This window comes from Impatiens glandulifera, chromosome 1 (assembly GCF_907164915.1).
Source record: "Impatiens glandulifera chromosome 1, dImpGla2.1, whole genome shotgun sequence".
In the NCBI taxonomy this organism is placed as follows: domain Eukaryota; kingdom Viridiplantae; phylum Streptophyta; class Magnoliopsida; order Ericales; family Balsaminaceae; genus Impatiens; species Impatiens glandulifera.
The window spans coordinates 125505567-125649745 of NC_061862.1; the positions used below are offsets into that span (position 1 = coordinate 125505567).

Genomic DNA, 144179 nt, shown 5'->3' on the forward strand with positions numbered 1-144179 from the left:
ACCGCCTACCGCCATTTAGAACATTGGATTTAACACTACTAATGTACTAAAGGGTGAAATAATCAAACATGTTAAGGAATATGTAATGGTTGTGTGGATTGTGTATCTCTTGATAATGTTTATTATCTCCACTTTGAGTTTATTTTATACCTACTCAGAGTAGCTCAAGTGCTAAAAGTCTTCAATTAAGAAGCTGAAGTCTCATGTTCAATTTTGATTGAAAGCACTTGAACGTACCAAGGGCATGGAAGTGGGATGTTGTGTTAGCCTACTCTAGGTCTAACAAAACAAAACAAAAATCCCTCATATTTTCCTTTAGTAGGATACCTAATTACTCCAACATGAATTAATACAATTCTTGTTTCTTCACTTCTTATTTTGGTTATATTTGTGTGGTTTAAAGATTCTCATTAAAAAATTTTATGGATTTCAGGTTGCCAGAATTCTCCTGTTCCTCTACATGTTTTCTCATGTATATATGCATTACAATCAGGTACTTATATTTCCTAAATTATTGTTTTTTTCTCATTATTTGAATTTTGATGGGAAGATAGGATATCTTATATATTTATGACCCATGAGAATATCTTTGTCAAATGATACTGCGATATAAGAATTGGGCTCTTAAGGGTGTGTCTGCAATATTAGAATATAATTATGTAATTTTATAGATAATTGTTATTAGTTAAATAACTTAAATTTATAGTTTTATCTAATGATAATCATTTGTAGTGATAATAGCTACTTCTATTGAAAATAGCTTTCTCAACCCTATTCTCTTTAGTTTCACCTCAAAATTTATCTATATCATTGGTATCAGAGAAAATCCTTGCGTTTATCTTTGAACCTGGAAGAAAAAAGGAAGTTTAGTAAATGACCGTTGTCATTTCCTTCATCATTTTCATTGACGTATATTTTGGCTGAACAGAAAATGTATTTTGTTGAGTGACAGGTGAGCCAGATGCACGCGTTTGGTCGATTTTTGGTGTTTGTGGTCCCTGCAGTTCTAGCTGCTATGAACTTGGTTTGGTTTGGAAAGATTCTTAAAGGATTGAAGAAGACATTAACCAAATGGCAATGATTTTTTAATATTTTTTTGTAAAAAATGTGTAAGATCTGCCACGAGTAAAGATAGGCTTCTTCTCCCATTCAGCGGCGTCTTGAAGCGATCTGTACAAGTTGAGATAAGTGGCTGCTGGGAGAAGGAGAACGAAACATACAACAAACGAGGAGCAGGGAAAAGTTTATATACCATACAATATTATATACATAGGGGAAAATATCTGTAAAATAAACTCAATTCTTGTTTGTGTATATTATTAATTAACTAGTATTTCAACCAACATAATATAAATCTCATTCTTCTACTTCATCATCTATGGGTTTAATTAAGATGAATGTGCCATTGAATTCCAACACAATGCTTTCATGTAAAGAGAAACCTATGAGAGGTAAGACTTTTTTTTGTAAGAATGTCATCAAATTGATCTTTTTTGTTATAAATGTATTGTAAGAGCGGTTGTGGTATTCAATTTCAGTATTGGAACAAAACTTGTTATTTCAAGAGATGATATCGTCTCAGAAAAATTGACATAGAGTAGGTGGTAAGAGAGTTATCTCATTACAAGTACTGTGTCCGAGATATGGTAAGAGAGTTATCTCATTACAAGTAGTGTGTTAGAGATATTGTAAAATATGTTGGAGCTTTCGCACCAGCAGACTCGCCTCCTGCCGCACCCTTCCCTTCGTCCCAACATAACATTCATTATTCGATCGGTGATCTAAGATCTAAACATGTGTTTATAAAAAAAATAAATCACCAGGGTTGATGATGTTGATGAGTCATTTAATTTTATTTAATTTTGTTATTTAATTTTAAGGTCAGTTTGAAATAAAAAATTTGACTATAAAATTAATGGGAGCTGCTTTTCCCACCCCCTCCCATATTCCCACCCCCCTCCCTCACTCCTCAATCAACTCTAAAATGACTTATTTATCCCTGCCACCTTTATATATTTACATTTCTTATTTTATTTATTTTATTTTATTTATTTTATTTAATTATTATGTTTTTTTATTAAATATAATTAATTAATTAATTTTTAATATTTTTTAACTTTATTTATTTAATTAAAAATACAAAATATTATTATTTTTATATTATAATTATTTAAAATATATTAAATATTAAAATGTGTACAAATTTAATAAAATATAAATATTTAATATTTTATTATATTAATTATATATATATATATTTTTTAAATACTTATAAAAATCAATTTTTTTTATAAATAAAATTATCTAACAAATAAATAAAAATAAATAAGATAAAGTCTTTAATATATTATACACTAATAATTAGTGATAATGCATAATATTTTTAATAATATTTTTTATTAAAATATTTTATATTTAACTTTTTAAAATATTTATTTTATATAAAATTATTATTTTATTTTAATTAATTTATTATAATTTTATTATTAATATATAATATTTAAAATTAATTATATATCTTTTAGATTTTTTATCTTTTAATTTCTTAATATTAAGTATTTTAACCCGGTTTCGGTTTAGAAAAGAGTACACATGTCATAAAAAAATACACCAAAGTAAATAAAAATTTAAAAATATAAATTCTAATAAAAATACACCAAAGTAAATAAAAATATAAAAATAAAAATTCTAATCGATATTTCCTCCAAATTCAGCACCGCCGTTAGGTCCTGTACCCGTTATTTCGTACCACAAATTAGCACGTGTTATATAACTAGTTGCCCATCCTTTAGCTTCGTCAGATGAATGATTACACCACCACATTGGAAAGGGTGGTACAGGATAATGAGGGTGTAAAAAAACTTGCACAAAGTGTTGGCCAACAAGGGCGATAGCTATTTCTCGGCGCTCTAGGTCTGGAACTGGAGGGGACCTTAATGGTAAGTGAGTAAAACAACTACAATTATTCTCACCTTAATGTATGTAGTACAAGGTTGTACCTTGATGCGATGACAATTCCTAAAGTCATACAGTCCATCCAATACCTCTCAGGTGCCGGTTGCTCGAAATATTTTAATAAAACTAATAGATTATCTGCCATTTCCCGATCTGGATAAAGTTGATCATATTGACGCTTATTTTGTTGAATCTCCTCCATAAGATCATATCGTACTTGAATCCAACCTTCTTCACCATATCCGATTAGTGCGGCTATCGCCCTAAATCCACAGTGACCGTCAGGTTCAACGTCAACAATATGAGAAATATAAGGCTGCATAACCGTAGGTAATTTCTCAATGTAGGTATCACGGAAGGGTGAAACGGGAGGGTGATCATGGGTCGACAGAGTATTGCGAACCCCCGACCCCCTCCCACGTCCTCTCTTTCGAGACGTTGCATTCGTTTGAGTGGCCCTAGAACTTGAAGTGGATATATCAACAAAAAAAGGTATGCGACGTTTGCTCTGCTCATCTTTTCCTGTAGGTCGACCTCTATGTTCTGTATTGTACGAAGGGGCTCGAACTGTACTTTGAGATGGATCCGCAATATTAAAATCGATCTATCATTTGCTCTCGCATTTGTGGATCCATCCCATCTAATATCTCAACAACTTTAGATGTCCTGTTAGCTCGTGCTCCGTCGTCATGGTATTCATGACCGTTCATAGACAACCTCCTCCAATGAGCGTTGATACTCTGTATTGGAATTGGAATGGAAAGGAACCGATAATGTGCAAGATCATGCTTGCAAGGCAATCCGTATATTGTTTTAATTGAACAGTTGCATTTGCCAGCTAGTTGGTGAGATGCTTCCTCGGCGCATTTCAGCTCAGCATTAATAAACTCCATTACCTGTAGTGAAATTCGACACCTTACTTGATAAAAAATGTTGTCATGTAAATGTGTATGGCGTGGAATGTTGAGAGATCTCTCGAACGACTTTTGAATTTCCCCAAACTGATTTGTTAACATCTTATGTATTTTTATAAAAGATGTTTCAGAGATGACATGGTATCCCCCAAATACATTTTAAGTCTCGCATGTGCCCCTTCCGCCCTGCAATAGAAAAATACATTGTGTTTTAATAATGGTTGGAATTTAAATAGTACAATATTTAAAGTTAAAAAGTAACCACACCTTTGACTTGAATTACTCCCGAGGTGCATACATGTATCAATCCATGCTGAAACAAATCGCTCTTTGTAAGAGTGTAACCATGTCTCCCAAAGGTAATTTAGGGCACCCTGGAATCGTCTGTACTCCTCGTGCATGACTTTCCACTTATGATGGTAAGACCACTGTGTGGATGAATTAATGAGCGAGTGCCATGACGCATTAAACTTGTTCCACTTTAGACCAAGCATAGGCCTACATTTTTTCATTACGCACTGGTTTATGTGCCAAATACAGAGGATGTGACGTGCCGTAGGAAAACATATTTCAATGGCATTAATGAGCGCCATATCCCGATCGGAAACAAACACTGATGGCAACGATGTCCCCTTTTCAAGCATCCACTTTTTTAAGGTACCTAATGCCCATGTTAGTTGCTCTTCCCTTTCATTGCTTAGATATGCGAACATAAGCGAGTAAGTTCGCATTGTGGATGTGATACCCACAACCTCCAATAGTGGTGACTGATACTCATTGGTCTTATATGTGGCATCAATGATCAACACGGATGGACAATTGACAAAAAGTAACAGACTTTTAGGGTGAACCCAAATAATATCCGTAATTTCATTGGTGTCTGGATTTGTACGGTAATCATGGAGGTAATTTTTTTTAATTAACTGCTCCAAGACATACTGGACTTGATTTAGGCCGGCACGTTTGGCAGATTTATTTGTGAAAATGGCATTGTAAATGGTTTTGATCCCTGTAGTGTTTGACGGGTCTCTTTGTTTCAATATATTAAGAACTTCACGAGGTGCGGTGCTATTGGCCATGTCAAGCACAAACTGTAGCTCCATTGGTTTTAACCTAGACGGGTACTCATGACCATACATAAATTCTGCTAATTGATGGTTATGGAAACCACATACATCCCTTAAATGCCACATCACACATTCTGGAGGTATTGGTACACCTCGCAGCTCGAATGGGCATTCACATTTTTTTGTCCCTGTATTCCTTTTAAAGGATTGCCCATCGACAAAATACCGTGGCAGTTTGTATTTTCCTCCTCTTTCACACATTAAATGACATGACAACTTACCGCCTTTTAAATTAGCAGATGTTTTAATCACTACCACAATACCATTTTCCAAACCAGCTCTTTTCGCCCAATTTATCATATCTTCTCTACTTTCAAATAACTATATAAAATAATAGTGAAAGAACTTTAGTTTTTTATATTAGTTTTGATTATAATTTTATAATTGATATTAATCTTTTCCAAAAATAAATAAGAAATATGCATAAAACAACGATAATAACTAACCTGGTCTGTGGTAAATTCGGGAGATGCTCTCTCCAGGAACATCATTCTCAGACCAATTATCTGAAAATGGATCGAAATTGTGGTTATTCATGTTAAAAGTATATTTGATTCTTCTGTGTTGATTTATCAACAAAAACAAATTTTGTTATTTAAATTTGATTTTGTTAATTTAGGGCGGCGGTGAAGCGACTTATTATTAAAAATATTATGTTTGACTAATTATTAATATATAATATTATTAAGACTTATTATTAAAAATATTATGTTTGAATAATTATTAATATATAATATTATTAAATAAAATATTATGATTATATTAATTATTAATTATTATTTAATAGATAATTTTATTTATAAAAATATTAATAATTATTAATATTATGTTTTGACTAATTATTAATATATAATATTATTAATTAAAATTAAAAATAATTATTAATATATAATATTATTAATTAAAATTAAAAATATTATGTTTCACTAATTATTAATATATAATATTATTAATTAAAATATTGTGATTAGACTAATTATTAATTATTATTTGATAAATAATTTTTGTAAGTATTTTAATATATATATATAATTAATATAATAAAATATTAAATATTTATATTTTATTAAATTATTATATATTTCAATATTTAATATATTTTAAATAATTATAATATAAAAATAATAATATTTTGTATTTTTAATTAAATAAATAAAGTTAAAAAAATATTAAAAATTAATTAATTAATTATATTTAATAAAAACACTCAATAATAAAATAAAATAAAATAAATAAAATAAATAAAATAAGAAATGTGTAAATATATAAAGGTGGTAGGGATAAATAAGTCATTTTGAAATTAATTAAGGAGTTAGGCGGGGGTGGGAATATGGGAGGGGGTGGGAAAAGCAATTTGCAAAATTAATATATAATATATAATATATGTGGATATGATTTGTCAGTGACAACTGGATTACATTTTAACGCCGTCAGAGATTTCTGTTAAGTGAAATAAATTTAACACTATTTGACAAGTTTGTATACACAAATAAAATTTTACAACTTAATAAATAAATTTGACACCTTCGTCCAACTTTATACATAAAATTGACATTATTCCCATGTAAATACCTATCAGCGTGAAAAATGGTAAGAAACTAAGCACGTGATATAATATGATATGATTGAAATTCTCAAATCATAGATGGATGCTAGATTTTGAAAAGATAACTTATGAAATGAAATGTAATTTTATTCTTATAAAATGACCAAAAGTTTAGATTAGACAGACATGTCATAACGTTGAGACTCTTTCTTAAATGTAAGAAAACACTAAACCTAAAACAGATCTTTTGCATGCGTTTTTAAACAATGCATATTTTCTCGGTTTTCATTTGGTAAACCAATTGACGACTCTTAGAAAGTCAAAGATAGTCTAGCGAAATTGAGTTATATTTTGGTCTCTCATCTCATTTGACAAGACAACCATTGAGAGCGTTCAGTCTTCGTTTTCATTTTGAGATTTGAGATAAGGATAAGTTGAAGCCCTACAATTTTTAGGCATTATCGACAAAATAATATTTGAGTTTGAAGAAATTTGATTATTTTTGTTATTGGGCTATGTGATTGGACTCCAAAACATCACAACAATATATTCCAAACAATTTAAAAAAAAAATAGCACCAAAACATAATCAACTTTCCAAAATCGATTTCACTCGAGCATGCTTTTTAATTGTTTTTGAATTTACAATTCAAATATGTTTGGATCAAATTAATCCTCTTTCTACCTAGAAAAATCTATAAATATTAAAAAAAAAAGTAATTGAAATGGGCAAGAAAATCATGAAATGGTGTTTTCTAAGTAAATTTTTGGCAATAGACCGCGAGGCAAATCGGTCTCTACTCAGTCAACTCGATCGGACTTGGCGTGATCTCGGTCGTTGATCTGGTCAACTAATCATGCAGTCTTGGTTGTGTGTTGATCATGTGCGTTGGATTTATATGGGACAAGACCAGAACGACGGTGGAGATTTTGTCGCGCATATTTTTTTATTTATTTTTGGAGATTTTGTTTTGTTAATTACTTTTTTCCTTTATTTTATTGATTGCAAAGATTTTCACACCGTTGTGTAGGTAATTTAGAAACATACATACTGTCTTTTTCAAGATTTTTAAGAGATTATTCTAAATTTTCATTTTAATTAAACAGTTACCATTTCTATGAGTCTATGAGAATCTAATTATAGGAAATACAAATTTACAGAATATTGGATTAAAGATGAGGGTACAAGATATTTACAAATGAAATTTTATGTATATATATTAGCTACAATGATAACAATAATACAAATTGTTCTATTATGAGTCATTTTTCTTGGATAGTTAGACCGAAAATGGAACATAATGATATTTGTGCCTCCTGCTCTGATTTCGCCCTGATTTGAAGTATTTATCGGTTCAGTTTCGGGTTATTTGAGTTCCTTAATTCAGGTTGTTCGATTTTTTATTTTTTTTAAGCAAATTCAAAAACTGAACCGAATATTGAAATTCGAATTCGGTTTATTTAAATTCGGTCGAATATTCGGTTAAGACCAAATATTAAATACACACTTGTACTATTTATTACAATAATTGTAATTACACTTATTTTTACCTTCACTATTAACCAATTTTAGAAATTAAAGTCTTATAGAATTGGAAGAATTATTGACTTACCTAATTTAATATATAATTATATCTAATAAAATATAATATATAAGTAAAATAAATAATAAAAAATGAATTCGATTTTTGATTTAGTTTCGAGTTGAAACCTAACTCGAAAATCAAACCGAAAATCATATTTGAATTCGAATTTGTTTAAGATTCGAAAACTGAAAATAAAATTTGAATTCAGTTTATTCGAATTCGGTCGGATATTCGGTTCAAACCAAATATTGAACACACTATTCCCGATTCACCTGATTATGTCATAACACTAATAAACACAATTAAATATATATATCTTACTAATATATTTATTTATTCTTAATATTTTATAATAGTTATAAGTTTTTTTTTTTTTTTTAATTATATAAATTTTCAATATATTATCATATATATATATATATATATAAATTAATTTGCAAAATTTTATAAAAGTTTTTTAAAGAGTATAATATAAAAGCGCTCCACAAGAAAATTCTCGAAACCAAACTGAATGATAGTAGTATTTTTTTTTGAAATAGAATATAGTAGAGATGATAATCGCATTGCACACCCATTCACCCATTGTCATCATTATTCGAAAATATCATTATAAAAGATGCAAGTTAGAAGGATGGATCAACAAACACCGACTGTGATTTTTCTTCTTTTTTTTCAAAATTATCGTTCACCCCAACCTTCCTTACCTGTCTTAATTTCGATGGGATGCAACTAGATTCAATTATTAACTGAATTTATCATCTAAGTGTTTATCATTAGGAAACACTCTATCAACTAGATTTCTTATCTAAGTATATTTCTATTTACAAAGATGGTGTACGGTGAAACTATTAATGTATTTTTAACTTTTTCATAGTTCTTTTATAAAATTTCGGCCATTTATCTTTCTTGTGTTTAGTTGTTTTGAGGCTCTTATACCAATTGATAAAAATACTGAATTTTTAAGCAATTTGTGAGCAGAAGAGCTTGTTCGATAGATTAAAGGTTGATTATGCTGATTTTGTAAGTTTTTTTTATATAAAAATACTTAAAATGTATTAATATATAATGATAAAATAATTTTAAAAAAAGAAATAAATAATATTTTAATATTTTTGTTAATGAACTTAGTAATATAATTGTTTAGATAATAAATAAAATGTTTGGATTAAAAATAACTAAAAGTTACAAGTCTTCCTATTAAAAAAACTTAATTTTTTAAAATCAACATCAAACCAAATTTTGTAAATTATCTAAATTTATTAATTGAAAAAGCCATAATATATATATATATATATATATATATATATATATATAAATATTAAAATTATAAAGTTATACTATTATAAATTGACAAAATCTTAGAAAAAATTACATTAATTAAAGTGTTTGTCTTTTAATAAACTATATAGCTATTTAAAATAATATATATGAAAAAAAATAAAAATATATATTAAATGTTTAAAAACAAAATATTACAAAATTTTTATTTTATATTATTTATTTTAAAAGTGTAAATAGATAAACCACTTTTTTAAAGATAATAAATTATATTATTAAAAAATTAATAAATTGATTGAAAAGTTATATTTTTATTATTTTTAATATAAAGTGGTTGTATGACTTAAAATTTAAATTGAATAGAAAATTGATCAATACACAATAATACTTTAACACTTGGGTGAATCATTTTTGACACATGGTTAATCATGCATTTTAACAAGTAGATATTTTAACATTACTCTATGCCCTTGCTATAAAATGAGGTCTTTACCTAATTGAATGTATGCCCAATTCAAGAAATATACATCAACAAGTAGCAAAAAAAAAAGCTGGAAAATGAGAGCTAAAATATTTGGTAATATTTTTTTTTATCTTCTTTATAGTCTTATATATAATTAATTACTTTGTACAAATGATTTATAGAGTTATAATTAGGAAATGTTATTACAAGAAATGATGATGTTTTTGTGAAAATAGATTCATAATATTTAATTTGAGTGTAACTTATGTTTTGGGTGGAGGTAATTAAGGATGAATGATTTTTTTTTAAAATTTAAATAATGATTTAAATAACATAATATTTTGATCTATTAACTAAATTTGTTTCACATAATGTACACTTTTTTATTTGTTTAATTTGATTACAATATTATGTTTGTTTTTAAGAAAAAAACAACAAATTATGCTGTATTTTATTTTTTATTGGAAAAAAGAATGTTCAACTTTTTATACATGTTTACAAGTTATTAGTAAAATGGAAAGAAAATAACAGATTACAAAACAAAAAACAAAAAAAAAACTATTTAGATCTCATGTAACCAAACAAGGCCCAAGGCTGTTTCCATAACAAATTTACACTAACGTAGTTTTGTTCATGCTGATTCGGCGGCCGAGCATTTCAATGCATACTAATCAGATTCCATTATTTCTTCATATTTGCAGACATCTTTTCTTCATTTTCCAGTGATTGATCTTTTCCAGAGCACCCATTTAGAAATCAAATCAAACCATATCTCTCTTTTCTTCTCCTTCACTGTTCTAATCTTTCTGATTAGAGAGGAGAGAAATGGAGATGGAAGCAGAAGAAGGGTCAATTCCAAGGTTGAAGAATGAATTCCATGAGAATTGCCCTGGTTGTAAAGTTGACCGGTTAAAAGAGATGCAAAAGGGTTTTCCTTTTAAAGGCTTGTTTAAAATATGGATGATTGTTCTTTGCACATGTAATAGATAATGTTTTCAGGGTTTTGATTATCTTTGAGTGAAAATTCTATTTATGTTTAATGGGTTGATGATATATGATATATATTCTTTGTTACAGCTCTTCCAATTTCATCTCTTTTTCCATTCCTTTACTTTATGGTGAGTTTTGTATCATATATTGGAGATTGGCTGTTTTTAAGCAAGTTTGAGATTATGATTATTATATGGCTGTTTTTAAGCAAGTTGATCATGTTGCAGATAAGGGACTTCAAAATTGCTAAAAAAGAAGAAGACATTGGTTATTATGCTGGTTGTGTAGGTAAGATTGTTATATTATGGTTGAGTTGAAGAAATTTTCACAACAATTCTATTAATAATACAAGTTTTAACAGCTTATAAGACTATAATATTGTAAGGTTGTGCGTTTATGCTTGGGAGAGCTCTTACTTCTGTGTTTTGGGGAATAATAGCTGATCGATACGGAAGAAAACCAGTCATAATCATAGGAACTATTACAGTGTTTGTATTCATCTTTTTCCCAGATTTTCTTCTGTTTTCAGTTTAAGAGATTTTGTTATGGATTGCAGGGTTATTTTCAACGCTCTTTTTGGTCTAAGTGTGAACTTTTGGATGGCTGTCATTACAAGATTTTTACTTGGCAGCTTAAATGGTTTACTTGGTCCAATAAAGGTAAATAAATAGCATCTCTTTCTTATTACCTTATTCTTATGGATGTTTTAAAATTCTCACATGAGCAGGCATATTCTGTTGAACTTTTCAATGAAAAATATCAAGCTTTGGGAGTTTCATCTGTAAGACATTTAAGATTTGAGTATTTAATTTATTTGATTTCTTTTGGTTGTTTAATAAATTGAAGTAATGGATTTAATGACAGGTTTCAACTGCTTGGGGCATAGGATTAATCATTGGCCCTGCATTGGGAGGTTTTCTTGCTCAAGTACTTCTTCTTTCTTCATTCTTGCTTCTTCTTCTTCTTATGGAAATTAAGTTTTAAAACTAAAGCTTGTTTGATCCCAGCTTAAACACTATTCTAGGATAGTGAAGAACAGAGCATTTAACCAAAATACATGTCAACCACTTGACCAAATTAATACATCACTTACATCTGCAATGCCTTTAGAGAATTCATTAATACAGTGTCTAATAACAGACTCATTCAATTCTTAATGGGTTTAAAGTTAAATAGGGGAGTATGAAAACACTTTTATCATTTTCAAGAGACATTAACTTTAAGTAATTGCAGTTATGACTTCCCCAAAATTTATCACTTTCAAGAGACATTAACTCTAAGTGGTTGGAGTTGTGTCTTCCCCATAAAAGTATAATTGTCAAGAAACATTAACTCCAAGTTGTTGGAGTTGTGTCTTCCTAAAGAAATGATTTATGCTTATTTAGGGATTAGGAAGTTATCTTTTAGTCTAATTAATTTTTTTCTTCTTCTAGTTTTTCCTATAAATTGCATTCTCCTTATAATAGTTCATAATCCTCTATGTTCAAATTTCTACAAATATATTTTGTGATATTAAATTAGACAAAATGAATGTCACTACAGGAAATATTACAAGAAAGTAAATAAATGATGTAACAACTTCTTAAATAGACATATGTACTTTGATCCGTCTAGTTTGATCATTTCCACGCCTCCTCAAGCTACTCAAATGTTTTAGCATAACAAAGACACTCAGAAAGATATTGATTCAACACATAAACAGTATATTGTAGACAAATATCAAACAGTAGATTAATGTCAAATGTTGGTGACAAACACCGAACAGTGGGTCAATGTTAAAACTTTGGAGAGTCGATGTCTAAAGTCTTGCATATTGGAATTGTGGAGATCTGCAAAATTTAATTAGTTTAAAAATAATAAGACCAAAATGTGTAAAACATACCTTGATCTTTCTATAGACTGATAAATGAATCAAAATGAGACATAATCAAGTCTAGCTAGCTCTTGAACTATTGTATTTGTCATTTTTGTTTGTTATCTGAAAGAGCTTATTTGTTTCTCCTTTTCGGTGTTTTCATATTTTTCTTCTAGCCTGCTGAGAAGTATCCAACTCTCTTTTCTAAAGATTCTTTGTTTGGGAGGTAAAATTGCACTTCAATCACAATGCTCATTACAAGTGGTATTGTGTTACGACTTGTTTCGTAAGGTGTGTTTTGGGTTCAAGAATCACGTTCTTGATCTATAAGACCGGTGAAATTCTACAATCAAAGGGCAGCGGAAGGTTTTCAATAGAGAATTTGGGGGGAGGGAATAGAAGAATCAAGGGTGCGAAGAGAAATACTGTTGGTCTATACCAAACAGTCCATAGTAAATAATAATAGATGAATATGGCAGAAGTTCATATCTTCATTATTTTATTCATGGGTCCTTGGGGAAGAAAGATCAGCCTTATATAGGTGATGTCTTGCCCCATAATATTCGGTTACAACAACTTCAAAAGAATAACAGAATTCGGTTTGTAAAATAGAAAAAGAAAACAAAACAAAATAATAAAACAATAAAACAGAAATCTGGCCCATGTGCACACTAGGACCGAGACCGGGTGCCGAGAAAGGTTGCTGGAATTTATTCTAGGACCGAGGCCTTGATTTTAGACCCTAACATTATCTCCCCCTTCAAAATTCGTCGCCCTCGACGAAAAAGACCGTGGTCTGCCGAGTCTACCGAGCCTCTCATGCGCATGCTGAATATTTCAAAGAATTCGGTCGGACTTCAGCAAGTCCAGCAAGTGTTGGAGTCTTAGGACCGCATTTCTTAGAAGCCTTCGGTCTTCCTGCTCCACGACCAGTCCTTCTTTCGACCCAGCACGCCAAGTGTAGCAAAAGGGCCATTTTTCTTCCGGGCATACTCTAGAATATCTTCAAACAACCAAGCCCAGTCCTTTATCCAGACCAGCAACACATGCGCAACAACATAGCCATGTCTTCCGACTACCTTCCTGGCTGGTGTTCGGTTGTTGGGTTGCTGGGTTAGCCCTTTGATTATTTTTTGGAAATTTTCAGCAACGTCTTCCAAAACAAGTGAAACACTTTGGCATTCGTTTTTGCTCTTTATTTGTACCGTGGCAGCAACATTATGATTTTCCAAGGCCTTTTTTAGCTGGCTGCCTTGTATTATGTTGACCCGCGACCGAGGGGCATCTTGCTGGACCGAGAAAGTGTGCAAGAAAATGACACGTTCGTCCCTTGTCTCAAGCACCAAAGGTGGATCATAAAAATCTGATTTTTGGACGGGTTCTTGAACGCTTTCTTGGACTTCTTGATGATTAAACGGGGCCATGAACAATCTGGATTTGCACCTATGATTGAGCTCCCATTTTGTGCTCGGCCAGACCGTGTTATCAATGCATGGTTTGGGCAGCAGCGGCGGTTTGACATTGTACAAGGGCCTGCGACCGAATCGCAGAAAGAGATCTTTCTTGAATTTATGCCACGTCAATGCTTCCATATGGTTGCGATTCCGTAAATATGATTCATGCCACGTTCTTGCATCTTTTGAGAAGTGAGTGCGGACAATGTCCAGCTTTGTGGCATCATTCGTCTTGCTTTCCCTAAAGATTTGCTCGGCAAATAAGAGCCAACCCTCCAAATCAGTCCCATCAAATTCAGGAATATCAATATTTGTGAGCCGGGTTGGAGGAAGGTAGCAAGAAGCAATATTATAGGGTCGGGTGCGGGGATTTTGGCCATTATTAAACGCACCTTTTTCAATGGCTGTCAAACTTTTTCCAGCAGCATACCTTCTGTTCATATTTGGCAGAAAAGCATTGTGCAAGGCAGCTTGTTCGGTCATATTTTGTCGCAGGGCAGCATTCATGGAGGCATATTGATGGGTCAGCCCTTCGAGTAGGGTCTTAAGATCATCCATCTTTGCTGCTATCTGGTTTCTTTCATTTGAGAATCGTCTTGCTCTGATACCAAGAATGTTACGACTTGTTTCGTAAGGTGTGTTTTGGGTTCAAGAATCACGTTCTTGATCTATAAGACCGGTGAAATTCTACAATCAAAGGGCAGCGGAAGGTTTTCAATAGAGAATTTGGGGGGAGGGAATAGAAGAATCAAGGGTGCGAAGAGAAATACTGTTGGTCTATACCAAACAGTCCATAGTAAATAATAATAGATGAATATGGCAGAAGTTCATATCTTCATTATTTTATTCATGGGTCCTTGGGGAAGAAAGATCAGCCTTATATAGGTGATGTCTTGCCCCATAATATTCGGTTACAACAACTTCAAAAGAATAACAGAATTCGGTTTGTAAAATAGAAAAAGAAAACAAAACAAAATAATAAAACAATAAAACAGAAATCTGGCCCATGTGCACACTAGGACCGAGACCGGGTGCCGAGAAAGGTTGCTGGAATTTATTCTAGGACCGAGGCCTTGATTTTAGACCCTAACATATTGATAGATGGTTCATGATACTAAATTCCATAGCTTATGATGCAGGTTTCCATACTTTTTGCCATGCCTTTGTATATCGGTTTTTGCCTTTTTTGTGGCAATTATGGAAATTTGGATACCGGTATGTCAAAATATGATCCGGTTTCTTTACATCCAATGTTCTTGTGAATTTTATTATTTTTTTAAAACATTTTTTTCCAGGAAACATTGCACAATCACAGTACATGTGACAATAAGTCATTTGAAGCACTTGAAGCTATGCCATCTTCACCCACAATAAGGAATACAGAAGATATGGAAGGGGTCAAACCTAAATCTGAAAGCCTATTCAAGAACTGGCCGTTAATGTCTTCAATCATTGTCTACTGCATCTTCTCCCTTCATGATATGGCCTACACAGAGGTTATTTGCCGAATATGTTCTAAACAATCTTAATAGTTTCTTAGAATCTTTTAATGTGCAAAACACAGTTATTCTTATTGATTTTGTTTTTCCTTTTGAGGGTAGATCTTCTCTTTATGGGCAGTAAGCCCGAGGAAAAAAGGAGGCTTGAGCTATTCAACGCAAGATGTGGGAATAGTTCTTGCTATCTCAGGTAACAACTACACTAAATTTAAGCAAAAGCAATATTTTAAATTGTTTTCAAAATCTTCTAATTCGAATATATTCAAATTGCGTCATCGAATTTCCTTCACTAATTGGCTCGCAATTATTAATGAACCTAAATATGTTATTGATATGATCATACTGTTATTATGCTACGATTAACTTGCTCAGTTAAAAAAAATCTGATGTGTTCTTGAATTACTTTTTCAAGGTTTGGGCCTTCTAATTTTTCAAGTCTGTTTCTATCCATTTTTGGATAGGAAATTGGGACCGGTCAGGATAATTCGCTATTTTGGAGTAAGAAATGTCATTTTTTTATGGATCATTTGATGTATCCATTTTCAATGCTCAATCTAAAAGGGAAATTTTTTCCATGATGATCACAGGCCTTGTCCATTCCTTTATTGCAACTTTACCCATTTATGACCTTCCTCTCTGGAATCATGCTTCACCTGTTGCTAAACTGTGCATCTATTTTAAAGAATTCTTTCTCTGTAAGTTCACTTTCATATTTTACTATGAATATGATATATCATTGTGAACTTTCTCACATATTTCAACTTATGAATCAGGTGTCAATTATAAACAGCTTCTTCTTAATACAAAATAAAGCTGTGGTAATTTCCTTGTAACCACATCCTTTTTTTAGGTAGTAATGAATAAATTCTAAGAAACATCAAGAAGTTTAATATTTTTTTTATTAACTACACTTTAACTTGCATTGGTTTAAATCAACTGCAATGTTATTATGCGATTTAACAGCCTCAAAACCAAAGAGGAGCTGCAAATGGCATCGCAATGACAGGAATGTCACTCTTTAAAGCTATAGGTCCAGCCGGTGGAGGAATACTGTAAGCATCAACGTTTATTTGGCCACTAAATCTGTTTTTGCAATCTGCATTTATCAAAAAAAGAATTATTGAATGATGATAATGACAATTTTCTTTTACTCATTTACTAATAATTCAAGTACATGACTTCTCTGAAACAATCTGATAGAGTTTCTTTTTATTATGTAAGATTAAATTTTGTAGATATTGAATGATAAAAATATAAATGATATATCAAAAGACAAATGAATATTTTAGTTTTCTTTATCCTTTAATTGCAATTCTTTGATCTTGGGTGTGTATATATATATTTTGTAACTAAACGAAGTTATTTACCCATGCAGATTCTCATTGGCACAAAAGCGTCAGCATGCTGCTTTTCTTCCAGGTTACTTAAATTATTTCTTCTATGTTTTACTTGATTTGCTTTGTAACATAATAAACTAATTTGGTATTCAAATTGTTAAATCACAACTCTAAAATAATTGTAAATACTTATGTTCCTGGATTTGTTGAGAAGATGTAGTTAGCTGGATACACCTGAAATGTCTGATTATTTGAAATTTGGACAGTTTACTTTAAAACAATTTTTATTAGCCCTCACCAAACATAAGAAGACCAATTTTATAACCAAAACCTTCTTCTTAAGGTCTATCTAAATATGGATGTACACTTGTACAAGAAATTCTTATAGATACACTTTGTTTGATTTCAAACATGATCACATCTAGATATGTCAATATGAGAAACTTTTATAGTTTCATTCAATTAAAATACATTACTTCAGTATAAAGTTTAAGATAAAGAATGTTGAACAATTTGTTTTTGGCCAACAAAGTAGAAAAAATAAATTTGTTGACAACTGTTAAGACCTTACCCATTATGGTTTCCAATTTTTGTAATTGCAGGGGATCATATAGTATTCTTTGTGCTTAATATAATTGAGCTGATTGGAGTGCTGCTGACTTTCAAACCATTTTTAGTCATGAAGAATTGAAGATCATTTTTATTGAGCTATATTTTGTCTTAACAAAAATTATTCTTGTTTGAAGATGTCAGAATAAAAATAACTAGTCTTTAATACTTGTTGAACATTTTTTTGTTTTGTTTCAGTTAGTGGGTAGTTAGTGTTTTTTTTAAATAAAGAAAATTTTAGTATTTTAATTAATGAATTGAATGATATAATTATGATAGGATAAATGTAATAATGTTTGATTATGTAAAAAAATTTAAAAACAAAAAATTATCCAAAGAAAAGGGGAAGTCAATTGGTTCATTCCTCTTTCTCTAGTCCAAGGAGACATATTGATATATTAATAAGAAAATCAATCATGTTAAGTTCATTTCATATAGAGTCTGATTGTTCTGATTTACTTTCTTCTTGCTATATTCTCGAAGATATTAGCTTTTTTTTCACTACCCAGATCGAAGCAGACTCGAATGAAAGTGAGCAGATTGGTGAGGGTGACAATAACCATGAATTGGATCACAAACAGATTTTTGGGATTCAAAACAGATCTTGAGGACAAAGATTAACAAGTTCTAGATTTAGAAAGCAATGATCTCCGAGTTTATAAAAAATGGTTTAAAGGATTCAATTGAAAATGTTGATGAATCTGTATCACCATCTAGTGTCAATCTTGAACATGAAACTTATCATGGAAATGATTACCTTCTATTCTATAAAGTGAATAAAGTATGTCTTGTTACTTAGAAATATGTAAAAAAAACAGATAATTCACTTTCATGTCATTTTTAAGATAAATTCCTATTCTTAGAATAAAAAGTCTCATTCGTTTTGTTTAATTTAATATCACAAAATATTAGATTCTCCATATTTTAATTAATCTAAGTTATCGAGAATCTAATAAACCTCGTCTAAAACAAAGAAGCAAGAAAGAAAGAACAACAAGTACCTGAGTAAGAAAGGCTTCCAATGCAGGACCAATGATTAATCATACTCCCCATGTAATTGAAACCTGTCATGTTAAATCATTAACATTTCAATATTAAACAACCAAAAGAAATCAAATAAATTGAATACTCATATCTTACAGTTGAAACACCCAAAGCTTGATATTCTTCACTGAAAATTTCAACAGCATATGCCTGCTCATGGGTAATTAAATTTGAAGACATCCATAAGAATGAGGTATATTTACTTGTAAATAATACCTTTATTGGCCCGAGTAAACCATTTAAGCTGTCAAGTAGAAATTTTGTAATGACAGCCATCCAAAAGTTCACACTAAGACCAAAAAGAGGGTTGAAAACAACCCTGCAATCCATAACAACATCTCTGAAAAGAGAAAAAAATAATGATCCTGTACTATAAAAATTTGGGAAAAAGATGAGTACAAACACTGTGATAGTTCCTATGATTATGACTGATTTTCTTCCATACAGATCATCTATTACTCCCTAAAAGACCGACGCGAGAGCTCTCCCAAGCATAAACGAACAACCTTACAATATTATAGTATTATAAGATGTTATGACAAGAAATAATGAACTTTGTTTTAAGCTAACGTTTGTATTAATACGAACTTCTAAATAATACAAATTTTGTACTATCAAGGTATGTTGAATTGGTAGTGGGTATAACGTGGGAAAATTATCGATATTATAAGTTTTAAAATATAAGATAATATATATGAAAGATATTATCATAATATTATAAATTATTATAACATTAATATAATATTATATTATTCTATTATATTAGTTTCCTTATAGGTTAATTATAATGTCTATATAATAGAAATAACTTATGTAACCAAATATAATCATTCAATACAATCATTTATATATTTTAACATGGTATTAGTGTCAAAATTTTATTCTTGAACTACAAAATCTAGTTTTTCAATACCTCCATCAATGATTACTTTAGTCATTGATGGAGGTCTCTAATTATTATTATATTTTAATAATATTTTTTTTTATTTTAAATAATTCTGTTAATGTTCTTATTTTCTCCGGTAATCATACTTTGGGTTTTGTTTTTAGTTGTTGCTTTATCCTAGTAGTCAATGCCCATATTTTTATTGGTCTTAATCCAATCATATGTGCTTCTTTACTGGTTATATAGTCAATACACAACCATTCTTTCGTTAGGTTGAGTTTCTTTTCATGTGTTGTTTCACCCCAATATTTTTTGCACATGAGATTCTACCTTTTTCGCAGGTTTTCTTTTATGCAACACACTTCCATCCCGTCATTGGATAAATCTCGATATTACGAGTAACTTCGGAGTTCATTCGGTTATTGTTTCACTCCCAATATTCAATGCCCATAGGATTCTACATATTCGTTAGTTTATCACTCAACACACTACCATCTTATAACTGGATGGAGCTCACGAGTTTCTAAAATTTAAAGAATACATCATCAATATTTTCACGTTTCGTGTTCAACCTTAAGTTGTTCAAGTCATTTCCATCTTAAGTTTGAGGAGGGATGCTATAATATAAAGATAATATATATGTAAGATATATTATCACAGTATAATAAATTATGATAATATGAATATTATATTACTATATTATATTAATTTCTTTATATGTCTAATCTAATGTCTATATATTAGACATAACCTATGTAACTCTAAATAAATGATTCAATACAATTTATTTTAATCATTATATTAGTTTCACCCCAGTATTCTATGCTCATGAGATTCTATCTTCTTCACTAGTTTTCTCTTATGCAACATACTACCATCTCACGTTGATTTCGAGACTCACGAGTAACTTCTGAGTTCATTTGGTTGTTGTTTTACCCAACATTCAATGCCCATGGATTCTACATCTTTATTGGTTTATTAATTAACACATTTCCATCCTGTAACTGAATGAAGCTCACGAGTTTTTGAAGTTTGTAGAATACAACATCAATATTTCATCTTCAACCTCAAGTTGTTCAAGCGTTTTTCATCTTGAGTTTGATGAGGGATGTTAGAATATAAGATAATATATATGTAAGATATTATTATAATATTATAAATTGTGATAATATTAATATTATATTATTCTATTATATTAGTTTCTTTATATGTTGATTATAATGTCTATATAATAAACATAACCTATGTAACCAAATATAACCAATATATAATCATTTTTATATTATAACAATAGGTATATCTAAAATACCGTACCGCAATATCTAAAAATGTAAGGTATGGTACCGATACCGAAATTATTGATAAGGTAAAGGTACGAGACTTTCAAAATTTTGGTATATCGAGATATACAGATATTTAAGCTGCCAAATACAAATCTTGTAATGTCAGTCATTCAAAAGTTCACACTAAGACCAAAAAGAGTGTTGAAAATAACACTAAAATCCATAACAACATCTCTGAAACTGAAAAGAAAAGATAATAATGGTCCTTTACTGTTGGGATCGGGATCGACGATGGAGACGAGGGTCTCACCAAGTTGAACGCTTATACACACTTTGTTCGATATTAACTCTGTTAGAAGTTAATATCGGTTTCTATTCTTCACAATTCGTCACAAAATCTTTAACCGAGTTTAAGTGCGGACGTGTTTGTTTTGACTTGAAGCAATACAAAAGGATTAGGATAATGCGAAAAGAACACAAAACACAAGAGATGTTTATGGATGTTCGGAGTAAACTCTCCTACGTCACCCCTTCTTCTCGACCTCGAGAATGATATTCTTCTGAACCTTGAGAAGAATATTCATTAGAAGATTTGGTTTGATTACAACACATATACAAACCCGGTCGAACAACGAGGACTTAGACACTGCCTGTTTCCGAACTCCTAGTACACAACGTTTGTTGAATATATACTATCTATTCAACTTACAAACAATCACACAGATGAAAGGATTAATACACAATTTTGTATGAACTATCTCTCACAGAAAAACGCTAAGGCAAGAGCTTGAATATATATTTGTAGAGAGTTTTATTAGTAAGAGAGTTCAGATAATCAAGTTTCTTATTGTTTGTTCTTCCTTTAATCTTCTTATATATTCAAAGCACAACAACAGTCATATTTGATTTAGAAGACACCAGTCCTCTTTTGATTTTCTTGGCTTTAGAATGGTACAATGGAGAATATCTTCTTTGATCTTGTCTGTACTTTGATGAGAGTAAGCCAAAATTCATTTAATGGAGCCTGTTGTACTAGAAACGTTCATTTCAGAGGATTTGAATAATAATGGTATGTGGCAGTCTTCTTTAAGTCTGTCTCTACTACTGTGTCAGACTACCCATCACGAATGCTTAATTTGGAGCTGAGATTGATCAAATACTAAGAAGTGCTTATCCAGATTACCGATTTGAGAAAGAATTGGATTCATTTAATACCAATCTCATTAAATACCGAATTCATTTAATACCGATCTCATTAAATTCCGAAGCCATTTAATACCGAATGACTCATATAATACCGAAGTCATTAAATACCGGAGCGCCTATTAAATGTCGAAGCCATTTAATACCAGAGGCCTCATATAATGTCGAAGTCATTAATACCAGAAGCGTCTATTAAATGCTGAAGTCATTAATACCGGAGGCCTCATATAATGCCGAAGTCATTAAATACCGGAGCGCCTATTAAATGTCGAAGTCCAAATGTGTGACAGACGAGAATACTTACCACTGTACTATAACACATTGTTGATATCTTTAAGTCTTAAGGTAGTCAAATGCCTCGTCATCTAATTAGTGACACACCTGAATGGATTAACGAGATTACCACTGTCCCTGTCTACTATCCAGCGAAACCACAACCAAGGGAACGGGCTTGGCAGAATCAGCGGGGAAAGAAGACTCTGTTGAGCTTGCCTCTAGTCCGACTTTGTGAAATGACTTGAGAGGTGTAGTATAAGTAGGAGCCGAAAGGAGAAAGTGAAATACCACTACCTTTAACGTTATTTTACTTATTTCATGAATCGGAGGCGGGGCAATGCCCCTCTTTTTTGATCCAAGGTCTACTTCTGTAGGTCGATCCGGGTGGAAGACATTGTCAGGTGAGGAGTTTGGCTGGGGCGGTACATCTGTTAAAAGATAACACAGGTGTCCTAAGATGAGCTCAGCGAGAACAGATCTCGTGTAGAACAGAAGGGTAAAAGCTCGTTTGATTTTGATTTTCAGTATGAATACGAACAGTAAAAGTGTGGCCTAACGATCCTTTAGATCTTCGGAATTTGAAGGTAGAGGTGTTAGAAAAGTTACCATAGGGATAACTGGCTTGTGGCAGCCAAGCGTTCATAACGACGTTACTTTTTGATCCTTCGATGTTGGCTCTTCCTATCATTGTGAAGAAGAATTCACCAAGTGTTGGATTGTTCACCCACCAATAGGGAACGTGAGTTGGGTTTAGACCGTCATGAGACATGTTAGTTTTACCCTAATGATGAAAGTATCGCAATAGTAATTCAACCTAGTACGAGAGGAATCGTTGATTCGTACAATTGGTCACCGCGCTTAGTTGAAAAGCTAGTGGCGCGAAGCTACCGTACGTCGGATTATGACTAAATGCCTCTAAGTCAGAATTCGGGCTAGAAGCGATGCACACGCTCGCCACTTGTTTGCCGACCAATAGTAGGGATCTATGATCCTCAAAGGCATGTGTCGATGGCTAAGTCTTCCGAGTGGATGCGCTCGGAAGGCCACTTTGAAGTACAATTCCTATCGAGTGAAGGGATAGATCATTGAAATTGTTGATCTTCAACGAGGAATTCGAGAACAGATTTCGTGTAGAATAGAAGGGTAAAAGCTCGTTTGATTCTGATTTTCAGTATGAATACGTACAATGAAAGTGTGGCCTAACGATCCTTTAGATCTTCGGAATTTGAAGCTAGAGGTGTTAGAAAAGTTACCATAGGGATAACTGGCTTGTGGCAGCGAAGCATTCATAGCGACGTTACTTTTTGATCCTTCGATGTCGGCTCTTCCTATCATTGTGAAGCAGAATTCATCAAGTATTGGATTGTTCACCCACCAATAGGGAACGTGAGTTGGGTTTAGAACGTCGTGAGATAAGTTAATTTTACCCTACTGATGAAAGTATCGCAATAGTAATTCAACCTAGTACGAGAGGAATCGTTGATTCGCAAAATTGGTCATCGCGCTTGGTTGAAAAGCTAGTGGCGCGAAGCTACCGTGCGTCGGATTTGAATAAATGCCACTAAGTCAGAATTCGGGCTAGAAGCGATGCACACGCTCGCCACTCGTTTGCAGACCAACAGTAGGGATCTATGATCCTCAAAGGGACGTGTCGATGGCTAAGTCTTCCGAGTGGATGCGCTCGGAAGGCCGCTTTGAAGTACAATTCCTATCGAGTGAAGGGATAGATCATTGCAATTGTTGGTCTACAACGAGGAATTCCTAGTAAGCGCGAGTCATCAGCTCGCGTTGACTACGTCCCTGCCCTTTGTACACACCGCCCATCGCTCCTACCGATTGAATGGTCCGGTGAAGTGTTTGGATCGCGGCGACGTGGACGGTTCGCCGCCCGCGACGTCGCAAGAAGTCCACTTAACCTTATCATTTAGAGGAAGGAGAAGTCGTAACAAGGTTTCCGTATGTGAACCTGTGGAAGGATCATTGTCGAAAACTATTTCAAATAACTAGTGAACATGTTAAAAAAATGGGTTGTGATTGACATTGGTTAGTCTATTCCTTTCACGTGATTGGGGGTGCATGTTTTGTATCCTCTTTTGGGTAGATTATATGTTCCCCCAACTCATAAAAAAACCCCCGGCGCAAACCGCCAAGGAATGTTAAAAAGACTTCCAATACTAGACCAATTTATTTGGAAATATGTGTTTAAACATTAAGCAATAAGCATTAAGCATCAGGCATCAAGAATCAAGAATCAAGCGTCAAACATCAAACATTAAGCATCAAGAATTAAGAATCAAATATCAAACATCAAGCATCAAGAATCAAGCATCAAACATCAAACATTAAGCATCAAGCATCAATGATCAAGGATCAAGGATCAAGCATCAAGCATCAAACATCAAGCATCAAGCATCAAGCATCAAGCATCAAGGATCTAGCATTAAGCATTATTAAGCATTAAGCATTAAGCATTAAGCGTTAAGTATTAAGCATTAAACATTAAACATTAACCATACCAGACCCATTTATTTGAGAATATGGGTTAAAGCATCAAGCATCAAGAATTAAGCATCAAATATCAAACATCAAGCATCAAGCATCAAGCATCAAGCATCAAGCATCAAGCATCAAGCATCAAGCATAAATAAAGCATCAAGCATCAAGCATCAAGCATCTAGCATCAAGCATCAAGGATCAAGGATTAAGCATCAAGCATCAAGTATCAAACATCAAACATCAAGCATCAAACATCAAGGATCTATCATTAAGAATTAAGCATTAAACATTATTAAGCATTAATCATTAAGCATTAAGCATTAAGCATTAAGCATTAAGCATTAAGCATTAAGCATTAAGCATTAAGCATTAAGCATTAAGCATTAAGCATTAAGCATTAAGCATTAAGCATTAAGCATTAAGCATTAAGCATTAAGCATTAAGCATTAAGCATTAAGCATTAAGCATTAAGCATTAAGCATTAAGCATTAAGCATTAAGCATTAAGCATTAAGCATTAAGCATTAAGCATTAAGCATTAAGCATTAAGCATTAAACATTAAGCATTAAGAATTAAGAATTAAGCATTAAGCATTAAACATTAAGCATTAAATATTAAGCATTAAGCATTAAGCATTAAGCATTAAGCATTAAGCATTAAGCATTAAGCATTAACCATAAGCATTAAGCATTAAGCATTAAGCATTAAGCATTAAGCATTAAGCATTAAGCATTAAGCATTAAGCATTAAGCATTAAGCATTAAGCATTAAGCATTAAGCATTAAGCATTAAGCATTAAGCATTAAGCATTAAGCATTAAGCATTAAGCAATAAGCATGAAGCATGAAGCATGAAGCATGAAGCATGAAGCATGAAGCATGAAGCATGAAGCATGAATCATGAAGCATGAAGCATGAAGCATGAAGCATGAAGCATGAAGCATGAAGCATGAATCATGAATCATGAAGCATGAAGCATGAAGCATGAAGAATGAAGCATGAAGCATGAAGCATGAAGTATTAAGCATTAAGCATTAAGCATTAAGCATTAAGCATTAAGCATTAAGCATTAAGCATTAAGCATTAAGCATTAAGCATTAAGCATTAAGCATTAAGCATTAAGCATTAAGCATTAAGCATTAAGCATTAAGCATTGAGCATTAAGCATTAAGCATTAAGAATTAAGCATTAAGCATTAAGCAATAAGCATTAAGCATTAAGCATGAAGAATGAAGCATGAAGCATTAAGCATTAAGCATTAAGCATTAGCATTAAGCATTAAGCATTAAGCATTAAGCATTAAGCATTAAGCATTAAGCATTAAGCATTAAGCATTAAGCATTAAACATTAAGCATTAAGCATTAAGCATTAAGAATTAAGCATTAAGCGTTAAGCATTAAGCAATAAGCATGAAGCATTAAGCATTGAGCATTAAGCATTAAGCATTAAGCATTAAGCATTAAGCATTAAGCATTAAGCATTAAGCATTAAGCATTAAGCATTAAGCATTAAGCATTAAGCATTAAGCATTAAGCATTAAGAATTAAACATTAAGCATTAAGTAGTAAGAATTAAGCATTAAGCATTAAACATTAAGAATTAAGCATTAAGCATCAAGCATCAAGCATCAAGCATCAAGCATCAAGCATCAAGCATCAAGCATCAAGCATCAAGCATCAAGCATCAAGCATCAAGCATCAAGGATCAAGGATCAAGGATCAAGGATCAAGGATCAAGGATCAAGGATCAAGGATCAAGCATCAAGCATCAAGCATCAAGCATCAAGCATCAAACATCAAGCATCAAGCATCAAACATCAAGCATCAATCATTAAGCATTAAGCATTAAACATTAAACATTATTAAGCATTAAGCATTATTAAGCATTAAGCATTATTAAACATTAAGCATTAAACATTAAGCATTAAGCATTAAGCATTAAGCATTAAGCATTAAACATTATTAAGCATTAAGCATTATTAAGCATTAAGCATTATTAAGCATTAAGCATTAAACATTAAGCATTTAGCATTAAGCATTAAGCATTAAGCATTAAACATTAAGAATTAAAAATTAAGCATTAAGCATTAAGTAATAAGCATTAAGCATTAAGCATTAAGCATTAAGCATTAAGCATGAAGCATGAAGCATGAAGCATGAAGCATGAAGCATGAAGTATGAAGCATGAAGCATGAAGCATGAAGCATGAAGCATGAAGCATGAAGCATGAAGCATGAAGCATGATGTATGAAGCATGAAGCATGAAGCATGAAGCATGAAGCATGAAGCATGAAGCATGAAGCATGAAGCATTAAGCATTAAGCATTAAGCATTAAGCATTAAGCATTAAGCATTAAGCATTAAGCATTAAGCATTAAGCATTAAGCATTAAGCATTAAGCATTAAGCATTAAGCATTAAACATTAAGCATTAAACATTAAGCATTAAAAATTAAGCATTAAGCATTAAGCATTAAGCATTAAGCATTAAGCATTAAACATTAAGCATTAAGCATTAAGCATTAAGCATTAAGCATTAAGCATTAAGCATTAAGCATTAAGCATTAAGCATTAAGCATTAAGAATTAAGCATTAAACATTAAGAATTAAGCATCAAGCATCAAGCATCAAGCATCAAGCATTAATCATCAATCATCAAGCATCAATCATCAATCATCAAGCATCAAGCATCAATCATCAAGCATCAAGCATCAATCATCAAGCATCAAGCATCAAGCATCAATCATCAATCATCAAGCATCAAGCATCAATCATCAAGCATCAAGCATCAATCATCAATCATCAAGCATCAAGCGTCAATCATCAAGCCTCAAGCATCAAGCATCAAGCATAAAGCGTCAATCATCAAGCATCAAGCATCAAGCATCAAGCATCAAGCATCAAGCATCAAGCATCAAGCATCAAGCATCAAGCATCAAGCATCAAGCATCAAGCATCAAGCATCAAGAATCAAGCATCAAGCATCAAGAATCAAGCATCAAGCATCAAGCATCACGCATCAAGCATCAAGAATCAAGAATCAAGCATCAAGCATCAAGCATCAAACATCAAGCATCAATCATCAAGCATCAAGCATCAAGCATCAAGTATCAAACATCAAGCATCAAGCATCAATTATCAAACATCAAGCATCAAGCATCAAGCATTAAACATTAAGCATAAATGATCAAGCATCAAGCATCAAGCATCAATCATCAAGCATTAAACATCAAACATCAAGCATCAAACAAAACAATTAATATACTTGATATGACTTAATAATTATAATATATATATATATATATATAATTTAACTTATATATATAATTAAACTTAATTTTATCCATTCATTATTAAAACATTTTCATAAATTATATTCTAACAATATCTCTTTTTTTGATTATTTAAAATAAATATTCAAAACCTGATAGTTTTATAATCGTTGGCTAATTATCCTAAGTTAATTAGCTAATTTAATCTAATATTTACACCGTGATAGTTCTTATGACTAATTTTCTTCAATATTGATCAATTATTACTCTCTAAAAGACGACGTGAAAGCTTTCCCAAGCATAAACGAACAACCTTACAATATTACAGTATTATAAAATATTATTATAAGAAATAATGAACTTTGTTTTAAGCTAAAGTTTGTATTAATATGGACTTCTAAATAATACAAATTTAGTATCATTAAGGTATGTTGAATTGATAGTGGGTATAATACTTTTACCTAACGGTGGGAAAATTATCGATATTATAGGTATATCTAAAATATCGTACCACAATATATTGAAATTATAGATTTTTTTTTAAATATATCGAAAAAAGTAAGGTATGATACCGATACCAAAATTATTGATACGATAAAGGTATGTGATTTTTAAATTTTGATATATTGGGATATACCGATATTTAAGGTACCAAGTAAAAATCTTATAATGACAGCCATCTAAAAGTTAAAAAGAGAAGTAAATAATGGTCCTTTACTATGAAAACCTTTGAAAAAGATGAGTACAAACACAGTGATAGTTCCTATGATTATGACTGATTTTCTTCCATATCGATCAACTATTACTCACTGAAAGACCGATGTGAGAGCTCTCCCAAGCATAAATGAACAACCTTACCATATTATAGCATTATAAGCTATTATGACATGAAATAATGAACTTTGTTTTAAGCTAAATTTTGTATTAATGCGGACTTCTAAATAACACAAATTTTGTACTATTAAGGTATGTTGAATTGATAGTGGGTATAATATTTTTACCTAGGGTAGGATAAATTATCGATATTATAGGTATATCTAAAATACTGTATATCAATATATCAAAATTATCGATTTTTTTGATATATCAAAAAAAGGTAAGGTATGGTACTGATACCGAAATTATTAGTACAATAAAGGTATGAGACTCTAAAATGTTTTGTATACCGGGATATACCAAAATATTGAAATAATATTTATAAATTAAAAATATATATTATATAATATTTATAAGAAAATAAATATATTTATATTAATTTATTTACAGAAACATAAGTTTTAAAAATTAAATCTTAATATAATTATACTGTAATATTATTCAACATATTCAATCTCTAGACATTCTATTTTATAAGATATACAATTAACTTTAGTTAACTATAAAGTGTTTTTTCTTTAAAATAGACATAATTATATATAATATGTTGTAAGTTCATCTCAAATAAAAACACAAATCGAAAGTATTATTCTTATTATTATTATCTAACCTGAATTGTATTATCAATTTATAAAATAAATCGCCAGATGCAAATGCGATTGAAGACCGTTTCGAATATCACCTTCTCCCCTCCACTTTACTCTAACTTGAAGATTATAATCCTGTTAACGGTAATTTTTATAACTAAATTTAATTCTTAATATTTTTAGATTATAAGAATGTTAGATTTTCAAAAGAATATTTTATTTTATGATAAATATCTTTAATTTTTTTTGTTTTGTATAATTTTATTTAGTAACCATATTAAATTATTTTTTTAAAGTTAATATGTTTTTTAGGTATCAAAGGTATAATACCGATACTGTACCTAAATTAAGGTATACCTAAATCAATGTATACCGAAATCAAGGTAAGGTAAATGTATTATTGGTCGAACCTTGTTATATCTTGTATTCTTTATTATCATTTATCACTTTATCTTTATATATTCTTTTATCGTGTGTTTAGATTAAATATTTTCTCAACAAGTGGTATTAAAGCATGTTTTGAGAATATTTATCCTAATCTATTTATGAAGATATGATAGAAATCCTAACCATCATTGAAGAAGTTGTTGGATAATTATGTTTTTGTTGAAGATTGTTGGTTATTTGATAAAACGACATTGGTTGGAGAAGAATTATCCATTGTGAAGATTTGAATCGAAATCTTCAGTTGCTAAGGAGATGTCAACGATCGTTAATATATTTCTTAGTTTTGGGTGACGATGTTTTAAGAAGAAGACAATGGATCTTTTTTTCTTCTCGAAGGCACCAATAGGTGCAGGTAACGAAAAGTTGTCGTGTAGGCAATGACACCATAATGAAGAAGATGAGGTATATTTTTGACTTATTTTAATTTGGAAAATACTATCTATTAAAATATAAAAAAAGGAAAAAATATATTCCATATATATAGATATTATATTATAATATAATATAATATTAGAGAGGAGCCAAGAATCTTTGAAGCGATCAACAACTAAAAAAATTTCAACGAAGACTTTTTCTTTAATTCTCGTTTGATTTCACAAAATAGGTTTAAGACCTATTTGATTTCAATTTTCACAAGTAAAGCCTTGTTTGATTTTAATCAAGTTCTTAAAACTTTGTTTGCTTTGATCTTGTATTTGTATTGCGACTTATTTGACTTGAATTTCTCAAAGATGGAGATTTGTGATTTATCTTTTAAGAGATTAAATATTCGTGAATATGGAGATTGAAAATTAGAGTTGAAAAAGAAGGTGGAGTGCTTATTCGATGTTGCAAATTGTGGAAGACAGTTGATGCAACATGTAAATGATTTTTTAAACAAAGCATATGACTTTAAGGTTTGTTTGCATGAGTGTGATTTTGATATGTGTGTATAAAGACCGGATTTGGATTTGCATCAAACATTGTGAGTAGGTTTTGATTGGCAATCCCGGTAAATGCTGGTGCGAATTTTTCAAGGTGGAGATTGTTGATTTTGTAATTTATTCATCACATCTTAATAAGTGTGGTATTCGCTCAAGGTGAAGATTGTTGGGTTTTGAGGCTCATATTTTATTAGAGTTTATATATTGTAATGGACTTTAGCCTTTATTGAGCTTAGGAGTAGTAGTTTAGTCGTTTTTGATGTACTCCTATAAATAGACACATTATAACATAGGGTTACATGGACCATTATTCTATGGAATATCAATAGAATGGACGACTCTTCGAGAATGTAGGCATTGTTGGTCGAACCTCGTTATATCTTGTGTTCTTTATTATTTTTTACCACTTTATCTTTATATCTTATTTTATCGTGTGTTTAGATTATATATTTTTTCAACAAGTGGACTTAGGAGTAGTAGTTTAGTCTTCGAAATTTTGACTACTAGTTGGAATGATTTGTGGGTTTCGAACAGCTATAGTGGCTGAACCTAATAGGATAGCAATTACAACCCAAGAAGTAATAAGTACTTGGCCGTGGACTTGGAAACTTCCTATTTTCCAATATAAATGTTGGCCAACTTCGACACCAGATATATCATATAACCCTTTTAGTGTATTGATAGAACATGATAGAACATTCATATTGCCCTCTGACAGAAATAGAATTTAAAACGAAATAATTTTGATTCAACCAGCTCTTTCTCAACTTAACTTGTCCGCTTGAATTGTCTATTTTGAATATCAAGCAATCCCTTACTAATCCCATAATGAATATCCCCAGTTTGTATCTCTTTGTTTTTTTAAGATTCAGAAATAGTAACCGACTTTGGAGTTTCCTAAGTCATTTTTTATTATTAATCAAGGATTAATTCTATAGCTAGAACGACCCTCACAAATTGCAAATACTAATTTGTTAAGAATTAATCGTATTGAAGCTATAGCGTCATCGTTTGCTGGAATCGAAATATCTGCAAGATCGGGATCACAATTTGTATCGATTAAACAAATTGTTGGAATTCCCAAAGTAATACATTCTCGAAGAGCCGTAGATTCCTCGTGCTGATCAACAATGATTACGATATCGGGTAAACCTGTCATATATTTAATCCCGCCCAGATATGTTTGCAAATGAGATAATTGTCTTTTCAATATAGCCGCATCTCTTTTTGGAAGACGGCCGAGTCTACCCATTTTTTGTTCCATTCGCAAGTCTCTGAACTTATGAAGTCTGGTTTCTGTAGTGGACCAATTCGTTAACATACCACCGAGCCATTTTTTATTAACATAATTACATCGAGCCCTTATTGCAGCCCATGCTACTGAATCAGCTGCTTTATTTTTGGTACCAACAATTAAGAATTGTTTTCCCCTACTTGATGCGTCAAAAACCAAATCACAAGCTTCCGATAAAAAACGAGCAGTTCGAATAAGATTTGTAATATGAATACCTTTACGCTTTGCAGAGATATACGGTGCCATTCTAGGGTTCCATTTCCTAGTACCATGGCCAAAATGAACTCCCGACGACATCATCTCTTCCAAATTGATGTTCCAATATCTTCTTGTCATTTTTTCCCCACACTTACCCCTCCTTTTTGAAAAAAAGAGAACAAGGGGTACCCTGAAAAATAAAGAATTGTTCCGATGGAACCTTTTCTTCTATCGTAGATTGGTCGTAAATACAGGACCAAGCCGTTATTCTTTTCTATTAGTTATTTTATTTATTACTATTATCAAATCAAAAGACGAGACCAAATACATATAAAAATATATCTAGTTAAAAGGATCAACTCGCTCTTAAAAATCATTTAGAAAATTAAATGACTGTTCTGATATATCATGGAAATTTTTTGAAAGACAAGAATTAAATAATTTTTTGTGGTGAAACAAATTATCGCTTATTTCTCGCTCGAATACATTCTTCTTTTTGGTTTCCAAAGGAATATTATTATGATGCCTTGAAGGGTCCATTAATTCTTTAAACCCAATACCAACGGGTATGAGTCCTCCTAAAACAACATTTTCTTTCAAGCCTTTCAACCAATCGATACAACCTTGAAGAGCAGATTTTGCTAAAACTCGCTTCCGATATGAAACTTTGGGTATTCAGAGATGCTCTTGTTATTCCCAATAAGATGGCTCGGTAACAAATTTCCTCTTCCAAAGCACACCCGATTCGTTCTTCCCTTAACAATCCAATGAGTTCTCCGGGTAAAAAAACATTTGACATTCCGTCTTCTGAAACTAACACTTTTGAGGTTATTTGACGTACAATAATTTCTATATGCCTATTATGGATCTGCACTCCCTAGGATCGATAAACCCTTTGGATTTTATTAACCAAAGAGATACGGCTTTGCGCTATAGTTAGCTCAGCACTAATCAAGAATCCCCAAGGAATTCCAAGAATTCTTGTTATACGTTCGTTCCAACCCTCAATTCTCTTTTCTAGATTCATTGATATTGAATCAATTGAGCGCACTTCTAATACCTGTTCCACCTTTGGAAGACCCTGCGTTATATCACCAGATCTCGATTTTTCATATATAAAGGTAACTAATGTATCTCCTTCATAAATAATTTCTCCATAATGGCCATGAACCGTTGCTCCTGGGGTAGCCAAATAGGGCTTAGCTGATCGTATTACTACAGAGTCAACTTGAACAATTAGAACTTGACCCGATTTTAGGTGTGGCTCATTTTTGGTTATACATAAATTTTCACAAATAAAATGTTCAATTCAAATCCTTTTTGTTTTTAAATTCACTCATATGAAGTACATTTTAAATAAAAATAATATAAAGAAGACAAAAAGAAAATGTGTTAAATATATTAATACAGGTGAAATATAAAAACAACAATATCTGTATAACTCTTTGCATAATTAGAGACTTAACTACTAATCAATGTTTGTAAAATTTTTGAATAATTTCAATATTGATAGGAGTTGTTTAAAGAAACCATGTCAAGTGAAGGGCATTCACCTTCGCATGTAGTCGAGCCTACCTGAGAAAATTTAGATGACAAATTACATTAAATGGAGTGTCATCATCAATTCTCAAACTTTCATTCCAAGGTTGTGGAGTTGATACTATAACAACAGTTGGCATTGAAATTAAAGGCTAAACAGTAAAACAATTAAACAATTGTTAGTAATAATGACTTCAAATAAATATCCGAATTATTGTAGCTGGGCTGGCTGAAATAGTAAAATACCTTAATTATTGTTACTTAGCTTGTTTTTCTTATTGATTTTCTTTTCCTTGAATTATTCTCTAACCCACCTTTTAATCTCTTATCAGAGTCTATATTTTTCGATTTAAATCATTTGATTTTCATAGAGGTACCAGCACCGGAAACAATTCAAATTGGTGGTTCACTCAGAATTGCTTGTTATAACTTATCATCCACAATCTTACATTGGCTCAACATAATGTCTTTAATATCATTATAAGTGTCATCCATTTTTACATCATTCGTATTTAAATTCATAGACAAGCCACATAATTCTTTGTATCACATATTTTCAAAGTTTTTTTGGATCAAAATGTTCACCATTGAATCTATAACTACAAAATATCCATTTTTTTTTTGTTATTTGAGTCCACCTTCCTAATATAAACTCAATAGAAATTTTTATGATGTTTCTCATCATGGATATCTTTAGAACATAAAATCTCACCAAAATTAAATTTCCGACACCTAAACTCAATTTTATCATAACTTTGATCAACTGTAATTATATGACGTTATCTTTTTTTGTGGGGAGTAATTTTATATTTTGTGTGTATCAACATTCTCAAAACATTATACACCACAGTCGTGAGACATGAACCATTGTCGTTCAAAACACTTGAATGTCTTAAAAGTGTAAATATTACTTGCATCCTTTAAAAGTTCAATTGAGTATGACAAAAATGACACATTAATAATTGATTTAAAATCAATCAAAATCATATATATATGAGTAAAATCCTTGGAAAACTATTTGAACTCATGAAAGACTCTACTTAAATATATGACTGCATTTTGATAACCGTGCCAAATATATAGACGATGATTAGTTTCATGCCATTTTGATGATAAGGCCTTTGTCATTGCCGCATATTGATCGGTAAGAATAGTTGTCGTTTTTTGGCAAACATAGTTGTAGTAAATGTCTCAACCAACCATTCAAAATTCAAAGCATTTTCATCATATAATAAAGCGACACCAAAAATAATATATTGTTTGTGATTATTAACACCTACAAACAACACAATTGGTCTACCTTCATTATTATTCCTATAAGTCGTGTCAAAACAAACAACATCTCCAAAGTATCCATAATCAGATCGTATCTTAGCATCAAAGAAAAATCGTTATTAAATCATTGGCATCAAATTGAATAGAATGATAAAAAAATGGGATCATCAAATTGCATTTTCTGTAAATATTCTAACACACCCCATGTATCCTCAATCATACAATCTCTTATTATTTTGGATCGTAAGTGGTTTTTATAATTTTCAGGAATAAAATATAAATTGTCCTTACCACCTAATTATTTTTCCATAAGAGTATGTGATACCTTTGGAGGGATTCCCACATTAGATGTCATCTCAATTTATAAACTTGCAAATACAGATATATTTCTATGACATTTATAAAAGTGAGATTTCATTATATTTGTAAGGGGATATTTATGCTCACTAAAAAAGTCCACTACTTTAAATACTTCATTTTCTCCCCTCTTTATCCTCATTTTAACCTCACAACTAAACCTTATTTCATGTCGACTAAATTTGACATAAACATCTCTTTTATCTTTAACTTGTTGACATTGTGCACTACAACAACAAACTCTATCTAGTATTGAACCTAATTTATCTTTGTGTTTTAAACTACGTCTTATCCTAAATCCAATTTCTTTAGCGTATGGTAAATATAACTTATAGACATCTTCTTCTTTCTCAAATTCCCTACTCATATGGTATAAATTCTTCTAAAATACATAGGGGTAGTACTCTCCAAATTATGACTATTTTGATGAAAATTTAATTGACGGCGGCAACTGTAGATTCACTCTTAATTTTATATCATGTAAAAACAAATTGTTATTGAAAATCTCAATTAAAGTTATTGTACAATATATATCGTGTAAAACACGATTTACATTAGAGTTGTTATACAACAACTATCTTGTAAAACACACTTCACATTAGTATTGTTGTACAACAGCTATCATGTACAGCGTGTTTTACATTAAAGTTGTTGTAAAGCACACTTTACAAGAGATGTACAACATCTATCGTGTAAAATGCGCTTTATATTAGAGTTGTTGTACATCTATCGTGTAAAGTGCTTCACATTAGAGCTGATGTAGAACAATTATCGTGTAAAGAGAATATCACATTAAACTGATGTAATGTGAATGACACTTTACACGATTAATGAAATACGTTACCTCCCATCATTATTGTTGACGTCGATGTTTGTTTCCTGAATATGAACAAAATAGAATTTTGTTAGTTCTCCAAACAAAACATAAAATTTCAAACGAACAAAATAGAACCTTATTAGTTCTCAAAATCGTCAAGCATACTATTTTTGCGAGCAACTAACCCTATTTTAGGATTTGTGAAGTTTTTACGATCTATTAAACTTGTTTCCGACAAAGAAATCATGAATAGTATAGAGAGAGAAATCTTAAATCATAATAAAATGGTGAAATTGAAAGAGGTGAGGACTGATGATATAAAACGATTATGGCAGATGAAGTGATAGAGCGGGAAATGTTAATTTGGGTTACTAATGGAAAGGAGAAAGACGAAACGAGGAAAAGAATGGGTCGGGTTTGGATTTCAAATATTTTTTATTATTAATAAATCTAACTCAATTTTATTAATATAATATTCTGCATCATTTTGATTGGTTGACAATATGGGCACAAGAGGAAGATTTGGCATTGAAGATCTATGGCCCACAAAACTAACTAGAAAAACTTAGAAATTGAACCTCTTTCTACCTTGTTTGTGATTAATTTAAAAATTGGAATTTCAAGTACTTATCATTCACTTTTTCTATAGGTACATTCTTAATATCTCTATTATATTACATCTAAACTATATAGATGCCTAAAAGGATGCTAAAAGAATAATTTTACAAACTAGACACATGAGATTGAAGGCTAGATTTTAAAAATATAACTGGTGAAATAAGATGTAAGTGTTGTATTCTTATAAAATGGCTAAGAGTTTAAAGTAGATATCGTTATTTGACAGACACGAATGACATAGTGTAGATGCTTTTTTCTAAATGTAATCAAGCACCAAACCTAATACATAATCTATTTATTTTGCATTTTTAAACAACACATTATTTTTTCTTGGTTTCTTATTTAGTAAACCAATTGACGTCTCTTACAAAGTCAAAGTTAGGTTAGCTAAATTGAGTTATATGTTGGTCTCTCATCTCATTTGATGAGACGACCAATAAGAGCGTTCAATTTTTATTTTTATTTTACGAGATTCGATAGGAAGTAAGTTAAATGTGTATCATTTTTAGGCGTGTTAGACAAAGAAATATTTGATTTCAGATAAATTTGATTCATTTCTTTTATTCGACTATGTGATTGGACTCTAAAACAACAATATATTCCAATCAATGTAAAAAAATAGCACCAAAATATAATCACTTTCCAAAAGACGATTTCCACCAAGCATTTTTTTAATTGTTTTTGAATTTAAAATTCAAATGCATTTCGATGAAACTAAATAATCTGACTACCAAGAAAATTCTATAAATGATAAGAAACAATAATGTGGAAGAAAGTAATTGAAATGGGTAAACAAAATCGTGAAATCTCATTTTTCAAGTAAAAATCTAACGTTTGTCGGTGGTGATTGGTGGTGATTGGTGATGAATCCTCTACTCAGTCAACTCGATCGGACTTGGCGTGATCTCAGTTGTTGATTTGGTCAGTCTTGGTTGTGGGTTGATCATGTGTGTTGGATCTATATGGTGCGAGACACGGATAGTTGAGATCTTGTCAGTAGGGATGACAATAGGGCGGTTTGGGGCGGGGAATGCAATTACCATCCCCGCCCCGTTTTAATTTCGGGGATTTTTTTAATACCATCCCCACCCCGTTTGGTTTTTTTCGGTTTCGGGGAATCCCGCGGGGCACCGTTAATAATTTTTATTTTAAAAAAATAAATAAATATTATACAATAAAATTATATAAATGATTTTTTTAATATAATATATATTGTAATATATTAAAACTTTATATTATTATAAAGAAATAATTTTAATACTCTTATAAAATATAGTAAATAAATAAATATATTGGTGATTTAATATATTTAATTATGTTTATGGTATTCGGGGAAGAATCGGGGTGAAAATAGGGTGAAATCGGGGCGGGTCGGGGCGGGGGACACAAATACCATCCCCGCCCCATCCTCGTTCGGTTTCGGGAAAAAACCGTCCCAAACGGGACAATTTAATTCGGTTTTCGCGGGACGGTTTTAAATTGTCATCCTTACTTGTCAGACAAATTTATTTATTTATTTTTTATTTTTAGGGATTTGTTTTTGTTAATAACTTCTCGATTATATTCTGATTGCAACGATTTTCACACTTATGTGTAGGTAATTTAGAAACCTACAAACATATATTTTTTAAGAAATTTTAGAAAATTATTCTGAAATTTTGTTTTAATTAAATAGTAACCATTACTATGAGAATTTATTTGTAAAAATAAAAATTTACAAAATATTGGATTAAAAAAATGAGGGTATAGAGATATTGACAAATGAAATTTTGAAAAGGAATTTGTGCTCAGGTCTACACTCTTTCAACAAAATTTCTCAATTAATTATAGATGGAATTCAAATAGTTTTTTTAAATATGGTCTATATAGCTACAATGATTGTTCTTCCATGCAAAGGCATTGCTTTGTGAGTGCTCAAAAATATCATTATAAGATCTTATAATAGTTAGAAGATTGGATCAACAAACATTGGAAGGTGTTGTGTTTTTTCTTTTCTTTTTTCCAAAACTATTATCAACTGAATTTCTCATCTAAGTATTTATCATTTGGAAACACTCTATCAACTGGATTTCTCATCTAAGTATATTTCTATTTAGAAACATGGTGTATGATGAAACTATTGTCACTTCTCACTTCTCCCATCGTTCTTCATCAATCTCGCAATTATCTTTCTCTCATTCTCGTGTTTTTGTTGTTTTGAGGCTCTTATACTAATTGATAAAAATACTAAAATTTCAAGCAAATTAAGGAAGCAAACTCTTATCATTAAATAACATTCATAAATTTCAGAAAAAATAATAAAACTACCCTTAGCTTAAATAAACTACCCACTAACTGAAACAAAAAAAAAATGTTCAACAACTATTAAAAATATTCTGACCTCTCCAAACAAGAGAATGAAAAATAATCTTCATTCCTTCCTGACTAAAAATGGTTTGAAAGTCAGCAGCACTCCAATCAGCTCAATTATATTAAGCACAAAGAATATTATATGATCCCCTGCAATTACAAAAGTTGGAAACCATAATGGTAAGGTCTTAGCAATTGTTCAACCTTCTTTATCTTGAACTTTATATTTGAAGTAATGTATTTTGGTTGAACAGAACGATAAAAGTTTATAATGCTGACATATTTGGATGTTGTGATCATATTTGAAAACAAACAAAGTGTAACTATAAGAATTTCTCATACATTGTATACATTCTGAGTTACATAGTCCTTAAAAGGAGGAGGCTTGGGCTAAAGAATCGTTCTTCTTACTTTGGTGAGGGCTAATGAAAATTGTATTAAAGTATAAACTGTCCAAATTTTAAAATAATCAGACATTTGTATCATCAACTAGAGTGGTGGCTTGATTTCAGGTGTATCCAGTTAACTACACCTTCTCAGCCAAATCAGGAACATCATAAGTTTACAATTATTTGAAAGTTGTGATCATTCTTATTTTAACAAATTGAATCTCAAATTAGTTTTTTGGGTTACAAAGCAATTGTGGTAAAACATAGAAGAAATAGTTGGAGTAACCTGGAAGAAAAGCAGAATGTTGACGCTTTTGTGCCCATGAAAATCTGAACAGAAAAATAACTTCATTTAGTTACAAAAAATATATATTATGCAGATAAAGAAAACTAAAATATTCATTTGTCTTTTGATATATCATGTCTATATCTCCATAATTTCTCCAATGTCATCTTACATAATAAAAAAGAACTCTAGCAGATTGTTGCAGATTAGTAAATGAGCAAGAAGAAAATTGTCATTATCATCATCCAACAAAGATATCGGATAAATGCAGATTGCAAACACAGATTTAGTGGCCAAATAAATGTTGATGCTTACAGTATTCCTCCAGCGGCTGGACCTACAGCTTTAAAGAGTGACATCGCTGTCATTGCGATGCCATTTGCAGCTCCTCTTTGGTTTTGAGGCTGTTAAATCACATAAAAACATTGTAGTTCATTTAAAACAATGCAAGTTAAAGTGTAGTTGATAAAATAATATGCTAAACTTCTTGATGCTTCTTAGAATTTATTCATTACAACAGTAAAAAAAGGATGTGGGTATAAGGAAATTACCACAGCTTTATTTTGTATTAAGAACATGGCGCTTATAATTGCCACCTGATTCATAAATTGAAATATGTGAGAAAGTTCATTATGATATATCAAATTCATCGTAAAATATGAAAGTGAACTTACAGCAAATGAACTCTTTAAAATAGATGCACAGTTTAGCAACAGGGGAAGCATGATTCCAGGGAGGAAGATCATAAATGGGTAAGCTTGCAATATAGGAATGGACAAGGCCTGTGATCATCAAGGAGAAAATTTTCTTTTAGATTGAGCCTTGAAAATGCATGCATCTATTATCAAATTATCCATAAAAAATGACATTTCTTACTCCAAAATAGCGAGCTATCCTGATCGGTCCCAATTTCCTATCCAAAAATGGATAGAAACATAATTGAAAAATTAGAAGGCCCAAACCTTGAAAAAGTTATTCAAGAACATGTCAGATTTTCTTTTTAATTGAGAAAGTTCAACATTGCATAATCACAGTATAATCATAGCAATAACATATTTAGGTTCATTAAATAATCGCGAGGCAACTAGTAAAGGAAATTCGATGAAGCAATTTGAATATAGTCGAAATAAAAGATTCTGAAAACAATTAAAAACATATATATCAATAGTGTAAATAAACAACAATATTGCTTTTGCTTAAATTTAGTGTAGTTGTTACCTGAGATAGCGAGAACTATTCCCACATCATTTGTTGAATAGCTCAAGCCACCATCTTTCCTTGGGCTTACTGCCCATAGAGCGAAGATCTATCCACAAAAAGAAAAAGAAAAATCAATAGGAATAACTATCTTTTCCACATTAAAAGATTCTAAGAAATTATTAACATTTTTTGGAACATATTGTGCAAATAACCTCTGAGTAGGCCATATTATGAAGGGAGAAGATGCAATAGACAATGATTGAAGACATTAAAGGCCAATTCTTGAATAGACTTTCAGATTTAGGTTTGACCCCTTCCATATCTTCTGTATTCCTTATTGTGGGTGAAGATGGCATAGCTTCAAGTGCTTCAAATGACTTATTTTCACATGTACTGTGATTGTGCAATGTTTCCTGGAAAAAATGTTCAAAAAATGGTAAAAATTCACAAGAACGATATAGATGTAAAGAAAACAGATTACATTATGACATACCGGTATCCAAATTTCCATAATTGCTGCAATAAATGCAAAAACCGATATACAAAGGGATGGCAAAAAGTATGGAAACCTGCATCATAAGCTATGGAATTTAGTATCATGAACCATCTATAAATACCACTTGTAATGAGCATTGTGATTGAAGTGCAATTTTACCTCCCAAACAAAGAATCTTTAGAAAAGAGAGTTGGATACTTCTCAGCAGGCTAGAAGAAAAATATGAAAACACCCAAAAGGAGAAACAAATAAGCTGATAAGAAACAAAATTGAAAAATACAAAAGTTCAAGAGCTAGTTAGAATTGATTATGTCTCATTTTGATACACTTATCTGTTTATGATCCTGGTATGTTTTACATATTTTGGTCTTATAATTTTGAAACTATTTTTTTTTTGTGCAGGCTTTGTTTGTTCATAGTTTAGGTCAAATTTTGCAGACCTCCAAAATTTCACTATGCAATACTTCAGATATCAACTCACTGTTTGGTGTTAATCTCCAAAGTTTTGACATTGATCACCCATTGTCTACAAAATATGACATTAGTCCATTATTTGACATTTGTCTACAAGACACTCTTTATGTGTTGAATCAAGATCTTTTCTGTCTCTTTGTTATGCTAAAATTATTTGCATACCATGAGATGAGTGTGAAAATTATTAAACTAAGACATTAATAGTACAATATGTATATTTAAGAATTTGTTGAATCCTTTATTTACTTTTTTGAATAAAATAAAAGTTTGTTTACATTCTTTTAGCATTTCCTGTAGATTGACATTCATTTTGTTTAATTTAATATCACAAAATATATTTGTAGAAATTTGAATATAGAGTATATTTCATATATTAGGGGATTATGAACTATTATAAGGAGAATGCAATTTATAGGAAAAATTAGAAGAAGAAGAAAAATAATTAGACTAAAATATAATTTCCTAATCCCTAAATAAGCATAAATCAATTTTTTTAGGAAGATACAATTCCAAACACTTCGAGTTAATGAAAATGAAAGTGTTTTTATACTCAAATTCATTCATGTTCTATATTTTTCCAAAATACTTACATTTTTATTCATATTATATCTAAATTAAAATAAAATATATTACATAAACATTAAAATAAAATATATTAAATAAAAATAAAAATAAAATATATCACAAGAGAATAAGAGTTAAAACTTATACAAAGTTATTAAAATAAATTACATATTTTATTAGACTCCTCTCATTTAATAAGATTTAAATACAGTTTATTTTAATTTAATGCTTAAAGAATATATTTAATTTTAGAGTAACAGAAATGAGAAAAAATTTGTAGCGAATGAAGCATAAATGATGTGTATATGCAAATGTCACCATAGAAATAGGAGTGTATCATTTTTTCTCTTTAATTTTAAATTGTACATGTCACCTAAAAGTATTTAATAATTTCTCTCTCTTCAATTTTTTTATTATTTTAAAAAATATATTTAATAATTTCTCTATCTTTAATTTTTTGAATAAATGATTCAACTTAATCTAAAAACTAATAAATAGAACTCAAATTACTACTATTTAATCTAAATAAAAAATTCCTCTAGTAAGTTTTAATATTAGGTGCTAGTTGAAGAATTTTTAATAAATCTTATAATAAAGATAAAATAGGAAAAAAAATAAGAGAAATAAGACAAAGAATTTTTTTAAAAAAAATAACAGTTTAATAATATATATATATATATATATATATATTTAAGATATATTATATATATTATTAATTTAATTTATTCATTCTCCTTATTATTACTTACTAATTTTTATATTTAATTTAGTATTCTCTCTTATATTATGTATATTTATTAATTTATTATTTTTTTCAATTATTACTCTTAAAATATATAAATTAATTAATTAATTCAAATATATAAATATATAAATATATAAATATATAATTACAAATTAATAGATAAAAAGAAAAAAATATATAAAACAAATTTTTAGTAAAAATTCTCTTTTTGTCCCCAAACTCTTTACTATAGAAATTTTTTTAATAAAGAAAAGAGAATAAATTATTGAAAAAAATAATTAAAATATATTTATAGATTTATAATGACATGTACAATAATTTAAAAAACGAATATTATAGTAATAAAAATCTTAAAAAGAGAAATTATTAAGTGTTTTTAATAATAAAAATTGTAAAAAAAATTTATTAAATTCATCGTATTTAAGAGAGAGAAAATATAAATATTGAGAATACGAAAAAATAAATATATATACTTAGTTAGGAAGTATGCTTAAGAATGATATCATTCACTACCTTTCGTTAAATATTTCGTTACCCTTACTCTTAATTTTAATGGTTTGGACTTTGGACAGAAAAACTTTGGATAATTTGACAAAGATATAGTAAATTTGGGTGGTTTGGAAGATGAATAAAAACATGAGTATAACTTTCATACTCCCCTGTTTAATTTTAAACCCATTAAGAATTGAATGAGTTTGTTATTAGACATTGTATTAATAAATTCTCTGAAGGCATTGCATCTGCAAGTGATGTATTAATATGGTCAAGTGGTTGACATGTATTTTGTTTAAATGTTCTTTCTTCACTCTCCTAGAATAGTGTTTAAGCTGGGATCAAACAATCCTTAGTTTTAAAACTTAATTTCCATAAGAAGAAGAAGCAAGAATGAAGAAAGAAGAAGTACTTGAGCAAGAAAGCCTCCCAATGCAGGGCCAATGATTAATCCTATCCCCCATGCAGTTGAAATCTGTCATTAAATCCATTACCTTAATTTAAATATTACACAACCAAAAGAAATCAAATAACTTAAATGTTCAAAACTTAAAAGTCTTACAGATGAAACTCCCACAGCTTGATATTTTTCATTGAAAATTTCAACAGCATATGCCTGCTCATGGGTATTTAAATTTTAAAACATCCATAAGAATGAGGTAATAAGCAAGAGATGCTATTTATTTACCTGTATTGGCCCAAGTAAACCATTTAAGCTGCCAAGTAAAAATCTTGTAATGACAGCCATCCAAAAGTTCACACTTAGACCAAACAGAGTGTTGAAAATAACCCTGCAATCCATAACAACATCTCTGAAACTGAAAAGAGAAGAAAATGATGGTCCTTTATTATAAAAATCTGGTGAAAATTTTAAGTACAAACACTGTGATAGTTCCTATGATTATGACTGGTTTTCTTCCGTATCGATCCGCTATTACTCCCCAAAACACCGACGTGAGAGCTCTCCCAAGCATAAACGAACAACCTTACAATATTATATAGTCTTATAAGCTTTTAATAGAATTGTTGTGAAAATTACTTCAACTCAACCATAGTATAACAATTTTACCTACACAACCAGCATAATAACCAATGTCTTCTTCTGTTTTAGCAATTTTGAAGTCCCTTATCTTCAAATAACAGATCAATCATTTGATAAGCAAAAGATTAACTTGCTTAAAAACAATCATAATATAAAACTCACCATAAAGTAAAGGTATGGATAAAGTGATGCAATTGGAAGAGCTGTAACAAAGAATATATATATCATCAACCCATTAATTAGTTTAAAAGGCACAACAAAAATAGAATATATTTCACTTGAAGATAATCTAAACCCTGAAAATATTATATATTACATGTGCAAAGAACAATCATCCACATTGTAAACAAGCCTTTAATAGGAAAACCCTTTTGCATCTCTTTTAACTGGTCAGCTTTACAACCAGGGCAATTTTCATGGAATTCATTCTTCAAACTCGGAATTGACCCTTCTTCTGCTTCCATCTCCATTTCTCTCCTCTCTAATCAGAAATATTAGAACACTAATGGGTGCTCTGAAATGGGTTTGATTTCTTAATGGGTGCTCTGAAATGAGAGCTTGAGAAAAAGTATAGGCGTGATCAATCACTGGAAAATGCAGAAAAGATGCCTGCAAATATTCCATAGTATGTATTGACCGCCGAATCAGCATGAAGAAAGCTACGTTAGTTACAGGTTTTTTTTGGATACTTTACCTTGTTTGGTTGCAGGATGGAATTTCATCATTTTTATTTAAACATGAGATTTAATATAGTTTTTTTGTTTTGCTCACTTATGAAGATGTATAAAAAGTTAAGATCATTTTTTCAAGAAAATAAAATAAATCCACTCCAATAAATACAACTTAATTTGTTGTTTATTTCTATAAAAAAACATGTGTTTTGATCAAAATAAACAAATAAAAATGTATTGTTCATTATGTGAAATTTAAATTGTACAGGTAATTAAGTTATATTTCCAAACATTACTTTATCAAAATTTATAATTTAGTTTCTTTTAGCTTCCAACATTCAAATATATATATATATATATATATATAAACTAAAAAATTTAATAAAAAAGAGTAATTTAAAAAAAAAAAACAAAATTAAATATCCAGTTGTAAAAGATTTAAACATATTAATAGTTTTGGGAGTGAGTTATAAGTCTACACATATAAATTATAAGTCTAAAATAAAATTAATGATTTAATCATATTTATTTAAACCCATTTTTTCATCCACTTTACCAATTATATATACACATATTTTTTATCCATATTTTGACAAAACATATTTTAAAACATCATTATTTATTGTAATAACATTTTTTTTAGTAAGAAGTTTAATACTAAAAGATCATATCTAAAAAATTATAGGTTTTAAGTTATATATTTACTAAAAAAACACTATAATTAAATGAGGGTATGATAGTCAACCCCCGAATATACATTAGGGTAAAAAAATTGTTTGGATGTACATCTATAAATCATGTGTACAAAGTAATTATCTAAGACTATATAAAAGAAAATAAAAAATTATCAAATATTTTAGCTCTAGATTTGTTAAACAACAAAATTATACTTGTGAAGACAATCCTATCTCACATGAGAGGGGGACAAAATAGATAATTTTTTTACTAAAATAAACTTACTGTTTTCCCTCATCCATGTGAGAGGAATCGTCGTCCCTCCGAAATAGACATCTCGGGTGAACTGAAAGAAGCATATGGGATCATCTGCTCCGACCTAACAAAAAAAACCATTTTTTTCTTTTTCTAATTTTACCCCTCCCCTATGAAAGGGAATAAAGGTTTGGTGGGGGAGCAGAGGATCTCATATACGATGAAAAAGCCTTAAGTTTCCTGATGTATATTTCTTACATTGGGTATGCATGCTATCATCAAAGGACCATTTTATAGCAAGTGCGCATGTTAAAATCTTTGCTTGTTAAAATGCATTAAAATGCATGATTAGTCATGTGTCAAAAATGATTCCCCAAATCTTACATATATTATTGTGTATTTTATTGGGAGTACTTTTTCTCATAATACCATTTTATGTTCTCTCATTTTCCTAAATATAGTTATTTCTCCCTATAAATTCATTAACTAACTTAGTAATTGTACATTTTCTTTTCTAAATTTATTAATTACTTCATTTTATATATATTCTTATTAAGGTTAATAATACTTAATTAAATAATTAAAATAAAATTACTTTAAATATTATATATTAAAATATAATATAATATATAAATATTAAAATAACACACTTATTTTATAAATATAATATATATTTTAAATTAAACATACTAAAATAAATAATTCAAATAAATATCATAAACTAAAATAAAATATATTACATAAAATTAAATAAATTAATAAGAAAACCATAAATCATATAAAAGATAGTTTCAGATGGTGTGTCTGATTTACTATTTTCTTGCTATACTATGGAAGATATTAACTTTTTTTCACAACCCAGATCGAAGCAGGCTCTAATGAAAGTGAACAAATTGGTGAGGGTGACAATTCAGGGTCGACCCCGGGTAAGCCCGGAAAGCACTCGGGCTAGGGCAGCTCACTCCCCAGGAAAACCCATTTAATAAAATATATAATTTATATATAGAAAAATATATAAGATATATAGATAAATATATGATCTTTAAGCCTATAATATTGTAGCACAGTGATTTAAAATACAAACTTAGAATTTTGCTTGAGTGAGGAGTTTAAATCCCACCAAAAATAATATTTTTTTAATTAATTTTTATTACTAAATCTAGGGCAAAATCAAAAAATTGAACTTTTTTTTATCGGGACTAGGGCATCCCAAACCTCGGGGCCGACACTAAGTGACATTAATCATATATTGCCGTGAATTGGTCCACAAACAAATTTTTGGGATTCAAAGCATCTTAAGAACAAAGATTAACAAGTTCTAGATTTAGATAGCAATGACCTCTGAGTTTATAAAAAAAAAAATAGACGGTTAAAGAGATGATTCTATGGAAAGATATTGAAAATGTTGATGAATCTTGATCAACATTTAGTGCCAATCTTGAACATGAAATTTATAATGGAAATGATTACCCTCCATTGTATTAATTGAATAAAGTATGTCTTGTTGCTCATAAATATGTTTAAAAACAAGATAATGCATTTTATATCATTTTTTAAAAATAAATTCAATTGAAAATTTTATAACATTCATTTATTTTTGTTTTGTTTAGTTCAAACTTTTTAAATAATTTTAACTTTATTAAATATTTTTTTAATATTATTTGCATTTATCACGTCACTTAATTTATTAATCTAAATACTAAAATAAAATTTATTTTATTTTTAAATTTTTTTTATTACTATATATTATCGCCCTTTAAATATTTTTAACAAAAAATCAATATTTTTAATTTGAATTTATTATAAATTTTTTATTGTTTTCTTTTTCTAATTGGTACTGTAACTTATTTGAAAATTATTATATTTTATCATGTTTTAATGATTAAAGTAAATTTTATTATTTAAGAATATATCTTAGTCATAATTTAAATATTGTAAAATTTATGATTTGATGTATTATTATATTTATTTTAGTTTGATTGACTTTTTTTAGTTTCAATTTAAAAAGATATATTTTATTTATTACGAATTAAATATTTTTAAATTATCTGTCATATAATATGTTTAATCAAAAACTGTATAACTACACAGTACACACTATTAAATTTTGGAGGAGGTGTGTACGTATCTCAATTTTACTTAGAAAAAAAGTATTAAAACATTATTATTTTTTATGGATGTATTAATATGAACAGATAATTGCTTAAAAAGTTTAATTTAAAATATAAGAACATATATTCAAATTAAAAAAAAATATTTGTAATGATATTTATATCTCATCAAATTACACGTTAGCACCTAACATAACCAAATCATATTAAAAAAATTATCTATTAGTTTCCTAACAAACTTAAATCAATCTCAAAATCTAGAAAGGAAATTTTTTTCCCAACATTCTCAAAGTGCTATGAACTTGTTATGAGAATCTATCATCTTTCATTTGAATGGAGAACCACTATTAAAAAAAATCAATGTTATTTCTCTTTTAAAATTATTTCTATTAAACTTACCTATCTTAGTAGCTTATCTTACATGTACCAATATTTTGAATTAATAAAAAATCAAAGAATTATTTCTAAAATAATATATAAAAATATTGAAAATCTTTATCTTAAGAGAAAAATGAAACTCGTTTGCTTTCAGATGATAAATTTTAGGGAGATATATATTTGGAATTTATGAGTGATATCTTTTCAACTTATATTATAATTTCAATCAGATAGATATAAGACCCGACTTGAATCGATTTGTTACAAATAAACAAAATTTTACAAAGATTTGTTGGTTTTATAATTAATTTTTAAATTTTTTATTTGAACCGAATTTTATAAAGAGAGATGTATTTATAAAAAAATTATAAATTTAAAATCTTTGACTTATTAAACACTTTTTATACTATTAAGATACCAGACATAAATTTAAAATCTAATAAAATATGAAAAATAAATAAATATATTGATAATATTATATATTTAATTATGTTTATTAGTGTTCGAAGCATAATCGGTGTGAAATTGAAACGGGAAATACAAATACCATCTTCGCCCTATTCGTTCGAATTAAAAAAATAAAGAGAACTATTTAAAAAATAAAAGATTGATATTCTATTTTGTTTGGACTCCAAATATCTAAAATGAGTCGATAATGAGGTGCCTGCCCAATGAATAATCATTGTCTCCTAGACTCACATTCAATCGTCTCCTTTCTCAGTATCATTGATTTCTACACAAATAACAGTAGTAAGATCATTTATTTTGAATTACAAAACATTTTTGTGTGGTTCATGTGGCGGCGGAAAGGGAGGCTTCACTAAAATGAAGTGTTTTTCCCATGCCTACATTTACTTCACCCAATTTTAAAAAAATATTATATCAAAGTTATATTTGTGAGAATTGAATTTTTTTTTAGAAATTATTAAAGTAACGAGTTGGGAATGAAAGAAAAAAAAAATCTACGTGGCTACGTTGTCACCCTTTTTTATTTTTATTTTTTATTTTCCCACCTCTTCATATTCTTATTCTTCCGTAATTTTCATTTTTTCAGATTCTTTTATTCATCTCTTCTTCAGCTTGTAAAGAAACTTTAGATCACCGTTCTCTTAATTTGTTCTTCTTCCACGAAACTCTGGGTCATCGTTCTTCTGTCTTCTCGCCATTATTGTCGTTTGAAAATACTCGTTATTTATCTTTGGTCATTTAAAAATGGTAAGCATTCAACACTATTTCTATTTTGACATTCGTAACCCTATTTTATGTCGCAAAAATAACAAGTTATGCACTTTATTTTTTAGGATATCGTTCTTATAACTGCATTCAACACGTTTGTTGAAAATTTTCAAAAGTAAATTATTTCTAACTTTTTAGTGTTTTGCTTCTACTATCGAAACCAATATTCATATTTCTACCTTTTTGTTTTGTAGCTATAAGTTATATGTATTTAGACAAATATGTTTTAAAATTTATGTTGAATCATGTATTGAAAAATATTCAACGCTTCACTGAACCATGTTCAACGCTTCATCATTATTGTTATATTAAAAAAAATTGAATTTTCAGTTCTGAATATCATATTCAACGCTGAATAAAGTCATGTTCGGCGTTGAACTGAGCCATGATTAGTAAGGGCTGCAAATGAGTCATGTCACTTTCGAACCGCTCGTTCAAAGTTCGACTTGAGCTTGACTTTGACCAAGTTCGAGCCGAGCTCGAGACAACTCGTTTAATATTCGAGTCGAGCCCGAGTTCATATAATAAATCATCGTTGGTTTATCGATCTTGATAATATATAATATATTATTTATTTATTTTAATATTAAAACTTAAAATTTAAAACAAATATTTGTTTCTCTATCTCTCTTTTCAAATCCCATATGAAAGACTCACAATCTATATTATTATATCATATTGTCTTAAAAGTTAAAAAAATAAAACCTTAATTTATAATGTATCATCATATCCTACTTGAGTCTTCTTTTTCACCATTTCTTTTACTAATTCATAATAGGTAATTCATTTTTCATATTATTTCTCACTTACCTAATTTCTTTCCTTAATTCACAAGAGACCTACATGTAAATTAAAATATATTTTCACTTCTACTATCGTTATTATTTTTGTTCTTAAATAATTCTAATTTCCTTTTTATTTTAAGAAAATTCGGCGACAAAAAAGGAAAAAACTCTTTTGTCGGTTAACTAATCGGTAAGTCTTGTTCATGCTTTTATGTATTATGAGAAACTTATGTTTATATAGATCGTTCATGAATGAATATAAAAAATAATATTATATATATTATGGTAAGACACTAAAAAAGAATAAAATATGTTTAAGGGCATCAAAGATGTAATCTCTGAGATGATTTTCAATTTATATCCCAATAGGGTTTTTGGATTGATGATAGAAAAATTAATTTTTTTTTTAAAAAGTGTAATATTTGGGATAGAAAAAAGGGTCAGGGATATAAAACGGCGACAATATGAGAGATATAATAATTAATATATTATATATAATATTGAAAGAGATAAAAAAATGTTAATATATTATATATAATAAGAGATAAAAAATATTAGTATATATATATATATATTATATATAATATGGAGAGAAATGTTAATATATATATTATATATAATACATAGAGAGAAAAAAATATATTTATAAGATTAATAATATATAATATAATATATAAAAAGTAAATAGAATTACTATTACTATTGATTAATTAATAAATTTATATATTGATCAATTAAATTTCCTATGTATGATAATTTTATGTCTATAAATATTAAAATTTACATGTCTTAGCATCCTTATTTGACATCTCTTATCTTAACCTATATAATAAGCGTTTATAAAAAAATATATTTGGTTAGAATCTTTATCATAATTAAATAATTGTAAAGTATAAACTAATGTTATTTTATTTCACGTAGTACTTTTGATGATTCAAATTTTGAATTTTGATCAAAAAATTTATTAGGTTCAAGTGTTTACGACAAATAACATTTTTCTTTAGCTAACATTTTGTAATCTCATTGAGTTCATTGGCTTTAGAATCAATAGATTCTTGCTATATAAGTTAATATATTATTGATATACTTTCACTCAAATAATTTAAATATATATATAATAATATTTGATAAAAAACAAATCGAGTTAATAAATTAAAAACAATATCGGTTAATTAGCTTACATCATGATTAATTATTTCTTCATGAAATTGATGTTTGATAATTTTATGTCTTTAGATATTAGAATCCACATCTCCTAACCTATATAATAAACCTTTATAAAAATTATATTTTATTACCATCTTTTATCATAAATAAATAATCGTAAAATTAAAGTGATTTGATTGTACATAGCATTTTTAATAGGATAATTCTAAATCTTGGATTTTGATCCAAAGATTTATCAGGATAAAGTGTTTATGAAAAAATGACATATTTATTTAGCTAACATATTAGCAATCTTAGTGAGTTCAGTAGCATTGAAACAATATTTAATGTTGTAACAAAAGTTGTATTTATGTTAAATAACATATTTATTTAGCTAACATATTAGTAATCTTAGTGAGTTCAGTGGCTTCAAAAACAATATTTAATACTGTAACAAAAACCATTAATTCTTATCGTTCATCACTATCTACAAATAATGCAATTTCTACTTTGTGGGATGTATTGCTTCGACATATAAATGGAATAAAAATAAGACTAAAGTAAGTTTTTATTATTAATTTCTTATGTTACATACAAAACTTTATCACTTATTTAATTGATTTTTTACTTTTTTTTAAAGAGAAGACATATCAATACTTTTTTTTTTTTTTATCAATATCTACCTCTTAATGTAAATTAAATTTAGTTATTGTTTTAACATGTATTTTTTATATGAATTATTATTAAGCTTAAACACTTCATATTATTGAATGCAGGTAATTATACGTGTGTTATGATTGAAGAACATTAGTTAAAAATGATTAATATATAAATTGTTCAAACAATTTATATAGTTTGATACTTTGATTTTGGAATTATATATTTTAGAATTTTGATTAGTAATGGTGGTTTAATGTTTTGGACTATCATGTTTTAGAATTTTGAATAGTTATGATTGTTTCATGTTTAATTTTGAAATATCATCTTTTAAATGTTGATTAGATATGAAAGTTTGATATTTTCATTTTAAAAATAAATTTAGTTTGAGTTCGAGTTTGAGTTTGAAAATTTAATTTTAGTTCAAACTTTTCGAGTCGAGACGAGCTTGTAGGTAAATAGTCGAGTCAAGCTCGAACTCAAATTATAAACTCGTTCGTGTTGGAATTTTTAGGGTCAATAGTATAATAAATAATTGTGCAATTGTCATATTTAATATAAGCAAAATAATGTGATTTAATGTGATTAAGTTTATGGTTTAAGGGTTTATTTGTTATGAATATAAAGTGAGGATACCTAAGTGGCATTTCTAATTTTATGAAGGGGCTGAATTAGAAATAAACTAACTATAATAACTAACTTAATGTTAATTATATATAACGGTAATGGTCCGCATTTAAAGTACATAAATTTTCTCTTTGGCGTCCCTATCAACAGAGAGAGAAATCTATTAACGTACTCATCAAATGGAAGAACCATTCCACATAAAAAAGTATAAGGAAAGAGAAGATTAAAGAATCATTCTATCCATGCAAAGTCTAAGAAAGAGAAGATTCATGATTCATCAAATTAAGGTATGCTTCCGCCATTAAAATTTTAATTTCTCACACATTAAATTATGATCTAATTAGGATAATTTTAACAATTGGTATCAGAGCCGTCCTAATTAATATTGTGAGAATATATATATATATATATATATATATATATATATATATATATATATATATATATATATATATATATATATATATATATATATATATATATATATATATATATATATATATATATATATATATATATATATATATATAGAGGAGTGATAGAGGGAGGGAATTTAGTGAGGGAATTTGGTGAGGGAATGACGTGACATCACCTTCATTGGTTGAAAAATGTAAAAATGGGAGGAAAGAGAGAAAAAAGAGAAATTATTTGATTTTTTCAGCGAATAAGATTATGCCACATCATTCCCTCACCAAATTCCCTCACAAAATTCCCTCACCTAATCATTTCTCATATATATATATCATTCGGTTTAAGATATATATGTGTATAGATTTATGATAATTTCAAATAATATATATATTGATAATTTCAAAGAGGAGTGATAGAGTGAGGGAATTTAGTGAGGGAATTTGGTGAGGGAATGACGTGGCATCACCTTCATTGGTTGGAAAATGTAAAAGTGGAAGGAAAGAGAGAAACGAGAGAAATTATTTGATTTTTTCAGCGAATAAGATTATGCCACATCATTCCCTCACCAAATTCCCTCACCAAATTCCCTCACATAATCATTTCTCAATTTCAAATCATATCAATAATATTATTAATTAGGAATAAATATATTGATTTTGAAATTTTAAATCGGATTATATATATATATATATTTATCTTTCATTAATCATTAAGATTGATATATCTTTAAATTAAGATTGTATGATGTTATCATGAAAATTGATGAGAAAATATATTTGAATTATATCCCTAGATTTAGGGATATTTAAATTATCATGAATGATAATTTCAAATGATGTTTTCAGATTATATATATATTGGTTTTGATAATTTCAAACCATAATATTGATTTTGATAATCAATTTGATGAAGAATATATGTTAGATAAATTAGATAGTTAATTAATAAGTAATTAACTATCTAAATAACTTAACTAAACTCAACGTTTGTGTAGGAAAAGCAGAGAGCGGTAATATTCTCAAATTGGGTCGTTCAACCGATACGATAGAAGCGGCACAAACCGGAACTCCCAAATTAATCTATCTTCTTAGCAACAGTCTTAGTAGAAGATCGGTTGGGCTTAACTTCAAGATCGGTGAAATTTCACAGAGATCGGTCGTTACTCTTCGGTAGTAAGACCGGTCAACCGATGTTGAAACAACAAACCGATATGAAGTCCGGTCGTCTCAAATTATTGGCTCAATCCTAAGCGATCGTACAAATTAATGGGAAGTGCAACATATCAAATTAAAGATATGGAACTGTAGGATGTTTCTATTTTGATGCAATAGGTTCACTTTGGGAATATGCAGAATGATATTTTAAAATATGCAGGCTGTGCCATTTCCTCTTTGATACAAGTTTATTGATAGACTGCAGAAAGCAGAAGAATGCAAAGTGGTCAGATACCTATTTTGGTATAAGTCTAAGAGCAGCCTCCAAGGAGCAAGTATCTGTCAAAACCGCCCAGCTGATAAAATCAATAGAAGGCAAACTGGCCGACTGTGTTACTCCTTGTGAAGCACCAACCTAATTTAATGCCATGCAACTCCTTTTGACCAACCAAACAGATTCAAGGATTATCATGCAGGTATTCATTGAAAGAGAAATATGACCGTTGTCATATTTTCACTATTTAAGGAAAAGTTGAAGAACAGAAGCAATAGTTACACAATCAAGAGATTACGAAGAGAGAAAAAGAGTCAAAGAAGTTATCAAGCCTACTGTTCTTATATTAGAATCTGTCTAAAAGTGTATTCCAATTTTATTCGTTCTTTGTAAGAGTTGTAAGTCAATAACGAGTAGTAAATAAGCCTCGGTTATTTGACGTATTGTAAAGTGTGATTGAATATTTTTAGTGAATATCCTTCTCAAGGTTTGAGAAGAAGAAGTGACGTATGAGTTTTATCTCCGAACATCCATAAATCGTGTGTTGTGTTCTTTCTCTATTCCATTCATCCTTGTCATTCAATCCATGTGTGTGTTGTTTCAAGTTGAAACAAACTACTTCCGCACTTGAACTCGGTTGAAGAATTTGTGATAACTTGTGTAGTGTTGAGACCGATATTAATCTTTAACCGGATTAGTATCAACCGTTATGTGTGTAAGCGTTCTCCTTTAGCCGGACCCCGGTCATTTATCGGCGATCCCGATCCTATCAATATATATATCTTAGATTATGAAAATTTTAATTGGAAATATATATCTTTCATTAAGATTCATATATTTTGAATTTATATTAAATTTTATGATGTTTTGATAATCAATTGGATGAAGATATATATATATATCTTAGATTTGAAATTTTAATCGGAAATATATATCTTTATTCATATATTTTGAATTTAGATTAAATGTTATGATGTTATATAATTACGAAAGATTAAGATATAAGATCTCTAAATTTATGAATATTTGAATTTTCTCTTTCATGTAATATATACTGATGAATTTAGATAATTGTAAATGCATGAATTTTCTGAAATATATAGATATATTGATTTTTGATAATATAAAGATTTATGATATCATCATAGATTCATGAGAATTAAGGAATAACTTTATTGTTAGGTATATGTAAATATATATATAATAAAAAAATTAATTATACCTTTTATTTTAGAATTAAAAGATTGAGGTTAATCATTATCAATAAATTAATTAATAATTGGATTTAGGCCCAAAGAATATTTGAAATTTTGTCAAATAAATCTTGAAGATTTATTATTTAATTTAATTATATGAGATATTACAAATTTCAAATTCATTTGGTCTACGGTATAATTTTATTTTTTTATAATAAAATAAATTATATGTTTCTTTGGTAAATTATATATTATTTATTTAAGTTATATACAATAATATGACATTTAAATTTAAAATAGTGATATTATTGTTCATTATTTGGACTGTATTAATTGATACAAATAATCACCAAAGTGATAATGTTTGTTGACATTAATTCAAGACAATTTTGAATAGTAGTATTGTGTAATTCATGTGATTATATTATTTGGCCTAAAGACTGATAATTAATTGACAGAATTGCATCAATACTTGTGATGGTAAATATATAATAATTATAAAGTCTTATTTATGTGAATAATTAATCTATTCAAAGATGAATTGATTATTTGACATGTCTTATTATTAATGTTTGATCATTACACCAAAAATACTATTAACAATTAATATTACTGTCCAAAGACTTGATATTATTATTGCATTAAGTATTTTGAAATGTGATAAATCATTATTTGAATTTAGTTGTTACTTAAGTTTATAAATGTGAGAAACTATTTTATTGAATATTATAAGTGATTAAGGGTTATAATATTTTATTATGTCAAGTTAAAGATGTTTTTTTTAAACGAGACTACAATATTTTTTTGAGGATGTTGAGTTTGAGAGGATAAATAATTTTGGCTTTAAAAAGGATTTAGATCAATCATTTCTATTGTGGAAGACTTGATTTATATCTCAAGTATTTTTTTGACATTAATAAGGATTTTATTGATATTGATGATAATGTTAAAAAAATCAAGAGTAACAAGACAATATTGATTAAATTCATTAAGTACAAACTCAACAACCTCAAAATCAAGTGTCTTTATGACAATCCAATTTAATTGAATTACTCTTTAAGGATAATTTATGGTACTCGTTGCATATTTTGATATGGAGTTTCATCAAAATAGATGTAAAGGGTTTTTTAATAGAGACATTGAAAAACAATTTGGTGCAATGATAAAATTTTGTGTCGAGAGACCAAATTAATATGGTTTACAAATTAAAAACTTAAAGAAGCGTCTTGTTAGTGATACCATAAATTTCACAAAATAAAAATTCTGTCTTTTGGTTTTGAGGTGAATTTAATTGATTATTTGTGTATCACAAGTTTATTTCATCATCTTCCTCAGAAAAAGTTCAATCAAAAGAAATTCAAATTCTTCCTCCTCCATCATCACAAATCAAGACACCATTAAACATCATTGAGAATGTTGTTGAATTGCCTCTTCATTCTGAGAACATTTATGAGGGTATTCATCTGGTGTGTGCTGACATTCTCAACGATCAAGAGTTGTCCAAGAACGTGTCTAAAGATCCCTCTTCTCCCCCAAAATAAAAAGAACTAGAGCATTCTTTACAAGTCAATATGCATGCAAGCCGATTCGTACTGCTCCAGCTTATTCTCAAGTTGTATCTTCTGCTGCTCATTCTTTTGGAGAAGCTTCTCCTATATTATTTGATTGATTGGTATCTTGCTTTATTAAGATTGCATAGTTTTAACATCTCAAAAAGGGGGAAATTGTTAGGAAAAGTTAAATCAAAATAAAGAGAAAAGTTAATTAAGTGAGAAGTAATTAACTTAGAAGTTAGAAACATTAAACAATTGAAGTTTGATAATGTTTAGTACTGAATTTGATGATGTTTAGTTATGAATATTAAGGAATTTTGATGATGTCTAGTTGAGAATAAAGATAGATATTGGTTGAGAATAAAGCTAAGTTGACTATTTGTGTCTATACAGGTGCATCAAACTATGTTAAATTAGACGTGGTCTAAGTAGGCTAAATAGACGTGTTGGGAAGTTAGACGTGGTAGTCTAATGGGATGCGTAGTTAGACGCTGGCGTCTAACTCCTTCAGACAAGTCTGAAGTGATGCGTAGTTAGACGTTGCATTCTAACAGATACGTAGTTAGACGTTGAAGTCTAATAGATACGTAGACATTGCAGTCTAACAGATGCGTAGTTAGACGTGGAGGTCTAACAGATACGTAGTTAGACGTTGAGGTCTAATAGATGCATAGTTAAACGTTGAGGTCTAACAGATACGTAGTTAGACGTTGAGGTCTAACAGATACGTAGTTAGACGTTGGCGTCTAATCCCATTAGACTTGAAAGTCAATGTGATACGTAGTTAGATGTTACAGTCTAATGCCATTAGACTTGGTGGTCTAATGGAACACGCTATTAGATGTTGAAATTTAACTCCCTTAGACTTGACAGTTTAATGGAGAACATCTAATTCCTCGCTTCAACAGCTGTCTAAAGTTAGCACATGTATACCCACGATCAAATAGTTGTCTGCTATTCTACTCTATTCACTTCTGTGCAGTCTGACAAGCCAACTAATTTTATCCAATGAACGAACACCACGTACGCAAATGTCCTTCTAACGATTTGTCTAGTACAAGACAATTTCAGAAGAATATTCGGCGCACTACAAATTCGGTACGACCATGATCCTTTTTCTCAGAGCCTGCTGTACTCTTATACTATGGATGGCCTTCCAATGGACGCTTGCCACGTGTCCATGAAGAAGATTCGACTGTTGGTGTCCTTCTACTACAAATAGATACTCAAGAACAATGGTTGAATCACTAGAATAATTTTGATTGAATTGTTGAATCTCAGAATTATGAACTCACTCTTGCACTTACTGATTTCTTACATCACTTAAGATCAAGAAAGAAAGAATCAAACCACTGTCTAGCTGAGAGAATATTGTTCATAATATTATAAGTTGAACAAAGGTTGTTCTGTTCAACAGAGTGTTAGCTAGTTCAGTAAACTGTATTTGATTCAAAGAATTTAGTGAAATTCTACTGGTTGTGAAAGAAGGGGTGACGTAGGAGAGTTTGCTTCGAACATCTATAAACAAGTCCTTGTGTTCTTTACTTTCTGTCATTCGTATTTCATCGGTTCAAAGCTTCAAATCCAACGAGCACTTTTGCACTTGAATCTGTTTCAAGAGTTCGAAGGATTTATGAAGAATAGAAACAAATTTTAATCCCTCACAGAATTATTATCGAATCGTTTGTCATAAGTTGTTATCAATAACCAGACCCTAGTCTCTATTGATAGCACCGATCCTAACAGACTTACACTCTAAAAATTAACATCACAATAAAACCAGACCACCAGATTAAAAAACAAAAATAATAAGACCATGAATTATAAACAACTTACATAAGCGTATGTAGTAAAGAAAATTTTCTTGACGGTCGTTCTCTTATTCCAAAGGTTGATTAAGTGTTCAATTACATCGACCACACCAAAAGGGACATAGCATTGACTTTTCAGTGAAATCATATGAGATCTATTGAGCGTGGTGTAGCCGTCGTAGAATAACTCTTCATTGCTGAAAATAAAAAAAATGAAGAGTTAAGAATAATCCATATACGAGTTAAGAAAACATTATAATGAAGAGTTCTAGATGTTACATGTCCGCATCTTCTAAATAAATCAACTCTAGTACAAGTTTATCATCTTCATTTACTTTGATCATATAAAAGTACTTAACATATTTCTTAGTGGTGGTTGTCATGGATGGAGATCATAAGGCATGTGGAAGTTTTGTCTCCCTCTTAAGATTTGTACTTATTGGTTCGTCAACCACCACTGCGGGTGATTTTTCACCAAGTTCGTCAACCAACACCGTGTTTGTTTTTTCACCAAGTTCGTTAACTAGAACTATGGGTGTTTTTTCACCACTAACCACCACCATTTGTAAAGTATTGTATGTTTTAACCTCCACTATGGGTGGAGGTTGAAGGGTGCGTGAAAATTTTGTTTTCCTTTAAAGACTTGTTCTTATTGGGCCTCTTGTTTTTCACCAAGTTCGTCATCCACCACTACATGTGTTTTTTCACCACTAACCACTACCATTTGTAATTTATTTTTTGGGGCCCTTGAAAGTTTCATCTTCCTCTTTAGATTTTTTCTTATTGGGGGTATTTTTTTACCAAGTTCTTCAACCTCCACTACGGGTGTTTGTACCACCACTTCAAGTATTTGTACCACCACTTTGGGTGTTTGTACCACCACTTCAGTTGTTTGTACCACCACTACCGATGTTTGTACCACCAATTCAGGTATCTGTACCACCACTACTTCTATAGAGAGTGTCTTTGTGAAAAACATTTGGAGGGTAACACTAAGATTTTCATCTTCGCACATAGCATTGTATAGTACTTGGATGAAGGTGTCATATAATAGTTATATGTCCCGTTTGTTTTGTTTTGCTGACTCTCTTACATATTCCCAAATTCGTGTGGCTTTTGAAAGATTTTGTGTAGAGTTAACAATGATATCGAATGCTTCATTGACAACCTACCCTAACTTCTTAAGCGCTGACCCAGAGTCAAACTTTTGAGTGGATGCCTTCTGGGACTCTATCACTATTTAAGGCACCCCTACATGCCCCTTCCTCATGCTAAGGTACCCCTTCAACTCCCCCTACCTCATGCTCCTCCTCAATTGGAGGTGTAAGTGGAAGGCGTCCAACATTGCTTCCACATCCGAATCCTCCTTTTGCCTACTCCTTGTCCAACCCATTCTTCAACTTACTGTCATTCTAACATGACAATATCGGAAATCAGTGTTAATGACGTATTTGGAGGTTAGGGTTGCAAATCATATACAAGTAGCACAACTGAAACATGTATATATTCAATATGCTAAAAAAATTTACATTTGAATAAACCACCAAAATCAAGTACTAATGACAAAGATTACTTACGATGAGAAATTTTCGCGTCCTTGGAAATGATGACTTTCATTCTCCTTCCATTTAGTGCATGATTCAACTAATCCGTCAAGTGTGAATTTACACCAATTCAACTTTCGGATATTATGAACATCTAAAATAGATTTCAGAATTGTAATCATGTAGGTACAAAATAAAATTGAGAATTATTAACAATGCATAGAAATGTATATGAAGGACCAAAATGTGATTAACTCTATACCTAGATTGTTGACCTGAATGCATTGTATACAGAAAGCATCTGATAACATATAGTACAAAGTGTATCTTAAAATTATTGCCAGCTTCTATATTCTCCATTATGTTATCTGACATTTCAGTCACTCACTCACTTTAGGACCGACACTTGTATTTCCCCATCGACTACTAAACTCCGTCAACTTGTAGTTGGGGCACCTGATCTCATTTCCTTCATATTCTACAATATTTATCTCCCATATAGGGAGGCACAATACGTACTGAACATCATCTTCTTCGATTTTCATTTCTTCACCACTTTATAGGATGATCACACATGTACTAGTGTCAAACGACCTAACGAGGTATCGAGAGAGTTCGCTGGGGCATTTAGAAAGGCATAATGATAGAAGACTTTCAAAGCCTATGGACTTCACCACCTCTCTTTGTTGATCAGATAATCGTTGAATAAGATGGAAAGGTAATAAGACAAGGTCCTGGTAAAAAATATGCTGTGGAAAACTTTTATTTTTTGGGGGATGGGTCAGCTGTATTTCTAGATGTACTCTACGATGTCTCTTTTTGGGGAGGGTTAGTTGTTGCATTCCTTTTATATACTCTAAAATACAAATAAAAAACCATGAAGATCAACATGGTTTATATACTCTAAACAGATAAACATATAACAAATAAAATGAAGGGAAAAAATCATCATGAAAATGAATATTTCAGGAGAAAATATCCTGAAAATGAATATTTTGGGAAAAATTCATGCTGAAAGAGCTTCCCAAAATATTCATTTTCAAGAGAAAAATGTCCCGAAAGATTAATTTTTAGGACGTTTTTCTCCCGAAAACGAATCTTTCGTGAAAAAATCGTTTCCGGGGACGTGTTAATCCAGCTATACAAAAACACATTTTTAACAACTCCAACCAAAAATCTTTATAATCGCAAAACCCTAAACAAGAAACATTAATCGCAAAATGCTAATCAAGAAAAGCTAATCGAAAAACCCTAATTGAAAAACGCTAATCCCTATCATCAAAAAAGCATACAATATTTCATGATCAAAATATCAAATAAGCATACTATATGAGGATCAGGATCAAAACATCAAACAAATATACAATATTTCGGGATCGTAAAACCCTAATCGTAAAATTCTAATAAAAAACGTTAAACCCTAACATCAAACAAGCATAAAATATATCGGGATCAAAACATCAAACAAGCATACAATATCAAGATTATACTTTGGTGACTTGGTGGTTGCAATAATAATCTTCTCTTGAAACAAAGACGAAGAGACATAGGTTGAATAAGATGGAAAGGTAATAAGACAAGGTCCTGGTAAAAAATATGCTGTGGAAAACATTTATTTTTGGGGGATGGGTCAGCTGTATTTCTAGATGTACTGTACGATGTCTCTTTTTGGGGAGGGTTAGTTGTTGCATTCCTTTTATATACTCTAAAATACAAATAAAAAACCATGAAGATCAACATGGTTTATATACTCTAAACAGATAAACATATAACAGATAAAATGAAGGGAAAAAATCATCACGAAAATGAATATTTCAGGAGAAAATATCCTGAAAATGAATATTTTGGGAAAAATTCATGCTGAAAGAGCTTCCCAAAATATTCATTTTCAAGAGAAAAATATCCCGAAAGATTAATTTTTAGGACGTTTTTCTCCCGAAAATGAATCTTTCGTGAAAAAATCGTTTCCAGGGACGTGTTAATCCAGCTAGACAAAAACACATTTTTAACAACTCCAACCAAAAATCTTTATAATCGCAAAACCCTAAACAAGAAACATTAATCGCAAAACGCTAATCAAGAAAAGCTAATCGAAAAACCCTAATTGAAAAACGCTAATCCCTATCTTCAAAAAAGCATACAATATTTCATGATCAAAATATCAAATAAGCATACTATATGAGGATCAGGATCAAAATATCAAACAAATATACAATTTTTCGGGTTCGTAAAACCCTAATCAAGAAACTCTAATTGTAAAATTCTAATAAAAAACGTTAAACCCTAACATCAAACAAGCATAAAATATATCGGGATCAAAACATCAAACAAGCATACAATATCAAGATTATACTTTGGTGACTTGGTGGATGCAATAATAATCTTCTCTTGAAACAAAGACGAAGAGACATAGGTTGAATAAGATGGAAAGGTAATAAGACAAAGTCCTAGTAAAAAATATGCTGTGGAAAACTTTTATTTTTGGGGGGATGGGTCAGTTGTATTTCTAGATGTACTCTACGATGTCTCTTTTTGGGGAGGGTTAGTTGTTGCATTCCTTTTATATACTCTAAAAAATAAATAAAAAACTATGAAGATCAACATGGTTTATATACTCTAAACAGATAAACATATAACGGATAAAATGAAGGCAAAAAATCATCCCGAAAATGAATATTTCAGGAGAAAATATCCTGAAAATGAATATTTCAGGAAAAATTCATGCCGAAAGAGCTTCCCAAAATATTCATTTTCAAGAGAAAAATGTCCCGAAAGATTAATTTTTAGGACGTTTTTCTCCCGAAAATGAATCTTTCGTGAAAAAATAGTTTCCGGGGACGTTTTAATCCAGCTATACAAAAACACATTTTTAACAACTCCAACCAAAAATCTTTATAATCGCAAAAACCTAAATAAGAAACATTATTCGCAAAACGCTAATCAAGAAAAGCTAATCGAAAAACCCTAATTGAAAAACGCTAATCCCTATCATCAAAAAAGCATACAATATTTCATGATCAAAATATCAAATAAGCATATTATATGAGGATCAGGATCAAAACATCAAACAAATATACAATATTTTGGGATCGTAAAATCCTAATCAAGAAACTCTAATCGTAAAATTCTAATAAAAAACGTTAAACCCTAACATCAAATAAGCATACAATATATCGGGATCAAAACATCAAACAAGCATACAATATCAAGATTATACTTTGGTGACTTGGTGGATGCAATAATAATCTTCTCTTGAAACAAAGACGAAGAGACATAGGTTGAATAAGATGGAAAGGTAATAAGACAAGGTCCTGGTAAAAAATATGCTGTGGAAAACTTTTATTTTTTGGGGGATGGGTAAGCTGTATTTCTAGATGTACTCTACGATGTCTCTTTTTGGGGAGGGTTAGTTGTTGCATTCCTTTTATATACTCTAAAAAACAAATAAAAAATCATGAAGATCAACATGATTTATATACTCTAAACAGATAAACATATAACAGATAAAATGAAGGCAAAAAATCATCCCGAAAATGAATATTTCAGGAGAAAATATCCTGAAAATAAATATTTCGGGAAAAATTCATGCTGAAAGAGCTTCCCAAAATATTCATTTTTAAGAGAAAAATGTCCCGAAAGATTAATTTTTAGGACGTTTTTCTCCCGAAAATGAATCTTTCGTGAAAAAATCGTTTCCGGGGACGTTTTAATCCAGCTATACAAAAACACATTTTTAACAACTCCAACCAAAAATCTTTATAATCGCAAAATCCTAAATAAGAAACATTAATCGCAAAACGCTAATCAAGAAAAGCTAATCGAAAAAACCCTAATTGAAAAACGCTAATCCCTATCATCAAAAAAGCATACAATAATTCATGATCAAAATATCAAATAAGCATATTATATGAGGATCAGGATCAAAACATAAAACAAATATACAATATTTTGGGATCGTAAAATCTTAATCAAGAAACTCTAATCGTAAAATTCTAATAAAAAACGTTAAACCCTAACATCAAATAAGCATACAATATATCGGGATCAAAACATCAAACAAGCATACAATATCAAGATTATACTTTGGTGACTTGGTGGATGCAATAATAATCTTCTCTTGAAACAAAGACGAAGAGACATAGGTTGAATAAGATGGAAAGGTAATAAGACAAGGTCCTGGTAAAAAATATGCTGTGGAAAACTTTTATTTTTTGGGGGATGGGTAAGCTGTATTTCTAGATGTACTCTACGATGTCTCTTTTTGGGGAGGGTTAGTTGTTGCATTCCTTTTATATACTCTAAAAAACAAATAAAAAACCATGAAGATCAACATGATTTATATACTCTAAACAGATAAACATATAATAGATAAAATGAAGGCAAAAAATTATCCCGAAAATGAATATTTCAGGAGAAAATATCCTGAAAATAAATATTTCGGGAAAAATTCATGCTGAAAGAACTTCCCAAAATATTCATTTTTAAGAGAAAAATGTCCCGAAAGATTAATTTTTAGGACGTTTTTCTCCCGAAAATGAATCTTTTGTGAAAAAATCGTTTCCGGGGACGTGTTAATCCAGCTATACAAAACACATTTTTAACAACTCCAACCAAAAATCTTTATAATCGCAAAACCCTAAACAAGAAACATTAATCGCAAAACGCTAATCAAGAAAAGCTAATCGAAAAACCCTAATTGAAAAACGCTAATCCCTATCATCAAAAAAGCATACAATATTCCAATATCAAAATATCAAATAAGCATACTATATGAGGATCAGGATCAAAACATCAAACAAATATACAATATTTCGGGATCGTAAAACCCTAATCAAGAAACTCTAATCGTAAAATTCTAATAAAAAACGTTAAACCCTAACATCAAACAAGCATAAAATATATCGGGATCAAAACATCAAACAAGCATACAATATCAAGATTATACTTTGGTGACTTGGTGGATGCAATAATAATCTTCTCTTGAAACAAAGACGAAGAGACATAGGTTGAATAAGATGGAAAGGTAATAAGACAAAGTCCTGGTAAAAAATATGCTGTGGAAAACTTTTATTTTTTGGGGGATGGGTCAGTTGTATTTCTAGATGTACTCTACGATGTCTCTTTTTGGGGAGGGTTAGTTGTTGCATTCCTTTTATATACTCTAAAAAATAAATAAAAAACTATGAAGATCAACATGGTTTATATACTCTAAACAGATAAACATATAACGGATAAAATGAAGGCAAAAATCATCCCGAAAATGAATATTTCAGGAGAAAATATCCTGAAAATGAATATTTCAGGAAAAATTCATGCCGAAAGAGCTTCCCAAAATATTCATTTTCAAGAGAAAAATGTCCCGAAAGATTAATTTTTAGGACGTTTTTCTCCCGAAAATGAATCTTTCGTGAAAAAATAGTTTCCGGGGACGTTTTAATCCAGCTATACAAAAACACATTTTTAACAACTCCAACCAAAAATCTTTATAATCGCAAAATGCTAAATAAGAAACATTAATCGCAAAACGCTAATCAAGAAAAGCTAATCGAAAAACCCTAATTGAAAAACGCTAATCCCTATCATCAAAAAAGCATACAATATTTCATGATCAAAATATCAAATAAGCATATTATATGAGGATCAAGATCAAAACATCAAACAAATATACAATATTTCGGGATCGTAAAATCCTAATCAAGAAACTCTAATCGTAAAATTCTAATAAAAAACGTTAAACCCTAACATCAAATAAGCATACAATATATCGGGATCAAAACATCAAACAAGCATACAATATCAAGATTATACTTTGGTGACTTGATGGATGCAATAATAATATTCTCTTGAAACAAAGACGAAGAGACATAGGTTGAATAAGATGGAAAGGTAATAAGACAAGGTCCTGGTAAAAAATATGCTGTGGAAAACTTTTATTTTTTGGGGGATGGGTCAGCTGTATTTCTAGATGTACTCTACGATGTCTCTTTTTGGGGAGGGTTAGTTGTTGCATTCTTTTTATATACTCTAAAAAACAAATAAAAAACCATGAAAATCAACATGGTTTATATACTCTAAATAGATAAACATATAACAGATAAAATGAAGGCAAAAAATCATCCCGAAAATGAATATTTCAGGAGAAAATATCCTGAAAATGAATATTTCGGGAAAAATTCATGCTGAAAGAGCTTCCCAAAATATTCATTTTTAAGAGAAAAATGTCCCGAAAGATTAATTTTTAGGACGTTTTTCTCCCGAAAATGAATCTTTCGTGAAAAAATCGTTTCCGGGGATGTGTTAATCCAGCTATACAAAACACATTTTTAACAACTCTAACCAAAAATCTTTATAATCGCAAAACCCTAAACAAGAAACATTAATCGCAAAACGCTAATCAAGAAAAGCTAATCGAAAAACCCTAATTGAAAAACGCTAATCCCTATCATCAAAAAAGCATACAATATTTAATGATCAAAATATCAAATAAGCATACTATATGAGGATCAGGATCAAAACATCAAACAAATATACAATATTTCGGGATCGTAAAACACTAATCAAGAAACTCTAATTGTAAAATTCTAATAAAAAACGTTAAACCCTAACATCAAACAAGAATACAATATATCGGGATTAAAACATCAAACAAGCATACAATATCAAGATTATACTTTGGTGACTTGGTGGATGCAATAATAATCTTCTCTTGAAACAAAGACGAAGAGACATAGGTTTAGAAACTAATAGAAATAAAAACGAATAGTAGAAATAAGATACTATAAGACTTACCATTTCGAACTTTTAAGCTGAAGAAGAAGGAAGAAGACATCGAATAAGAATAGACGGAATTGCTGACTAAAGAAGAAGCAAGAAAAAGATGACGCTGAATAAAAGGTTTTGCCAGATTATGTTTAATCTTTCGGCACTGGCTATTTCACAATAGTTTGAGAATTTCTAGTTAAATAAGGCCAAAGCTGAACGAAATGGGTAAATCTTTCGGCTTTACCTTTAAATAATGAAAAATTTAATCCATATCTTTCGGTAATGAACTTCTTCACTAATTTCTTTTCCCTTTTCTAAGTGGTTTTAGTTTCTAAGTATATGGATCTTTTTTAATTATCTAATCATATCAATTGTGTTTAAATATTCTAAGTTTAAAGATTGTGATTGAATTTACAAGTATATGTGTGTGTTTGATTATATAAAGATTTATAGAGGTTTGTGTTTGAGTTTAATTAGAATGAGTGATTATGATTTTCTTTTGTATGTGTAGATGTTGTGTTTCATTTCTAAGTATAATATAGTGTTTAGCTTCATAAGGATAAAATATAATCACGCTTAAATCTGATGAATTATGAATTTTGAAGGAGTCAAATACCGAAAGATTTACATCATATCTTTCGTTATTTATAAGTAAAACCGAAAGATTTGGTTAAATCTTTCGATATTGGCCTCTTCCCAAAAGTTTGGGAATTTATGGTTAATTAAGGACAAAGCCGAAAGAAATTGGTAAATCTTTCGGTATTTATAAGTGTTATTTTGGTTTCTAAGTATATGGATCTTGTTTAATTATCCAAGCATGTCAATTGTATTTCAATATTTCAAGTATAGGGATTATGATTGAATTTACAAGTATAGATTTGTGTTTGATTATATAAATATGTATAAAAGTTTGTGTTTGAGTTTAATTAGAATGAGTGATTATGATTTGCTTTTGTATGTGTAGATGTTGTGTTTCATTTCTAAGTATAGGATTGTGTTTAAGTTCAATAGGATAAAATATAATTATGCTTAAATTTGATTAATTATGAAATTTGAAGGGTCAAATACCGAAAGATTTACATCATATCTTTCGGTATTTATAAGTAAAGCGAAAGATATGATTAAATCTTTCGGTATTGGCCTCTATCTATCAGTTTGAGAATTTTTGGTTAACTAATGCCAAAGCCGAAAAAATAGCCATATCTATCGACCATTAATTTCAGTTCAATACCGAAAGATATAAGTAAAACTTTTGGTATTGATACTATATATCACAATTTTGGCAAAAACCCTCCCCTATGCTCTTTTTTTCCTCTTTGTCGATTCTAGCCGCCTCTCCGTCGAAGCCATTCTCCGTCAAATCCAGCCGCCGGATCTAGAGGCATAAGGACTTCGCGTCGGACCCCCATAGTGTGAGACTTGGTTTATCAAGATATGGGATCCAACCCTTTGCAAATGGGGAAAAATCAAACAGTATTTGGTTGGTTATTCTAACTCCTTATAACGTGTCACCCACTCTTTACATGGATTCAAGTAATTTCATTCTACTTATGTTAATTCTAGGCCCAAAGAGTCCGGGAGATGTAATTGACATATTTCTCTATCCATTGATTGAAGAGTTGTTTAAACTGTGGATCGTGGTGTGAGAACATTAGATACACACACATCACAATCCTTTAACATGCGAGCATCATTGTTAGGATCATCAATGACTTCCCAACGTATGTGAATTTGTCTGGGTGGAGTACAAAAGGGAAACTCACTTATCCTTGTTATAACTGTGACACTATATGATTTCGATTAGTTAATGGGCTGAAACAATGTTACCTGGGTCACAAACGTCCCTCCACCAAACCACAAATACATGAGAAATAAAGAGTCGTTTGATGGTCGAACATATTATAGAGAACCCTCAAAAATGTTAACGGGGAAAAAAAATTACGAGCAAGCACGAGACCTAGAAGACACTGTTATGACTACATATCAGAGGATGAAAACTAAAATATATCATAAGACACGGGGATACAATTGGAACAAAATTGGCATTTTCCTTCTTAGTGGAGATCACTATATTTGAGACATAATTTAGATGTGATGCATATTGAGAAAAATATTTGTGATAGAGTATTGGAAACAATGATGAATATGAAGTAGAAAACTAAGGATGGTCCTACAACCCGAAAAGATTTACAACTCTTGAACATTAAACACTAGTTACATCCTATAAATATCGGAGGAGTAGTTCATTATCATGAAGCCCCTTTCACTCTGTCCTCTAAGAATAAACAATATTTTTGTAAATTTCTGAAGTATCTTAAGTTACCTGATGGATTTTTCTCAAACATTGGAGGTTGTGTAAATTTGTAAGAGAAGAAGATTACGGGATTGAAGAGTCATGATTGTAACATTTTATTAGAATACCTTATTCGTCTAGTAACACGTGGATTGCTTTCAGATGTTGTTGGGTCAAATTATTTTGACTAAGTGTTGAAATAGTTTGACTATTGGATTTTGATAATGAAATAACTTATGCGTCTAATTGTTTTTGATGCAGGTGTATTAAAGAACAATCTTATTAGACTTGGTTCTAATGAGGCTCATTAGACCGATTTGGTATTAGATGCACGAAGTTAGATGTGCAGTCTAACTAGCAAAGTTAGACGTGTAGTCTAACTAAGCGGAGTTAGACGTGCAGTCTAACTAGAGGAATTAGACATGTAGTCTAAATCGTGGAGTTAGACATGCAGTCATAGACTCCGTAATTAGACGTGCAGTCTAACTCAACGGAGTTAGACGTGTAGTCTAATATATTCGTAATTAGACGTGCAGTCTAACTCAGCGGAGTTAGACGTACAGTCTAATATATTCGTAATTAGACGTGCAGTCTAACTCAGCGGAGTTAGACATGTAGTCTAATATATTCGTAATTAGACATGTAGTCTAACCAGCAGAGTTAGACGTGCAGTTTAATATATTCGTAATTAGACGTGCAGTCTAACTTAGCGGAGTTAGACGTGCAGTCTAATATATTCGGAATTAGACGTGCAGTCTAACTTGCAGTCTAATAGAATCCGGAGTTAGACGTGCAGTCTAATGGAACTCGTAATTAAACGTGCAGTCTAACTCAGCGGAGTTAGACGTGCAGTCTAATGGAACTTGTAATTAGACGTGCAGTCTAATGGAACTTGTAATTAGACGTGCAGTCTAACTCAGCGGAGTTAGACGTGCAGTCTAATATACTCAGAATTAAATGTGTAGTCTAATATATTGTGAAAGTTAGACGTGTAGTCTAACTCCTTCAGACAAGTCTGAAGTAGAACAGGAATTAGACATGCAGTCTAACTCAGTGGAGTTAGACGTGCAGTTTAATGGTTTGTGAAATATTAGACGTGAAGTCTAATTGGTGAAAGTTAGACGTGTAGTCTAACTCCTTCAGATTAGTCTGAAGTGATTGTAATTAGATGTTAGTCTAATCCCATTAGACTAGGAAGTCTAATGGATTCTTCTCTTAGACGGGGACGTTTGATTTCATTAGACGAGGTCGTCTAACTGAAATACGTCTAATGCTATGCTTAAGCAATATGCTTGAAGCTAGCACCCGCCTACCCACGTGCTATAGCTGTACTCTACTCCTGCTCCACTTTCTAGTGAAGATCAGTACGATAGCTATATGCAACCAACCAACAAATTCCACGTAAGAGAATTTCCCTCATATTACTTTTTTTGCAGGTACATCTCTGATGGAATATTCGGCGCACTACCAGTTGGTGTACGGCCACGATCCTTATGCTCTGAACCTGCTGTGTATTATGAAGGCTTTCCAATGGAAGAGTGCCACATATTATTCTAAAGATTCGATCGTTAGTCTCTGCCCAGTATTTATCAAATCTCAAGGACAACGGACAAACTGCCATTCGATCAACTAAAAAATACAATATGAGAAGAACGACTGTGAAATCAATTTCTTTGAATATTCAAGCCGTAAGATGCTTTCCTGATTGTACTGTGTGTGAATCAAGAGATAGCTAAAATCAAAAACACCGTTAGCTGAGTGATATTCTTCATCTTGTAAATTGAAAAGAGTGTGTTCTGTTCAATAGTGAGCTAAGTGTGTGGAAACTGTATTTGATTCGGATCATATTATAGTGAATCCTTCCGGTGGTTGGAAGAAGGGGTGATGTAGGAGAGTTTGCTCCGAACATCCATTAACAAACTGATGTGTCTTTTCATTACTGTCATCTTCTCATTCTTCATCTTGAGCTTCAAACCTAAGTAAACAATTCCGCCTTGATTCTGTTTCAAGTGTTTACAAAGGTTTGCGTAGAATAGAAAGCGAATTAAATCCCTAACAATATTTCTTTAAAACCGTTTTTCATAAGTCTTCATCAATAGCCAGACCCCCGTCTTTATCGATAAAGCCGATCCTATCAATTGGTATTAGAGCCTTGTTTCTATTCTCAAGCATCAAGAACCTGAAGCATGTCTATCATTAATGAGATTCCTATTCTGTCAAGGGACAACTGCGAATATTGGATGATGAGAATGCAAGCTCACTTGGCTGCTCTTGACTGTGATATGTGGAGCGTCATTACTGATGGCCCCATAAAGATTTCGAAGTCAAGGAGTGAGTGGACTACTGAAGATAATATGACCAACAACCTAGATAATGTTTCTAGGAACATTCTGTATCAGTCGATCAACATGAACGTGTTCTATGAAATCAAGTCTTGTTCCTCTACTAAAGAGATATGGGATAAGTTAATCAGATCTAGGGTAGAAGTATTCAAGCAAAGAAGGACCAGAAAGCTTTCATGTGCAGTGAAAACAAATCCAGATGGGCCGATAGCGATTCAGAGGAGTCTCCTGCTTCAAAAGAGAATGAAGTTGTTACATGTTTGATGGCAGATGACCAATCCAAGGTAAATGATATCTCTGTACCAGAATTTACAAACGAGGAGTTAACTAATGCACTCAATGAAATGGCCATTGAGTTCAAGAAGTTAACTGACTCTTTTTACGAAATAAAAGTTAAATATGAATTAACTATTCTTTTTTCCAACAAAAAATCTGAATCAAACGTTTTTGACGAAAACATAGCAGAGATCTCATCTGAGAATGAAATGCTTAGAGAACAGATTCTAACTTTTTCATCTGAAAACAAGAGATTAAACTATGTAGTTAGTGCATGAAAAAGGTTCGGAGATGCTGTCAAACATCAGATCAGTATGTTGAAACCTGTTGGATCTAGATCCGAATTGGGATTTGACAGCAATGAGCCTAACCTGTCCTGCAAAAAATCAAACTTAGAAACTGACAAGTTTAAGCCAATAAGCTTTGTTAAAGGGAGTATGACTAACATTGAATCCGATCCTATTCATGAAGAAGTAGCCTTCAAAAATGAAATAATTTATGTTCTGCCGACTGTTAGTTGGCTTAAGAATAAGTTAGAAGCAGCAAGCAAGTCTGGCAATCTAAAACCTGACTCTAAGTCAATGAGTTTTAAAAGAAAGTCTTCTTCAAAAGCTAAGGGATCAGTGGCTAGAAGAAAGTCGTCTGCTAAGTCAAAAACATACGTATTAATCACAGCACAAAATGAGAAATCCATAAGAATAACTCAAATATGGATTCCTAAGGGTCTGATTGACCGAGGACCCAATTGAAAGTGGGTACCAAAAGATTGTAAATATTTATTTATGTAGGTACAAATAAACGAAGGGCTGGAAGAATCTGTATGGTATCTTGATAGCGGATGTTCCAGGCATATGACAGGAAATAGACAGCTTATTACTGATATATCAGATTGCTCTGGACCTAAGATTACCTTTGGTGACAACAAAATAGTAATCTAACTATTAATGACGTGCTACTTGTTGACAATCTGTGCTATAAGTTGATCAGCATTAGTCAGTTATGTGATAATGGCCTGTCATTTGATTTTCACACTCACTCATGTCTAGTTAAGGATCAAGATGGAAATACTCTGTTAACTGGTAGTAGAGTAGGAAACTCATACAAAATGAATTGGAAAAAAGAGTTATTTGATCTTATGTGCATGATTGCCAAGAATGACCAGAAATGGTTATGGCATAAACGTTTGAACCATTTAAATTTCAAGACCATCAACAACATGTACTCAAACAATTTAGTTATTGGTTTGCCCAAACTTCAGTTCTCAAAGGACAAGATATACACTGCTTTCCAGTTAGGTAAACAGGGCAGATCATCATTCAAAAGTAAAGGGAAATCACAATCCAACCGTTGCCTAGAACTTTTACATATGGATCTGTTTAGTCCAATACCTGTAAAAAGTATAGGAGGAATAAGATTTGCCCTAATTGTTAGTGATGATTTTTTTCGATTTACATGGGTTGCATTTTTACCTTCAAAAGATAAAACTGTTGAAAACTGTTAGGATCGGGGACGCCCTTGGAGGACCGGGGTGTTTTCCGGTTTTAAGTAAGGGAGGCCGCTTACAACAACACACAACTTGGTGATAGTCCGGTTAGAGACTAAAACCGTTCTCAGCACTGCACAGCCTGTCACAGACTCTTGAACCGGTGTTCAAGGGCGGAAGTGTCTGTTTCAGGTTGAAGCAACGTTTGCGACTTTTAGATGATGTTTAAGGAGGAAGATGTTTAATGAGAGTGAGTGACCGGTTTTGGAAGTATGATTGGTTTGTGGTTTTATGGTAAGATAGCGGGAAATGAAAACGAAATGAAAGAACACAAGACACAGAAATTTGTTTATGGATGTTCGGAGCAAATCCTCCTACGTCACCCCTTCTTCTCAGGTTATGAGAAGGATCTCCACTAACTCTTTAGAGTTACAATTTACACTTCCGGTCGAGCCCAACTTCGCTACTCGCCGGTTACACCAAATTCACACTTTGATGTAATACAACACAACACAATAATCACACACAAGGATTTCCGGTTTTAGGCAAACCGACTTTAGAATATAGAACTTTATCTCTCTAGAATTGAATGCTTTATGACTTTCACAATTTCAACTACTCAATTTCTCGTATTCACTGCTGCATTAAATGAAGACGTTTGATCTTCCTTTTATAGCTGAAAGTAGCTAACGGCTACTTTCTTCTCTCTCTTGCGGATTGGTTGATCATTAGCACGCCTATCTGCAGGAGGATTTCTTGCACGCTTCAACTTCCTCAACACCTGGCATTCATGCAGGTGACTCTGAGCAGATGATGACATAACCGGTTTTCAGATTGATACACGTGTTGAACATCCGCTTCCGGTCGTCAGCATCGGATCACCAAGGCATCATTGCTTTCCTCCCATGCTTCTGATCGGATCCGATCTTCTTTTATCTTTTCGAGACACGTTTCCTCCGTCACAGTACGTCACTCTTGAGATTTGAATCTTCTGACTTTTGATCTGTACTTTCCGGTTTCTGTATCTTTGTGCATTATGATCCGGTTGAAGTGTGTTCTTCTGTTCTTTGCTAACCGGTTGCTTGAGAAAGTGAAGCCGGTTCCTGTGATCATTTGTCTTGATCACTTGAAGCCGGTTTCTTTGATGTAATAGCAGCTGGTTATTGATGCACGATTTCCGGTTCTGGTTTGTTCAGTACCTGCACATGAAGTTTAATTTCTGTTTAGTTTGTCTGGCCGGTTCCAAAATTAATCTACTTAATTTTTCTATCAATTTCTCCCTTTTTGATTATTTAGAATAAATATTCAAAAATTGTAATGTGTGGCCGGTTTAAGAAAATTAACTTACTTAATTTTTCTATCAATTTCTCCCTTTTTGATTATTTAGAATAAATATTCAAAAATTGTAATGTGTGGCCGGTTTTAAGAAAATTAACTTACTTAATTTTTCTATCAATTTCTCCCTTTTTGATTATTTAGAATAAATATTCAAAACTTGTAATGTATGGCCGGTTTTAAAGATTTTGTTTGAGAGAAACGTGTTTGAAAAACATGTGTTTGATTTTTGATAAGTGTATGTTTTGAAAAATATGAGAGATAGGTGAACTTGTATGTTTTGAAAAACGTAGACAATATGTTTTGAAAAACACAAAAGATAGCAAGAGTGACCAAGTTCTGAAACACATCAAAAACATAATTGTTTAAAGTAATTATGGAAATAGAGTTTAAGGCTTGGATGATCCCCCCTTGTCTTGCTCCTTTTCCAGTTCTTTGTCCAGACGTTTCCTTGCTTCTTCTATTCTTGCTCTGTGCTCTCTAGCACGTCTGTCAGCATCGATTACCAAACCGGCCCATACACTTGAATGGCCGGGGACCTTTTTCCTGAGATTGAAGTTGGCGCAAATTGGTTTTGGCGGTGGACGAGGTGGAACAGTCAAGGGTCTGCAGCTTGGAGTTGCGGTGGATTCTCCGGTTGACCTTCTTTTCCGTCTGTTGAGTTCCTCCGAGTCTTCTTCTTCTTCTTCATCCAGCGGTTCCGCATTCAGTCCAACCGGTTCGGCTGTCTTCAGTTCTGCCCGCTTCATTACGTTTTTAATGGCACTCCGTTTCTTCTTGTTCTTGTTCCTTGTACTCATGGAGTGGGATGATTGACCCTGTGCCGATTCCTGAGCGTTTGCCTGCTCCTCTTCATTACATTGTTGGGCCAGCTCATGATCCTTATCTTCAAGTTCCTTCTGTGCCCGTTCTCTTTCAATCTCTTCTTCTTGCAGCTTCCGAGCGGTTTCAGCGTCCTTCTCGATTTGGGTTTGGGTTGAGCCGACTTGAACTTTTGACAATTCACCGATCTGGATTGCCATGGCTTGCAGCATGTCCAACAGTGGAGCGGTTGCAGCCTTGACAGACTCGGTAATCATAGTTTGAACTGTTGATTGCATAGTTGTATCCATCATAGCTTGTAGAGAGTTTACCATTTTATCTTCAGCCGCTGAGATTCTTTCTTCGGTTACTACTTTAAAGTTCCCAAGGCAAGAATCAGCTGTGTCTACCACTGCTTGTTTGATCTGCTCGATGTCCAGAGCCTTAGCCGGTTGAGAGGCTTCTTGTTCTCGGTTTTCAGAAGTGCCAGATGTTTCACTAGTTATAAAGAAGGGCTTACTCTGAAATAACTCAGGATTATTGAATTGTCGTTGGCAGGTGTCCCACCATTTCTTGTCAAGTCGTTCGAATCTTTGCAGGAGCTGTTCTCGTACTCCAATAAATCGCTCCGCCATCTTCATTTCAATCTGTTCCAGCTCCTTTCCTTTGATTTCTTGAAAGGCATTCTCAATTGCCTGTAGCCGCACGTTTTCGAGAAGTACCGGAGCTTTGGAAAACGCCGGTTGGATCAATTGGGTGTTAGCCAACTCGAGTGCCCTCTCTTCTAGCTGGACGAGAGCGTCCCATTGCTTGTTTCCACTGAAACCTGGAAGCATGTCAGATAATTTGGTCTCTGTCCGGAGCTTCACCCACCGCATATATGGAGCTAGTGCCTCACTTGCACCTTTGTTCATATCTTGGATGAATTCATCGAACAACTCATTTTCTTTCTCTAAAGTATATGGGTATTCTTCTCCGGTTGTGGCTTCAGTCTGAGGGTCGATCTGCAATGTGCCCGTTCCGGTTTCAGTTGGTTCTTCAATCAGAATGCCCTTGCCTTTATCTGCCTGAGTAGGACCTTCTGTAGCTGTTCTGTCTCCTGCGGAACCGGACGGTTCTCTTTCTTCAATGTTTTCCTCCTGAGCCGGAGGTGCTGTTTCTGTTGACTTGGTCGTCTCATCGACCGGTTGAATTTCTGTTTGATCAGGTATTTCAACCTGATTTTCTGGCTTCCGACGACTAGAAACGTCGTCTTCTTCGGTTTCTCTTGTGATCTCCTGGACCACATTCTGAATGGCTTCAGAAGTATTCAAGCCCACTTCGGCTAATACTTCATCGGCTTGCTTGCTTGGGGACTTGGAGGTTGCATATTGAACAATTTCTTCTGCTTCCTCCTTAGAATTGGATTTGTTCTCCTTGCTCCCCGAAGATTCGGTTTGCTTTGGAGAATCGGATGGGATGGGAGTTGGAACAACGATGTTAATGGGAATTGGCTGGAATACCTCTGCGGTTCTTTCAGGAGGGTTGTCTGAGGAAAGAGTTCTCTCGGAGTCCGCCGGTTTCTTTGAGCTCTTTTTCGCTGATACCTTCTTCCTCCTTTTCGGTTCTGGTTGAGCTTCTGCCTCAACCGCTTTTCTGGACGGTTTCCTTTGTCTTGTTTCTTCTTCAACCGGAACCGATGAGCTGGCTCCCTTGGATGACTTTGATTTTGAGATTTTTGGCTTGATCGTCTTCTCCGGTTTCTCTGCTACTGACTCAGAGTCAAGGATGTTGGATATCGGAAGCGGTACGCCTTCACCTAGTTCCACATTCAGGAACTCAAGAATCTTCACGATTTGCATAGCATAGGCCTGCACCCGGCCTTCTTTCTTGATTACCATTTGACAGAACTCTTCGTATAGCACGTATCCCCAGTCCACCTTATCGTTGCGGACGATGGCTAACAACATTCTGAGTTTAAACTTTGTGAGATTATCGAAGTTACCTCCTTTTCCTTGGAGCGATTTGGAGATGATGGTCACTAGCCATTTGTATTCCGGTTTCAGCTTGATTTTCCGGCTGTTGTGGAGCACCAGGTCCTGACCTGAAAGGGATACAACCAACCGGGCAGCATTTGATTCTGCGTCGGTTAGGTCGAATTTCAAGTCCGAGCCTGTGTTAGGCAGACCGAGGGCCTCCGCAAAGATTTCTTCAGTTATAAGAACCGCCTTCCCGTTGACGGTAGCAGATACTTTTCTCTTCAACAGTGTCGCCGTCGCCAAGAATTCCGTCACTGCCGCCGGATAGATGGTGAATGGACCCGAGAGAAACTTCTCCAGCCCAGAATCTCGAAGAAGTTGAAGAACGGCCTTGTTCTTATCATCAGCGTGCTCGTCGATGTCTGCAAAGTCTACCTGCAACATCCATTGAAAGGGGGCTTTTCCTAGATCCATTGATTTTTGAGAGAAGAAAATAAAGGTTGATGATTATCGGAGAGAGATGATCTTTGAAGTTCTGAAAGTTTTTAGAGAGAGAAAGCGCATGTGTTGAATGGGCTGATTTTAGTTTATATAGATGGCGGTTCCAGGCAGTTTTTGAAGATGAACCGTCACTTTGGAGTTTTTGGCGCCAATTTTTCCCTCCAAAAGTTACTGCCGTAACTTTCGGCGGTAAAGGCGGAATTTGATGGGCGGTAAAAAATCGATGGGCGGAAAACTTTGAGAGTTAAAACCATGGGCGGTTTTAAAATTTTCATTTTTGTCTGAAGTTCCGGTTTCTATTACATCTTGTTAATCGGAAATTGTTAAGTTGACTTTTGAGTTTTTATGTAAGTTTAAGAGACCGGAATGAGGACGAGCAACCGAAAGCTTTAATATTTCATTAATGCAGGAATAGAGAAATACATAGGAGCGGTTCTGGTCGTACAACAAAATGACCAGAAACCGGAAAGTAGAAGTAAGGAGACAGAGGGATTTAATCTTAGGTGAACCAGTCTCCTTCCACCATCCTCACATACCAATTTTCAAAGGTGTTTTCAGGTGATCGTTCCTCAATCCTTGATATCCACCTGTGCATCATGATCATGGTGAGTGTGTTGGATGCTCCAACCGGAACACCGGTTCCGAGATTGCGACGTTTGGACATCAAAAGCCGGGTAATTTGAGGAGCATAACTGATCCTTCCTCTCTTTCCGGTCATAAGCTGCTTTAGCTTATTGAAGAGATAGGAAGCCCAGTTGATATCGGATTTGCGAATGATTGCTATCATAATGTCGAATGCTTCCCGGCAGTAGTTCTGGTTGGGCATTCGGCCTATGATAGACCTGTGAACCAAGTCGTGCAGGACTTGGTAGTGAGGAGCAATATCCTCTTTCTTCCCACAGTCCTTAATCGGAGTGTTGGAGGAGGAGAAGATCTGGAAGAAGTCTTCCTTAGCCGGCAGGAATGGCGTAGGAAAGTCAGAAAAACCTTCGGTAGGAAGGTGAAGAAGGTGGCGAATTCCTCCTCAGTGAACTGGAGGAATTTGCCGTTGATGATGGTGCGAATGCTACCATCATCCAGAACGTGACCGTTGTTAAAGAATTCGCACACCTCCTCTTCGAGAATGGTGTCCGAACCCTTAAGAAAACATTTCAAACCAGAGTCTATGACATGCTGAAAAATGCCTTCATAGTAAATACTTTCCTTGATATCCTCAAAATCGATAATAAGAGTGTTTCTTAATTCAGCAGACATGGTGATGAGTGATGAAGAAAGCTTAGGAGAGTTCTTGAGCTTTTGAATTCTTAGAGAGAGGGATGCTTGAAGGCGTGGTTTAAGAAATGGAGGTTGATCCCCTTTTTATAGCCTGGAGTGAATGAGAGCATTTAATGCTAGGATTTGAAAATCTAGCCGTTTATGCTTAGGTATTAATGATTTTGCAGTTTTCCAAGAGAATAAAAGCAAGTCTTGTCAAATCAATTCAGGCATGCTTTTGAAGTTTATATTTTCAAGAATGTAATGATATATTTTTGATACGACGCATTGAATGTTGTAGATTTTTGGCTTGGAGAGGAAATGAAAACTATTTCATTAATTGAAGTCTAAAACCGGTAGTACATCAAAGATACCGGTTTTGTAAGGAAAAAGAAAGACAATGGAAAGGACAGGTTTAGACGTTCGATGATTCAGCTGTTTGAGCGGTTGAAGCCTCAGCCGCTTCAATTCTTCTCGCTTTAACCGCTTCCCATCGGTCGATCATCTCCTGTACTCGTTCTTTGGTGAGCACGTGCCTTGGATGCAGGGTGACGAACGCTCCAGAATGGATCTCCAGACTTGCGCAGAAACCGCTCAGCTGAGGAGCGTATCCGGTTTTGTTGGAGAGAATCATCCTCTTCAGGTTGCTGAAGATGATCCAAGACCAGTTGACCGGTGTCCCAACCGTTACAGCTATCATCATCTCGAAAACCCTCTGAGTGTAGTAGTAACTTTTCTCTCTGCATAACACAGATTTTCCCAGAGTCTCGCAGAGAATCTGGTACTTGTGAGAAAGTTTACTTTTAGCACCCCAGGGCTTAACCGGGATGTTAGATCCAGAAAACCGGCGACACATCTTTTCCATTGTCACCGATGAATAGGTTAGGTCGGTTACCCCTTCATTGGGTAAACCGCAGTAGACAGCGAAATCCGTCTCGCTGAAAAGGAATTTTTGGCCGTAAACCTGTGCAACGAGTATCTCTCGGTGCACTTCTTTCACGGTTTCGAACAGTTCTTCGACCACAAGGTAGTCGATGATAAATCGTAAGCATGCCTGATGATGTCATTGCCTATTAAATAGACTTAACTTGTTGAAGTAACTAATGGTTATTTCCAAGGTAAATCTAATAATTACTAAGATAGCAATGATGAAAAAATATCTATTGACAAGATGTAAGTTTCCCTCTCTTGATTCGAACGACTTTGAAGATTTACTGGAAAGCCAGTGGACAAGTGAAGATCGGAGAAGAAGCAACCTGGACAACCATTGCATGAGGCACATCTATAAAGCCATAGATAACAACACTTTGAACAAAATATCAGAGTGCGAAAATGCAAAGGAAGCCTGGGAAACGATCATCCAGATCCACGAGGGAAACGAAAGAACCAAGGAAAATAAAATCCTGGTGGCTACGCAGAAGTATGAGAACATAAGGATGAAACCGGGAGAAAACATGAAAGAATTTAGCAACCGGTTCACCAGCGTAGTAAGCGAGCTTCAGACACTCGGAAAGAAGTACGACAACCGAGAAGTGATAATCAAAGCTCTAAGATCCTTGCCGAGCACGTGGGACATCAAGACCATGGTGATGAGGGAGTCAAGCACCCTTGGGCAGATGAAGTTGCATGATGTGTTTGAGGACCTGAAAGCCTACGAGTTCGAGATCAATTCTCGGATCGAAGATGAAACATCAACATCTACCGCAACAAGATCTTTGGTTACATCGGTGGAACCGGCGGCTCCAGTATCAACCGCACCGGCTCCAGTCAAAAATACCGATCAAATAACCGATGATGTGATGGCGATGCTAGCCCAGAAATTCGGAAAATTCATGAAGAAGAGCCAGCCACCATCTAACAATGACTTTAATTATAACTATGTAGATAAATCAAACAAAAGATGCTATAACTGTGATGGTTTTGGACATTTCAGGTCGGAATGTAGAAAACCAAGAAGAGATGATAGAAAACCGGAGGGAAATTATCAAGGAAATTATCAAGGGAATAACTATCAAGGAAACCGGTATCAAGGAAACAACTATCGGGGAAACAACAATAACCAACGAAACGACTACCGAAGAAGTGATGATCAACGTACTGATGAAGGAAAGGAGATCCAAAAAGCTCTCATTACATCAGACGGTGGAAGTGAATGGGCATATTCCGACAATGAAGATGGTGAAGAGAAAGTAACATGCTTCATGGCAAACGACGAAGAAGTTTCCTGGTTATTTCCAAGGTAAATCTAATAATTTTTGAATATTTATTCTAAATAATCAAAAAGGGAGAAATTGATAGAAAAATTAAGTAGATTAATTTTGGAACCGGCCAGACAAACTAAACAGAAATTAAACTTCATGTGCAGGTACTGAACAAACCGGAACCGGAAATCGTGCATCAATAACCAGCTGCTATTACATCAAAGAAACCGGCTTCAAGTGATCAAGACAAATGATCACAGGAACCGGCTTCACTTTCTCAAGCAACCGGTTAGCAAAGAACAGAAGAACACACTTCAACCGGATCATAATGCACAAAGATACAGAAACCGGAAAGTACAGATCAAAAGTCAGAAGATTCAAATCTCAAGAGTGACGTACTGTGACGGAGGAAACGTGTCTCGAAAAGATAAAAGAAGATCGGATCCGATCAGAAGCATGGGAGGAAAGCAATGATGCCTTGGTGATCCGATGCTGACGACCGGAAGCGGATGTTCAACACGTGTATCAATCTGAAAACCGGTTATGTCATCATCTGCTCAGAGTCACCTGCATGAATGCCAGGTGTTGAGGAAGTTGAAGCGTGCAAGAAATCCTCCTGCAGATAGGCGTGCTAATGATCAACCAATCCGCAAGAGAGAGAAGAAAGTAGCCGTTAGCTACTTTCAGCTATAAAAGGAAGATCAAACGTCTTCATTTAATGCAGCAGTGAATACGAGAAATTGAGTAGTTGAAATTGTGAAAGTCATAAAGCATTCAATTCTAGAGAGATAAAGTTCTATATTCTAAAGTCGGTTTGCCTAAAACCGGAAATCCTTGTGTGTGATTATTGTGTTGTGTTGTATTACATCAATGTGTGAATTTGGTGTAACCGGCGAGTAGCGAAGTTGGGCTCGACCGGAAGTGTAAATTGTAACTCTAAAGAGTTAGTGGAGATCCTTCTCATAACCTGAGAAGAAGGGGTGACGTAGGAGGATTTGCTCCGAACATCCATAAACAAATTTCTGTGTCTTGTGTTCTTTCATTTCGTTTTCATTTCCCGCTATCTTACCATAAAACCACAAACCAATCATACTTCCAAAACCGGTCACTCACTCTCATTAAACATCTTCCTCCTTAAACATCATCTAAAAGTCGCAAACGTTGCTTCAACCTGAAACAGACACTTCCGCCCTTGAACACCGGTTCAAGAGTCTGTGACAGGCTGTGCAGTGCTGAGAACGGTTTTAGTCTCTAACCGGACTATCACCAAGTTGTGTGTTGTTGTAAGCGGCCTCCCTTACTTAAAACCGGAAAACACCCCGGTCCTCCAAGGGCGTCCCCGATCCTAACAAAAACTTGATTAGAATATTTAAAGGAATTCAGAATTAGAAATCTTTGAATATTGCGTGCATTAGAAGTGATCAGGGAACTGAGTTCACCAACAGATACCTATCATTTTATCTCTAGGAGACTGGAATTAGGCACGAGTTGTCTAGCTCCAGAACTCCACAGTAAAACGGCATTGCGGAGAGAAGAGTGAGAACTCTGAAGGAAGCAACGAGATTTATGCTAGCTGAATTAGACATACCTCAGAGGTTCTGGGCGGAAACTATAAGTACTGCTTGCTATACACAAAATCGGTCAATAATCATCAAACGTTTTGATAAAACACCATATGAACTGTACTATGGAAGAATTCCCACAGTTTCTTATTTTAAAATATTTGGGTGTAAATGTTTTATCCATAACAATGGAAAGGTTTATCTGACCGCTTTTGATGCTAAAGAAGATGAGGGATTCATGTTGGGATACTCGTCAGTAAGCAAGGCTTACAGAGTATACAACAAAAGAACACAGACTGCTGATGAATCCCTCCATTTAGTTTTTGATGAGCCTGTTGAGAGCAAATCCATTGAATCCATTGATCTTGCTGACAGACTAAAAGCGACAAGTCTCGAGTCTGTAAGTGAAGAAGAAGAAACTCTGGACAAGCGGATTGCCCTGTCTGATCTAGTGTCTGATCTGGTTGAATTTCAACCAGACGTACAAACTCCTATTCAACATGAAGTTGAGAGTTTATACGTCGCGGAGTCACCAGTTCAGATGACCAATCCCCTTGGATCCAACTTTAGATGGAACATAAATCATCCACCAGAACTGATCATCGGAAATTATTTTTCTCCTCGAAGGACAAGACGTCAACTAATGGATGAAATGGCCAACTCCGCATTTATTTTTTCAGATTGAACCCAAGAAAATTGGTAAAGCTGTAGTTGATCCAAATTAGATCAATGCTATGCAGGAGGAGTTAAACCAATTTGTGAGAAATAAAGTGTGATATCTTACTCCTAGACCAACTGATAAGTCAGTTATAGGAACAAGATGAGTCTTTAGAAACAAGCTTAGTGAAGATGGTTTAGTCATTAGAAACAAAGCTCGTTTAGTTGCTCAAGGATACAGACAAGAGGAAGGTATTGATTTTGATGAGTTTTTTGCACCAGTAGCAAGACTAAAGGCAATTAGAATCTTCCTAGCATATGCATCATTTAAGAACTTTAAGGTTTTTCAAATGGATGTGAAAAGTGCATTTTTAAATGGGAAATTAAGTGAAGAAGTATATGTTGATCAACCCCCCGGATTTGTAGATCATGTGTTACCTAATCATGTTTATAAGCTTGACAAAGCATTGTATGGTCTAAAACAAACTCCTAGAGCTTGGTACGACACATTAACTGAATTCTTGTTTGATCATGATTTTGTTGTTGGAACTGTGGATAAAACCTTGTTTAGATTCACTAAAGATTCTCACATTCTACTTGTTCAAATATATGTTGACGACATTATTTTTGGTTCAACTAACCCCAAATTGTGTGAGAAGTTTTCTAAGCTGATGCAGGACAGATTTGAAATGAGCATGATGGGAGAGTTGACATTCTTCCTTGGGCTTTAAGTCCGTCAGCTAGAAAATGGAACTCTAATCAATCAGGCCAAATACACCAAGGAACTACTAAAGAAGTTTGGTTTGGAGAACTGTTCCGCCACAGCTACTCCAATAAGTAAACTGGATAAAGATGAAGGTGGCCAAAGTGTCGATGTAACAGCATATAGAGGACTCATCGGATCCTTGCTATATGTAATTGCTAGTAGGCCAGACATTCAATTTGCTGTTGGTGTTTGTGGCAGATTTCAGGCTAATCCTAAACTCTCTCACTTTACTGCTGCAAAATGTATTCTTAAATACTTAAAAGGAACTCAAAATGTGGGACTGTGGTATCCGAAGGATTCCAATTTCAATTTAACTAGTTTCTCAGATGTAGATTATGCAGGGTGCAAAAGTGATAGAAAAAGCACAAGTAGAACTTGCCAGTTCCTTGGAGATCGTCTAATCTCATGGTTCAACAAGAAGCAGACGTCAGTCACCACGTCTACAGCTGAAGCAGAGTATCTTGCAGCTGGCAGCTGTTGCTCTCAAGTTATGTGGATTCAACAACACCTCATGGACTATGGGATTGAGGCTGAAGAATCTCCAATTTTCTGCGACAACACGAGTGCTATCGGAATCACCTACAATCCAGTTCTGCATTCTCGGACAAAACATATTGAAATCAGGCATCACTTTATCCGAGAACACGTCAATCAGAAGCAGATTCGTCTTGAACATGTTTCTACAGATCAACAAACTGCAGACATTTTCACGAAACCCCTACCAGAAGCAAAGTTTTCTCATTTTAGAAACATGTTAGGTCTTGTTGATCTTGATTGATGTGATTACGTGCATAAATTGAGGGGGAACGTATTGTTCAAAACATAACTGAATAGACATAAAAGACAGAGGTCTTAATTCGTCCTAAGGATTCAGGGTTTGAGAAACACATATACTTAGACGTACGTCTACTCTAGCAGTTTAATCTTCCTTTGGAATCTTTGTCTTGACTATATTAACCTGCATGGTTAGACGGATACGTCTAATAGACGTTAGACATTTTTACGTCATGAGCAAGAGGATGCTCACGTCTAATCAGACACGCGTGTTCACATGGTGTTATTGCATAATTAGACGTATACGTCTAATAGACTGATTTCTAAAAAGAAGTTGAAAATGTAAAAAGGAGAATAAACGTCTAACTACTGGTGTAATTAGACCTTTCATCTTCTGGCTATTTGGATAGCTGTCCTTTGCTTATGTTTCTGCTCAAGTGCATTTTCCCGCCAAAAATCAAATCAGTCATTCCTCAAAAGAATTGAAGACACGTGTCTCTCAATATATAAGGAATGACTAATATTTCTGACAACTTTTGCTTGTACATTTATTATTAACTATTCGGTTTCATGTTAATATTAAATGCTACGTGTATTGGGAACAGACCTTTGAGTTCTTGACGGTAGGAGTAATCATTAGATATTATCTACATGATTAGACCTTGATATTTATTGAATAATTCACTCTAAAGACGAGAGTTCTTCCAAATCCATCTCTCTCTCTCTCTCTAGAATTCGAATTGACTAAGCTATTGTTCATCAAGTTGAAATGTCTCTCTTCCGTCCAAAATCGATTCAAGTGGATTTCAAATCTGTATCCACGTTAAAATCTTTGGGCATGCATAAAATGTTTGAATCTTTGAAAGCCTCCGGGCTGAGAAAGTTCTTCACCCCTCATCATCTCTATCACGAACAGTTGGTTCATGAATTCTTCGAAACTGCGGGCTTCTATCAGGACAAAATCGTTGCTGGGATTGTCATGGGCCAAATTATTTGCATCTCCGAATAGTCATTCGGTATGTTCTTTCAACTTCCCACTATAGGCATTCATGAGTTTCCCCGCTCTCCTCCTGAAATCATGTTTACTATGATGAAAGTTTTCTCTGATTCTCCTCAAATGGACATTTATGGGAAGAAAAATCTTCTAAAAGATGAATTTGCTATTCTAAGTGAAATCATCTCTAAAACTCTTCTCGCCAAAGAATCTTCATACCAGTTTTGCTTTAAAGTCTTCGAGATAATGGTGGCTATCACAAGGGGTGTGCTAGTCAACTGGACAAGCTTCCTCTTCGGAAATCTTGTCAGAATGGTTGTTGCCCTGAAAACTATTTTTGGTTTTGACGGCCCTTTAAGCGCCTTCCTTTGTTTTCTTCTGGATCAACCTGGTAAAAGTTTTCACCTTCCTTCCAAAATTATGAACAATCAGAAGGTTGTCGAATACGTTCTTAGGGTGAAGAAGATTAAGTCCAAGAAAAGAAAGAGAGATGTCTCAAACTCTCCTCTAACCGTAGTCTTAGAGATTTCCTAGGTTGAAGACTATCCTTTCCAGAGAAAAGAATAAGAAGAAAAAGCAGAGTTATCCTATCTTCAACGGAGTTAGATGTGCAGTCTAATATATTCGTAATTAGACGTGTAGTCTAACTCAGCGGAGTTAGACGTGCAGTCTAATATATTTGTAATTAGACGTGCAGTCTAACTCAGCAGAATTAGACGTACAGTCTAATATATTCGTAATTAGACGTGTAGTCTAACTCAGTGGAGTTAGACGTGCAGTCTAATATATTCGTAATTAGGCATGCAGTCTAACTCAGCGGAGTTAGACGTGCGGTCTAATATATTCGGAATTAGACGTACAGTCTAACTCGTGGAGTTAGACGTGCAATCTAATAGAATCCGGAGTTAGACGTGCAGTCTAATGGAACTCGTAATTAGACGTGCAGTCTAACTCAGCGGAGTTAGACGTGCAGTCTAATGGAACTTGTAATTATATGTGCAGTCTAACTCAGTGGAGTTAGACGTACAGTCTAATATACTCAAAATTAGACATGTAGTATAATATATTGTGAAAGTTAGACGTGTAGTCTATTTCCTTCAGAAAAGTTTGAAGTAGAACCGGAATCAGACGTGTAGTCTAACTCAGTGGATTTAGACGTGCAGTCTAATGGTTTGTGAAAGATTAGACGTAAAGTCTAATTGGTGAAAGTTAGACGTGTAGTCTAACTCCTTCAAATTAGTCTGAAGTGATTGTAATTAGACGTTAGTCTAATCCCATTAGACCAGGCGGTCTAATGGGTTCTTCACTTAGACGGGGACGTTTGATTTCATTAGACGAGGTCGTCTAACTGAAATTCGTCTAATTCTATGCTTAAGCAGTATGCTTGAAGCTAGCACCCGCCTACCCACGTGCTATAGCTGTACTCTACTCTTGTTCCACTTTCTAGTGAAGATCAATACGATAGCTATATGCAACCAACCAACGAATTCCACGTAAGAGAATTTCCCTCATATTACTTGTTTTGGAGGTACATTTCTGATGGAATATTCGGCGCACTACCAGTTGGTGTATGGCCACGATCCTTATGCTCAGAACCTGCTGTGTACTATGGAGGCTTTCCAATGGAAGAGTGCCACGTATCATTCTAAAGATTCGACCGTTAGTCTCTGCCCAGTAGTTATCAAATATCAAGGACAAAGGACGAACTGACATTCGATCAACTAAAAAATACAATATGAGAAGAACGACTATGAAATCAATTTCTTTGAATATTCAAGCTGTAAACTGCTTTCCTGATTGTACTGTGTGTGAATCAAGAAAGAGCTAGAATAAAAAACATCGTTAGCTGAGTGATATTCCTCATCTTGTAAATTGAACAGAGTGTGTTCTATTCAATAGTGAGCTAAGTGTGTGGAAACTGTATTTGATTCGAATCATATTATAGTGAATCCTTCCGGTGGTTGGAAGAAGGGGTGACGTAGGAGAGTTTGCTCCGAACATCCATAGCCTAGAATAGAAAGCGAATTAAATCCCTAACAAGATTTCTTTCAAACCGTTTTTCATAAGTCTTCATCAATAGCCAGACCCCCGTCTCTATCGATAAAGCCGATCCTATCAGATGTTGTGTATGATGTTATAGTAAATTTGTCCCTCTTTTATCGTTTGTTGTGTTCCAAAGTGTTGAGTGAATCAGACCTAGAATAATTGTACTTGGATATTGTGACGACACTATACAAATTGGAAATGATTTTCCCACCATCCTTGTTTGACATCATGGTGCATCTCCTTGTACACTTGTCACTTGAGGCTATACTTGGGGGTCCTGTCCAGTTTTGACGGATGTATCCGATAGAACAATACATTGGTACAATGAAAAGATATTTTTGGAATAAAAATCACCCGATAGGCTCAATAAGCGAGACAAATCTTGTGAATGAAAGTATTAGTCTATGTGCCAAGTACGTTTTTTTTGGAAAATGACTTAGTGTGTCATTTAATTAAAAATCCCAAAAACGGGAAGAAAAAGGGTCATAGTTCCGTATAACTTTCTAAGAACCTAGAAAGTTAGACTAAAGTTTTAGGAATTAAACACGTAAACAATCCAAACATGATGACATAAACGAATTACAAACAAAAGAAAAGGAATTATTTAACTTTGAAAATTTTCATAGATGTGACTTCATCATAGTTGACCTTCCATTCATGACATATGTTCCACTCCCGCTCGCCCTTGGAAATTCATCTCCACGTTCTAATGAGCGCACCACAATCAAAGACTATGTCGCTCCAAACTTGCTCAATGTTATGATGAACTCTACCAAAGACTCTTGAATTTCTCTCGGTCCACAAGTGATAAATTGTGGCTGCAAATCCGCACTTAAAGACATTGGCACAAATTTATTACCTTTGGCGAAAGAGTGGGCAGAAACTATGATCTCTTCCCAAGACTCCGACAAACTCCCAATTCCTGTAGCCAAAGAGAATAATTTCCAAATGGATTTAACAAATGGGCAGCTCCCAAAAGGATGATCGATAAATTCGGAAGACCCACTACACAGCACACATCTAGCATCCGGTATATCCATCTATACAAGAACGCGATCCCAAGTGTTAAGCCTATGTCAGAAAGCAAGATAAAGAATAAACCGGTGTCTTGGAATAACTCTAGAAAACCATACAAGAGAAGCCCGTCTCACGAATTGACCACTCTCCCGTATCATATGTGCCAAATACTTGGAGGATGCTTCTGAAGGCATGCAAAGTTTAATTCCAAGTCTCTCAATATTTTCATCGTTGGAAGAACTATTTAACAGAACAATATATAACTTGGATTACTGCAATCTAGATATGGCTCATTCATACATTTTGAAAAATTTCCTTGAAGCAATATCATTTTAAATGTATGATTTTGTATTGCTATGTTACTACGAATTATTATCATTAAATATATTGAAAGGATCGGTGGCACCAATAGAGAAAGGAGTCTAACTATTGATAATAACTTCTGGAAAACAGTTTGATAGAAATCTTGTTAGGGATTTATATCACTTTCTATTCTTCACAAACTTTTGCAAACTCTTGAAGCGGTTCAAGTGCAGAAACGTTTGTTTGGGTTTGAAGTTAAGAACGAATGTAAGAATGAAGGATAAAATGTAAAGGATACAGAGAGTTGTTTATGGATGTTCGGAGCAAAACTATCCTAAGTCACCCCTTCGTCCAACCACCGGAATGATTCACTATACTTTCCTTTGAATTAAGTACAGTTTCAGTGCTAGCTAACTATTGAACAGAACAAACTCTATTCAACTTTCAAAAGGTGTAAGAATATAACTCAGCTAGACAAGGTTTTGATTCTATCTCTCTCTTGATATAAAAACACAGTAAGTAAAACAAGTGAGCAATTTGAAAGATTGATTGTAAGTCCGGCCGACTGGCTGCTCGTCCGTTGTCCTTGAGGATCTTTAAATAGATAACAGGTACCAACGGTCAAATCTTCTGTATTGACACGTAGCAAGCACTCATTGGACAACCTCCATAGTACACATGTACAACAGACACTATGCCCAAAGATCGTGACCGTACCAATCTAGTAGTGCGCCAAATATTCTTCTAAAATTGTCCTACAAGAAACAAGTAGTATGAAGAATATTTGCTTACGTGGCATTCATTCATTGGATGCAACTGGCTATTGTACTAATCGACACAAATTAGTGGAGAAGGAGTAGCGTACAACTAGTTGATCGTAGGTAGACGGATGCTAACTTCAAGCAATTGCTGAAGCGAGGCATTAGACATGCTCCATTAGACTACCAAGTTTAATGAAGTTAGATGCCCCCGTCTAATATCAGGATCCATTAAACCACCAAGTCTAATGGAGTTAGACAGCAAGTCTAACTACGTGTCCCTTCAGACTAGTGTGAAGGAGTTAGACTCCTTACGTCTAACTTTTATCTATTAAACTGCACGTTTAACTACGTATCTGTTAGACTGCACGTCTAACTACGTATCTGTTAGACTGTACGTCTAACTACGTCTGTTAAACTGCACGTCTAACAGCGTATCTGTTAGACTGCACGTCTAACTACGTATCTGTTAGACTGCACGTCTAACTACGTATCTGTTAGACTGCACGTCTAACTACGTATCTGTTAGACTGCACGTCTAACTACGTATCTGTTAGACTGCACGTCTAACTACGTCTGTTAAACTGCACGTCTAACTACGCCTGTTAGACTGCACGTCTAACTACGCCTGTTAGACTGCACGTCTAACTATGTATTTGTTAGACTGCACGTCTAACAACCAATACGTTTAATGAACCTGATTCAAGCTAAGTCTATCTTAGCGCGTTTTAATGCACCTGCACAAAAACAATTAGATGGCTTAGTTTCATTCTTATTTAAGTTTTACACAAGTTCATCATCAAAATACCGTTAGTCAAAATAATTTGACCCTTAGTCAAAATAATTTAACCCAACAATTTCCCCATTTTTGATGATGATGTTAAAACTTTGCACAACTAATTAGATAAACACCCATCAAATTAAAGATAGAATGATACTTGTTCGCAAACTACAAAAATAGGTTCCAAAAACCAAGTTTAAAAAACCCACAGTAGATAGTTTAGAAGAAGAGAGATTATTGATCTTCCCTTTTCACGATTGGATAATTGAATACTTCACCGCTCAGAAGGTTTCGAATGGAGGGAGAGAACGGCCACCATAACCACCTCTTCCACCGCTTCCACCACCACGATCACCGCTGCAATCTCCATCTCTTTTAGTTGGTCTGTAACTTCCTTCATTTGCTGATTTTCTCTTGGATCTGGTGCTGGTCGAAATACCTCCTCTACTGCTACCACCACCTCTAGAACTTCCTTCCCCTTTTTAACATTATCATCGTCACGGGAAATGAGGTTCTTCTTTTTATTAGAAGCAACTTCAACATCTTCAACAACTTGAATTTGTCTTGCAAAGGAATCAGCTTGTTTCATTCGCTCAGCATCATCTCTATTCATATGACCTTGAACCTCAACTATTTGACTTTGAATCAAACTCACTCCAGCCATAACTTCTTGACGAAGTTTAATGTTGAATTCCCTTTCGCAATCAAACATATCGGACTACCGTTTGAACAGGTTCTTTTTGTATTTGGCGTAGGTTTTGTTGAGGATGTTGATCTCATACGTGTTCCTCTTTATAGTCTTCTACATTTCTTTATGTGTTTCAATAGGAGAGGAAAATTCCTTCATGTTTGATCTTTGATTCTTTTCGATTTTCATCATTTTGGACTGCAAATCCAAAAGAATCTTCCGAAGAGTACTCTTTATTTCTGCCATAGACTTTAATAGCTTTGCTCCTCCAACGGATGTTCCTTCATTTGATGAGACTTCATGAAAGTCGGCGGGAGATATCCGAATAGGACTGATATGAGTGTGAACCTACAAGGACTGCTCTAGTTCATCCTCCTTAGAAACATCTTTAGACTTTTCTTCATTACCCAGAATATCTTCACTCACCTTGTGCATTTGATCAAACGTACCGTCGGAGTGAAGAGTAAGGTCAACAACATTATCATGAATGTTCGTAACTATAATTACCGGAGTTGGTCGAGAAACATCTTCAGAACTCTCAGATGGTGTATCATTGTTGTCTTGTTCCCCCTCAGCGGAAGTACTCTTGACATATTCTTTTTCTTTTGAGGGTTCCCCCTCAGAATGTGTTTCAATAGGCTGACTGGCTTCAGTCTCCTTCACTAGAGATGCCTCTGATTCGAGAATAGGGGATTTCAGCGCTTCTTCTTCTTGGGTTGCAATTGGTTGAACTGGTTCGATATTTATTTCTTCTTCTTCAATGATCGTATCAGATTGAACTGGTTCATAAGTCTGTTCAATTCTGGGTTGAGCCATAAGGCGTTTTTCTTCAACAGACAAACTTTTCAGTTCAATGAGATGAGCAGCGGCTTGCTCATCTTCCAGTAGAATTAGATCAAAATCATCAAAAAGTTGCATCGGATCATCTTCATTTAAAGAGTTTCCGAATGGATTTACTCATGAGCAATCTGCTTGATGAACATACCTGAGAACGATTGAGGTATAATCCTGCATAATGTCACCAAGTTTCTTCAAAGCCTTCTCCTATGCTTTAGCATTCTTTTCCAAAGGATTGAAGTTGTCTTTTCTTGCTTCGAGTATTGGAAAAAGAGCCCGACCTCTGAGATTGGCTTCAAGCAGCTCCTTTCTTTTTAGAGCTTCATAAACCTTAGAAGTTTTAGCCCATTTCAAGACTCTCTTTTCAATGTTGACTAATTTCAACCATTTCTCGCTTATTCCTCTTCATTTGATGACCTGGTCATACTTGTTAGACATTCTGTTCATAACCCAGGTATCGAAGATATTGATCTTCGCAACATCTTTTACGTTGGCATGATCCATCATTAAGTTTACGATACACGTTGCCTTTGAGACCTCCTCATTAGAATTGGTTGCAATTGCCTTGCCTTTTATAATAACCTCAACAAGTTTTGGAGTAGGCATTGGTTCTCCGATGGTTATACCAGCAGCTCTTCTGGTGGCTCTCATTACCTCATGAGGAGTAAGGGGTTTTTCAAAAAGCCCAGACAGAGCGTTAGACTAGACTAACTTTCCTATCACTAATGACAATACTTGAACTTGATTGGGTACTAGAGGCTCTTCATTTGGCAAAGAACGAACTTGTTTAGACATGACAACAGTAGTAGGGATAAGAACAACACCCTGCTCTGTTTCGGTGATAACGGTAGCTTCAGCAGCTACTAGATCAGGTTGACGGACAAGAGATGGAATCCTGTCAAGATTTTCAATATTTGGACCAATTGGCTCAACAGTTGGCCCGACAGCATGTTCCACTAAAGGAACAGAAACAGATACATCTTGTTCCACCATGGGAACATTAAAGTTAGGCACTTCGGCTTGAGATTGAGTAGGGGTTACCTTGGACGAAGCCTTCAAAGGTGTAGACGCCCTGGGAGCCTTAGAATTTTCTCCTATTGGAACAGAGGACTTTGATGGTTTTATCAACTGGCTAGCGGGGGAGACAGGGGAGACATCGGGATAGCGGTAAGTACGGAAAGACCTTGCTTTACACTAGAATCAACTGCCCCAGAATCTTTCTTCGAAGAACTTTTCTAGCTAGTAAAACTAGCATCTGATTCGTTCACTATTCTTGCTCTTTTGGCTCTCGTCGAAAGAATAGAAGCAGCTGGTTGATTAGATTGAGTGACGGATCTTCCACCCGTTTATTGGCTCGACGCGCCAGATAGAGACTCCTTGGAGTTCTTCATTCGAATGAGAGTGTTGGCGATGGTGAAGACGTTGAACACTCGGCTAGAATTAATATGCTCGAAATCCCCCATAGGAACCCCTAAGTGTTCCAGCAATCAACTTAGTTGAGGAGCAAAGCTCACACTCTCTTTGTTCTTGGAATCAATCGTCGCACAAAGGTTCAAGAAGAGCGTTGAAACCCAGTTAACCTAAATACCCTTGGAAATGGCCGTCATATAGTCAAAATGATCATGACTATAGAGATGAAAGGATCCCGCTCTTCCTTGAAGATCCATTGCAACAACATCATTGAACAATATGAAATGGGGTTTGAGAACCTTCTTACTCAAATTTAATCTGATTTCTGAATCGTCGGCTGAGAAAACAGTCTCCATTTCCGCAATGATTTCTGATGGGAGATTCATATTGAACGTGTGGCCGTCCGATGTTAGTTCGAAAAACTCCGCATAGGATGCCTCATTGAAAGAAATAACTGGATTATTCACCGTTGCCGTGACAAAATCGCCAACCATAATTTCCGATTTAAAGAACTCCCGGACTTCCTTCTCGTAGAAGATGAACGACCCGCCGAGATACTTCTCGAGGCTAGAATACTCCTGAGATTTTAACGTGTCGACTACATCCTGTTGATCAAACGTATACACAGAAGGAAAGTCCACTTGCAAAGTACAATGTCTGAGTATAATTCTCTTGTTGCCCATTTTTGAAATAAGATGAACAGACACAAGATGAACAAGGGTTTTTAGAGAGAAGTTTGAATAAATTTAGGGTTCTTGAGAGATTTGAGAGAGAAAAAAATTTTAATCACATGCAAGATGTCCTTAAATAGATTTCCAAGAGTCGCATGGTTTAACCGTCACTTTTCTTAAGGGTATGACTCATTAATTAATGTTAGACGTCTTTTCCCATAGATTCATCATTAATTTTGGGGATATATAAGTCATTTTCTCTTAACATGAAAGATGCGTGTCTTCATGTTATTTGACGATGACTGTTTTTATGTTTGAGCGGGAAAATTAGATGACATGTCATGTGGGATAGCTGTCTTTGATCAGTCTAATACACACATAGTTAGATGTTTTTCTTATTTCTACAATCTATGAGATCTAAACGTCTATTAGACACATTAGTCTATTAGACGCATGCGTCTAATCAAGTGTCTTATAGACATCTAACGTCTATTAGACGTCAACGTATAAGTACGCATGAACAACACATATTAGACGTGTGTTTGGTTAGACGTGAGCATCCAATTGCTCTTGTCTTATAAACGTCTAAGCGTCTATTAGACGTCAGCGTCTAACCGCGCAGGTTATTGACCAAGACACATTGACTTAGATGCATAGAGTGTGTAAGTAAAAATACGTCTAAGTACATGCTTTTTCTTTTAGACGACCTCGTCTAATAGACCGATTAAAACATTTTGTCTGCGTGCATCTTTATTTTCGCAATAAATTTTTCTCTCATTTTATGCATGTACAAAATGAATAAATAAATGTTTTGAGGTCTTTAAGACCAAAAATATTCTTAAAACATAAAACACTTAGTCCTTAGGAATGGCAAGGGCCATTGTTGATCTTATAAAATGTATACTTAGAAGAGTATGCTCCATGCTTCCTTCCTATCGCTTCCCTGTATCACCTACACAAAAAAATTACAAACTTTGGTACCCACACTCACTTGGGTCCTCGATCAATAAGTCTCTTAGGAATCTATATTTGGTTATTTTGATGGATTTCCCATTTTGTGTTATAATTAGTTCTTATAATTTTGACTTATCAGACGCCTTCCTTCTAGCCACTGATCCCTTAGTTTTTGAAGATGATTTTCTTTTAAAACTCCTTGACTTTGAGTCAAATTTTAGATTGCCAAACTTGTTGCCTGCATCTAGCTTATTTTTCAGTCAGCTAACAGTCGGCGGACATAAGTTATTTGGTTCTTCAAAGCTAACTCTTCATGAATTGGATCAGGTTCAATGTTAGTTAAACTTCCTTTGACAAAACTTATTGGCTTAAGCTTGTCAGTTGCTGATTTTAACTTTTTGCAGGGCTGGTTTGGGTAATTGCTATCAAATCCTAAACTGGATTTGGATCCAGCAAGTTTCAACAGACTGATCTAATATTTGACAGCTTCTCCAGACCTTCTCCAAGCACTAACAACATAGTTTAACCTTTTTTTTTCAGAAGAAAGAGTTTGAATCTCTTCCTTGAGCATCTCATTCTCGGATGAGATCTCGATCTTGTTATTTTCAAGAGTTTTTAATTCTAGAGTTTGAGACAAAGCAGGTTGAGATACTTTAGATGAAGACTTTATTTCATTTAGGATTCTGCTAGCTTTCTGTACTCTATGACCATGCCATCTATGCAACTACTAGTTGTTCCCTTGAAAAATTTTCAGAAGAGAAGTCAAATACCTTAGATTCCTGAGTTTCTTCTTCTTCTCTTGCCATGAAGCAAGAAACCTCGTCTTCATCACTGTCGCTGGATGAAAAGTAAGAATCGTTATAGTTTCGTTTGTTCTTCCCATCCCCTTCCACAAGAGCCTTCAACTCCTTTTTTCGTCCTTCTTCTTCTCATCATGCTTCGGCTTTCGACATTCCGATTGGTAATGACTTAGAATTCCATAGTTAAAATACTTGACGTTATCTTTGGATTTCTTATTATCATTTGAATTTGAAGAGCTTGAGTTATAGTTGCTCTTCTTCATGAAGTTGCAAAACTTTTTCATAATGAGAGACATAGTATCGTTACAGAGTTGTTGGGCAGAGCTGTCTTCACATCAGGAGCAGCAGGTGACACTTCAGCAGTCACCAAACCTTTGGCAATGATTATGGATGAGGGTTGATCTTCTTCAATCCTTGAGTTCAACTCAAACTCATAAGCCTTGATATCAACAAACAGATCGAAGAGCGAGATCTTGTTGAGGTCCTTGGATTCCCTCATAGCCATCGTCTTTATGCCCTATTCCCTTGGCAAAGCACGCATGACCTTGATAATAATTTCCATGTTGTTATAGGTCTTTCCAAGAATAGATATAGTGGAGATAATTTTGTTGAACCTTGTGTCAAACTTAGTCATTGTTTCTCCAAGACGCATTTTGAAACTGTCGAATTGTTGAGTGGCAACCATGATCATGTTCTCCTTTGTTTGCTCATTGCCCTCACACAGTTGGGTAAGTCTGTCTCAGATCTCCTTGGCAGTATCACAGTCGATGATATAGTTGAACATATTGTCATTAAGAGATCTGTACAAAACATCTAATGCCATGTTGTTGAGGTTGTTTCTCCTCTTATCTTCACTGGTCCATTCAGATTTCTCCTTTTCAATTTTGATGGGACCATCTGTGATAACACTCCACATGTCGTCATGAAGAGAATATAGGTGAGGACGAACTCTCTTCTTCCACACGATATAGTTTTCTCTTGAGAATGTGGGAATTGCGGTAGCACTGTCATCTTTGGTTATGGTCGACATTCTTAGTGATAACTTGAGAATAGAAACAGGGTTTTGATACCAATTGAAAGGATCAGTGGCACCAATAGAGACAGGGGTCTAACTATTGATGACAACTTCTGGAAAACGGTTTGATAGAAATCTTGTTAGGGATTTATACCACTTTCTATTCTTCACAAACCTTTGCAAACTCTTAAATCGATTTAAGTGCGGAAACGTTTGCTTGGGTTTGAAGCTAAGAACGAATGAAATAATGAAGGACATAATGTAAAAAATATAGAGAGTTGTTTATGGATGTTTATGCAAAACTCTACTACGTTACCCCTTCTTCCAACCACCGGAAGGATTCAATATACTTTCCTTTGAATCAAATACAGTTTTAGTGCTAGCTAACTGTTGAACAAAACAGACTCTGTTCAACTTATAGAAGGTGTAAGAATATAACTCAGCCATATAGGGTTTTGATTCTATCTTTCTCTTGATGTACAAACTCAGTAAGTAAAACAAGTGAGCAATTCAAAAGATTGATTGTAAGTCTGGAAGACTGCCTGCTCGTCCGTTGTCCTTGAGGATATTTAAATAGAGAACAGGTACCAACGGTCGAATCTTTTGCATTGACACGTACCAATCATGAATTGGACAACCTCCATAGTACACAAGTACAGTAGACACTGTGCACAAAGATCGTGGCCGTACCAATCTGGTAGTGCGCCGAATATTCTTTTAGAATTTTCATGCAAGAAATAAGTAGTGGGAAGAATATTTGCTTACGTGGCATTCATTCATTGGATGCAACTAGTTGTCGTACTGATCTGCACGGATTAGTGGAGCAGGAGTAGCATACAGCTAGTTGATCGTGGGTAGACGGATGCTAACTTCAAGCAACTGCTGAAGCGAGGCATTAGACGTGCTCCATTAGACTTCCAAGTCTAATGAAGTTAGATGCCCCCGTCTAATATCAGGATCCATTAGACCACCAAGTCTAATGGAGTTAGACGACACGTCTAACTACGTGTCCCATCAGACTAGTCTGAAGGAGTTAGACTCCCTGCGTCTAACTACATATCTGTTAGACTACACGTCTAACTACGTATCTGTTAATCTGCACGTCTAACTACGTATCTGTTAGACTGCACGTCTAACTACGTATCTGTTAGACTGCACGTCTAACTACGTATCTGTTAGACTGCACGTCTAACTACGTATCTGTTGGCTTGCACGTCTAACTACGTATCTGTTAGCCTGTACGTCTAACTACGTATCTTTTAGACTGCACGTCTAACTACATATCTATTAGACTACACGTCTAACTACGTATTGGTTAGACTGCACGTCTAACTACGTATCTGTTACACAGCACGTCTAACTATGTCTGTTAGACATCACGTCTAACTACGTCTGTTAGACTGCATGTCTAACAACCAACACGTCTAATGAACCTGATTCAAGTTAAGTCTATCTTAGCGCGTTTTAATGCACCTTTACAAAAACAATTAGACGCTTAGTTTCATTCTTATTTAAGTTTTACACAAGTTCATCATCAAAATATCGTTAGTCAAAATAATTTGACCATTCGTCAAAATAATTGGACCCAACATATATGATTTCATAATTTATATTGAACACATGTGCAACGAGTATGTATAGGATTACAATTACATGGAGTTTTGTGGAGAAATTCTCCCAACATATGCTAGCTATTTTAAGCATAGAGTGAGTAAATACCAGAATCATATCCATATCTGATAACTTTATTCTACAATTTACGAATAATTTTTTAAAATTTATATAGGTCACCCAATTAACAAACGATATCGTTATATCAAGAGAACTTAAGATCTTATGCTCCGGTCCAACTATGTACTAGTTATGTTTGGTGTAAAATAAACGTATATAAATTTTGTACAGAAAAACACGATGAAAGTCTGACCACTCAAAACAGCGGAGTTATTGTTGTAGGCAACAATGGATCGAATACTAATTTGTCATACTACATAGTTTTAAAGGAAATAATCCAAGTACAATAGTTTTCTCATAAACAGGTTATCCTTTTTAAGTGTAAGTGATTTGATGCATATTCTGGGGAATGTAGAGTGATAGTGGATAAATATGGCTTTGAAAGTATAAACGTCAACCGAATTTTAAAAACCCAAAGCCAGGAACCTTATATTTTGACGAGTTAAGCAAAATAAGTATTCTAGGCCCCTGATATGGCATCACGACCCGGTTGGAAGAATGTGACAACAATAAATCCATGTTTTACAAATATCTAATTAATATTAGATTTATGTTTTACTTTAAACTTCACACCCTATTTAATTATGATATACTAATAAATATGCTCGTATTATCTTTCTTAACATGTACCATACCGCCAAGAATACTCGCCAAGAATACTCATCAAGACATTTAGGGGTTGATTTCATAGGTAGGCGACCTTACAACCTTATGGGGTCTTTAAGGAGCTAGGGGAGAATTCAGGGGAGACTTTAGGGGACCGGGTGTTCAATTTGGTCTGAATATCTTCCTTTATACCAAACTTTCCACAAGAGGATGAGGTTGGGGATTTCATTGAGAGTACATATCCAAAGGCTGAGTAGGAGTAGGAGGATCAGGAGGATCAGACTGATCATACTAATATTTAATGTTTATATTGATTTTGACCTAATAATATTAATTTACTATTTTTGTAGGTTCTTCCTCCACGAGGAGACGAGGTCGAAATAAGAATATCGAGCTTTCAAAAAGGCCTCAAGGATCGAGGTTGCCACTAAGCTTTAGAGATATGGATGGGAGGCTAGATGGCGATGCTAGGCGTATGTGGTCTAGGCATGTGGGGTCGATGGTGCATGACATCAATCTCATCTCGCATTGTTAGCTAAAGTAAAGAGCTTTGACTACCGATCAACCTGATTTACTATGGCGGGCTATGGCGTTGAGAAATTGAACCTTCATTTAATGAATATTCAAATAGAGTTTCTAACATTTGGTAGTTTTTTATTTCAGGATCCATTTGAGAGTACAAATATCTCTATAGATACATTCAGAGAGACCGGGATGAGACACGCCAAGAAAATATGGGTTAGGTGACGCTCCGATTTGAGTCGGGATTACGTCTGGATTCATAATGGAGATGAGGCAGATGTACTTGCTCATCCTCTACCAAAATATGATCCAGAAGATTGGGAATACCTATGCAGACACCACTACTTCACCGAGAACTTCAAGGTACGTACAATTTCAGAATAGAAATAGGTACCAACAATACTAATTCTAACTTCATTTTTATTTTAAATATAGAAAAAAAGCTATATCAATATTGACAACAGAAAACAAGTAAGTTTCTTCACCATACGGGTATTAAACCATTTTCACGAGTAGAAGAAGAATTGGTATATACATTATTCAATTAAACATACTATAAATAATGTAATTAATAATTTACTAATAAACAATTGATTTGAACATGAGGCTGAAATTGGACGTCCACTAACTATTATAGAGAGATTCAAAAGGACTCAAACCCCGAGAGTCACCAAAGACAACCCAATCCCAACGCAGAACCAAATATCACAACAGAAGAACGTAAGTTAATAAATAAGTTTAATTGGAAATTTAATAGAACTACATATATAGCTTATATAACGACACTTTAAAATGTGCAGGAAGAGATGGAGCAAGTGATTAATGACACACCTGGTATCTTCGACTTTGATGTGACCGAGAGAGTGTTCGGGACCCAACAACAAGGGACATTGATGGGTATGGGGTCAGGCGTGCGTTCATCGCGGTTCCACGGGGATCGACGGAGGGGTAACAGTTCACAACGTGGAGGATCACTTAGGGAGGAGAATAAACGGCTCTAGACGCGGGTCAATGAACTTGAAGAAGTTGTTCAAAGTAACAACGAGAGAATGCAAGTAGAATTAGATGAATCTATACGACATATTGCCTTTATATTAGCACAATTAAAGAATCAACCCCCCCTGAATTAGTACATTTTAGTAGATGTTTTTTCATGCATTATGTACTTTTTGGATTAGTTTATCGTGTTTGAGTAAATACATTTTGGATTAGTTGAGAATTTTGAAAATGTAATGAATTGTTTTGCTTATGAATCGTATTGATTGGATTTATTTTGGTTTTGATGATAACAAATTAAGGTTTTGTAAAAAAAAATAATTAAATTTTTGTAAACAAATATACACAAATAATTCAGTATTTCCCCTTACCGAATGATTTACAAAAACTTTCGGTATTTTCCCTAATTACAATTTATGAAAGGCTATACCGAAAGATATTAACAAACATTTCGGTATTTTCCCCTTTATCGAAAGATTTACACAAATCTTTCAGTATTTTCCCTAATTACAATTTGTTGAAAGATTTCAACAAATGTTTCGGCAAAGCCAAATCTTTCGGTATAGCCTCTACCGAAAGATTTATACAGATCTTTCGGTATAGGTTTTGCCGAAAGATTTCAATAAATCTTTCGATATTTACCGTGAATAAAGATTAAATAACTTATTTGGCTGTTACATATCCAAACTATTATTAGCCAAATTAGAAGTAATACGATCGATGTTAAAATGTAAATTAATAGTTTATGTCGAAAGATCTAATTATATCTTTCGGAAAAGGCTTTACCGAAAGATATGTATATATCTTTCGGTAATTCCCTATACCGAAAGTTTATAAATCTTTCGGCTAAGAATCCAATACATTTACCGACAACACCTATACCGACAGATGCCAACATATTTAAATATGTTAGAAATGTGTATTACCGACAAATTTAGGGCCTTTACCGACACAAAAAACTTTTGGTAAAAGCCCCATTTTTATTAGTGTGTAAATCTTTCACAATAATATCATATTTACATTAAATTAAGTTAAATTTATAAAACTGAAAAATTGGATAATTGATCTTGTTAGGATCGGTGACAACAATAGAAGGGGGGTTAAATATTGTTGTGTTAATTATTATTTTCAATTCGATTTTAATCATATTAGAGATGAAAATGTGTTTCTATTCATCACAAATCGTTGCAAACTCTTTAACAGATTCAAGTGCGGAATGTGCTTGCTAGATTTGAAGCGGTAGATGTAAGACTGTTAGATGCAGAAATGAAATAACACAAGAAGTTTTATGGATGTTCGGAGAAAAAAATTCCTATGTCACCCCTTCTTCGGTTTCCAGAAGGATTTTCACTAGAAGACTTTGATTCGTATAGAAGCTACACAAACTCAATCAGAACACATGACTTAACAATTGCATATTTCTGAACTCCTAGCTATTACTCTGTTGAACATACAACTTCTATTCAACTTAAAATACTGAAAATACACTCAGGTAGAAAAGTAAATAGTAGCTCAGTTTAGCTTAGTAAATTACAGAATAAACTTTGTGAGAGTAGTTACATCGCTAAGCAATTCATAAGTCGTGTGTGCGAGAGATCGAGAGATCCATGATCGAGAGATCGGATTGCAAGAAAGAGTTGCGTAATCGAAAGATTCACCTGTGTACTATGTTGGTCTTTTATATAGAAGACGTAGCAACGGTCGAATCTTTCTCATAGACTCGTGTCAGCTTTCTGATTGATATACGTCAAATGTATGGGATCGTAATCAAGAATATATTCGTTGGATCATGGCGTACCGGATAGATAGTGCGCGGAATATTCATTGAAACGTAATGTACTATATAGTATTGCGTGGGCTAGAGGAATAATAACGAATGTGGTCGTTGTACATTTGTCGTATTAAGCTTACTTGGCAGACTGCTGATAACGAAGGCTAATGTTCTCTATACTGAAGAGAAGTGCATATAGACGACGCTTCTTCAGACGGCGGTAGAAGCAAGGCGTCTGTTCGCACTTTTTCATACTACTACTAAAGAAATGCGTCTGCTCGCGCTTCTTTAGACTGCTGCTGAAGATAAACGTATGATCGCGCTTCTTCAGACTACTGCTGAAGATAGACGTCTGCTCGCGCTTTTTCAAACTGCTGATGAAGATAGACGTCTGCTCGCGCTATTTAGACTGCTGCTGAAGATATATAGTTTGTTCACGCTTCTTCAGACTGCTGCCGAAGACGTCTGCTCGCGCTTCTTCGGACTGCTGCTGAAGATAGACATCAGCTCGCGCTTCTTCAGACTGCTGCTGAAGATAGATGTCTGCTCACACTTCTTCAGACTGTTGCTGAAAATAAACGTCTGCTCGTGCTTCTTGAGTTGTACCTGCGCATAAAACATTTGCACAACTTGGTTTTGTTCACGAACACATCATTAAAACTATGTCGTATTGATAAAACTTATTTTTCTTCACCTAAGTTTGTTTTAATCAATTAACACATTTTTCTTATTTTAACTTAATTAATTATTTAATTAATTTTCCTTTTTCATTATTTAACTTGTTTTAATCGATCTTATTATCATTTTAGAAGATCTCCGCCTACACTAATTTTTATTTATTTATTTATTTGATTTCGCTCCGCCCTATATTCACACGGACATTTACATCATTTACATCGGAATTATAAAATAAAATAAAAAAATAAATTTTGATAAAAATAGTTTAAAAGTTGATAAACTTTCGTATTGTTTTTCAAAATTCTTTTATTTTTTTAATTCTTATTATTTTGTCTAAAAGTAAATGTAAAAATATGTTTTCAAACTTGTCCAACGTTTCAAAATTATTGCATATCACGTGGACAATAATTTTTCAATATTTTTGTATTAGTTGATAATAAATATTATTATCCAATTAATTATCATACTTAATACTCTTTACTATTACTAATAAACTGAACAAGATAATTCACCTGTAAATAGTCTTACTTAAAAATAAAAAATTATGTTTAATTCTCATTAAAATAATTTTTTTAAACTAATTCATATGGTATATATATATATATATATATATATATATATATATATATATATATATATATATATATATATATATATATATATATATATTCAGTCTTCTTAATATCAACTAGAAATTTGTACAATTATTGATTGTTTAAGGGCTTGATTGAAATCCAGTTTTTGATAAATTCTATGAAGAATCATCTCTATCCCTTGGCGATTCTTCATGAAGTGCATTCTAAATAATCCCCAGTGTTTGATTAAATGGGTGCTAACAGGGATGGATTCATAAACTATAGTTGGGGTGGGGTTAAATATTTTTTTTTATATGTACCAGAATGTGATTTACATCAATTATCACACTAGCAGTAGGATTATCATTAAAATGTTAGAATATGTCTCTTGATATTATGATGTTAATTATTTTAAAAAATTGTTTGAACATAAAATAAATACACACGCAATTTGAGAGATAAAAAATACCTTAAAATTATAAAAAAAAAATACTCAAATAACCATATCAAACCAATCCTAATCATTATCATCAAACTAATCATAATCAAATAAACTCTAATAAAATAATATAAAACACCAATAATAATAATAATAATTAATACATTTAAAAGACCTTGTTTGATATTAGGTTTTTTTGAAATTTTCAACAAAACTCAATTCTTTTTTAAATTTTACTTCATATATCACACCATTCATTTTATTCTTGAAATAATAAAATAAACTTTATTTAATATTTTTCTCTTTATCTTTCTCTTACAAATTTAAGCAATAAAATATTAATTAAATTAAATCAAAAAAGTTGGGTGAGAGTGTGTGAGATAACAAGATTAGATTTTTATTAAAATTTGGTGATCGAGGTAAAAGAGATGTCGCGGTAATATAAAAGATGATGGTAACAAATGAGATATTAGTTGTTAAAATATAAGAGTGGATGTTGAGTAATCGAAGTGTAAAAGTGTGTAAGGTCACGAGATTAGAGGTCGATTTGTAGGATTTGTGGTAAAATAGGTCGCGATGAGGATAAAAATGATGAGATGAGAGAAGAGGTGGGGTGATATTTATGGTTGATTTATTGAGATAAAGGCCGATAATAAATGAGATATCAGTGGTTAGACATATACAAATGAAATTTTGATTGACCGAATTATAAAAATGTGTGAGCTCACGATAATAGAGGTTCAATTGAAATTGGTGGTTAGTTTGTCGAGAGGATAAAAGAGGTGTGTAAAAAATGTGAGGTCAAGAGATGAGAGGTTATTTGAGATTAGTAGTTGATTTGACGAGAGATAATAGGTGTGTGAAAATATGTGAGGTCAAGAAATGAGATGTGAATTGTGTGATTGGTAATTGGTTTTCGAAGTGGGGGTAAAAAATTATGATAAGGGATAAGAGGTCAGTAATATTATAAAACACATCTAGCATTACTTTAGATAATATCCAAATATTTGACTTAAAACTTCAAGTAAATTCTCTGTATGAATCTATCTTAACTAACAAGATAAATGAATAATTGATTAATTCTTACCACAGAAAATATGTATTTCTTTAAAGTTCAAACTCATAAAATTATTATTTTTTTAATTTAAATATTTGATGAATTTTAAAATATATCTTAATATTAAATTTTGGATTAAACTTAATTTTTACAATTTTAAATTAAAATTTAAATAATATTAATTTTATGTAAAATATGTATACATAAATATATTTTGTTTATAATTTTACCCGTACAAATGAACGAGATTAAGCTAGTTAAAATAATGTTATTTGCAAACACGATTACTAGACTACCTTATATTCATGGTAAAGGTTGTTATATACTAATTAACCTATCTGTTTAAACAAAATATTCGTTTATCTTAAAATTTTGAAACTTTAATGGATGAATCTAATAAAAATCTAATTATAAATTTCCTATTACTCATTATTTAAGTTCATGTATATTTGTTTATCATTATAGGAGAATTCAATGTAATTTTTCAAGAATTTTATGTTCTTTAAATATGAGTTTTATGGGTATATGTGTAATATAAGAAAAATATTTGAAGGGTTCCTTTGAATGAAAAAAAAATAAAATTGGAATTCACATTAAAATAAAAATTTATATTTTTTTTAAAATGATATCTATGTTATTAAGTGTTATTAAGGTATCCGTTCGACACAACCTATTAAAATAACTAAAATAGCAAGAGAATTGTCTTGAGTTTGATTTCCATTAAAAAAAAATATATTAATATATATATATATGTTAACATTTAAAATTTTTAAAATGGCTCAATACATTAAATGATAAATTAATAATATGTTTTATTTGTAAAACGTAAAATTATAAATATTGGAATTGAAATTTTGAACTAAGAAGAGTAAATTTGAATATTTACATATATTTGAATTTCATTATAATTACAATTTTAATTCTTAATTTTGACACAAACATATAAATTTCAAATTCTAATTCTATATTTAATTTTAGGATTATCAAATACAGCCTAATTATTTTTTAATAATTATTTGTTAAAGATGATAAATATAATCTAGAAATAAGATTCACCTTGGAAAGAGATAGAAATAATTTATATATATAATTCAACTTTTAAACAGATTGATATAATATATATATATATATATATATATATATATATATATATATATATATATATATATATATATATATAATAATAATAATAATAATAATAAGATTCAATCTACACTCCTTTAAATGACTTTAAATAGACTTTCAAGTTCTTAATCAAGTAACTCTAAGCCAACATTATTAAAAATATATATAGATTTTCTATACAGGTCTAATAAGATTTCATCTACACTCCCTTTAACTTTTAAGTGACTTTAAATAGACCAGGAGTTTGCTTCCTATGGTCACTAAAATGCTCATGGCTTACCCGAAGCAAACAAACATTTGTTGACTCTTTTGCTTACTTATCCAGTGAACAGAAGGCCTCAACACTCCGATGGCCGCTGGCTCTTTTCCCTCTCCTCGCTTTGAAGGTGATACTCTTGCTGATCCCACTATTTTGACTCTTTGTGATAGGATGCGAACGGTATTTTAAATGTAGTGACATGTGAATAACTTATACATTTGAGCCTGTGTGGAACAAAGGCCGCCGTCTTCATCTGACGAAGCTTCTTCGTCTGGGTAATAAAAGCCTCATTTCTCGCTTGAGCCTGGCCTTGTTCTTCATCCTGCACACCAGCAAAGAACTTGGTCGTTCCGTTCCTCTCCCTCTGGTCGACTCAATTACATCGACCCAAATAAAAACATAAACTTTGAGGCTCAATAGCTAAATACATGGCAATTGAATCATAAGCCGAGATCATAAAGAGCATACTGCGAGTAGGAAGTGGAATTAATACAATGGATTCAAAAGCATCAAACCTCTGCGAGCAAGCAAGTTGGAGAAAGCGCTTGATGGGACCCCCGACCGCGCTTATGACTCGTCCGTATCGTCTCTCGTTTAGGTCGACCGCTCTACGATGGCTAAGCTTTTTTCGAGAGAGGGACTTCACTGACAAAGGTTTCCGAATTCTAATTATTAATGTCGTTGTTATACTCCCGCCGCAATTTCGAGGTTATTATGAGGATGTAATTTTGTCTCTAATGATCGGGAATGAGGGTTTCGAAGGGGTGCTTTGGTTCCAAGATCTTAATCAAGAAACTCTAATATTACTTATTATTACATATTTAATTGAAAAAATAAAAATATAAAAAAAATTAATTAACCAATTCATTTAAATTTTTATATTTATAATGATTTTGATTATTTAATAAGCAAATTCGAGGGTGTATTCTTAAACATTCTCGGGCATGATCATAAACCCTAAATCACCCTCCGTGGAAGAACCCTTAGGCTTTCTCTCTAATGTTTGTTTTACTCTAATATAAAATTCCTTCCATACATGTCCCTTAGGTTTTTATCACCAATGTTTGCATTACTCAAGCCAATATTTCCTTCATATACGAACCCTTAGATTTTTTTCACCAATGTTTGCGTTAGTCAAGTCAACATCCCCGCTTTCATTTCAACTACCAATGTTCGCGCACTCACATTTAATAATTACTTTTTTGGGAGGGATTCAAACCCTAGTATCAATTTTATGGTTGGGCGGATCAACCCACGACCGACCCAAGTATCCATTACTTTCAAATACATATCCAAATTAACCACAACTCTTGACCCGACAATCCAGCCACTTTATAAATTAAGAATTATTATATATATATATATATATATATATTATCTATTAGGTCTAATATTCCTTCTTGTTATATATTTATTTGAAAAAAATAAAATTATTAAAAAAAAATAACAAACCAATTCATTTAAGTTTTTATATCTATAATGATTATAATTATTTAATAACCAAATTAGATGGTGCAATCTTAAACATTCTTGCGCATGATCATAAGTCCTAAATCACCCTCCGTGGAGAGACTCTTAGGCTTTCTCTCCAATGTTTGTTTTACTTTAAGTCGGCATTCCCTCCATGGAATGCCCCTTAGGTTTTTATCACCAATGTTTACATTACTCAAGCCAACATTTTCACCATAGACGAACCTCTAGATTTTTTCCACTAATGTTTGCGTTACTCAAACCAACATTCTCGCTTCCATTACAATTACCAATGTTCGCGCACTCACATATAATAATTACTTTTTTCGAGGAATTATAACCCTATTATCAAGTTTATGGTTGGGCGGGTCAACCCACGACCGACCCAAGTATTCATTTAAGTTCACATTAATATCCAAATTAACCATAGCTCTCGACTCGACAATTCAAACACTTTAAAAGTTAATCATTATTATATATATATTATATATTAGGATTTAATATTACTTATTATTATATACTTATTTGAAAAAAAAAATTAAAAAAATAAACTAACCAATTCATTTAAGTTTTTGTATCTATAATGATATTGATTATTTAATAACCAAATTCGATGGTGTATTCTTAAACATTCTTGGGCATGATTCTAACCCCTAAATCACCCTACGTGGAAGAACCCTTAGATTTTATCTTAAATGTATGTTTTATTCTAAGTTGGAATTCCTTCATTGGAATGCCCCTTATGTTTTTATCACCAATGTTTGCATTACTCAAGCCAACATTTCCTCTATAGACGAACCCATTGATTTTTACTTAAACCAACAAACATGCTTCGAACCCATAGATTTTTACATAAACCAATATTCATGCTTTCATTTCAATTACCAATGTTTGCGCACTCACATATAATAAATACTTCTCTTGAAGAAATTTGAACTATAGTCTCTTGTGTGAAATATTAAAACTTTAACCGCTAGACCACTTATGATTGTTCGAAATAATTTTATAATTTTGTATATATATATATATATATATTTTGTAAGTTAGATTTTAAATAATTATATAAATTTTCATACACATACAAAAAAATATATATAATAAAAATAAGTATATCCCTTATACTAATGTTAAAAACAAATATTTCTATTAAAAATTATATAACATTATATATAATAAAAATTATTAAATTTATTATCCTAATTTTTCTCAATATATTGTATAAATATATTATGAAAATAAGTTTATTTTTATTTTTTTCCTCTTATATATATTATTCTAATTATAAAAATTCACCTAAATTATTTTTCTATATATATTAATTATTTATATATATATATATAATAACGCTTAATTTAAAGAGGAGTGATAGGGAGAGAAATTGAGGGAGAGAATGATGTGTCAATACTTAGAAAAAAGATAAAAGGTGAGGAGAAAGAGAAGAGAGAAAAATTTTGTTATTTTTTGACTAATCAAATTGCACCACATCATTCCCTCCCTCAAATTCCATTTCCTCTAATTTAAAAATTTTGAAGTGTAGAGCACGCTCTCTCTCCACAATCATTCACAAATCATGTCATTTCTCTTTCATAATTTATTTATATATTTTAGATGAGTTTCTCTCTGACATAATTACATATCCAAGTTACTAATTTATATTTTCTATCATAATTATTAATTTATCTTTTTTAATTTTTATTTTATTTTATCTCTCATATAAATATATTCTTTTTCTTCATTAATTTTATATAAATTTAATTTTTTAACACAAATTATATAAAATATATATTATCTTATTAATAAATAAATATTTATTTTTATATTATTTTTATGTGTAATATACATAATAATAATAATAATAATAATAATAATATTTTTTAAATTCTTCCTCATTATAATTACTAATTTATCTCTTCTTCAATAATTACTAATTTCTCTTTACTAATTAATATTTTTATTACTTTTATCTTTCCTATATATTTTTTTAATCATTAATATATAAATTTATTAATCATTTTAATATGAAATTTTTATATATTTTTATATTTAATATTAAATATTTATTTATTTTTATATATAAATATTTATAATATACATAACAATACTATATAATATATAATAACGTTTAATACTCACACTCTTGTATAGTATTTTTTTTCTCCCTTCTAATCAATTACTTTTAATTTTTTTAATATGCATTTGTCTCTCCTATATATAAATATTTTCTAATTAAATTTTGTATCTCTAATAATTAATTTATTTTTTTATATTATCACTCATCATTTTTATATTAATTTTTCTTCATAACTAATTTTTTTTTCTCTTATAATTAATTTATTTTTTTATGTTATCACTCCTCATTTATATATTAATTTTCCTTCTTAAATAATTTTTTTCTCTCTCATCTTATTTATTTATATATATATATATATATATATATATATAATTTTTTATCTCTCATAACTAATTTATATATTTTATTTCTCTTCATATCTATAATACATTTTATAATTAATTTTATATAAATATATAATTATCTCTTTATATATTAACTCCTATATTTTTATTTTTATTAATATATATTTTTAAATTCTTTTCATATTTATTATAAATTATTATTTTTATTTTTATATTTTATCCTTATGATATAATATAATATATATATATATATATATATATATATATATATATTTTCTCCCTTCTAATCAATTACTTTTAATTTTTTCTTTATTATATATATATATATATATATATATATATATATATATATATATATATGATAAGTGCATTTCTCTCTCATATATATATATAATATATTTTCTATTTTTATTTTCTCTCATCATATATAATTAATTTTGTAAAAGAAAATTTAAAAATCATTAAACAAATTTTTTTGGATCAAATTATCTTTATTTGGTTTTCCACTTCAGTTTGTTTATAAAATAGCTCGAACTAGATAAAATTATAATTGACCTGCGAGTCTAAAATTATATAATATAAAGATATTGTTTTCCCTACAATATAAGGTGTTGCACTAAATCGTAATTTGTAAAGGAGTGAGAAATATATGATGACAATGAAATATTTTTTGTAATGAACTCTTTCGATTCACATCCGTAAATCTTGACTACATTACTAAAATGGTAAAATTTAAGATCATTCATTTTTTTCTATTGATTTGTCATTATTATCGGGTATGATTGTATGAAGATTAGAAAACATTAAAAGATTGTCAGTTTCATGTGTTTGATCACATTTTAATATGTCACTTGATTTAATGTATTTAACGATATTACAATTATTTTTTTCTTCTATAATATAGGTCCACGTTTTCAATCTTCGTTACCTTAGTTAGTGAAGAATCATGCAAATATTTACACCTTATATATTTCTCTAATATGGCTCAAGGTTCTCATATTTTTTGAGTGTTTTGGTTTTAAAGTTTCTATAAAGACTTTTTAGAGGAGGTGGATAAATTTGGCGATATTAAAAAGCTTAAATATTCGTGACAATTTTGTAGATCAAATGGTAAAAGACTTTTACGTCAATCAATTTTCTTAATTACAGTTTTTTTAGATATCATTATAAAAAAACAGCATAATGCAAGTTTACAACATCTATGTCCAAGCGAGGAAGAACATACAACAAATTTACTAAACAATTTGAGTGGATACTTAATAATTTTCATTGACATTATATAAATAATATTAACATTTTTTTTATGAATATAATCATAAAAAACATTTATAATGATTTATTAGGATGACCAACTTCTCATAAATGATAGACTTTCTTGAAGACATATATTGTCAATGCGATAAAATATATATAACCGTTGTGCCTATTATAACATTATACATTTCAAACATGTTGATAGTTAATGAATTTATATTATTTTTTATTCTTAATAATCAAATCTTTTTATTATTATTATCACAAAAGTCAACACAAAAGGTAACTATTTTCCTGTCGAAACTCCTAAAATAGAATTAAGGATAACAAAATACACTTTTTTTTCCATTATTATTTTTTAAATAATTTATACACATTTAATAAAATTTTGTCATTTTAACTTATATATTAAATTATTCTTTATTCGTTTTAAAATTTGTTTGACATTATGCAAATAATTATTTTTAATATGCTAAATTATAATATCTTTTGGTCAACAAATAATGTTTTTGACATTATCTAAAATTGATTATAATACTCATTATCTCCTAATAATGATCATATTAGTTTTTAAATAATTTATGCATGTTTTTTAAATCTTCATACACCGGTTAATAAAGAATCCATGCAAATATTTACACATTTTATGGTTTTCAGACGAATTACCCTAAAGTGTAGTTGTGAAGATGAATTGTCCAAATTAAACCTTGAGTCATTTAATAAAATATTGTCATTTTAACTTATGTATTAAATTATTTTTTATTCGTTTTAATTTTATTTTTTTACATTATGCACTTATTTGTTTTTAATATGCTAATTTATAATATTTTTAGGTCAACAAATAATTGTTTAACATTTTTTATCAAAGATTGATCATAATACTCATTATTTCCTAATTTTGTAGATATTTGTTTATTTTAATTATGACAATGTTTATTTTAATATGTTTTCTAAAATTTATGATTATTTTCAGTTAAAATTTTTGTTAATGTTTACACATAAATTCAACTTTATTCAAAATATTCAAAGTATTCCGTAAAAATATATTGGTGGTTAAAATATATAAATTTAATGAGTTGATTTGAGTAAGATTATTAGACGAGAATTTGATTAAATTTATGAATAAATGTGAAATGAGATGTTTGATTAGTAAAAAAAAGTTAAAATTTGGAGTATCATGTTTGATAAAAATAATAGTAATAATATAGAAGGGAACTAATATTAATATTTTTAAAATTAAAATTTATTTATATTATTTTTCTTTCAAATATATTTGACTTGTTTTTTTTTGTCTTTTAATATTCATATTTTAAAATTATTAATTATATATATATATATTCATAAAATATAAAAAATATGTAATATATATTATTAAATAATAAAATTTAAAAAATATATATTTTGACATATTTTAAATTTTTAATAAAATTTTTTTATTTTAATTTATAATTGTCTTGTATAATTTTACTAAAGTATTATATTATAAAATTGTTTTTATTAAATAAAATTAATAATTAATGTTATTATTTAATATAAAATTAATAATTATATATATATATTAATATATTATTAAATAAATTAAATTAAATAAAAAATAAAAAATTTTAAAAAGAATTAAAAAAAAAAAGCAAAAGTAACTTAAGATTAATAATAAAAAAAATTAAAAATTATATATGTTTGAAAATATATTTAACTAATCATGTTAAGTTTTAAAATAATAAAGAAAATTTGAGACTTATTAATTATTCATGACAAGTTGGAGACGACACCTTTCTTCCTACAAGAAATGGCACTTCTTTGGTGGAGGAGGCGAGAAGGAGATATTGAACGAGGGACCTTGAGGATGGAAACATGGGAAGACTTCAAGACCGAGTTCAATCGCCAATTCTTTCTAGAGAATGCCGAGTACGAGGCTATGAAAATGTTGAGTCAACTTGTGCACAAAGGGACCATCGAGGAGTATGTGAAGGAGTTCCAAGAGTTTATGCTCGAGTTACCTAGTCTAACTATATATTTAATAATTAATTAATTATATTAATTTTTTTATTTATTTATTAATATTTTTTTTGTTGTTAAATATCAATTTTCACTAAATAGTGAAAATTAATATAGTTATAAAAAACGCAAATAAACTCAAAATGTGTTATTTTAGTATTTTATTTTCTAAACAAGTAAATTAGCACGGACTAAAATCATATCAAAGTAGAATTTTATATAATTTAATTGGTAATATTATCCAAATCTTAATATTTGAAAAAATTAAATTTAAAACTTATATAAATGAAATTTTATATTTTTAGATATTTGATAAATTTAAAAATATATATTAACATTAAATTTAATTAAAACTATTTTTTTTTTAAACTAAACCAATTGAAAATTAATTAAATTTGAATAATATTAGTTCTCTTCTAAAACATTTATATATAAATAATATTTTGTTTATATTTTTTATCTGTGAATTTTCAAAAAAAAAGTTAAGTAATGAACATGAAAATGAAGACATGTTTATAGAATATAAATTTTACACTTTCATGAGAATAAATGTATGGAGATACACAACAATAACAAATATATAATAACATATATTTATTTATGGAAAAAACATATGAGTTTCCAACTATACACATGATTCATTATCTAACATAGTTTATGATACATTTTGGGCTTCTCGTAAGATGCCATAAAATTAGAGTATAATACAAGTCATTCATCATATTGATTTTGTCTCATAAATTTATTCTTAATTATTATATAGATTGTCTTATCTCTCATAATTAATTTATATTTTTTATCTTAAATCATATTATATTATATATATATATATATATATATATAAAAGTTTGAATATTGGAAGAATAATGATTATTTTTGTATTTAAAAATATGTTATTTTATTCTTAAAAAAGTTACTTAAATAAACTAATTATGTAAGTTCAAATGTTAAAAGTCGGGTTAAGACATCAATTACTTATTCACATTAAAAAAAGGTCTTAAATGGAAGTATATTATAATTTTGAAAATCATGTTAACATTCTAATTATTTTCTGAAAATGTGAAAGATTAATTTTAAGGTACATGTAATGTTTTTTTAAAATTTTTTTAATTGTTTTTTTATAACTATTTATGTATAAAATAATTGTATAAAATTTATGTCTTATTTATGTCTTATTTATCTTAATTTTATAACTATAACCGTGCAACGCAGGGTATCTTACCTAGTTATATATAATGGTAAGAGAATTTTTTTTAATTAAGAAAGAGAGAGTATAAAGAGGAGAGGAGAGAGAATTGATGACGTCAATTTTTGTGGTGTCTTATTGACTTTAAACATCATTATATTTATATATATATATATATATATATATTTGAGGACCGGAATTAAAATATCAAATAAGCATAAAATATTTCAGAATCGCAAAACCCTAATCAAGAAACGCTAATCACAAAATACTAATAAAAAAAGCTTTAAACCCTGACAACAAACAAGCATACAATATATCAGGATCAAAATATCAAACAAACATACAATATCGAGATTTTACTTTGGTGACTTGGTGGATGCAGGAATAATCTTTTCTTGAAATGAAGACGAAGAGACATAGGTTTAGAAACTAATAGAAACGAAAACGTATAGTAGAAATAAGATACTATAAGACTTACCATTTCAAAATTTTAAGCTCAAGAAGAAGGAAGAAGATGCTGAATAAGAATAGCTAGAATTTTTGACTGAAGAAGAAGACGTCGAACAAGAGGTTTTTCCAGAAAGGTCTGCTCGCGCTTCTTAGACTGCTGCTGAAGATAGACGCCTGCTTGCGCTTCATTAGACTGCTGCCAAAGATAGACGTCTGCTCGCGCTTCTTCGGACTGCTGCTGAAGATAGATGTCTGCTCGCGCTTCTTCAGACTGTTGCTGAAGATAAACGTTTACTCACGCTTCTTGAGTTGTACCTACGCATAAAACATTTGCACAACTTGATTTTGTTCACGAACACATCATTAAAAACTATGTCGTATTGATAAAACTTACTTTTATTCAGCTAAGTTTGTTTTAATCAATTAACACATTTTTCTTATTTTAATTTAATTAATTATTTAATTAATTTCCCCTTTTTCTTTTATTTAATTTATTTTAATCGATTTCATTATCATTTTAGAACATCTCTGCCTAAACTAATTTTTATTTATTTATTGATTTGATTTCTCTTCACCCTATATTCACACGAACATTTACATTGTAATTATAAAAAAATAAATAAATAAATTTTAATAAAAATAGTTTAATAGCATATAAACTTTCGGATTTTTTTTCAAAATTCTTTTATTTTTTTAATTACTTATTATTTTGACTAAAAGCAAATGTAAAAATATGTTTCCAAACTCAACGTTTCCAAATTATTGCAGATCATGTGGACAATAATTTTTTAATATTTTTGTATTAGATGATAATAAATATTATTATCTAATTAATTATCATATTTAATACTCTTTACTATTACTAATAAACACAACAAGACAATTCACCTGTAAATAGTCTTACTTAAAAATAAAAAATTAAGTTTAATTCTCATTAAAATCATTTTTTTTAATTAATTCATATGGTAGTCATATATATATATATATATATATATATATATATATATATATATATATATATATATATATATATATATATTCAGTCTTCTTAATATCAACTAGAAATGTGTACAATTATTGATTGTTTAAGGGCTTGATTGAAATCCATTTTTTGATAAATTCTATGAAGAATCATCTCCATCCCTTGGCGATTCTTCCTGAAGTGCACTCCAAACAATCTCCAGTGTTTGATTAAATGGGTGCTCGTAGGGATGGATTCATAAATTATAGTTGGGGGGACTTAAATGTTTTCTTTTAATATGTATCAGAATGTGATTTACATCAATTATCACACTAGCGGTAGGATTATCTTTAAAATCTTAGAATATGTCTCTTGATATTATGATGTTAATTATTTTAAAATATTATTTATTTATTATAAAATATTATTTGAACATAAAATAAATAAACACACAATTTGAGAGATAAAAAATACTTTAAAATTATAAAAAAAAAATACTCAAATAACCATATCAAACCAATCCTAAAAAATAACTATCATCAAACTAATCATAATCAAACAAACTCTAATAAAATAAAATAAAAAACCAATAATAATAATAATAATAATAATAATAATAATTATAATAATAATGAATACATCTAAAAGACCTTGTTTGATAATAAGTTTTTTTTGAAATTTTTATCAAAAACTCAATTCTTTTTTACATTTTACTTCATATATCACATCATCAACTCAGATCTTCTGCTACCGATTGCCGTGTTCCCCTGTGGCGGACCAATCAGATTGCAGCATTATTATTTTAATAATAAATCAATCTGGGTAGGAGACGGAGGGAGGGAGAATCCGGAATCCGGGTTTCGGCCCGGGTTCACACTAGACGCCGTTAACGGCAGCGCCTGTTAACGCCAGGAAATTATATAATATTCATATGATACCCAAATAACATATCTTCGCTTAGGGCACCGTGTCAGAGGGAAGGGTGAGATGCAATGGGAGCGAAGATCTACACGCCCGTTGCCCTGACCCTCATGTAAACCCCCCATACCCACCCATGAGAAGACCGCCTTCCGTTCATGAAAATACACTTACACGTCTATGTAAAGACCAAAATGACATGTATTTTATATTTCCGTTTATTTAATTTAATTTAATTTATTGCAAATCACATGCAGCGATATAATATTCGCTTCAATTAATTCATTCATTTTTTTTCTAGTAATTTAATATAATTTTTTATTTCATTTTTTTGGCTTTAAGACCCTAAGGAGCGAAGATATATTTGCTTCATTTAATTTTAATAATTATATTTCCGTTTATTAAATATTAATTCAATTAATTAATATTTTTTTTAATTAATTTTAATTAATTTTGTTATTTAATTTTTTTTGCCTCGAGACCCTCTGGAGCGAAGATATATTTGCTTCAATTAATTTTAATAAAAACATCATGTAAACCCCCCAACCCACCCATGAGAAGACCGCCTGCCAGCCATGGAAAGACACTTACCCGTGCATGTCAAGACCAAAATGACATGGATTTTATATTTCCGTTTATTAAATATTAATTTAATTTATTAAAAATCACATGCAGCAACCGAACAAATCTTCGCCTCAATTACTTGGCTATTTTTTTTGTTTTTTTTATTTCATTTTTTTTGGCTGGAGACCCTCATGAGCGAAGATATATTTGCTTAAATTAATTTTAATAAAAACCTCATGTAAAACCCCCATACCCACCCATGAGAAGACCGCTTGCCTACCATGTAAAGACACTTACCCGTCTATGTAAAGACCAAAATGACATGGATTTTATATTTCCGTTTATTAAATATTAATTCAATTAATTGAAGATGACATGCAGCAACCGAACAAATCTTCGCCTCAATTACTGGCTAGTTTTTTTCTTGTTTTTTTTATTTCCGTTTATTAATAAATGTTAATTCAATTAATTTAAAATGACATGCAGCGATATAATATTCGCTTCAATTAATTCATTAAATTTTTTTTTATTTAAATTTTTTTGCTGGAAGAGAATATTTGTTCGCCTAGACCATGTTCCATGTAAAATGGATTGAATAGTCGCTTCTCGAGAGAACACTTATTCGCCCCTAGTCCCTGTGTCATGTGACATGGAATGAATAGTCGCTTTTCGAAAGAAGACATGTTCGCCCCGGTTACATGAATATATATACCCCCTAATATGATTATTTTATAATCATTTCCGCCCGATTCATCTCTCTCTCTCTTCCTGCCTCCTTTCACGGCGATTCGCAACCGGCTAGCCGTCGACCAAACCAGAATCAACATCTTCACGACTACACAATGGTACGTACTCCTGAATAGTAACTTTTCATATTTAGGATTATGGGACTACTAAACTAGATTCTATTATGTGATGTTGTTGTCTCGTTAATCTTTAGGAAACCCTACTCTCCAAATGTCACCTTCAATGTAAATCCATCGGATTTAGGAAAACTTACCTAGTGTTAGATTTTGGGATATTATTTCCATGAAACCCTGGTACATACTAACAAAGACCGTTTTTTTTTCATGCACGTGCAGGCAACCGCCACAGCATCTGTCCAAAACTTTGGCAAAGATTGGATTTTATGCCCAAATCAATTAACAAGTGAAGAGATAGTACTATTCTTGACATATCTCCCTTTTTTCCCATATTGTTTAAGTTTTCATCCTGTTTATCTGAAATATTTATGATTGTTCTTAAACAGCACTTGATGCAACAATATGCTAACACATGTGGTGCCACGGTGACAATGAGGTGGCGAGACAATGTGACCCACGTCATAGCATCCACCGATTCTAATGGTGGATGCGGTCGCACTATCAATGTATTGAAGGCAATATTGAACGGGAGTTGGGTCATTACCATTGATTGTGAGACTCTGTTATTCTCAACCCTTTACTCTTAACTGAATATTCATTTTCACATATATGAAACTAAAAACACCTATTGCTTTTGTATAGGGATAAAATCATCAATCAGATTGAACTGTTACGTGGACGAGGAACCATACGAGGTGCAGCGAGATAATCATGGGACTGTGGGCGGTCCAAGAGCTGGAAGAATGGGTTATTTGAACAATGTAAGTTTTGTCTTATTCCTACTACTCCTCCATATGATATTCAATTCTCCATGATTACTAAAAATGTTTTGTATTTTCTTTCAGCTGCCGAAACTGTTCGATAGTTACACCTTCATATTTGCAGGGGAATTCATCCCGGCTTACAAACTGGATCTTATGGGGTTTGTAATTGCTGGAGGAGGTACAACTAAAGAAATGGAGAATCCGTTTGTCGAGCCCGAGGACGACAAAACTATAGTTGTATTCGACAAGTCTCGGCACGATGTTAATGAACTTGTTTGGGTATTTGAGGCAGAGAATCCTTTGAAGACATATTTGGATGTGTTTGGTGTTCCTCACACAAGCTTGCTAGAATCCATTGTTGCTTGTGATTTGCAGCCTTTGTTGTTGTAATTGACATGTGTTGGTTGAATTTGTTACCGAATATTTGAATATTCTTTCTAAAACAATTGTCAAAATAATAATGTGAAGAAATTTCCGCTTACTGATTGATTGATTGATTTATTAATATTAATTCATAATAATTTTAGTCATTTAATTATTAAAATGAAATAATTTTTTTAACAAGTCACCTCACCGCCACCTAACACCTGCCACCTTTTCATTAAATGCTGCATGCAACAAGCCATGCTGCTAAGCTAGACAAAGTTTGTACTGTTCTCTCTCTCACCTGTACGACCATTTCTTCACCGGAGTGATACTCCATTGTCTACCATCGACCTCTCCTTCGCCGGAGACTGCATTATAATATCAATCCATCTTCCTAAATTAGAAAATGGTATGTTTTTGAATGTCATCTATACCTTCTTTACTTTTCATCCCAACCTTTTTTATGTTTTTCGAATACTCGACATGAAATGTTCTGTTCTGGTTGATTATCAGGAAGGAACACATATGAGCGAGAATGATATGAACGAGAATGATATTATTGATTTAAGGTTACATGGTTTAACTTCTCTAATTTTTTTCGTTCATATGTAAGCGAAGATCTCTTCACTAACAGTTTTGTTGATAATAAGTTTTAAAGTGAAACTATATTCGCCTAATATTACAATGTTATTAATGTTGAAGTGAAGCTCTATTCGCTTATATTGTTTTCATTTTACAATAATCTACAAGTTCTGGTTAGTTGAACCTTTATTTTCCACGTGTTCAAATTGAACAGCGAATCTGCTACTTGTCGTCGTCAATTGAATTTCGATGGAAACGGCCAACCTTTGGAGGACATCGAAGCCAACTTAATTCCACTTTTAGGTAGGGAATTTGAGAGTGAAGAAGAAGGCTACGTATTCTACTTAGCATACGCTAAAATAATAGGATTTGGTATAAGGCACAGTTCAAAACATGTAGACAACGAGGGTAAAATACTCGATAGAGTTTTTTGTTGTAGTGCACAGGGTGAACGGGGAAAGGACAAACGTGATGTCTATGTGAAACGTAGACGTTCTGTGACGAGGTTCTGTTGTGAAGCGAAATTGAGGATAAAGAGGGCAGACAATAGAAAGTTCCAAGTGGTAAATTTTATTAGTGATCATAGTCATCCTCTTGCAAGTCCAAAGAAAACTCACCTGTATAGATGCCATAGGAATATTTCTGCAGTTGCAGGCTTACATATCGAGATGGCCACTAACGTGGGAATTCCTCCTAAGTCATCACATGCTCTAATGTCTAAACAAATCGGTGGAAGGGAGAATCTAGGTTTTCTTCCTGAGGATTACAAAAATTACCTGCGCACGAAAAGAACCAGAGAGTGTAATTTTGGGGAAACAGGGGGTGTATTAGAGTATTTGCAGATAAAACAATCCAATGATCCTAGTTTATATTAGAGTATCTTTTCCAAACCGCCATACTTTTCAGCAAGAACGGGGTCTACGTCGTTCATATATTGTTGAATGTAGTCATCCTGATACATCATTAAAAACAACATGATGTACTGTATTTTAGTGCTACTAGAATTCCAAAATTGAACTATTTTAAATTTTAATTGTAGTGTCATACCAAGATTTGTGCATTCTTATATCTTCTTTCGAAGGGCGATTGCATAGGTGACTGCCGGTTGTCAATTACTTGAAATTGCCTTTGTATGAAGTTATAGCAAACCAAGTAGAAATGTCTGTCATCAATGATTGGGAAAAACAACTGTGGATAGAATTAAAAAAAATTAGATTTGAACTGAGTTGTACATGCTATTATAAGGTACCACAGCCAGAGATGTACTTACGAGGTCCACTTCGAAGAGGTCCCTTTTCGAAATTTGGAAATCCCGACCTTCTCGACAGAACCTTTCATTGAATTTGTCTCGGGTAGTTATCCCACCTTCACGAAAAATCTGTTTACAGCAGTCTTTAGTCTCACAAGAATAACATAATCGATGAATAACAGTGCTAGTACAACTTACGGTGAGCACGGTTGTGTAGAAAATCTTCTTGTAACGACGTTTTACATTTTTCCTAGAAAGGTCGTGCAAAATGTATGACCAAACGTCAATAATCATACTGTCTACCCAGGTTTGATCAGCCATTGTAAGCATGTCCCCGCGCGTCACGTGTAGACATAGGTTATCCGCAATAAATAACATTTCACTACATGAAAACAACAAAACATGTTTCAGAATGGTGTACAAATCATATTTTTTATGAATAATTAAGCATTTGCAGGAAACATTACCTTGGATCAAGTCCTGTAGCAAATATGAAACCCACAAAAATCTTCTGAATGTTTGTCATTTGTGTTACATCCCTAAACATTTTATTGAAATATGGGGTTTTCAAAGCTAGAGGCAATTCCAATGCTTTAAGCCATTCTTTCATTTGCATGTTTGGACGAGAAGAGCCAGTTTGAAGTGGCGGTAGTAGACTGAAGATGCCTTCTTCCGGTTCATTCTTTACTATCTCCAAAGAAGAGGCAGTTTGAAGTTGCGGTGGTAGACTGGAGATGCATTCTTCAGGTTCATTTTTTACTATCGCCAAAGAAGGGGAGTTGTTGTTGGTTTCGGTTTTGATGACATCGGTTAACCAATCCGTTTTCAAATTTCGGGGGGCTTTTCTGCAGACATTTAAGGCCTTTGACGGTCCTGCTTCCTCTGTTTTTGGGATAATTTGGGTAGGAGGCAAGGCTGGGGTGGTTGGAGTGCTGGTGTTCGTGTTGGTTTCTGTTTTGGGAGTAATGGGGTTGGCTTTGGGTTTGACTTGTGCCATTTGAGGGGCTGGGGTTTTGAGTGGAGGAATGGGGTTGGCTTTGGCTTGTGCCATTAGAGGGGTTGGGGTTTTGAGTGGAGGAATTGGGTTGGCTTTGGCTAGTGCCATTGGAGGGGTTGGGGTTTTGAGTGGAGGAATTAGGTTGGCTTTGGCTAGTGCCATTGGAGGGGTTGGGGTTTTGAGTGGAGGAATGGGGTTGGCTTTGGCTTTAGCCATTGGAGGGGTTGGGGTTTTGAGTGGAGGAATTGGGTTGGCTTTGCCTAGTGCCATTGGAGGGGTTGGGGCTGTGGTTTTGGTTTCTGTTTTGAGTGGAATGGGGTTCTTGTGGGATTGGGCCGTTGGTGTGAGGGTGGTTTGTGTGTTGTCTTGGGTGTTTAGAGGAAGGATGTTGGATTTGGCTTGGTTGTCGGCGTTGATATTTTTTTGGATGTTGGGAGAAAGGGTGCTCTTGTTGGATGGGGCCGTTGGTGGGGGGTTGGCTTTTGTCTTTGTTTCGGTGGTGGGGGTTAATGTGTTCTTGTTTGCTGGGGCCGTTGGAGTGGTGTTGGCATGGATTTTGGGAGGAAGGATGTCTGCTTTCGCGTGGGTGGTGGTTTCTGTGTTGGGGTTAGTGCCACTTCCTCTAGTCTGCTGATGTTTAGTTTTGTCCAAGCTCTGTTGTAACCCTTCCCTCAGGATTGAATGGGAGTTTAGTACAGTGGCCAATGGCTCAAATGCAGACTGTACAAGTTCCATTGCGTTTATCTGGTGCATCTCATTCAGATATTTAGCCCCTTGTGCCAATTCGTCTGCAGCGGCCGCAACCTTCCTCAAACATGATGCCAGGTTCTATGGAATTGGAGCCTGCTTAGTTTGATTGTCATCTCCAGATTGTGGTTGTGTTGGCTCCACATTTTGTTGAATCGGTGGTTGCTCATTCGGAATGGCTATGCGAGCAACTATCCTACCATGTCCAAACCCCCCCTGTGCAGCCTCATACTCAACCCTTTCGTACATCTTCTTCTCGTCCCAGCATCCTAAAATAGGAAAACTCCTTGAGATCTTACTGTTTACCTTGAACTCAACCACACGGTCCAAGTAGCACAACCGATACATTAGCATAAACAAATACATGTTACGTTCAAACTCATGAAAAATTATGAAGGTACAACCTACAGCAAATAGATTTCTACACTCACCAAAAAAAACGTTAACGGTCCATGGAAATAGGATGTCTTCTTTTCTTTCCACTTATAAACACTGTCGACTAGCCCGTCTAACGTGAACTTGCACCAGTTGTAGTCTTTGATTTTAAATACATTCTGGAGGGATTTCAGTACTTTGAATCTGTACATAAAACAGGAGTGACTCAAGCCATTTAAAATGATATTGAAGTTCTAAATGAAATCACAGAATTAATGCTAGGTTCTTTCGGTATACCTGCACTGTGGATTTTGGGATGTCCACAAAAAACTGGATACAACAAACACCACGAAGTTCATCTTGAAGTTACTGTCTCCTTCTGTGTTCTGTAGAATTTTCTCAGGCATTTGGTAGGTTGAAGGACCTCCACTGTTCTCGTATCCCCATCTCCTTCTCCATGCCGTGAGATGGTCCTTGTACACCTTGTCGTCCGTGTGATTTCCTAAACACTCTGCCACTACTAATTCCCCTCTGGGTATGTTCAATACACATTGAACATCCTCTTAATCAATCTGCATCTCCTCTCCACTGTGTAGGACGATGCTACTCCTTCTGGGATTGAATAGACTCACAATGCACCGTGAGAATTGAAGTGGGCATTTTGATATGCCAAGTGACAAAAGGGAACAAAATCCTATGTCCCTCACAGCCTGCTTCTGTTCTTCCGATAACCTGTTAATCAGGTGATGAAGTGACGATGGAGAGGTTCTGCTCTTGAAATCAACATCAGGGTCACGAGTCCTTCTTCTTTTCTTCTTAACCTGGTTCTCACTAAGTGCTTCATTAGCCGCGTTGGCCAGAATATCCAGTGGTGTCGTGGGCGTGCCTGATGCCTCGGGTTTTCTTTTCCTTTGTTGAACACTACATTATCATTAGCAAATTGGATTACTTCCCTAATCCAAATATAGGCAAAGTTGTACATTTTCTAACATTACCGTAATTACCTTAGTGTGTTAACTTCCGTCGTGGATTCAGTATATGGAACTATTTGCATATCAGAATCCTGATTCTGAGATGATAGAGTCACATTTAGATTCGAACTAACTAAACTAAGAAAACGAAATAGACCCAAGCATGCAACCGTAAACACTTCTTACCATTTTCGCAGGAGCAGAAGATACTAACCGGAAGAGAAATGGATTCGTAGTCGAAAGGCCAGAGACGATAGCGCTAGGTCAGATTGTAGAATAACCTGTGTGTATGACGGCCGGAGTCGGGCTTGAGATGTTTTACTTTGTAAAGTGCTCTATTAGTGTGAATGTATTTTCATGAGGCCGTATCGGTTTTCACAAACATGAATCAGGAGTTTCTCATGAAATTCGTATGAGTAGAAGCGATATTCGCTCATGGAATGTGACATGTAAGCCTGCATTATGAAAAGAAACATACTAGAATAGGCGAGGATGTATTCGTGCAGAATTCTGCATTGTACGAATATATCTTCGCTTAGGACATTTATTTATCGTTTCACATTATTTGAAAAAAAATTCCAACAATGTGAACAACTATTTGCTTCTCAATGCGGAAGAAGCGAACAAATCTTCGATCAGCAAATCTAACAGATCGAATCCAATCTAAAGGATTGACATTTGATTGGATGGTAGCGGTGGAAATGACTTGCCGTGGTCACAAAAGCTGAGACTTTGTGACAGTTGAATTGACATGTCAAAAATTTTTTGGCGCTTCATTTTATTTATTTCATTTTTAATTGAGCTGTGAATTAAATTTAATTTCTTTTTCTTAAAATATAAATAACAATATATATATTTTACTTTTACACTGATGTAATAAATATAATGTTTGTTATGTATGAATAATTTAATATTTCATATATTGTTAATTATATGAAATGTAATTTTTTGATTTATGACCGGAGGATTGAGCCTTTATTTCTATAACTTTTTGGTTTCGATAATAAGTGTACCAAGATCAAACAGCACCTAATTTTTGTTTCTACTTTTTAATTAACAATATATAAATTATGAATGATGTTTCCTGTCTAAAATACTGAAGACTGGTCCGATTCGATGTGTAATGATTACTTTAAGATATGCTATACCGTACAAAAAAATTTCAGTAATGAATTATAAATAAAAATGAAATGTGATTTACGGGATACAAATTGAAAAATTGTTTTTAGCGAAGAAATCTTCGCTGCGTGTATTTTCCTCCCACTTTCCTTAATAATTTTGGTCTTCACATACAAGCGTTGGTGTACTTACATCAGGGGTAAATGGTCTTCTCATGTAAGGGTTGAGTGTTTCACATGTACGTCAGTTTAGAATTCATTGAAGCGATGATTTATTCGCTTCATATAAATTTTTCATACATTGCAATTTTCAATGAACACGGATATATGTTCGCTGCTTTTCATCTTTAATTAGATGAATTCATGTGTTAAAAAAGTGAACAAAATTTTTTTGTCAATTTTTGCATTTACATAAAAGGGTTAGTGTGTTTCCATGAAATTAATGAAGCGAACATTTATTCGCTTCCGACCCACACCACGTACAGAAAGCATGTTTCAAAAAATCAAAATGTTAATATGTTTACGAAGATTTATTCGCTGCATGTCATTTCCAAGTCTTTGATTAAATTGTTCTGACGCTATAATTGAATTATATGAATTTCTTTAATTATTATTATTTTAAATCTAAATTATATTCGATATGATTTTGCTCATATAGAAATAATAGTATGTATAATAAAAATTTATACTTATTTCCTAACATAATTTTATATATATAGAAATAATATTTAATAAAATATAATGTTAATTACACTACTGTAACAATACTTTATCAATAATGAAATATTTAATATAATATAAATACTTTATTAAAATAATATATTTATTAATTTATGTGATGTGACAAAAAGACTGCACACTGTTCCGATTTGACCTATGATGACGGGCTTAATACTTTTCCTGAATCCATTGATATGAAATGATTTCTTTATAGGGTTTTATACAAAAACACACTACTTTTTCAATGATGAAATATAATTTAATAATGATGTGACAAAACAAAGGACTGCCTACTGTTCCACCAAGTGATTTGAGCGAATATTTGTTCGCTTCATGTCATTTTTAATAATTTAATATAATATTTAATAAACGGAAATTTAAATTACATTTAATTTTGGTCTTCACATACACGGGTTAGTGTCTTTCCATGACAGACAAGCGGGCTTCTCATGGTTGTGTTGGGGGGTGTACAGTGGCGGATCCACTAGGGGGCCTTGGGGGCCCCGGCCTCCCCCACCTAAAAAAAAATTTTTTTTTATAATATGCCCCACATCTCTCTTTCTCTCTATTTATTCATCTCTTTACCTCTTTGCCCTAGTTCATATTCATCTAATCTCTAATTCTCTATAATCTCTACCCTAATTTCTATCCATATCCTATCTCTCATTCTCCTTAATCTTCTTCTTTCTATTAGCTAACCTATCTCCTTAATTTTCTTCTTCCTTTTCGCTAACTAACGCCCCATTTTTTAATGATCCTTAAATTTGCAAAATATTATTAAATCGCTAAGATTCGGTCCCCATTTTTTAAGACTTTAAATTTTCCAAAATATTATTGATTATTTATTATAAAATATTTATTTTACCGTATAATATTATATTACTTTATATTTTTTTATATTTATTTTCTTATAATAAGTTAAACTTTATAACTTTTCTCTTCGTATTATATATAATAATATATTTATTTTCTATATATATATATATAATAATATATTTATTTTCTCTCTATATATAATAATATATTTATTTTCTATATATATATATATATATAATAATATATTTATTTTCTCTCTATATATAATAATATATTTATTTTCTCTCTATATTTATAATAATATATTACTTATTTTTCTCTATATTAATATAATAATTTTTCTCTCTATATTATATTTAATATAATAATATATTAATATTTTTAAATGTTTTATTATTTTTCGTCCTTAATATTAGGTTATTTTATATATATTACTAACCCTAATTATATTTATATTGTTTATATTGATATTCGTCTCTTTCCATCTCTAATAATTTAAATTTTTTATCATACATTCAAGATTCAACCTAATTTGAGAATCATCTTTGAGGTCATATTTTTTTTCATTACAGAGACATCATTCAATATATCACGAATAGTCGAATATTATAAAAGGAGGCTTCAAAATCACCAAAAGCATATCAATTATTAAGGTTTATTTTTTCATTACAACTTATTATATTAATATTTTTTTACACAATGTACAATTATTATATTTATTTTAATTTTATTTAGGGGCTAGGTTAGGTTGTGACACATATTTATTTTTAGTTATTTATTGTATATAGGATATTGAATAATGGAGAGATTCTATAAACGAATTTGTACTTCTACATCACATGACCAGCCTGAGCCTTCTCAATCAATTAATAAACTTACTAATGAGTCTAATATTACTGATCAAATAGAAAATCAATCACGTGCTGAATTAAATTTGGATGATATTATTAGTGATCCAGGATTAAGGAAACCAATTGAGAAATTTGATATTGCTATTCGAGATCAAGCTCGAAGAGAATATGTACTTCGAGGGCCTTGTCAATTAAATGGTCATTTGTATCCAAAAACATCTTTTGGTAATCATGAAAGGAGCTTTAAAGAAAATTGGTATCAAAAATATACATGGTTAGAATATAGCATATCAAAAGATGCAGCATTTTGTTTTTGGTGTTATCTTTTCAAGCCTTTAAATAGAGAAAACGTAGATGATACCTTTATAGGAGATGGGTATAAAAATTGGAAAAGGGCATTAGAAAGATTCAATCGTCATATGGGAACTTCAAATAGTTGTCATAATGAAGCTAGAATTCAATTTGAATCATTTCAAGATCAAAGACATAGCGTGAGAAACGTTTTACGTACACATGGTCGTGATATAGAAATAAATTATCGCACCCGTTTAACGGCAATGTTAGATGTAACACGTTTTCTATTGAGGCAAGGATTACCTTTTCGAGGACACGATGAGTCAAGTAGTTCATCAAATAAAGGTAATTTTCTTGAATTGATTGATTGGTATAGTCAACGTAATGAAGAGATTTTTAAAGTTGTAAAACAAAATGCTCCCAGAAACAATCAGTTGACTTCTCCAAAAATTCAAAAAGGTTTAATACATGCTTGTACTTCACAAATCACAATTGCTATATTAAATGATATTGGAGATAAGTTCTTTTCATTGATGGTTGATGAGGCTCGGGATAGTTTAGTGAAGGAACAAATGGGAGTTGTTTTGAGATATGTGAATAAAAAAGGATGTGTGATTGAACGATTTCTTGCTGTTGTGCACGTGTCTGACACTACTGCTGAGTCTTTAAAAAAGGCTATTGATGCTTTATTTATGAAACATGGTTTGTCATTGTCTAAATTGAGAGGACAAGGATATGATGGGGCTTCAAATATGCGCGGTGAGTTCAAAGGGTTAAAATCTCTAATATTGCAAGAAAATCCACATGCGATGTATGTTCATTGTTTCTCTCATCAACTTCAATTAGTTCTTGTTGCTGTTGCTGAAGACAATATCATTGTGAGTGAACTTTTTGCATATGTCACAATGATTGTGAACACATCCGGAGCATCTTGTAAAAGAAGAGATCAACTTAGAATGCTTCAACATGAAAAGATTGTTGCTGAATTAGAAAATGGAGAAATCCTTACTGGGAGAGGGAAAAATCAAGAAACTAATTTGACAAGACCTGTGGATACTCGTTGGGGATCACATTATTTGACATTACTTCGTTTATGTTCAATGTGGTCTTCAGTGCAAGAAGTGCTGATAAATGTAGTTAATGATGCATCATCTTCTGCGAATAGAGGTACTGCAAATGGTTTACTTAAGAAGATGAATGATTATGAATTTGTTTTTGTGTTGCATTTGATGAAAAATTTATTGGGAATTACAAATGAGTTATCACTTTGCCTACAAAGAGGAGATCAAAATATAGTTCAAGCCATGTCATTGATTGCGAGTTCAAAAAATCAATTACAAGAATTTAGAGAAAATGGATGGCATGATATTTTGGACCAAGTTAACAGTTTTTGTCAATTACACTCGATCTCAATACTTGATATGAATGATCATATGATAATTGATAGCAATGGTAGGCGGAGAGGAAAAGGGGAACTCATCACTAATCTTCATCATTATCGTGTAGAAATCTTTTGTCAGGTATAATAAAAATTATTTCTTATCTATTAATAGTTATTATTTCTTATCTATTAATAGTTATTATTTATTATTTAATGCTAGGTTGTTGACTTGATTATGCAAGAAATGAATAATCGTTTTTTCAGAAGTTAATACAGAATTACTTGGCTGCATATCATGTCTTCATCCCAGAAATTCATTCTCCCAATTTGATATTCGTAAACTCATTCGTCTTGCCAAACTTTATCCCGAAGATTTCACAAGCAGTGATTATTTATTTTTGGAACAACAACTTCGGGCTTACTTATTTATTTTGCGGGATGATCCTCAATTTTCTTCAATTGAAGACTTGGGAATTCTTGCTCAGAAATTGGTTGCAACAGAAAAACATATAGTATTTCCATTGGATTATCGATTTATAGAGTTGGCTTTAGTTTTACCAGTTGCAACTGCATCCATTGAAAGAGTTTTTTCTGCAATGAAGACCGTGAAGACTGATTTGCGTAATCGAATGGGAGATGAATGGATGAATGATAGTTTAGTTGTATATGTTGAGAAAGATATTTTCTCAACAATTGAAAATGAGCCAATATTGAAATATTTTCAACAAATGGAGTCTCGTAGAATAAATTTGTCTTCTTTTGTACCGACTAATGGACAAGAATAATTTAGTAATTGTGTTTGTTAGTACTTTATAATTGTGTTTGTTAGTATTTTTATGTAATTACCGAGTAAAATTTTAATTAGAAAATGCATTTATTTGATCGCCAAAAAAATATTACGTTACTATGTATTTGGCCCCCCCGAGAAAATATTTCTGGGTCCGCCACTGGGGGTGTACACGGGGGACAGGTGGAAAACAATTGTGGCGAAGATTTCTTCGCCTATGGAGTTATTTTAGCTATAATCTCTTCGCTGTTCGAATTACTTTTTTTATATGATACACGGAACTTCAAAATTCATGTTAATTTTGATAATTTGTGGGATATTAAAATGTTTTTACGCTTAATGTTTTCAATAAAATATATTTTAATTCTTATTTATATTGAACATAATTTCCTTCATATAGCAATAATATTATATCGAATATAATTTTATAATTATTTATGAAAATATTTTTATTAATGTAGAAATAATTTATTATTTAATATAATGTTAATGACAATATTGAATTATTTGTTTCATTTAATATAAGTGTTATTACTTTTTCGTTAATGAAATTACTTTTTCATGATGTGACCAAAGGACTGCAAACTGTTCCGATTTGATATTTGATCACGGGAAATTTACTTTTTCTGAATCAATAGATCTAAATATTTTATGAAGATAAACAGATTTTCTGTTTACTATAAATGTAGGGATTACATAAACAATCTTCGTCGGCAGCATGAAATATTTCGTGAGCGTTGTTGTTGAGAGTGTGTGTTTTTTTCAGATAGTTTGTTGGGATGTATCATTTGGGAGATTTTCTGTGATGGAAAACTTGTACAATGAAGATCAACTGGTGGAAAACATCTTCAGTTACCACGAATGCTTGATACCTCAAGTAGAAACTACCGATCAAATGAAGATCATTCGTGTCCACTGCTGGTGGGAAGCGCCAGCTGTGGGAGATTCCCTAGGATGGAAAACATCTCAAGAGATAACTCAACAGGTGTATGACCCCAGTTATGCGTGAGAGATCCGCTGTGGTCGCTTCAATGGAGATGCCTTGAAGCTGGAGATGTAGATGAATAGTGTTAAAATGCACAAATGTTTATGAAACGTAGAAATGTTTATGAAACTTGTAATGAAATTTTGTACGTCGAATTAGAATAATTATTTGTTATTTATATTTTCATGCACATGTCATTAAACATTTATAAAATAACGAATTTATTATAAATAATAAAGTATTATAATATTAACTCTTCTGGCTAATTATACGTTTCCCATAAGTGAAATCATTGCCATAATTGTAATCTGACGTGACATGTAATGTAAAATGTTTTGGCGCTTCTTCAATCATTCAACCATTCATTGGATTTAATATACAAGCGAATACATTTTCGTTCAATGTGGTCGACCTCAAATATGAATATCAAGCGAATAGTATTTCGTTTCGTAACAATGTTGTGTTTAATATAGAAACTTACAGGCGAATGATTCTTCGTTTTCAAATTCATTAGAGTATGACATGAAAGTGGCACAAATACAATAATATGTAACTTCAAAGATTGGATGCGACTTCATCTTCGTTTTCAATCACATGTTAAAAAGTAATACACTAACAAACAAACGAAGAAATGTCCGTTCGATTTACTGATTAGATACTGTGTAATGAAGCGAACAACCAATCGATGGATCAATGTAAGGGGTTTACATGAACACATCAGTTGTTTTACATTATACTCTGAATTCATAATGACATCCAAATTGCAATCAAACAATCAAACATAACGACAATGATTCGATTTATATCACTCCAGAATAAACTAACTACATAATGTAAAATATAACTTCAGACTATAATCAAACATAACTTCATAATATTGTTGAATACACAAAAACATTCCATAATCTTTTTACATAAGTACTACACAGACTAACCAACAAAAGAGCTGTTCAAAAATCCAAATGAAGCTAGTCTGATTCATGAGAGGATGACTCGTCTATCGGTCCTGTTAGCGACACGACCTCATGTTCGATGACGGGTGGAATGTATAGCTGAATGGCTTCGTTCACAGCATTGATCCATCGGTTGGGGATTAAAACCGTCAAAGAACTTTCAATTATTGATGCGTACTCTAAGTAAAGATGGTGAGGAGTAAGCATGAAGTCCTCCGGAGGATTGTGTCCATTTGAAGGTAGGAGATTCCGTAGGCCAAATTGTCTGTATATGACAGTTGTGCAGTAGGAGGTAGTTCTCTCAAGGCCCAACAAAATGATGAATGGAGAACCCCTCATCTCGTACATCATTTCAGTAAAGAGATACCACGGAACAATGAACCTAATTGGGTGAATATCCGAAATAAAATTCGGAGGCACGAGTCCATTGACCCTTTGCACTTGTAGATTGGCAAAGGAAGTGTAGGGAATTGAAGGACGGGGCAACCAATGCAACTTGTCTAACAACTAGAGGTAGAGAACCAAAGGTGATCCACGGCGAGAATAGTTGTTTTCCTCGGGAACAAATTCGTTAAGACCAAGTAATGTCTCAGCAAGTACCAGGCTAGCCAGGTTTGGGGCGTTTCCCATCAGTGCAGGAACTACCTGCAGGATCCTTTCCGAAGGTCGTCGTCCTGCAGCCGGACATAAAAAAAATGAGCCAGAACCACAAGCATGATCAGTTTGCTTTGTGTGTGGTTGATGGTCCTCTCATCTCCCTGGACACGCCAAATGTACTCGTCTATGTTTTTAATATTGAGAAATCCATGTTGGAGGGTAAACAAAAGAGCATCAAACATTGTACATCCATAGAAGCTGTCGCAAATGTGGACTGCCATATGAGGATCTTGATTGACAGGCAAAATCATGAGTGCAAGACTACCACACCTAAGGATTGAAGCAAAGTCCTCTATCGTCGGGCATATGTGCATTTCCCCAATAACAAAAGAACGAGAGTCCGTATTCCATCTGCTTTGCATGTGGGCCATCAGTTCGTCGTTAACGTTTATTCGTAATAGAGGTAGAGTCTCATCTACATAATAGACACTAAAAGGGACAGGGTCATCGTTGATCAGACTTAAGTATCGCTCCAGCTGTTGCTGCGATAAAACCAGCATGTCTGGGTCCATCTCTACATCCATCTTATGAGTTTTACACTAAATGACTGAAGGAAAGACACCGGTAAATAGAGATTTGGGAAGGAAAAAGTCAAAACAGAGAGAGAGGTGAGTTTGAGAGTGTAGTGTGAGAGTGAGAGTGAGAGTGAGGGTATGAGAGTGATGATCTTGATACAGCAGTAGTTGAAGTAATAAATGAGTTTTCATTCTTGAATTGACATCAATACAGAACTCCGGTAGGGGCATTACATGTTGCGAGGATATCTTCGTTTATGAATTGGCAAACATATACTGAAGAAGATATCTTCGTCTCGGATTTTCAAAATATGGATTGCACCAAAAAAGAACATAAGAAGATATCTTCGTTTAGGATTTTGAAAATTTATAGGTAAGAGGATATCTTCGTTTATGAATTTGAAAACATATAGTGAAGAAGATATCTTCGTCTCGGATTTTCAAAATATGGATTGCACCAAAAAAGAACATAAGAAGATATCTTCGTTTAGGATTTTGAAAATTTATAGTTAAGAGGATATCTTCGTTTATGAATTTGAAAACATATAGTGAAGAAGATATCTTCATCTCGGATTTTCAAAATATGGATTGCACCAAAAAAGAACATAAGAAGATATCTTCGTTTAGGAATTTCAAATTTTATAGTTAAGAACAGGGCCACACGAAGACATAAGAATATAATTTCGTTTCAAATAAGGTCATCATGTCAATATTACGGTTGCAAGTTTATCAGTTTCATGATGTTGACAATATATCTTCGTTTAAGATTATTAAAACACACAGTTAAGAAAATAACCTCGTTTATGATTTTAAAAAAATGGGTACAAGAAGACACATCAAACATCAATACATTATAACTCCATACATTAAGATCTGAATGGCATTCCATACATTAAGATCTGAATTGCATTATAAGTTATAATTCACTATCAAACATCCATACATTAAAAATATGTGAATTGACCTGTGTAAACATAAGAATTACTGTACAAGTATAATTCCGTATAAGACATACAAATCCCTAATATCTTGATCTAATTGCAGTCTTTAACTTGAACCTATTGACATTGTGCTCAGACATAAGAATTATGTATAAATATTTTATCCTCAACGTACTCAAAGCTTCTCGGCCTTCAAAAGAACAAGAGAAAGTATAAGAACATCTAAAATTGTTCAATGTCATCAACTAACATATGGTATAACACTTACATTATTTTCGTTGATGTCAATAGACCAATCCTTCGGCGTTCCTCTATATGTTTCCATATGTCTCATTAAATATACACCACAGTCTGTCTTGTTTGTTTGGTCTTGCCAGTCCAGCTTTGGGGCCGTTATCCTGTATTTTTTAACCTTTGCAGCCATTCTTTCCATGCCTTGACTTACCAAGAAATTCACAAAAAAATCGAGTTGTTTCCTCAAAGTGACATACTTGTCCATAATTTTCATTCTTTGAGGACGACCGGAGTTGTCTAGTACAATGATTTTGGAGTCTTTAATATTAACACAAACAAGGAAGAAATGTCTGGAAAAGACAACGGGTAGGAATATCTGTAAAAAGAACACAAACATTTATTATTTTATTGCATACTCGTTACTTGGAATTGAGGGATATGTACATACCACGTCAGCGAAGATGAGGTCTTCTTTTGTGACTTCGTAGTTTCTCATGTCTTCTTCAATGGATTGGGAAAATAAGGTGGCATCATGCTCCATATTAACCTGCAAAATAAGGGCAGAGCATCAAAGTCATGAACATTGAAGGATACATAGCACAAAAAAAGAGATGCACTTACATGTGAAATTGATGAGAAACAAATTATTCTTGGTTCATGCCTTGGCAACCTACGGCATTTGAAGTGCACAATTATGGACCAAGCGTCAATCACTTCGCTCGCAATTTCTTCACCCATTTTCATTGTACGAAGTAAATGACGGGTGATATTACCTGGTGCACCTTCGTACAGAACGTCACTGCAAAATACATTCATTTAGAAGACCATAACTAACTAATTTCATTTTTCAAATTTATAAAACCATGCGAACTAACTTACAATGGAGGTAGGTCTTCATCAAACACAAAATCGGTTAATCTCTGTTCCTTGTTGGTTATTTTGTGGTCCAACATATCCGCAACCTGTTGCATGTAAGGGGATCGAAGGTGCACAGGAATTTTTGAGATCTTCCTCTTAGGATATTCTCTAATGTTGATGCGTCCCCCCCATCACCTTCATCTTCATCTTCAGAAGATTCAACGGCCTTAGAAGCCTCAACCTGTTGCTTGCCTTCACCCTGATCACTTGGTGCAACAGACTGAGCTTGGGGTTCCTCAACATTTTCCTTCCCTGTACCATGATCATTTGGTTCAACATGCTGAGATTTGGGTTCCTCAACCTGTTGCTTGCCTTCACCCTGATCACTTGGTGCAACAGACTGAGCTTGGGGTTCCGCAACATTTTCCTTCCCTACACCCTGATCATTTGGTTCAACATGCTGAGATTTTGGTTCCTCAACATGTTCCTTCCCTTCACCCTCATGATCAGTTGGTTCAACATTAGGTGAGTCATCTTTGTTGGGCAGAACTGAATCCTCATGTTCGTCCTGTTGAGGAGGGGGTGACTTGGCTTGAATGTGCTGAAATACAGCCTCTACATCTTCCTGTTCAAGAAGGAGTGATTCATCTTCAATGTCCTGACCTACATCCTCAACATCTTTCGGTTGCACAAGGGGTGACGGAGCTTCATTGTGCAGAACGGCATCATCGAGATCATTCTGTTCAACGTGATCTGATGGATTTTCTTGATTTGACATCACTACATCCTCAAAATCATTCAGTTCAACCAGTGCTGGTGGATTGTCTGCATTGTCCTCCACGGCAGTCTCACATGTGTAATCAACCCGGGGACTATTGATTTTCAAGCCCGCACATTGTAAAGTGTCCCCAAGTGCCTCCCTTGGAGGATCTTCCACACTTACACGAACCTCACCATCGGTCACAAACTTCAAGTGTTTCATGAACCCTTCAGACTCTCTGAGGTTCAGGAAACCGGCCTCAAAAAAGGGCTTCGGATCGATGTTGCGTTTCTCCAACTCCCCTGATAGGTAATTCAGCTGTTGGGCTGTATCTTTAAAAGTTTGCAGGATTTTGGATGTCAACATCTGTACATTATGAAAAACAGATTTCATTAATCTTGAAAACAGGATAATATAGACAAATGGGAGTCAATTTCTTGTTTTCACATACCTCATTATCGTCTTCTGTTAATTCAACCGAGTCAACTGGATTCTCGGGTTGTTTAGCTGCTAAGCGCGCCCTTGCACGGCCCTTCCCAAAACCAACGGCACGAACTTCTAAGTTGGTAAACTCTAACACAGTGACGTCATCCCAACAAGAGATTATTGGAAATTTTCTTTCGTAGGGGATACGTTCACCTTCCACAAAAACACCATCTAGGTAGAAAATCTGGAGTAAAGGAATGTGAAACATGTTAGAAAATATTAGATATCTATAAATCATATACAAGAGAGGCAACAATACTTACCAATAATAGGGTTATAGGTCCATCGAAATATGGATTTTTATCTTTACTGGCTTTTTCTTTCCAACTTCTTACACTGTCAACCAATCGTTGTAGTGTGAAGTGGCACCAGTTCAGTTCCTTTATGTTATCAACATCCATTAAGGATTTGAGAATTTTGAACCTGAAATGAAAAAAATACATGTGTCAGTATTCACAAATACAATTAGATATATAATAGGTTTGAATACATGTTTACCTTGCTCGTGAATTTTGAACTGGACATAAAAAACATGAGACAACAAAGACAACGAAGTCGATTTTGAAATCGTTGTCTGCACTTGTGTTACTTAATATCTTGGGGATCATAGATAGTGTTTCGGGAGCTTTTGAGTCTTCCCCGGTCCATCTGGTCTTCCAATCCCTCAAGAAAATAAAATAATCAGGGTCCTTAGTCTTGTCCCCCCCAACGGACTCGACTACGTTCGTTGCCCCTCTAGGGAGGTTCATCACGAGCTGTACGAGATCTTCATCGATAAGGATCTCATCACCGTTGGCCAATACCAGAGAACTCTTATCCTGGTCAAAACATTGGATTACGTGTCTGGAAAAATGCGCCAGGCACTTGGAGACGCCCATTGTAATAAGAGAACCAAACCCGATTTCCTTCACGGCTTCCCTCTGTTCTACGCTCAATTTAGGAATTAGTTGAGCGAGGCCATGAGGTGATGATTGGGTTAGAAATGTCAGTTTACGTTTCTTGATGGTTTTGGTTTTTTGGGGAGATGGTGGTAACTCTTCATCGAATGGGGTAGTACACGGAGAAATATTAGTGGTTTCTGGGGGTGGTTCTAGTAACTCTTCATCGACTGTTGGAGTGGATGTAGGAATAACATTGGGTTTTTTTTTTAGGGGGAAAAGGTGGTGGTAAAATCTCATCAAAATGGGTAGTACCTGCAGCAACATCAGTAGCTTCGACAGCAACTGTGGAAACTGATTCAGCAATCGATGACGACTTAGTATTCGTCTTCGGATTTCTCTTCCTCTTCCTTTCACATTTAAAGTTATTAAACCTCGAAGTCATTATTCATGGTGGGATAGCATAAATCAGTATTCAACGAAATAAATTGAATAAACATGTGTAAAATTAGTATAAACACAATAAGATTAACATACCTCTCTGGTTTATTGCTGGGATTGACGTTGGATGCAGGAGTGGGGGCAGTTTCGTTTTCGTTTATGCTCCTACAAACTTGAAAGACGACCTCTCGGGAGTCGATGGGATCCACTTCCATGTTGTTGCCTTGGTTCCCTGACATCTTCAGAAGAAATCCTTGTAGTATAAACCAAATATCTAGGGTTTCGACGTTGAGTGTTTTGATTATCGCCGGGAGATAGAGAGAGAAGAATATGAACAGTTGCTTATGAAAATGAAAATGATGGAGAGTGGGATTGTAGCGGGAAATGGAAATTATATCAACTAGTAATGGAAGCGAATAAATATTCGTTCCATATCGTAACTTCTTAAAAAAATTCAAAAAATAAATTGAAAATAAAAACTGTTATTCGAAGCGAAGATTTATTCGCGGGATGTAAGCGCACGGGTAAGTGAATTTACATGACAGGCAAGTTGGCTTCTCATGGGAGGGGAGGGGGTTTTACATGAACGTCAGGCTAAAAATAATTGAAAAGAAGAAATCTTCGCTTTCAATCGTCTCCTCGAAAAACAAAATTAAAGCGAATATTTGGTCGTTTACTGCATGTCATTTTAAATTAATTGAATTAACATTTATTAATAAACGGAAATATAAAATTAATAAAAATAAAATAGCCAAGTAATTGAGGCGAAGATTTGTTCGGTTGCTGCATGTGATTTTTAATAAATTAAATTAATATTTAATAAACGGAAATATAAAATCCATGTCATTTTGGTCTTTACATGCACGGGTAATTGTATTTTCATCGAAGGCAGGCGGTCTTGTCATGGGTGGGTTGGAGTGTTTACATGTGGTTTTTATTAAAATTAATTGAAGCAAATATATCTTCGCTCCTGAGGGTCTGAAGGCCAAAAAAATTAAATGTAAAAAAAAAGAATGAATTACTTGAAGCGAATATTATATCGCTGCATTCGATTTTCAATAATTAAATTAATATTTAAAAAACGGAAATATAAAATACATGTCATTTTGGTCTTTACATAGACGTGTAAGTGTATTTTCATGAAAGGCAAGCGGTCTTCTCATGGGTGGGTATGGGGGGTTTACATGAGGGTCAGGGCAACGGACGTGTAAATCTTCGCTCCCATCGCATCTCACCCTTCCCTCTGACACGGTGCCCTGAGCGAAGATATCTTATTTGGGTATCATATGATTATTATATAATTTTCTGGCGTTAACAGGCGCTGCCGTTAACGGCGTCTGGTGTGAACCCGGGCCGAAACCCGGATTCCGGATTCTCCCTCCCTCCGTCTCCTCCCCAGATTGATTTATTATTAAAATAATAATGCTGCAATCTGATTGGTCCGCCACAGGGGAACACGGCAATCGGTAGCAGAAGATCTGAATTGTCACATCATTCATTTTATCCATGAAATAATAAAATAAACTTTATTTAATATTTTTCTCTTATCTTTCTCTCATAAATTTAAGTAATAAAATATCAATTAAAAAATTAAATCAAAAGAGGTGTGTAGAGATGTGTGGGTGTGTGAGGTAACAAGATTAGATTTTTATTAAAATTTGGTAATCGGGTACCAGTGATGTCGCGGTAATATAAAAGATATGGGAAACAAATGAAAGATTAGTTGTTAAAATATAAGAGTGGGATGTTGAGTAATCGAAGTATAAAAGTGTGTAAAGTCACGAGATTAGAGGTCGATTTGTGAGATATGTGGTAAATAGGTCGCGATGAGGATAAAAATGATGAGAAGAGAGGTGGGGTGAGATTTATGGTTGATTTATTGAGATAATGCCGATAATAAATGAGATAACGGTGGTTAGAAATATGCGAATGAAATTTTAATTGATCGAATTGTGAAAATGTGTGAGATCGCGACAATAGAGGTTCGATTGAAATTGGTGGTTAGTTTGTCGAGAGAATAAAAGAGGTGTGTAAAAAAATGTGAGGTCACGAGATGTGAGGTCATTTGAGATTAGTGGTTGATTTGACGAGAGATAATAGGTGTGTGAAAATATGTGAGGTCAAGAAATGAGATGTGAATTGTGTGATTGATAGTTGGTTTTTCGAAGTGGGGGTAAAAAAGTTACGATAAAGGATAAGAGGTCAGTAATATTGTAAAACACATCTATCATTACTTTATATAATAGAAAAATATTTGACTTAAAACTTCAAGTAAATTCTTTGTATGGATCTATCTTAACTAACAAGATAAATGAGTAATTGACTTAATTCTTACCCAAAAAAATATGTATTTCTTTCAAGTTCAAACTTATAAAATTATTATTTTTTAACTTTAAATATTTGATGAATTTTAAAATATATCTTAATATTAAATTTTGGATTAAACTTAATTTTTACAAATTAAAATTAATTTTAAATTAAAATTTAAATAATATATGTATACATAAATATATTTTGTTTATAATTTTAATCGTGCAAATGAACTAGATTAAGATAGTTAAAATAATGTTATTTGAAAACACAATTACTATACTACCTTATATTCATTTATCCATGGTAAAGGTTGTTTATATACTAATTAACCTAACTATTTAAACAAAATATTTGTTTATCTTAAAATTTTGAAACTTTAATGGATGAATCTAATTAAAATCTAACTTATAAATTTCCTATTACTCATTATTTAAATTCTACATATATTTTTTTTATCAGATAGAAGAATTCAATGTAATTTTTCAAGAATTTTATGTTCTTTAAATATGAGTATTATGGGTATATGTGTAATACAAAAAAAAAATATTTGAAGAGTGCCTTCAAATGAAAATAAAATTGGAATTCACATTAAAATTAAAATTTATATTTTTTTTAAAAATGATATTAAATAAGTATTATCTATGTTATTAAGGTATCAGTTCGACACAACTATTAAAATAACTAAAATAGAAAGAGAAATCTGGAAGAGTTTGATTTCCACTGAAATAAATATTAATATATATATATATATATTAACATTGTAAATTAAAAAAATGGCTCAATGCATTAAATGATAAATTAATAATATGTTTTATTTGAAAAACATAAAATAATAAATATTGGAATTGAAATTTTGAACTAACTAAGAAAAGTAAATTTGAAAATTTACCTATATTTGAATTTCATTATAATTTCAATTTCAATTCCTAATTTTGACACAAACATATAAATTTTAAATTCTAATTCTATATTCAATTTTAAGATTATTAAATACAGCCTAATTAATAATCTAGAAATAAGATTCACCTTCTAGAAAGATAGAAATAATTTATATATAAAATTCAACTTTTAAACAGATTGATATAATATATATATATATAATAGGATTCACAATATATTTATACAATCTATACTCCCTTAACTTTTAAGTGACTTTAAATAGATTTTCAAGTTCTTAGATCTAGTAACTCTAAGCCAACATTCACGAAAACAACATGAATAACATGAACAAGTTACTCTTCAGTCTTTTCTTAACAATAATTATTTTTGTTTCACGTAAGTTTAATAATTTTATCTCTGTTTCAGATTAAGTTAAGATACGATGATATACTTATTAATAAAAACATGTATGATTACTTTTTTTTACAGAGAATCATACAGTAATTGCAAACAAGTGTTATAACAACAGTGCTACTTTCAAAGGTTGGTGTTTTTCGAATACGAATTGCAGGAATAAATGTTTGACTGAATCTATTCACAATTTTGATGGATATTGTAATAATGATGGAGAGTGTGTATGTGTGAGAAATTGTCCCTAAAGG

At 32.3% G+C, this 144179-nt stretch overlaps 7 protein-coding genes across 8 annotated transcripts in view; 3 read left to right on the forward strand and 4 right to left on the reverse strand.

The window, feature by feature from the left end:
- Positions 1–1372, forward strand: part of LOC124919731 (TLC domain-containing protein 4-B-like) — a 6857-nt gene extending 5485 nt beyond the window's left edge. For both annotated transcript variants that reach the window (XM_047460054.1, XM_047460055.1), the window contains exons 8-9: positions 434–493; positions 953–1372. In XM_047460054.1, coding sequence (XP_047316010.1) covers positions 434–493; positions 953–1081 — 189 coding nt within the window. In that variant the 3' untranslated portion in view covers positions 1082–1372. The remainder of the gene's footprint in view (positions 1–433; positions 494–952) is intronic.
- Positions 1373–2688: 1316 nt separating this feature from the next.
- On the reverse strand, positions 2689–3848 carry LOC124942368. Its single transcript, XM_047482858.1, has 3 exons — positions 3612–3848; positions 3045–3559; positions 2689–2932 (listed from the first exon to the last, which is right to left on the reverse strand). Exons 1-3 carry the CDS (start codon positions 3846–3848, stop codon positions 2689–2691), a joined length of 996 nt encoding a protein of 331 aa, XP_047338814.1.
- Positions 3849–3982: 134 nt separating this feature from the next.
- On the reverse strand, positions 3983–5296 carry LOC124942377 (protein FAR-RED IMPAIRED RESPONSE 1-like). The gene is made up of 2 exons (XM_047482870.1): positions 4137–5296; positions 3983–4055 (listed from the first exon to the last, which is right to left on the reverse strand). Exons 1-2 carry the CDS (start codon positions 5294–5296, stop codon positions 3983–3985), a joined length of 1233 nt encoding a protein of 410 aa, XP_047338826.1.
- A 5947-nt stretch (positions 5297–11243) lies between these two features.
- LOC124925692 (protein ZINC INDUCED FACILITATOR-LIKE 1-like) lies at positions 11244–17705 on the forward strand. The gene is made up of 14 exons (XM_047465767.1): positions 11244–11346; positions 11415–11517; positions 11586–11639; positions 11723–11785; positions 12890–12939; positions 15307–15382; positions 15463–15663; positions 15769–15856; positions 16079–16164; positions 16254–16361; positions 16440–16484; positions 16630–16718; positions 17042–17085; positions 17606–17705. Exons 1-14 carry the CDS (start codon positions 11255–11257, stop codon positions 17692–17694), a joined length of 1188 nt encoding a protein of 395 aa, XP_047321723.1. The 5' UTR covers positions 11244–11254; the 3' UTR covers positions 17695–17705.
- Positions 17706–31649: 13944 nt separating this feature from the next.
- Positions 31650–32536, reverse strand: LOC124919732 (30S ribosomal protein S2, chloroplastic). The gene has a single exon (XM_047460056.1). It carries the CDS (start codon positions 32531–32533, stop codon positions 31823–31825), a length of 711 nt encoding a protein of 236 aa, XP_047316012.1. The 5' UTR covers positions 32534–32536; the 3' UTR covers positions 31650–31822.
- Positions 32537–39411: 6875 nt separating this feature from the next.
- Positions 39412–79246, reverse strand: LOC124942389 (protein ZINC INDUCED FACILITATOR-LIKE 1-like). Its single transcript, XM_047482893.1, has 19 exons — positions 78799–79246; positions 77020–77913; positions 45355–45519; positions 45201–45241; positions 45066–45126; positions 44879–44981; positions 44685–44787; positions 44559–44612; positions 44409–44471; positions 41881–41930; positions 41719–41794; positions 41438–41638; positions 41244–41331; positions 40902–40987; positions 40700–40807; positions 40577–40621; positions 40341–40429; positions 40026–40069; positions 39412–39500 (listed from the first exon to the last, which is right to left on the reverse strand). Exons 1-19 carry the CDS (start codon positions 79244–79246, stop codon positions 39412–39414), a joined length of 2808 nt encoding a protein of 935 aa, XP_047338849.1.
- Positions 79247–130982: 51736 nt separating this feature from the next.
- LOC124942398 lies at positions 130983–138620 on the forward strand. The gene is made up of 3 exons (XM_047482903.1): positions 130983–131616; positions 138308–138482; positions 138563–138620. The coding sequence occupies exons 1-3, from the start codon at positions 130983–130985 to the stop codon at positions 138618–138620; spliced, it is 867 nt and encodes a 288-aa protein (XP_047338859.1).
- Positions 138621–144179: the final 5559 nt, after the last annotated feature.

Bases quoted from the DNA above. Each gene is read 5' to 3' on its own strand.
- LOC124925692 (XM_047465767.1), top strand. From the start codon at position 11,255: ATGCTTGGGAGAGCTCTTACTTCTGTGTTTTGGGGAATAATAGCTGAT. The intron at 11,347-11,414 runs GTTTGTATTCAT...TATGGATTGCAG, and splicing joins ATCATAGGAACTATTACAGT to GGTTATTTTCAACGCTCTTT. The intron at 16,362-16,439 runs GTAAGTTCACTT...CTTATGAATCAG, and splicing joins TTTTAAAGAATTCTTTCTCT to GTGTCAATTATAAACAGCTT.
- LOC124919732 (XM_047460056.1), bottom strand. From the start codon at position 32,533: ATGACAAGAAGATATTGGAACATCAATTTGGAAGAGATGATGTCGTCG.
- LOC124942377 (XM_047482870.1), bottom strand. From the start codon at position 5,296: ATGATAAATTGGGCGAAAAGAGCTGGTTTGGAAAATGGTATTGTGGTA. The intron at 4,056-4,136 runs GTGTGGTTACTT...TTTCTATTGCAG, and splicing joins GGGAGTAATTCAAGTCAAAG to GGCGGAAGGGGCACATGCGA.
- LOC124942389 (XM_047482893.1), bottom strand. From the start codon at position 79,246: ATGGATCTAGGAAAAGCCCCCTTTCAATGGATGTTGCAGGTAGACTTT. The intron at 45,520-77,019 runs GTGAATTGTCAA...ATTTCTGATTAG, and splicing joins AGCCATGGCAATCCAGATCG to AGAGGAGAGAAATGGAGATG. The intron at 40,988-41,243 runs GTAACAACTACA...AACTTTTTCAAG, and splicing joins AATAGTTCTCGCTATCTCAG to GTTTGGGCCTTCTAATTTTT.
- LOC124942368 (XM_047482858.1), bottom strand. From the start codon at position 3,848: ATGGAGTTTATTAATGCTGAGCTGAAATGCGCCGAGGAAGCATCTCAC. The intron at 3,560-3,611 runs GTTGTTGAGATA...AGCAAATGATAG, and splicing joins GAGCTAACAGGACATCTAAA to ATCGATTTTAATATTGCGGA. The intron at 2,933-3,044 runs GTATTGGATGGA...CTTACCATTAAG, and splicing joins GAGCAACCGGCACCTGAGAG to GTCCCCTCCAGTTCCAGACC.
- LOC124942398 (XM_047482903.1), top strand. From the start codon at position 130,983: ATGGTTGATGAGGCTCGGGATAGTTTAGTGAAGGAACAAATGGGAGTT. The intron at 131,617-138,307 runs GTACTGCAAATG...TTTGTTGGGCAG, and splicing joins ATCATCTTCTGCGAATAGAG to AACTGAATCCTCATGTTCGT. The intron at 138,483-138,562 runs GCATCATCGAGA...AAAATCATTCAG, and splicing joins GAGCTTCATTGTGCAGAACG to TTCAACCAGTGCTGGTGGAT.